At 41.8% G+C, this 144,179-nt stretch overlaps 1 protein-coding gene and 1 non-coding gene across 5 annotated transcripts; both read right to left on the reverse strand.

The window, feature by feature from the left end:
- Positions 1–17,309: 17,309 nt before the first annotated feature.
- Positions 17,310–92,186, reverse strand: ACHE (acetylcholinesterase (Yt blood group)). 4 transcript variants are annotated; one of them, XM_075859186.1, is made up of 4 exons: positions 92,070–92,186; positions 28,487–30,019; positions 28,190–28,359; positions 17,310–19,486 (listed from the first exon to the last, which is right to left on the reverse strand). In XM_075859186.1, exons 2-4 carry the CDS (start codon positions 29,995–29,997, stop codon positions 19,365–19,367), a joined length of 1,803 nt encoding a protein of 600 aa, XP_075715301.1. In that variant the 5' UTR covers positions 29,998–30,019; positions 92,070–92,186; the 3' UTR covers positions 17,310–19,364. The 4 variants fall into 4 exon arrangements, with proteins under 4 accessions (XP_075715301.1, XP_075715299.1, XP_075715302.1 ...); XM_075859184.1 differs by lacking the exon at positions 92,070–92,186 and adding an exon at positions 38,736–38,862; XM_075859187.1 differs by lacking the exon at positions 92,070–92,186 and adding an exon at positions 30,409–30,487.
- Positions 92,187–122,610: 30,424 nt separating this feature from the next.
- TRNAI-AAU (transfer RNA isoleucine (anticodon AAU)) lies at positions 122,611–122,684 on the reverse strand. Its single transcript has one exon. It is a non-coding gene; the product is annotated as a tRNA-Ile (tRNA).
- Positions 122,685–144,179: the final 21,495 nt, after the last annotated feature.

Raw genomic sequence — 144,179 nt, forward strand, 5'->3', positions numbered from 1 at the left:
TAATAATGCTGGTATAACCTGGGTATCTTCTGTATATAATTATATATGTACAGCTGGTATAAGTTATACATCTTCTTCTATATAGTGATATGGAGCATGCTGGTATAACCTCGGTATCTTCTGTATATAATTATATATGTACAGCTGGTATAATTTATACATATTCTTGTATATAGTGATATGGAGCATGCTGGTATAACCTGGGCATCTTCTGTATATAATTATATATGTACAGCTGGTATAGGTTATACATCTTCTTGTATATAGTGATATGGAGCATGCTGGTATAACCTGGGCATCTTCTGTATATAATTATATATGTACAGCTGGTATAAGTTATACATCTTCTTGTATACAGTGATATGGAGCATGCTGGTATAACCTGGGTATCTTCTGTATATAATTATATATGTACAGCTGGTATAAGTTATACATCTTCTTGTATATAGTGATATGGAGCATGCTGGTATAACCTGGGTATCTTCTGGTATATAATTATATATGTACAGCTGGTATAAGTTATACATCTTCTTGTGTATAGTGATATGGAGCATGCTGATATTACCTGGGTATCTTCTGTATATAATTATATATGTACAGCTGGTATAAGTTATACATCTTCTTGTATATAGTGATATGGAGCATGCTGATATAACCTGGGTATCTTCTGTATATAATTATATATGTACAGCTGGTATAAATTATACATCTTCATGTATATAGTGATATTGAGCATGCTGGTATAACCTGGGTATCTTCTGTATATAATTATATATGTACAGCTGGTATAAGTTATACATCTTCTTGTATATAGTGAGATGGAGCATGCTGGTACAACCTGGGCATCTTCTGTATATAATTATATATGTACAGCTGGTATAAGTTATACATCTTCTTGTATATAGTGATATGGAGCATGCTGGTATAACCTGGGTATCTTCTGTATATAATTATATATGTACAGCTGGTATAAGTTATACATCTTCTTGTATATAGTGAGATGGAGCATGCTGGTATAACCTGGGTATCTTCTGTATATAATTATATATGTACAGCTGGTATAATTTATACATATTCTTGTATATAGTGATATGGAGCATGCTGGTATAACCTGGGCATCTTCTGTATATAATTATATATGTACAGCTGGTATAAGTTATACATCTTCTTGTATATAGTGAGATGGAGCATGCTGGTACAACCTGGGCATCTTCTGTATATAATTATATATGTACAGCTGGTATAAGTTATACATCTTCTTGTATATAGTGATATGGAGCATGCTGGTATAACCTGGGTATCTTCTGTATATAATTATATATGTACAGCTGGTATAAGTTATACATCTTCTTGTATATAGTGAGATGGAGCATGCTGGTATAACCTGGGTATCTTCTGTATATAATTATATATGTACAGCTGGTATAAGTTATACATCTTCTTGTATATAGTGATATGGAGCATGCTGGTATAACCTGGGTATCTTCTGGTATATAATTATATATGTACAGCTGGTATAAGTTATACATCTTCTTGTGTATAGTGATATGGAGCATGCTGATATTACCTGGGTATCTTCTGTATATAATTATATATGTACAGCTGGTATAAGTTATACATCTTCTTGTATATAGTGATATGGAGCATGCTGATATAACCTGGGTATCTTCTGTATATAATTATATATGTACAGCTGGTATAAATTATACATCTTCATGTATATAGTGATATTGAGCATGCTGGTATAACCTGGGTATCTTCTGTATATAATTATATATGTACAGCTGGTATAAGTTATACATCTTCTTGTATATAGTGAGATGGAGCATGCTGGTACAACCTGGGCATCTTCTGTATATAATTATATATGTACAGCTGGTATAAGTTATACATCTTCTTGTATATAGTGATATGGAGCATGCTGGTATAACCTGGGTATCTTCTGTATATAATTATATATGTACAGCTGGTATAAGTTATACATCTTCTTGTATATAGTGAGATGGAGCATGCTGGTATAACCTGGGTATCTTCTGTATATAATTATATATGTACAGCTGGTATAAGTTATACATCTTCTTGTATATAGTGATATGGAACATGCTGGTATAACCTGGATTTCTTCTGTATATAATTATATATGTACAGCTGGTATAAGTTATACATCTTCTTGTATATAGTGATATGGAGCATGCTGGTATAACCTGGATATCTTCTGTATATAATTATATATGTACAGCTGGTATAAGTTATATATCTTCTTGTATATAGTGATATGGATCATGCTGCTATAACCTGGGTATCTTCTGTATAGAATTATATATGTACAGCTGGTATAAGTTATACATCTACTTTTATATAGTAATATGGAGCATGCTGGTATAACCTGGGTATCTTCTGTATATAATTATATATGTACAGCTGGTATACGTAATATATCTTCTATATAGTGATATGGACCATGCTGGTATAATCTGAGTATCTTCTGTATATAATGATATATGTAAAGCTGGTATAAATTATACATCTTCATGTATATAGTGATATTGAGCATGCTGGTATAACCTGGATTTCTTCTGTATATAATTATATATGTACAGCTGGTATAAGTTATACATCTTCTTGTATATAGTGAGATGGAGCATGCTGGTACAACCTGGGCATCTTCTGTATATAATTATATATGTACAGCTGGTATAAGTTATACATCTTCTTGTATATAGTGATATGGAGCATGCTGGTATAACCTGGGCATCTTCTGTATATAATTATATATGTACAGCTGGTATAAGTTATACATCTTCTCGTATATAGTGATATGGAGCATGCTGGTATAACCTGGGTATCTTCTGTATATAATTATATATGTACAGCTGGTATAAGTTATACATCTTCTTGTATATAGTGATATGGAGCATGCTGGTATTACCTGGGCATCTTCTGTATATAATTATATATGAACAGCTGGTATACGTTATACATCTTCTTGTATATAGTGATATGGAGCATGCTGGTGTAACCTGGGTATCTTCTGTATATAATTGTATATGTACAGCTGGTATAAGTTATACATCTTCTTGTATATAGTGATATGGAGCATGCTGGTATAACCTGGGTATCTTCTGTATATAATTATATATGTACAGCTGGTATACGTTATACATCTTCTTGTATATAGTGATATGGAGCATGCTGGTGTAACCTGGGTATCTTCTGTATATAATTGTATATGTACAGCTGGTATACGTTATACATCTTCTATATAGTGATGTGGAGCATGCTGGTATAACCTGGGTATCTTCTGTATATAATTGTATATGTACAGCTGGTATAAGTTATACATCTTCTATATAGTGATATGGAACATGCTGGTATAAACTGCTTATCTTCTGGTATATAATTATATATGTACAGCTGGTATAAGTTATACATCTTCTTGTATATAGTGATATATAACATGCTGGTATATCCTGGGCATCTTCTGTATATAATTATATATGTACAGCTGGTACAAGTTATACATCTTCTTGTATATAGTGATATGGGGCACGCTGGTATAACCTGGGTATCTTCTGTATATAATTATATATGTACAGCTGGTATAAGTTATACATCTTCTTGTATATAGTGATATGGAGCATGCTGGTATAACCTGGGTATCTTCTGTATATAAAAATATATGTACAGCTGGTATAAGTTATACATCTTCTTGTATATAGTGATATGGACCATGCTGGTATAACCTGGGTATCTTCTGTATATAATTATATATGTACAGCTGGTATAAGTTAGACATCTTCTTGTACATAGTGATATGGAGCATGCTGGTATAACCTGAGTATCTTCTGTATATAATTATATATGTACAGCTGGTATAAGTTATATATCTTCTTGTATTTAGTGACATAGAGCATGCTGTTATAACCTGGGCATCTTCTGTATATAATTATATATGTACAGCTGGTATAAGTTATACATCTTCTTGCATATAGTAATATGGAGCATGCTGGTATAACCTGGACATCTTTTGTATATAATTATATATTTACAGCTGGTATAAATTATATATATTTTGTATATAGTGATATGGAGCATGCTGGTATAACCTGGGTATGCTTTGTATATAATTCTATATGTACAGCTGGTATAAGTTATACATATTCTTGTATATAGTGATATATAGCAAGCTGGTATAACCTGGGTATCTTCTGTATATAATTATAGATGTACAGCTGGTAGAGGTTATAAATCTTCTTGTATATAGTGATATGGACAATGCTGGTATAACCTGGGTATCTTCTGTATATAATGATATATGTACAGCTGGTATAAGTTATACATCTTCTTGTATATAGTGATATGGAGCATGCTGGTATAACCTGGGTATCTTCTGTATATACTTATATATGTACAGCTGGTATAAGTTATACATCTTCGTGTATATAGTGATATGGAGCATGCTGGTATAACCTGGGTATCTTCTGTATATAATTATATATGTACAGCTGGTATAAGTTATACACATTCTTGTATATAGTGATATGGAGCATGCTGGTATAACCTGGGTATCTTCTGGTATATAATTATATATGTACAGCTGGTATAAGTTATACATCTTCTTGTATATAGTGATATGGAGCATGCTGGTATAACCTGGGCATCTTCTGTATATAATTATATATGTACAGATGGTATAAGTTATACATATTCTTGTATATAATGATATGGACCATGCTGTTATAACCTGGGTATCTTCTGTATATAATTATATACGTACAGCTGGTATAAGTTATACATCTTCTTGTATATAGTGATATGGAGCATGCTGGTATAACCTGGGCATCTTCTCTATATAATTATATATGAACAGCTGGTATAAGTTATACATCTTCTTGTATATAGTGATATGGAACATGCTGGTATAACCTGGGTATCTTCTGTATATAATTGTATATGTACAGCTGGTATAAGTTATACATCTTCTATATAGTGATATGGAACATGCTGGTATAAACTGCTTATCTTCTGGTATATAATTATATATGTACAGCTGGTATAAGTTATACATCTTCTTGTATATAGTGATATATAACATGCTGGTATAACTTGGGTATCCTCTGTATATAATTATATATGTACAACTGGTATAAGTTATATATCTTCTTGTATATAGTGATATGGAGCATGCTGGTATAACCTGGGTATCTTCTGGTATATAATTATGTATGTACAGCTGGTATAAGTTATACATCTTCTTGTATATAGTGAGATGGAGCATGCTGGTATAACCTGGGCATCTTCTGTATATAATTATATATGTACAGCTGGTACAAGTTATACATCTTCTTGTATATAGTGATATGGAACATGCTGGTATAACCTGGGTATCTTCTGTATATAATTATATATGTACAGCTGGTATAAGTTATACATCTTCTTGTATATAGTGAGATGGAGCATGCTGGTATAACCTGGGCATCTTCTGTATATAATTATATATGTACAGCTGGTACAATTTATACATCTTCTTGTATATAGTGATATGGACCATGCTGGTATAACCTGGGTATCTTCTGTATGTAATGATATATGCACAGCTGGTAGAAGTTATACATCTTCTTGTATATAGTGATATGGAGCACGCTGGTATAACCTGGGTATGCTCTGTATAAAATTATATATGTACAGCTGGTATAAGTTATACATCTTCTTGTATATAGTGATATGGAGCATGCTGGTATAACCTGGGTATTTTCTGTATATAATTATATATGTACAGCTGGTAGAAGTTATACATCTTCTATATAGTGATATGAAGCATGCTGGTATAACTTGGGTATCTTCTATATATAATGATATATGTACAGCTGGTATAAGTTATACATCTCCTTGTATATAGTGATATGGAGCATGCTGGTATAACCTGGGTATCTTCTGTATATACTTATATATGTACAGCTGGTATAAGTTATACATCTTCGTGTATATAGTGATATGGAGCATGCTGGTATAACCTGGGTATCTTCTGTATATAATTATATATGTACAGCTGGTATAAGTTATACACATTCTTGTATATAGTGATATGGAGCATGCTGGTATAACCTGGGTATCTTCTGGTATATAATTATATATGTACAGCTGGTATAAGTTATACATCTTCTTGTATATAGTGATATGGAACATGCTGGTATAACCTGGGTATCTTCTGTATATAATTATATATATGTACAGCAGGTATAAGTTATAAATCTTCTTGTATATAGTGATATGGAGCATGCTGGTATAACCTGGGTATCTTCTGTATATAATTATATATGTACAGCTGGTATAAGTTATACATCTTCTTGTATATAGTGATATGGAGCATGCTGGTATAACCTGGGCATCTTCTGTATATAATTATATATGTACAGCTGGTGTAAGTTATACATCTACTTGTAAGTAGTGATATGCAGCATGCTGGTATAACCTGGGTATCTTCTGTATATAATTATATATGTACAGCTGGTATAAGTTATACATCTTCTATATAGTGATATGGAGCATGCTGGTATAACCTGGATATCTTCTGTATATAATTGTATATGTACAGCTGGTATAAGTTATACATCTTCTTGTATATAGTGATATGGAGCATGCTGGTATAACCTTGGTATCTTCTGTATATAATTATATATGTACAGCTGCTATAAGTTATACATCTTCTTGTATATAGTGATATGGAGCATGCTGGTATAACCTGGGTATCTTCTGTATATAATTGTATATGTACAGCTGGTATAAGTTATACATCTTCTTGTATATAGTGATATGGAGCATGCTGGTATAACCTGGGTATTTTCTGTATATAATTATATATGTACAGCTGGTAGAAGTTATACATCTTCTATATAGTGATATGAAGCATGCTGGTATAACTTGGGTATCTTCTATATATAATGATATATGTACAGCTGGTATAAGTTATACATCTCCTTGTATATAGTGATATGGAGCATGCTGGTATAACCTGGGTATCTTCTGTATATACTTATATATGTACAGCTGGTATAAGTTATACATCTTCGTGTATATAGTGATATGGAGCATGCTGGTATAACCTGGGTATCTTCTGTATATAATTATATATGTACAGCTGGTATAAGTTATACACATTCTTGTATATAGTGATATGGAGCATGCTGGTATAACCTGGGTATCTTCTGGTATATAATTATATATGTACAGCTGGTATAAGTTATACATCTTCTTGTATATAGTGATATGGAACATGCTGGTATAACCTGGGTATCTTCTTTATATAATTATATATATGTACAGCAGGTATAAGTTATAAATCTTCTTGTATATAGTGATATGGAGCATGCTGGTATAACCTGGGTATCTTCTGTATATAATTATATATGTACAGCTGGTATAAGTTATACATCTTCTTGTATATAGTGATATGGAGCATGCTGGTATAACCAGGGCATCTTCTGTATATAATTATATATGTACAGCTGGTGTAAGTTATACATCTACTTGTAAATAGTGATATGCAGCATGCTGGTATAACCTGGGTATCTTCTGTATATAATTATATATGTACAGCTGGTATAAGTTATACATCTTCTATATAGTGATATGGAGCATGCTGGTATAACCTGGATATCTTCTGTATATAATTGTATATGTACAGCTGGTATAAGTTATACATCTTCTTGTATATAGTGATATGGAGCATGCTGGTATAACCTTGGTATCTTCTGTATATAATTATATATGTACAGCTGGTATAAGTTATACATCTTCTCGTATATAGTGATATGGAGCATTCTAGTATTACCTGGGCATCTTCTCTATATAATTATATATGAACAGCTGGTATAAGTTATACATCTTCTTGTATATAGTGATATGGAGCATGCTGGTATAACCTGGGTATCTTCTGTATATAATTGTATATGTACAGCTGGTATAAGTTATACATCTTCTATATAGTGATATGGAACATGCTGGTATAAACTGCTTATCTTCTGGTATATAATTATATATGAACAGCTGGTATAAGTTATACATCTTCTTGTATATAGTGATATGGAGCATGCTGGTATAACCTGGGTATATTCTGTATATAATTATATATGTACAGCTGGTATAAGTTATAGATCTTCTTGTATATAGTGATATGGAGCATGCTGGTATAACTTGGGTATCCTCTGTATATAATTATATATGTACAACTGGTATAAGTTATATATCTTCTTGTATATAGTGATATGGAGCATGCTGGTATAACCTGGGTATCTTCTGGTATATAATTATGTATGTACAGCTGGTATAAGTTATACATCTTCTTGTATATAGTGAGATGGAGCATGCTGGTATAACCTGGGCATCTTCTGTATATAATTATATATGTACAGCTGGTACAAGTTATACATCTTCTTGTATATAGTGATATGGACCATGCTGGTATAACCTGGGTATCTTCTGTATATAATTATATATGTACAGCTGGTATAAGTTATACATCTTCTTGTATATAGTGAGATGGAGCATGCTGGTATAACCTGGGTATCTTCTGTATATAATTATATATGTACAGCTGGTACAAGTTATACATCTTCTTGTATATAGTGATATGGACCATGCTGGTATAACCTGGGTATCTTCTGTATATAATTATATATGTACAGCTGGTATAAGTTATACATCTTCTTGTATATAGTAATATGGAGCATGCTGGTATAACCTGGGCATCTTCTGTATATAATGATATATGCACAGCTGGTAGAAGTTATACATTTTCTTGTATATAGTGATATGGAGCACGCTGGTATAACCTGGGTATCTTCTGTATATAATTGTATATGTACAGCTGGTATAAGTTATACATCTTCTTGTATATAGTGATATGGAGCATGCTGGTATAACCTGGGTATCTTCTGTATATAATTATATATGTACAGCTGGTATAAGTTATACATCGTCTTGTATATAGTGATATGGAGCATGCTGGTATAACCTGGGCATCTTCTGTATATAATTATATATGTACAGCTGGTGTAAGTTATACATCTACTTGTAAATAGTGATATGCAGCATGCTGGTATAACCTGGGTATCTTCTGTATATAATTATATATGTACAGCTGGTATAAGTTATACATCTTCTATATAGTGATATGGAGCATGCTGGTATAACCTGGATATCTTCTGTATATAATTGTATATGTACAGCTGGTATAAGTTATACATCTTCTTGTATATAGTGATATGGAGCATGCTGGTATAACCTTGGTATCTTCTGTATATAATTATATATGTACAGCTGGTATAAGTTATACATCTTCTCGTATATAGTGATATGGAGCATTCTAGTATTACCTGGGCATCTTCTCTATATAATTATATATGAACAGCTGGTATAAGTTATACATCTTCTTGTATATAGTGATATGGAGCATGCTGGTATAACCTGGGTATCTTCTGTATATAATTGTATATGTACAGCTGGTATAAGTTATACATCTTCTTGTATATAGTGATATGGAGCATGCTGGTATAACCTGGGTATCTTCTGTATATAATTATATATGTACAGCTGGTATAAGTTATACATCTTCTATATAGTGATATGGAACATGCTGGTATAAACTGCTTATCTTCTGGTATATAATTATATATGAACAGCTGGTATAAGTTATACATCTTCTTGTATATAGTGATATGGAGCATGCTGGTATAACCTGGGTATATTCTGTATATAATTATATATGTACAGCTGGTATAAGTTATAGATCTTCTTGTATATAGTGATATGGAGCATGCTGGTATAACTTGGGTATCCTCTGTATATAATTATATATGTACAACTGGTATAAGTTATATATCTTCTTGTATATAGTGATATGGAGCATGCTGGTATAACCTGGGTATCTTCTGGTATATAATTATGTATGTACAGCTGGTATAAGTTATACATCTTCTTGTATATAGTGAGATGGAGCATGCTGGTATAACCTGGGCATCTTCTGTATATAATTATATATGTACAGCTGGTACAAGTTATACATCTTCTTGTATATAGTGATATGGACCATGCTGGTATAACCTGGGTATCTTCTGTGTATAATTATATATGTACAGCTGGTATAAGTTATACATCTTCTTGTATATAGTGATATGGAGCATGCTGGTATAACCTGGGTATCTTCTGTATATAATTATATATGTACAGCTGGTAGAAGTTATACATCTTCTTGTATATAGTGATATGGAGCATGCTGGTATAACCTGGGTATCTTCTGTATATAATTATATATGTACAGCTGGTAGAAGTTATACATCTTCTTGTATATAGTGATATGGAGCATGCTGGTATAACCTGGGTATCTTCTGTATATAATTATATATGTACAGCTGGTAGAAGTTATACATCTTCTTGTATATAGTGATATGGAGCATGCTGGTATAACCTGGGTATCTTCTGTATATAATTATATATGTACAGCTGGTAGAAGTTATACATCTTCTTGTATATAGTGATATGGAGCATGCTGGTATAACCTGGGTATCTTCTGTATATAATTATATATGTACAGCTGGTATAATTTATACATCATCTTGTATATAGTGATATGGACAATGCTGGTATAACCTGAGTATCCTCTGTATATAATTATATATGTACAGCTGGTATAATTTATACATATTCTTGTATATAGTGATATGGAGCATGCTGGTATAACCTGGGCATCTTCTGTATATAATTATATATGTACAGCTGGTATAAGTTATACATCTTCTTGTAGATAGTGATATGGAGCATGCTGGTATAACCTGGGTATCTTCTGGTATATAATTATATATGTACAGCTGGTATAAGTTATACATCTTCTTGTAGATAGTGATATGGAGAATGCTGGTATAACCTGGGTATCTTCTGTATATAATTATATATGTACAGCTGGTATAAGTTATACATCTTCTTGTATATAGTGATATGGAGCATGCTGGTATAACCTGGGTATCTTCTGTATATAATTATATATGTACAGCTGGTATAAGTTATACATCTTCTTATATATAGTGATATGGAGCATACTGGTATAACCTGGGTATCTTCTGTATACAATTATATATGTACAGCTGGTATAAGTTATACATCTTCTTGTATATAGTGATATGGAGCATGCTGGTATAACCTGGGTATCTTCTGTATATAATTATATATGTACAGCTGGTATAAATTATACATCTACATGTATATAGTGATATGGAGCATGCTGGTATAACCTGGGTATCTTCTGTATATAATTATATATGTACAGCTGCTATAAGTTATACATCTTCTTGTATATAGTGATATGTAGCATGCTGGTATAACCTGGGTATCTTCTGTATATAATTATATATGTACAGCTGGTATAAGTTATACATCTTCTTGTAGATAGTGATATGGAGCATGCTGGTATAACCTGGGTATCTTCTGGTATATAATTATATATGTACAGCTGGTATAAGTTATACATCTTCTTGTAGATAGTGATATGGAGAATGCTGGTATAACCTGGGTATCTTCTGTATATAATTATATATGTACAGCTGGTATAAGTTATACATCTTCTTGTATATAGTGATATGGAGCATGCTGGTATAACCTGGATATCTTCTGTATATAATTGTATATGTACAGCTGGTATAAGTTATACATCTTCTTGTATATAGTGATATGGAGCATGCTGGTATAACCTGGGTATCTTCTGTATATAATTATATATGTACAGCTGGTATAAGTTATACATCTTCTTGTATATAGAGATATGGAGCATGCTGGTATAACCTGGGTATCTTCTGTATATAATTATATATGTACAGCTGGTATAAGTTATACATCTTCTTGTATATAGTGATATGGAGCATGGTGACCACTATCCAAGGTATGATTGAATTTCCAAACTGTGGTTTGGACTATAAAAGGAAGAAAACATTGTATTATTACAGAAATGTTCTCTGGGGAACTTACATTTATCATTAACATTTTGCAGGACTTTGCTCTTCCTTCCTATGTGTGGCATTAAAGAAGTTTTCCTCTCTTGTGGTATGGAAAATGCTAAAGAATTGCTGGAACTTTGCCGAGGAATTGTCCCTGTCACCTTCTACTTTCTGTGCTTCCAGGAGACGCAGGGCTACATCTTCGAGTCTTTTGCCAATGTAATCCAATATACCTAATCAGCAGCACATTTCCCTTAAAGTAGCTCGCAAATATATCCGGGTGGCACGCGACGAGATGTCCTTGTTTAATGAATTGTAGATACAAATGTTAGAACAGGTCGCAATATATACATAAGTATTTACTAAAATAGACATGTCAGGAGGTCTTCTTTAAGCATGTAGGTGTATATAGGAAGTTCCATCCTAATTAATTAAAACATCGATTACATAAATATGTAAACTAGCTACCTCAGCATAACAAAAACGCTATATGTGATCCATATACAATAAGTGAACAATACATCACAGATTATACAGAAACCATGCTGTGCTTAAAGAAGACCTCCTGACATGTCTGTTTTAATAAATACTTGTATTCCCCATGAAATAACAATTCTGGAACATCTTTTCTTAGAACTCTGAAATGTGACGTTCCTCTGTTATTCCTCCTAGAAATTTATGAATAAATTGACAGCTGGGTGTTACCATTCCCTTTTTCAAAGGGGTGTGTCCCTACACAGTCTCAGTCTGTGAGCACTGATTGGACATTGTTAGTCTATGTAGGGACATACCCCCAACTGGTAACACCCAGTTTTCTATTTATTTCTACATTTCAAGGAGGAGTAACAGAGGAACAGCACAATGTAGATGCTCCAGAATTTTTATGTCATGGAGAATACACTTTTTTACTAAAGAAGACATGTCAGGAGAGGTGACAGGTTCTCTTTAATATACTTTCTCGAATGGAAGTGCTGCCACCTGTTCCATGTTTTGAGTTTTACCAATAGTCATAGAACTGGACGAATCTATTATTCTCTTTGACTTTGAACACATGAAATTTGATACAAAGACTACATGTTAGTCTAAAACCACCAAATATCAATCATGGAGTTATAGGACATTGCTAAAAACAGGCAAAGCTCCAAACGTTCACCATGTCTGACCTGGCATTAGATGGCCAACAGTATTTTTGGGGAGAGCATCAATAATATTATTTTAACTGCACCCCCCTGATAGGACCATGTGGAAAAATAAAATAAAATCTATGGCCGTACACAGAACTACTCCAAAATACTCAGACACGTCAACTTTCTAAATTTCACCGGGACTCAGCCTCCCTCACCCGGTCACCACGTAATATATCGTTTTCACCCAGTTTCCATGGAGGGAGTCTAACAATATGGCACAGGAACTGCAAAAATAAAAAAAATGGCCATTATATCTTGGATTAATTCAATAGATTTGTATACTTACCCTCCTCGCTCCCGGGTTCTTGTTCAGCTCCGTTGCATTGGGTTCTGACGCCGACCAGTGTCAAGACATACCGTGCGGTGGTGCAGACAATGTCCTGACCATGGACAGAATCAGGTCCTAGAACAACAACACCCAGAACTGAACTAGAGCCTCGGGAGCGAGGAGGGTGAGTATATAGTCTGGTCTTTGGTCTGAATATTTTTTTTTGGGGGCCGATTTAGGGTTTGAATTAGGCTAAGTGGTCCGGGTTCTGATATAAGTTAGTGGTCTGAATATATTTACGGGGGCTAATCCGGGATCTGAATAGATTTAGGGGGTCTGGTCTGGGGTCTGATTTTAATATAGGGGTCTGGTTTAAGATCTGATATAAATATAGGGGGTCTGAATATATTTGGCCACGCCCTTTTACATAAGCCATCAAAGCCACTTCCCTTTTAGAGCCCTTTTAAAACCCTTTGTAGTTGAGTTTAGTTCTCTAGTCATCCAGTTATGTATCTTCATAGAAGTGTATACTAATACGTCCCTCCTCTGGCCTTCATTCTTCCCATGTCTGTCAGTCATGTGCACTGTATTCCCATAATCACTCCCTTGTGACTAATTTAGTACATACATGAAGGCACTTCTACAATGAGTTAGGAACGTCCACATGACAGTCCACAGACACCCTGGAAGCCAAGAATGCAAACGCCTTCACAATGGATTTTTATTCACTTCAATAGACGGCACCATGACGCACAACTCCATAAAAAAACGGAAGAAATAACTGGAAATACATCTTTTAACTCCGAGCATGTGCGTGATAGAGGAAATAATAAACCAAAGATAGTAGGAAAGGGTTAAGCTAAAGGGTCCGATGTAATATATCTACTAGACCCCCAAAGAAGTCTCAAGCCCTATATAGCTCTGAATGGTCCTACTAATTTGTATGTTGTAGAGGGGGCTTTTGGGACCCCTAAAGGACAGAGGCCAGGTTCAACTGCACTCTCGCTTTACAGCTATGCTACTGGTACATTCCTGATTATCTGATACTTTGTAAGGTTACGTTTTGTTGGCGTTGGGTTTTTATTAGCACCCAGATGAGGGCAGAAAATATCCCATGTTAATGCAGCATGGCTGTTTCCAGACCAGAGTATGATTACACTGCCATGCGGCAAGTATCTGAACACGAGGACTGATTTGGTACGCAGCTGTCCTATTCTTTTATGTGATGTATTATCTTACAAATCTATTTCCTTTGATGTTTCTTCTAAGGATATGAACAGATCTCTTCTGAAAAGTAACAGCTTGCATCCTGTTTTCCCTCCAGGTAGATCCTGTTTCATTCTCCATCTGATAGTTTCCCTTTAAATTAGTATGTGAGTGTAAATAAATTTAGTTCATTTCAATAATGACGGAAAGTGTGTTCTTATAATAATTTGTGGTTTGTAAATCCTCCTTGCCACGAGGGGGTGCTGTGTCCAATATACGGCCCCTTGAATGTAGATGCTTTGAACTTAAGCTGGCCATACATTAGTGATATTAAAGGGCCGAATGTAGTTGATCAGCGTAGATTGACAAAACAGACGACGGTGACAGATGTGTGCCGATCTCTGGACGAATTCTTGACGAAATAATGGAAATCATTATCTGTGGTAAATTTTTTCGTGGGAGAGAAAGTTTTTATGAATTAATTTATGATGTCAGCCTAGTCATGTCCTGCATGGGGATTGTCAAGATTTTGTGAGGAGATATTCATCCGGGAGCACGTATTTCATGTTCCGCCCATCTGACACCCATATCATGACGTAAATTGTTGGCGTATGAGCTTATCATATCGTCTGTCGGACAAGTTTACAACCATCGAAAGAAAAAATAGCAAGAAAAGAATCCCGGACAGATTTCGAGGGTTGGTCCTTGTCGATCATGATCAGTCGTTATATGAAAAAAGGTCGACTGATGGACGACAATTCTGTAAATTCTCTACATCTGTATGGCCAACTTTAGATGATCTCTCAAAGGTATTATTGTAATCTTCATTAAAACATGAATTACAAGAGATTGGGGACAATTCAGAGGTCTGGTTATTGGGGAAGGTGGCATCAAAAGTGTTAAGGTGTCCATACACCTTTATTCTGCCAATAACTATTCATCCCAAAACCCCCACCATACTCGGCCAAGTGTGAATGTGTACTTAAAAGAGAGGTTTATCTTTCGAGAGAACAAAGGATCGGGCATGTTACAATTCAATATGCCTGATCTTTCTTTCCCCAACATCTGTAAGGGGAAAGTCGGGGACACCCCCACATACATTAAATGGTTGTCTAATTCCGCATAGTGTGTTAGGAAGCAGTTATGGCCCCCTTCCACTACGGGCCCCATAGACGTCATGTAGTCTGCCTTCATGGTAGATACACCACTGCCAACTGTCCAGTGTACGGGTATTGGAAGTAATGTATGTTCAGGTCGCCTCTAGGCAGGAGATGTGATAGCAACAAAAAATCAATTCAAATACATTAATTGATAGGAAATACTTGACCACGATAGGGGTGAAGCGAAAGAAAGCAAAAGACATGTAGAAGAAGAAAGAGAAGATTTGGAGGAGGGGTGAGGACCGTAACATACAGCAGATAAATGTAGAACAAAATAGGAATAAGGAAATATAGTACAAGGAAAATCAGAAGACGTTGGGACGAGAAATCAGAAGATGGGAAAAGCGAAATGAAAAAAGAAGGTGCAGTGTGGTGGGGAGATCCAGTAGAGAAGATTCACCAGGAAATTGGAGTGAAAAGTTCACATATAGGGTCAGTCGCAAAAATATGGGAAGTCAACTGGAGAAGCACACATGACATACAAAAGAGTAGCAGGGGAGAAAAGATGGTAAAAGAAATGGAAGACTAAAAGGAACATGCAGAGGGCAAGCAAGAGACAAATAGAACCACCACAAGGGAAGGTAATATGGACATGGATAGAGTAAACAGGAGAGAAGATTCATCCCATCATTGGAAGGAACATAAAGAGGGCCAATATGGTAGGAGCAGAGTCACAAGACAATTGAAAGAGTAAGAGGAACATTTCTAGGGTCAGCAGAAAAACAATAAGATAAGCCAGAAAAAAAAGTCAACTGGAGGAGAGGAGTCACCAGAGAACTTGCACATGGAGTGGGACAACTGGAAAGCAGGAGATTCACTGCAGAACTGAAAGAATAAAAAGAACACGAGGTCAACAGGGGAGGAACGGCTCTAGAGAACTTGGGAGAGGATGAGCTTGAGAGTCACCAGGCCAATGTAAGAAGAACATAGAGAGTGGGAGCAGGAGAGGAAGAAAGTTATGAGACAATTGAAAGAGTATGAAGAATATGAGAAAGAGAAACTGAGAGGAAGAAAGGTATGAGACTATTTGAAGAGTGGGAAGAACATTGCGAAGAGAACCTGGAGAGGGGAAGAGTTATGAAAAACCTGTAAGAATAAGAAGAAAATGGTGAGGGGCGCAGGAGAGAAGGAGAGTTATGAAACAATTGGAAAAGTGAGAAGAACATGGTGAGGGGAAGCTGGAGGGGAGGAAAGTAATGAGACAATTAGAAGAGTATGAAGGACATGGTGGGGGAACCTTGAGGGCGGGAAAACATTGCAAGGGGAACCTGGTGAGGAGGAACGTTATGAGACTGTTTGAAGAGAGAGAAGGACATCATGAAGGGAACCTGGAGAGTAGGAAAGTTAAGATACAATTTGAAGAGTATGAAGAATATGGCGGAAGCTGAAGAGGAGGAAACTTAGGAAACAGCTGTAAAAACTTGGGGAGTCACCATATATTGAGAAGAGGAAAAAATATAAATACTAAACAAAAGCAAATAAAATATGACGCGTTTTACAAAACTGATAAGTTAATTTTCTTTATTGAACGATGCAAATACAAGCCTTGTTCCTCATCGGCACACATTTAAGGGAAGGCCTAATTTTCTTATTTTTAATAGTAGGGTCCAGGTTGGACAATGGTTTTGGGCTCCCAGATCTTGGCCCTATCAACAGTACATTTTTTTTTTTGTCTTTCCCTTCTCCAGACAAATATCTCAAACCGTTGACCTCTCAAACTAGTCTTGGAGGATCCAAGTTATTAGGGTTGTGGCTCTAGTCTTCAAGAACTTGACCGCTCTGTGGAACTGTTGCAGAAGTGAAGTCATTGTAGTTAAATATAGCTCTGAAAACTATGTATATATCTTTTTCATCTGTCATATAATATAATACTGCACATCTTATGAATATATTCTTACAGTAGTTCATGATTTCACATGGAACAGTACGGAAACCTTCCAAACTATCACAAAAACCCCAGATCTAATTGGTCATTGGGGGTCACTTTCTCCAATTGTTCCAGGTTCCCCATAGACCCTTATACATGTAACAATTTTTCGAGGAGGTGGAGCAAACCTGGATTAAGACCTCAGCAGCCAATAAGAGATTTGCTATTTTTTAATTGGTTGCTTTGGTCATATTTGCATATCTGGGCAGGTGACAATCATGATCGTGTATATAGGGACCTATATAAGATTTATAGCAGAACTCCAGGGCACTATGGCCTATTAATTTTGAGAACAGCCAAATCTCCACTGATATTACCTTATGTCATGGGATACATTTAGATCCAATTTCCCTTTAAATTTGGCAAAAATGTAACAATTCACATTTTAGAGACCGAAAGCTGAGATCTGATTGGATGTTAGAGGAGAACATTTACCAGCCACTTGCTTAATTTTAAAGGACCCCGACTCTTTTTTTTATGGATGTCGTGTAATAATAAAATACAGACAGTAACAAAATAAAATTTAAAAAACTATACAATGGGCAACATAATAAGGAGGGGGGGGGGGACGACTATTTCATGTATAAAGAATAAACATTTGGGTATATGAAGTAGTGGAAATGCACATACAGTATTGTACATGTTTGACTAACAATGCTGGGGATTGTAGTACCCCTGTAGCTGAAGAACCATAGTTCCCAGATTTTTCTTATGATAGTGAGGGATTAAGTGCATAAAAGGTTGGGCTAGACCATAAATTACATATGGCTTCCAGCAGATCTAGGGGACCTATGGCTTTCTGCAGAAACCAGCTGAGGATGATGGGACTTATCATTTAAAGGGGAAGTTTACTTCACTGGGCAACTGAAGTGGTAGAAAGTTCCTAATAGTTCCTAACTAGAGCATATCTGGGGGACTATGTCTGAGGATGTGTTCTCCATTAAGCTCTCTCCGTCGCAGAAGGGGTGACACATCTGGCGGCTTTAAAAGTGAACTTCCCCTTTAAGAGTTGCAGCAGTACCATCCAAGTGGCACATGAAGAAATCCGATGGCTTATGAGACTGTTAAGTATTGCCGTACAGTATATTCTATGGGATGGGGGCACGTTTGCCCTCTTCTGCCAGATGCCACAAGGCGCAGGCCCCTGGCAGTGGGGGGCGACGTTCACAGCATCACAAATAAATAGTTTACACATAAATCTCCCTCCATATATATATTAGAAATATGTATATATTATATATATTTATATATATATTTATATCTTTATATCATTGAACACTATATACAGATGGACATGCGGACAAGGGGGTCACAGCGTCATACAGGGATATGCCCCCTATCACAGGGTTGCGGGGTAGGTAGACTTTGGTAGACGGACAGTACATACATGGGACGGGAACAACCACGTGACTTGCGTGTGTGGTATCGTGTTAACGTCCTTACGTGTGTCTTGCTCTTTAAGACATCACACAAGGGTTGGTAAGGACACAAGTGTCTACAAACTCCCCCGACTCTCACTGCTTATATGAGGAATCTGTGCAGTGACGTCATGATGATGTCATAGTGATGTCACAGTTCTTTTTTTTTTTGCTAGAAGAGCAGGAGAGTTGGTTCGGTGATGTCACAGTGAGGTCACAGCTCGCTGCAGCGCTCCTGCTTGCTGTAATGGTCAAACTGGTTCTTCCATCGCATCATGTAGGCGCTCCAGCGATGGAATTCCACCTTCCACTGACGCTCGGCTTCATCCACATTATCTGTAGAGGGGAGGAGAGGTGGAAACCGGAAAGAGGAAGGGAGGGAAGAACAGAATAAGAAAAGGCATAAAAAGGAGGCTGAGTTGAGAGGGTATCCCTGCTTATAATCGTTTTCACCCAGCTTCCCCAAAATCATGAGCGTCAAAGTTCTGCATTGATATGAGAGCAGGGGATGTATCGCTGAACTATTAAACAGCTTTGCCCATCTGAACTCTGGTAAAGTTGGGTGCTAACTCATGTAATGGTGGCCATATTGGTTATCACCCAGCTTTTCCAAAATCGGATACTAAAAAATTCATGAAAAAAAGTTTAACAACTCAAGGACCAAGAAGGAGATGGGACAGACTCCACCATTGTCTTCGATACTGGGTGTCCACATTTTGGTTAGATAGGGGCTCTGCGGACGGGTAGTTGGTGAAGACTGTATATGGACTTTCAGCAGCTTGAGAACTACAACTCTCAATGAATAACAAATAATCCAGAGGCAGCGGTTTTTTTCGGACGGCTGGATTGGCAAACAGCATGGGTTAAATTATCTAGACTGTCACTGGAGTTTACCTTTAATTGAAACATGGTATGTCATGATTTGTGGAGGGAAGGGGACATATCACAATATATTGGGACATGAGGGTAGGGATAGAGCAGGTGATAGAATCAGGAGTGAGAGTCACTTTGATGTGGGAAAGGAATATGGTATTTGACATGCATGTGATTTACTTAACATACATTTCCACCTAAATTTAAAAAGACCCTTAATATATAAGTCCTTAAAGGGGTTGTCCAGTTTAGAAAACCTATTTCGTACACACTTTTAGGGGAATTAATACTGGGGCCTCTGTTCAGGATCCTTATCTCTTGGCCAGAATAGAGAGCGGTTTCAAAGAGCGCCGCTCTCTCTGGAGGACCTGTCCTGTCCTGCATTACAACACATTGATATGAATGGACACTGTGTAATGCATCATTACTCCTGTGGTGGCGCTGTAGGGAAACTGAACACTTACTGACACAGATTCCCCACAGATTACAGATGATCACTGGGGTTCTTGCAGGGAAACACTTTATGATCAATTTATTGTCAATGGACCCTTCTAACAAGTAGGCATTGTCCAAAGTAGAAAACCCCTTCAAGCAATCAAATTTTTAAATTTACCCATTTCTAAGTTGCTGGGAAAGCTGGGTTACACTCAATATGGCTGCCATTATAATTGTTATCCAGCTTTCCGCGATTGCGTCGTGTGGGGGAGGAGATGGGCCAGAAGTGCCCGCCACTTTTTGATGGCTTAGCTGCTGCAATTACTATTGACCGCGGCATCTAAGGGGTTAAATGAGCGGGATCCCGCTCATTGAAGTGAAATGTCGGTTGTATCATACAGCCAACACACGCAATTAATGGAGCAGGCTCAAGCTGTGAGCCTGCTTCATACTTTCCTTCCCAGCCTCCGCCGTATATATACGGTGGATGTCAGGAAGAGGTTAACAAAAAATATACATATATATTATATACTGGGGATGTTTATGTTGGAGAGGGAGATGCCATTTAAAAAAGTGGATGATCATTTTCAACCATTTTCAAAGGTCCAATGATCAAGGATTGGACCCTTGAAAATGGATATCCTTAGTATAGACCAGGGGTCTCAAGCACGCGGCCCGCGGGCCGCATTCGGCCCCTGAGGCTGTCATCTGCGGCCCGCGGGACACAACGCCGCTAGTATCGGCTCTGCTCCAGTACTCTGTGAAATCCCTGACATCGCTTTTTTTGTCAGGGTCTTCCCCAGAGCGGAATCCCGGGCAGATCGCTAGCATAGGCTCTGCTCCGGGACTCTGTGGAATACCCTGACATCGCTGTCCATGAATGGACACGCAATGTCAGTGTCTTCCCTAGAACGGAGTCCCGGGCAGACCGCTAGCATAGGCTCTGCTCCGGGACTCTGTGGAATACCTTAACATCGCTGTCCATGAATGGACACGCAATGTCTGGGGCTTCCCCAGAGCCTGAGTCCTGGGCAGAACGCTAGTATAGGTATTCTCTGACATCGGTGTCCATATATGGACAGTTTTGTCAGGGTCTTCCCCAGAGCGGAGTCTCGGGCAGAGCGCTAGCATAGGCTCTTCTCCAGGAGTCTGGTATCACCTGACATCGCTGTCCACATATGGACAGCGATGTCTAGGGATTCCCCAGAACTGGACAGTAATGTCAGGAGCACAGCTGGAGTCCCAGTAGTAGCGCTAGTAGCGCTCTGCCTGGGACTCCAGCTCTGGGGTTGCCCCTGACATCTCTGCCCATATATGAGCAGTGATGTCAGGAGCAGAGCTGGAATCCCAGGCAGTGTGCTAGAAGCGGCTCTGCTCCGGGACTCCAGCTCTGGGCAAGCCCGTGACATCACTCTCCATATATGGACACTGATGTCAGTTGCTTCCCCAGATTTCCGGAGTAGAGCCTATACTAGTGCTCCGCTCTGGAACACCGGCTCTGGGGTTGCTCCTGACATCACATTCCGGTCCAGGAGGATCCCCTCACGTCACTGTGTATGAACAGTGACATCAGGGGCTCTTCCAGCAGAGGAATCCATGGCCAAAGCGTCGGCAACGCTCTGGCTGGGGATTCCACTCCTAGAGGGAGCCCCAATGGAGCTATCTACTGGGGGTGTCTGTGGCAGTATCTACAAGGGGTGTGTGTGGCATTATCTACAGAGAGCACTGTGGCATTATCTACAGTGAGCACTGTGGCAGTATCTATAGAGGGAACTGTGGCAGCATCTACAGAGGGCACTGTGGCAGCATCTACAGAGGGCACTGTGGCAGCATCTACAGAGGGCACTGTGGCAGCATCTACAGAGGGCACTGTGTCATTATCTACAGAGGGCACTGTGGCAGTATCTACAGAGGGCACTGTGGCAGTATCCACAGAGGGCACTGTGGCAGTATCTACAGAGGGCACTGTGGCAGTATCTACAGAGGGCACTGTTGCAATATCTACAACGGGCACCGTGGCAGTGTCTACAGAGGGCACTGTGGCATTATCTATAGAGGGCACTGTGGCATTATCTACAGAGGGCACTGTGGCAGTATCTATAGAGGGCACTGTGGCATTATCTACAGAGGGCACTGTGGCAGTATCTACAGAGGGCACTGTGGCAGTTTGTGTGTCTGCCAAACGCTGCCAACTGAGCCGCTGGATTGCATTTAGTGACACTTAAACTGTAAAAGTGGATTGTTGAAATAAGCACGTGGAGAAATCTCGCAAATTTCCGGTAAGTTTAAACGTAGCGCTATTATTATAGTAATGTAGTATTATAGTAATGTAGTATTATAGTAACGTAGTATTGTTATAGTAATGTAGTATTATAGTAATTAGTATTATTATAGTAGTTAAAAGAACTAATTAATTAACAATAATTTTGTAATGTACCAAATGTGAAAGTAATGCGGCCCGTCAACTTCACATTTTTTCTATATGTGGCACACTTACCCAGCCGAGTTTGAGACCCCTGGTATGGACTATCAATATCAAATGGTTGGGGGTATAATTTCCAGAACCCTTGCAGATCAGCAGCATGAAGGAGCCGCTGTACCAGGGACAATGCCATACGTTTGGTTGTGGCTGTGCCTGGTATTGCATCTCAGTCCTATTCACTTGAATGAGCCTGTGCTACTGTAAGCTGCAGTACCAGGCACAGCCACAATTAAATGTACAGCGCTGTGCCTGGTCAGCAAGGAAGTGGACGCGGTGATCAAGCGAGCGGCGAGAAAAATATATCGGGGGCAGGATATTGCAGTTAACTGTAGTCACACATCACATGCATTTTATTTTAAAGGGGCAATAGGTTTACCTGCAGTTCTATGGAAAACGACAAAAAAAAAAACACCCATATTCTATACGACGATAACTTAAAGGGGCTGTGAAGTCACGTATATTAGTTTCATAGTTTAATATACTTCGTCTCAACCCTTCTCTATTTCCTGTCTAAATCTAGTGGTTTCAACTCTTTCCTAATCTGACCCTGCTCACACAGCTGATGGGTTTGTTACAATGTAACACTATAAGGAAAAACCAGGGGCATCACAGGGCTCCATAGAACAGCTCGGAAAGGGCACCACTCTTAAAAAGGGGTTGTTGTCTGATACAGAGGTTCCAATCCCTGCATAGAAATAGAGGTAAATAATAAAATTCTGTCTGCCGGCAGCCACCACTAGGTGGTGCTCACTGCATATGGATTTATATTGAACTCATTGGGAGCTGTATAAATCTGTGCAGTGAGCTCCCCCTAGTGGTGGCTGTAGGAAATGTTTCTTCCTGTAGAAAAAGAAGCACAGAGTCAATGGCGCTATTGTGTCACTCCTGATTTTTGCCCATGAGCTGGATTATTTAGCATTGTATTGTCAAATAGGCGGTACTGTAAGACACTGCAGCTTGATGCCCCCCACTTTTCATTATAGAGAAAGTCAAATCTAGGGGGCACTATTATCACTCACTAAGAACACCCAAAAAAAAAACGTCGTTTTTACAGGACAGTCAGTGACTGGTTCTTTACTTCTTTACTACCTAGCCACTAGGTGATGCTGCTCTCATTTTCTGTGTATGTTAATGGTCAGAAGAAACATGATAGTACAAGGGGTTAAAATCTGTATCTCTTAAAGGAGAAAGCATGCAGATTGATTGATGGGTCAGATGGTTCAGTGCAGTATTTTAGTCATTTTAAGAAAGTGAGATGGTTAACGTAAAAAAAAAAAAAAAAAATGAATAAAATAAAAGCCGAAAAGTGAAATGTAGTATAAAAAATTAAAAATTTATTGAATGTATAAATAGAAAAATGATCAACGGAAGAAGATGCAGAGCAGATGGATGGATGAGGAAGTGATGCATGCTGGGAGATGTTATCTGGGTGTTAATAGTTTTCATATATCACTGTATGATCTGGATTAGGAGGAGCAGTGATTGTCCATTCAGAATATGGGAGAACGGGGGTTCGCTTTATGGCGTGATCACGTTTTATGCCGCACTATGAACACACAGAGTGTAAGCAGCAGCAAGTAGGGGCTGTTTCGGGAGCAGTTCGAGCAGGGCCATCTGGTCGCTATAAGGGAGAAAGTCAAATGTCAGATCACAGTATTACATATATATAAAAAAAAAAGAAGAAAATATTCTCAGCCTCCCCCTTTACATAGAAAATCATAAAGAAAACATGAACCGTTATATTTAGAAATAATTTTCTGTTTCACATTACCAGAAGCGCTGTTTTTCTAAACTTTTAACCATTTCCTTTTATAGTGGAGGGGAATCTACATATATGGTGGTAAATTGCATTAACGACAATTCCATAATATATTTCTATTGCCACAAATACGCCCTTTACAAGAGAGAGAGAGCTTCTCCTATTCTGTCCAAATATCTCCAGTATTTTTTAAACAGTTGATCAAAACAGGGGTGCAGCTAGGGGGGAGTTGAAGAGGCATATGGGGGGGGCACTACGAGCAATTCTACCATGGTCAGATACAGAGCCGGGGGAGCGAAAGTAATTTTGTCCTTGGGTGAAGTAACGGCTATGTACGACTCACTTGAGGCTGCAGCCCCCTTCCTGTCCATGTCCCTATGACAACACTTCTTGGCACAGTGGACTGGCATCTCAGTATTGTCAAATGCCCACGATGATTCATAGCAGCCAAGCAGATCTCACCTTTCATATCCTAACTTATGCAGGAAGACAACATGCTGATTTCTGATTGATTGCTATAAGGCCTAGAGTCCTATGAAAGAAGCGAGCCGCCAATACACAGGGACAGGATGGGATATTATAGGGACAAAGGCAGAGAAATTTTTCTCACTTCAAGCTTTTAAACTCTGATAACGTGACACAGAAGAGAAATATTATAAAAAATAAAATAAAAAAATGTACATCAAAGTCAAGGTGCTTTAATATGTATCGCTGATATTTCTCCTTTAAGGCCTTATAGCAGTCACCCACAAGGATTTAATGAAAACGACAGACGTTTCACACTATTGTGGATACATATTGAATCCCCCTGGAGCTAAAGGTGACAGACGTTAATGTGCACCCGGCCCTTTAAGGAAATCAGAATGCCTCTTATTGTGGCTTATTTTTGGCAGTATACATGCAGAAGTTACTTTATAATCCTCTTTTTTTCACATATGTTTGTTTTCTATCGTTTAGAATTATTCTATCCTTGCTGCATGCACCAATATTCTTGTGAACTTAAACACAGGAGACAATATGGAAAAGCGGAGCTGCAGTATATAGCATGGGGGACAAAAAAAAGCAGCCTAAGCCTCTGATGTAAGTGGATTTTAAACTACCAATGTTTTAGACTAAGGCAATGGGTGACATTGGTAAGCAATAGTTGCATAGTGGGGAATAAGATCAGTAGAAAACTTTTATTTATCAGAACTTTTCGTTTTTGGCTGAAATCTGGACTGGACCTGATAACATGTGTTAAGGATTCCTAAAATATCTTGGATTACTGTAAAATAAATTATAACTTTATTTAGGACAGAGCAGATGTTAAAGATTAGGAAAAGTTGATGAGATGATGTAGAATAAATGATGGGGTTGTTAATGGGAAGAGTAAAACCAGGCTCCAACGATTAGAAGTGCTCCCAACTTTCATAAAAGACAAATTCCGGCATGAAAAGACTGAAATACAATCTACCAAGATGTCGGACAAAGCAAGGGAGGGGGGGGGGGGGGTCTTAGAAATGACGCCATAAACATCTATGTGGTGGTGGCCTCGCGGTTGGGACCACCAAAGGTCTTGAGAGTGATGGGGTTCACTGGAGAGGGGGCCCACACATGTGTGATCCCATTTCATAGACATCAGAGGGAGTTAAGCAAACCTCTATACAGAGAGAAAGGGCCCTATACCAAAATCTAGATGGGGGCCCCTGTTATAGTTGATACCATCATTGCCCTTCATCTTGGGATAGGATGACTATCTCAACCCTTTCCTGTTCTCTGTATAAATCTCACTTGTTTGGTAGCATTGCTCATAGCAAAAAGGGCTTGGGACCCCACGTTTCAAGGGCCCCATGGCAGCAGCATAGGCTGGCTCTATGGTAAGTATGCCCATGTCTTCTAGTAAGGCCACCGCTAGATTCCTTGATTGGACATTAATGACATTCCTGATTGACACAAATTTAGGAAAAACCCCTAGAGATGTTAGATAGTGGGTCAAGAGATGCAGGGGTAGAAAGTCTTTACAGCCAGTGCAGCAAGCCATAAAGCAGGTTATTAGGAGAAGCAGTCATCTAAGGATTCATAAGAAGAAAGGTAGGAGATAAAAATATTAGATCGTATATGGTTAGTACAGGATTGTTAATGAAAGTCATGTTAATATTACGCAAGAGATACAAAACGCTGCTTCATTCTACCCAATGAGACATAAGATAAAGAGGCCATATTTTCTATTTTATCAATGAGAGGTTTATTTTACTGCTGGAGACTAAATAGGAAGGATTACATCCCTGAAAATAGGGAAGGAAAGAGGAAGCCGGTCATTAGAGCTTTGTTGGTGGATCCCACCAGTTTTTAAAGGATTTGCAGATAAACTAATGTCTATCAAGATTGAATGCAAATCTTGTGACTGCTTGAGACAAGATAGGCAGGACTGCAATCCTGATGGCAGCCGAATGGATAGTGTCTACACCCAATGCAGGCTAGCCATAGACATTAGACCTTTGATGAAAGATCCTACCCAATTCTTCCAGGATTTTGGAGATAATTGAATTATTTATCAAGACTGCATACAGTTCTTGTGTACTGTGTGGGACTAGATAGGCAGGACTACACTACTGACAATAGCAGAGGAGAGAATGTCCATACATATGTATGCTGGCCATACATATTAGACTGTTGTCGTCCGATCCTTCCAATTTTTACAGTATTTACAGACATCAATACTGTCAAAAGTCTTTCCATGTCTGCCAATGGTTAGATTTTGAGTGGTAACTAAGGTATTGAGTAACCAAATACACATTTTCTCATTCAAATATTAAGCCCTTTGCATGTAAAAGATGGTTCGCCTGACAATTATCAAGCTTAATGCTCTGTGTACAGCTCTACCTGCCCGGTCTAAGGGGAAAGGGGAGAAAGAGCTCCTCTTCCAGTAGTCTACGAGGTTATAGGACTCTTCAAGTCACATTATCCTTATTCAATGCACTGAAGCCTAGGCAATGGTGTGTTCCTCCAATACAAGTCTCCCAGCTAATATTTTTAGAGCCTCTTTAAACCATTGAAAGAAAATGTGCAATTTTTTGTGATGGTATAAAAACAGGAATACTCAAAAATGTTAAGTAATGTTTTTGAAGACTTAGAAGAGCTGGAATAAAGACATCAGATCATGGACGACCATTTGAAGGAGAAATTTCAGAATACAACCGGCCATATACGCTAAGATTTTCTACGTAATTTTTCTGCTATTAACTTTGGAAGTGCCGTAACCTGGACAAGAAGTTTCTGTAAACGTGCACCATCATCACCTTGTCTAGTCAAGTTGTCCTGTAAAAGTCCCTGACTGGTGGCAGGAAGGGTGGTGGCTGGGATAAAGACGTGGAATGACCACCATCTCAACATTGATACAATTATCTTATAGGAAATCTCAACCTATACGGGCCAATGAACTGCTTAAGTCGTCAATGTTCATTGACTGGCATGGACATATGAAGGTCTAAGTTAGCAAAGTTGATCATACCTGTGATGTTGAGGAGTTTCGGGAGGAAACGGTTCCAGAAGGTGCATGTCTGTACTCTAATTCCCTGCAAGTTTTGGTTGGGCTTGTTATTCAGTGCTAAATACTTTTGTTCTGTTGCAGTGTACAAAGGCCATTTTGTTTGGCGGGCATTAATATTCTCGTTGGGGTCCCTAGTAGGGAAATAAAAAGAATTAGAAGCCTCATATACGATTGAACGAACATGTAATATGACCATAGTATTTTTTTCATCTCAATTACGTATTTAATTTTGATATACTTCACTATGTTCAATCTCACCCAGTCCGTGCGAAGTTGGCCCAGTATCGCAAGATCCGCCGACTCAGGTCTGCCTCTTGTTTGGTGTAGTTTAGTTTTGGCTCCAGAGGAAGACCAAAGACAAACTCAATCTCATACCCGTGTGGAACACCCATCCATTGCGGCCAAGCGAGGTTGGATGCTCTGTGGTCGAAGTAATAAGCATATATTCTGTTCCCAAACTCTGACACCTTTCCAGCAAAGTGAGTCATGGGGCAAATAACATTGTGGTCCCCCACCAGCTGGTCTATAGCTTCCCTGTTTTTTATTGGAGCATGTTCATCTGCCCAGTCTGTATATTGCATCACGACTGCTTCAAGAGCAATGTCATTGGCATGAGGGACACTCATCTTCACCCCACCGAGGAACTCCTCCCGAGTGATTAAGCTCTCATTGTTCTTGCTGAAGCCAGGTGCTCCATAGAGTAGGAAGTAGGAACCTTCATTCTGGTTGACACCTACAATCAGTGGGCATGGTTTAAACCTGCCCATGTTCATTAGTGTTTCAGGGGCGTCTGGGAAAAAGTCTCCATCAGCCACAGGAACAAAGGCAAAACGGAAGACACTTGGTGCTGGAAGAACAGAAAACTCATGGTCAATAAGTTTCTGTGGTGGGTTTGTCCGGAGACAATTAAGCAGCTCTGTATCATTTCCCTGCTTACAGTCTAACAGTTTCCCCAACAGCTCAGCCCGGCGCCGACTCTCTTGGGGTGTAACTGTTGCCCATGGTGTGTTTGGAGAACCGCTCTGCAGTACACCTTTAGAGAACAAATGATGACTACCTGGAGAGAGTACATGCATGCCAACAGAGGCACCCCCAGCGCTCTCTCCAAAAATAGTGACTGTTCTAGGATCTCCACCAAAAAATGCTATGTTATCTTGGATCCATTGAAGTGCCAGGCGTTGGTCAAATAAGCCCACATTCCCTGGTGCATCTGCACTTCCTGGTGTCAATGTCAGAAACCCAAATGCTCCCACACGGTAGTTCATGCTAACTACTATGACATTTTCTGTGTGGCATAGATAACGACCATCATAGACATCAAGGGAAGAGGATCCACTGTAGAAGCCACCACCATAGATCCAAACCATGACTGTTGCATTAGTTAAGTGTGGGTTAGGGACCCAGATGTTAAGGTATAAGCAGTCCTCACTCATGGGCCTATTAGGATTCCACATTTCCAGCCCTGAGAAACCAGGATACATGGTGTCAAAGTATTGGTAACATGCATTAGGGTAGCTGGTGGCATCCCAGACGTCACTCCATGGCTTCTTTGGTTCTGTCCGTCGAAATCTTAACTTGTCAACAGGCGGCTCTGCAAATGGAATTCCTAGAAATCCGGTGACATGGCTTGAGAGGACATTTAGCCGGGTACCTCTCACTTTACCCGAACGGGTGGTGACTAGCAGTTCCGAATCACTTTGACCAAGGACATGAGACAAGAGGAGAGAGAGGGTGCAGAAACCAAACAGTGTAAAAGACAAGAACTGCATGACTGGTTCTCACTGAAATTACCTGAGAAAATGAAGGGGAAGAAGAAAAACACAAAAATTCTACGTTACAAAAGGAGTCACTCAAGTTATGAACGACGTAAACAAAATTAAACAGGAAATAAGTAGAGAAGAAAAAAATATGCAACAATTTGGAAAGCGGACAATTTCTAAGAAACACAACAGTGGCTGAGAGATAAGGAGGGAGACATTTTTGCAAGGAGACAGATAAGGAAAGAAAAGGACGTAGGGCAGCAGAGCACTCTCGAAAAGACAAAAACGACGATGGACAACCTGAGAAAATATTGACAAAGCCAATAAGTGATTCAAAAATTTTAACCGAAGGAGACCAAGACTGAAGGTTGCTCAGTTGCTCCTCAGCTTCTATATCCTTCAACTACAACATTTTCTCACCTTCTAATCCTCTCTTTAAGTCTTTTGTCCCTTCTTCTCTTCCACCTTGTGTGTCTCTCTCTTACCCTCAGGAACCCTGTAACAGCTGTGACCTCACCATCAACAGGCAGTGTGAGACGGAGTTACAGAAGGTTTATGGAAAGAGATAGAGACAGGGGGAGTGTAAAGTGAAGGGAGGAGAATGTAGGGGGCCTCTCTTATCATAGTTCACAGGACTGGTGTGTGCCGGGGTGCCCTTTATCAAGGTCCACGGAAAATTTTGAACAGATGGTAATGGTTATGTTGCCCGGTTTTCCACAACTGTCAAACGTGATGTTGATTTATCGTGATATGTTGAATGGATATTTGAGATAAATGAGAGACTATATAGAGCATAAACTATACACTACACCAAAGTTGGATGCCTATGAGCCTACTACTATATTTTTGCACTGTGGGAAGAGACCTGAGTGCCCACCCACTCACGTGAACATGGAAGCGACAAACAGATTCCACAGAGATAGCACTATGGTTGGAATCCAAGGCAAGGCTTCATGATAGATACAATGCAACATGGATCCTTTGCAGTCTTTGAAATAATTTACGACTTGATATCTTACAAATTCTACGGTCTGTTACGTCACCCAACGTGAACTGTGCAATAGCTACCAGTTGGTGAGTCCCAGCTGCTGGAGGAAATACTTGGACATTCATGCAACTTGCATTCCTTTCAACGGAGAGTGACCTTGCACCGTTCAATGGGGAACGGAACCTCCAAATTCTCAAGATCGGGGAAGGTCCCACCTTCCAGGACCACCACTAGTGTTTTATGACATTATGTTCGATTTACATGTTATAATAGTTTTAGTGAAGACTTGCCTCCTCCCTTAAGACAGCTACCCCGGTGATCCTGCGAAGGGGTAAGTTTTGTTTAGTCACATATGTAGTATTACATGGCGACCATTAAAATCAATGGCTGACCATGTAATACATGGACAGACCGGTAAACACTTACTTTGTAGCTCCTTGTTCTAGCTCAGAGAAGGGTGTCTCATATTCCTGTACCTTTCAGATCCCAATGATACCGGATTAAAGGAATTGTATGTATTATTATAGGTATTATATTATTCTAATAGTATTTTATTGATTTTATTATTATTTTTATGATTTTGCATGCCCCAATCAGGGGCATAGCTCTAGGGGGTGCAGAGGTAGCAATTAAGCCTGGACCCTGGTGCCTGAGGGGGCCCAAAAACCCTCTGCCCCATAAGAAGGCACCAGTATTATAAATGGCACATGGTTGTAGGTGGGGGCCCTGTTACAGATTTTGCTACAAGTTACGCCTCTGACCCAAATATATTAATTATACAGATATTACAAGTCACTAGACTGCTCCCTGACCGTATAAAAAGCGAATGACTTTAGGTCTACGACATTGATATTTCATAATTCCAAGTTGACTTTGAATATTCTTTCGAGGGCTATAATAAAACAAAAAAAAACAGTGCTATAGTATAGAAAGTATATACAAAAGTTTGTTTTAATATTATCTGCAGGGTAAATCCATTGATAGTCTAATGTACACCCCTTGACTACATAGGAATCTCCTTTTGATGTCCCCAAGTGGTGGTCATCTTACGGTGTGTGATTTCTGACAAGCGATGACCCAGGTTACCCCTCAGCCACCCTTGAATGTTTTCGCTGTCAGCTTCACTTGGTAGTGGTGGGGGGATAAATAGAAAAAGACTGGGAGCAAGACATATCCTGCAGCTGTCTCTTGTCTATTTTGAGCGAGCTCGCAGATAACGTTTCAATAAACATGCATATATATATACACACTAGCGCCGTATACGCCTCACTGCTCGCTGAGTGTACAGACCTTGTCGTTTAGGATTGTCATTTACATGTATGCGATTCAAGGGTTGTACAGAATTCAGGACGGAGCTATTAAAGGGAAACTGTCACCAGGAAAGTTTCCATTTAGATAAGGGGCCTTCAGAGGATAGCGTGAACCCACTGTGTCACCTAGGGATTTGACGTGGGGCTAAACCTGGGAGCGGAGTCTAAGGGGGCCCCAAGTATTCACCCTTTAAATTCTATACCGAGATCTGGACTTCGCTGCTGGGGAACCTCAGGTCATTACCCCCAGAGTAGTGACCGAGGGTATCGGCCTACGTCAACAGGCGTAGTATAAAATCAGTAGACACGGTTCAGGGTCAGGTTTAGCAGAAGTCAGGGCAGGTGGCAAACGGGTACTCATAGTTGGTCGAGCAAAAGGTCAGGACATGCGGCAGAAGTTTTTCACGGGTCACAAGCAAGAGGTCAGGGCAAGCGGAAGGCAAGAATAGTCAAAGGTACAAGCAGAGGTCAAGCACAGACTAACCAGGATGAACCTTATTAGTCAGGAAAGGAAGGCCCCTTTATACCCCGGTAAAGCTGGGTGGACACTAGGAGTCACAGGAGCCAGGCAAGAAGTTGAGCGTCAGCGGCATGGGAGGACTCCAGTAACAGAGATCGGAGAAGAGGAGTGGCGCCGGCCAGGAGCCAGAAGACGACGGGATCCAGTAAGTGTAAGGCGGCGGGGAGCGGTGACCGTTAAACCATTCATAAGGGCAGAAGAACTAAGCTCCACTCAGAATATTTCCTAGAAGAAGGACTCTGTTTCTTTGACGAATCAATGGTGTCATGTGACCCTCCTCAGCTGAGGGGGCATGGGGGCATATGTGGCAAGCTATAATATATCCCCTTATTAATACTTTGGATTGGATATGTCATTTACATAGTTGTGTTTCAAGGCTGGTACAGAATTTCGGAGGTAGTTTAGATCAGGGTACATATATATTGGGTGCAATGGCACTCAATAAATGACCTCCAAAAAGAAGAAGTAATCCCAACTCTCTTGACTTTGTGTTTCTAGAAGAGTCAAGGGTGCCATTCAGAGACTTAACTTAAAGCTCCTGTGCCCATCTGTAACAGGGCCCCCTACCCACCATGTATCAATGTGTCTTCCTATGTGGCAGAGTGTCCATTGGGACCTCCCAAGCACCAGGCGCATCTGCCACCTCCGCACCCCATACTGAGATGACCGGGAGCATACAAAGCTACATTGCAACCCCTTGATTGGTAATTGATCAACTGGCATTTTTGCAGTCACTAGTTCTAAAGGGTGCCTGCCCAGATGACAGCCCCTAGAAGCAAATGTAGGAGCCAATGGGAGAAAAAAGATGAAGCCATTAAATTGCAATCACCCCCCCCCCCCCCCCAAATAAAAGGAAAAGGTCTAAAAGATTTAAGAGCAATCTCTCCGTATGGTTTCATTAGGTCAATAAAATTCTTCCCGTCAGTCCTACACCAAGACCTGGGCACGCATGTTGAGGGTTATAACGTAGAAGCCAGAGAGTCATTAGTGCCCACTGTTACTCGTTGTTGTAGTAGAGAAGACACGTAGACATATGGCAATTAGAAGAATGATAGAAAACAGCAGCTTGTTAAGGAACAGGAAATTATTCACAGATAAGAGAGAGGCCTGTCAATGCCCATGAAACATATACAAGACCTTGCATGGATTCCAGGCCAACCCTCTATGATGGAGAAGGTATCTGTGTTGTGTTGTAGGCCAGAGACGGGTCTATGAGCAGCAAGCTGTCAAACGGAGGCCTCTGCGAATGCTTCACTAATAGGGGAAGCGTAGCAGGTCCCCTACTTGGCTAATGAAATGAATGAAATAGCTGGACAGGGAGCAAAGGGAGGGGGAGCAGAGACAGAGCAAGGATGAGCGGGAGGAGAGGAAAAACACTGAGAGGCAGAAGAGGAACTGACGGGGTGTCATTCGAGAGAAGGCAATGAAGGTGAAATGACAAGAAGGAGGCTCCTGACTTAGCTTGGTCTGAAGTCTTCATTCAATGTATTGTCCACGGCACCTTTGGGTGCTATAGCTTATTTGGGACCTCAGACAACAAGGTTCTAGTAGGAACATTGTCACCTCAAACCACCAACCCGATCTCGGCACGGTCACTAAATATCTAAAAACATGCCGAGGCATTATAAATTAATCCCAAGGACTAACAGACCAATTTATATTCCTAAATCTTCAAAAAGCTTGTCCACTTTAAACAACCCCCTTAATTACAGTTTGGAAAACCCCTATTAGGGAAATCTGAGGTGGTCCTCTTTTAGGATCCGCATCTCTTGGCCAAAGTGGAGAGCAGTTACAAAGAGTGTCTCTCGTTCTGGAGGACCTGTCCTGTCCTGCATTACACTGACAATCCTTTGAAATTAATAGGTACTGTGTAATGATTAATTTCTCCTGTGGTGGTGCTGCAGGAAAATTAAACACTTACTGCCAGCTTTCCCAACAGATCACAGCTGATCTCTGGAGGTCTCAGTAGAGGTACACTTTGTGATCAACTTATTGTTAAAGAACCCTTCTAAAAAGTAAGCATTGTCCAAATCGGAGAACCCCTTTAAGTAGGTCTAACGGTGAACAGCTAATTTGGGAACAGGAGTTCGACAGCTTCAGTTCTCTTCTCTGGGTTCTAGAAAGAGGTCTTAATCGAGGAACCCGCTCCATTGACCACAACTTATAGCACCCACTACTTAAAGGGACACTAGACTTAGAAACTAAGGAGCAACAAAGCAAGTACAGTACAGACATTTATCTATCTGTCCGTCTGCAAGCTCTAGATATAAACAGACTTGAAGAAATCTTGCAGAGAAAACTAAGATTTATCTCTTTCCAAATCTCCATTTTGGCTGAGAACTGACTGAAGGGTGGGGCTTATGTAAAGGGGAGGAGCAGTGCTTGCCGAGTCTGTTCCTGCAGACAGAGCTGTAGGCCCGGAGGATTCCTACCTTCCCGACAGAGATTGGAGATCTACAGTATGTGAGAAAGATGCCCACAGGGAAGCATATAGATAACTTATTATAATTTTCACCATTTGGACTATTGGGGGTAGGGACTGCGATATGGACTGTGACAGGGGTATGGATAGTGAATTTTTATCTATCTATCTATCTATCTATCTATCTATCTATCTATCTATCTATCTATCTATCTATCTATCTATCTATCTATCTATCTATCTATCTATCTATCTATCTATGTAATATCTATCTATCTATCTATGTAATATCTATCTATCTATGTAATATCTATCTATCTATCTATCTATCTATCTATCTATCTATCTATCTATCTATCTATCTATCTATCTATCTATCTATCTATCTATCTATCTATCTAATATCTATCTATCTAATATCTATCTATCTATCTATCTATCTATCTATCTATCTATCTATCTATCTATCTATCTATCTATCTATCTATCTATCTATCTATCTATCTATCTATCTATCTATCTATCTATCTATCTATCTAATATCTATCTATCTATCTATCTATCTATCTATCTATCTATCTATCTATCTATCTATCTATCTATCTATCTATCTATCTATCTATCTATCTATCTATCTATCTATCTATCTATCTATCTATCTATCTATCTATCATCTATCTATCTATCTATCTATCTATCTCCTACGACATGTATATACGTCATCGGTGGGATGTAATTTAACAACTGTGGTGCCCAGACGATCAGGAGCAGGAGTGTGGCTATAATTAACAGCCACACTCCTGCACTAACTTTCAGGATCGAAGAAAACTCTGATCTCGGATGTTTAACCCCTGAAGCACCACAATGTCCTGTCCCTGTCAGTCCTGGCAATGTGATCACCGGGGCTGACGGCAAATTCGTGACAGCACTGGGCCTAATAAAGGCCCACAGGGCTAGCTAGTAACAGAGTCTGTTAGGGCATACCTTAGGTCATATGACCGTACATTAGGTTTACAAAAAAAAAACATAGTTAAAAAAAATGTTTCAAAAAATTCTAAAAAAATCATAGCGCAAAGCAAAAAAATACAAAAAACAAAATATTTTCAATGAAACAATTTTATTTAATCAAAGTCACAAAAATATATAAAACATACATTTATTATATCCCCATCTTGACTGGTACAATTAAAATATGCCCTCTACTCATTTTAACAGTGAATATGAATAATATGGAAAAATTTAATAAACAATGGAAAAATAGTTTTTTTAATCATTCCGCAATACTAAAAAAAAATCATATAAAATGTAAATGCTACCCTATATTTACCCTAAAATTATTACTAAAAACATGTGACTCATCCCGCAAAAAACTAGGTCTCAGATATGTAGTCTTAAAAATAAAACCATTATGACTGCAAAAATTCTCTTGGTTCTTAAGGAGGTAAATTATTTTCAATTATGCATCTCTACCACAGCCAAATCTGAAATAAAACACTCTCAGCTTATTGCCTTTTCAGTCACGCCAATCACTCCCAAGCTTTTGGATACTACATTGCAATCTTAAAGGGGAACTCCACTCCAATAAGATAAATTAACCAAAATATTATCCCCTCTATCCTTCTTCTGTTCTGCTAGAGATATCCTTTAATTATATATATATAAGGGTAACCAATCCTTATTATTAGAATACCATATTAGTAACTGCTCAGTAACATGGGCGTGGCTGTGACAACCTCTCTTTCATGTTCAAAAAGTTAAATTTAATGTGATGAATTTCCTTTCTTAATATAACCAAACCCAACCACACAGGCTGCCAATATCCATCTTCTTCTAACCATTGGATAGGATTGATCCCACCGCCGTCCTATGATCCCTACACCAATGATGGCAGTAGTCCAACCCCACACATTAATAGGTATTGACTAAATTAATAATTAAACCTATAATTAAAGACCCAACGAATCTCTAACACAACCACCACCACATTATTCCACATCTTCGGGGTCTTTGTATCCAACTTCAAGTACGATCTTCCATTGACTAAGTACATGAAATCCTGACCGGCAGTAAATCTTATTCCAGACACTTCAGCCTCTGATAGAAATTACTTCCAGCAGCAGTAACCTAACCCCAAACATAGACAGCCGTCACCCTGTCCCAAAAATGTATGGCTTGTGTCACTTAATCTTCTGGACTTCCGGCCACCGTCATCCACTCCTACATAGCTGGCAGCTTTCACGTAATAATTAAAAAACGAAGACGAATACCTTTGCTCTGACACTAGTCTCATACTCCATGGCATAGTACATACTTGCAAACTAAAGTCAACTTGGCATTGATATTTAAAAGGAGTTTCCCGAAATTGACATCGGTGGTGGTCCGCTAGCTTGGACCTTCCATAAATGTCCAAAATTAACAAGTCTTCCATAACTCACAGTGAAGAGGTGGAGGGGAACCCTGGTCATCTCCCTATTCAAATCCAAGCCAGTACCCACTTGTTGGGGTTCCCCGCTCCCGGTACCCCATTGATAAGATGCTTTACAACACGCGATTGACATGCCCATTGTGATAAGACAGATTTCACATGTGAAAACGAAAAACATTATAGGATTGGTACCACCGAATCTCATCATAGTCTGTAAATGGGGCATTTCATGGTCATCTCTGACCAGCATGGGTTGTCACTGGCATCCCAACATGTATATGATCCAGAACAAATATCCAACGTGTATCGGCACATGACAACATAGATGCCTATAAACAACACCCAACATCACAATGACTTATGTCTGAGCCCTGCATGCCAACATCTCCAGTGAAGGATTGTATATCACTGCAATCACTGCCACTTCAATCAAAACACTGCCCATCACTGTCACCTGAGCGGCGGCGTTCAGCATCAATGCCATCTCCACCCAAAAACTGTCGATCATGGCACACAAATAATGCATGTCATTGTCACCTCAATGCAAGCCATGGAACTCACTGTCACTTCATACCAGGCATTTCCAATGTCATCACTGGGCATCGGGGCAACCTAACATGGCAAACCATCATCATCAAATAAACCAGAACCCCCCCCAGTTAAATCAGGGGCCCCGTCACCCATGATGGTTGACACCTACACATTGAAACATACAATTATTTAGAGTACTACCCAGTAATACCCAAGGCTGTGACTCAACGCAAATTCAATGCCTACGCGCACAGGTTAACGGAGCGACCCACTTATGAGCGCACACATTTTTAAAGCGCCAACATATTCCTCAGCGCTGTACAATCGTGGGAAGCCAAGCATGAGAAATGTCAACACATATTGACTAAGACCTCTACATCATAATGTAATGCAAGGAAAGAGAACCCTTCCCTATAGAGCTTACAATCTAAATAAAGACTGGCGAGCCCGAAGAACCCGGTATGGTCCCATCAGCCTTCCACAAGCGCTGTATGTATACGCACATACATGTACCCTCACATACATACATACCTATACCCGTCAGTCCTTACCTGAGACAATCTGAACAGATCTCGTCTGTGTATGGTTCTCTAGCTCTGCATTCACTCTCTCTCTCCGTCTGTCTATTCCTCCCTCTGCTTATCTCAATGTCTCTTACTCTCACCAGCCTCTGGATAACTCCTCCTCTCGTCTCTGCCTCCATCTCTCCCTCCCTGCAGCGGATGGAGAGACAGCACCAGAGACAGCAGCCAGAAAGACAGCTAGAGTGCACCTCCTTCTATAGTAGGACACATCATCCAGTCAAGACTGCTATAGACAGACATCTCGATAGAGAGACATCTGAGACAGTAGCCAGGAAGACAGCTAGAGATCACCTCCTATAGTAGGACACATCATCCAGTCAAGACTGCTATAGACAGACATCTCGATAGAGAGACATCTGAGAGAGTAGCCAGGAAGACAGCTAGAGATCACCTCCTTCTATAGTAGGACACATCATCAAAAGACTGCTATAGACAGACATCACGATAGAGACACATCTGAGACAGTAGCCAAGAAGACAGCAAGAGTTCACCTCCTATAGTAGGACACATTATCAAGTCAAGACTGCTATAGACAGACATCACGATAGAGAGACATCTGAGACAGTAGCCAAGAAGACAGCTAGAGTTCACCTCTTATAGTAGGACACATTATCAAGTCAAGACTGCTATAGACAGACATCACGATAGAGAGACATCTGAGACAGTAGCCAAGAAGACAGCTAGAGTTCACCTCTTATAGTAGGACACATTATCAAGTCAAGACTGCTATAGACAGACATCTCGATAGAGCGACATCTGAGACAGTAGCCAAGAAGACAGCTGGAGTTCACCTCCTATAGTAGGACACATTATCAAGTCAAGACTGCTATAGACAGACATCTCGATAGAGAGACATCTGAGACAGTAGCCAAGAAGACAGCTAGAGTGCACCTTCTATAGTAGGACACATCATCCAGTCAAGACTGCTATAGACAGACATCACGATAGAGAGACATCTGAGACAGTAGCCAAGAAGACAGCTAGAGTTCACCTCCTATAGTAGGACACATCATCAAGTCAAGACTGCTATAGACAGACATCTCGATAGAGAGACATCTGAGACAGTAGCCAAGAAGACAGCTAGAGTTCACCTCCTTTTTTAGTAGGACACATCATCAAACATTGAGGCCAACAAGGTTATAGACAGCAGAATAGAGTGCGAAAGCATCCGAGACAGTAGCCAGATAGACAGCTAGAGTGTACCTTCTTCTATACTAGGACACATAGGCAAGCATTTAAGTCAAGACTGTAGAGAGACAACACCACGGACAGCAGCCAAGAAGACAGCTAGGGTGCAACTTAATTTATAGTATTACACATCCTCAAGCATTGAGGCCAACACAGTGATAGATGGCAGAGTAGAGTGAGAAAGCGTCCGAGACAGTAGCCAGATAGACAGCTAGAGTGCACCTTTTTCTATACTTGGACACATCAAGTCAAGACTATCACGGTAGAGAGACATCTGAGACAGATAGACAGCTAGAGTGCACTTTCTCCCATTACGGGACCGTTATAATCTTTGAGGCTAAGAGAGCTATGAACAGGTATCACCAAAGAGAGAGCAGCTAGATAGACAGCTAGAGCACACCTTCTTCTATAGTAGGACATATGAACAAGAATAGAAGTCAAAACAGTTCTAGACAGACATTACAGTAGAGTGAGACAGCAAATAGTAGAGACACAAAACTAGTCCATAAGCCAAGAGATCTACTTAATGGACAGCTATAGACAGACGCAACAGAAGTAAGGATCGTCATCCCAGATATCTACACATACAATAAAAGAGACAGCAAACGGGCTCCAATAACAACAGAGAGAGATAGATATAAAAAGAAAACAGTGTAAGAGACAGCTATAGAGACACAACGGCTTCTGTAAAAGACAGTGAGAGTGCACTTTAGTTGAGAACGCATTATCAAAGACTGCTACAGAATACACCTAAGATATCATAAGAGACCTCTAGACATGCAATACTAAGGTGGAGAGTGTTACATTATGTATCACATCAGAGACTGCTACATATTAGACAGCTAGAAACAGGCATTAACTTACAGAAAACGTTTGCGTAGACAGCCATAGAACAATATAAGTAAAGAGACAGTTTGTAGGTAAGCACAACACTAGAGAGAGTTTACTTATAGACTGCTAGATGAAGTGACTCTTACACGGGAATTTCTATTTCTCTATGTCATGTAGAGACATCTACTGCCAGACAAAACATGAGAGACTGCTGTAGTCAATTATAGACAGCTAGAAATAGACAACATTGTAGGCTTTGATCTAGGCAGACAGTTATAGATAGATCAAGCACAGGAGACAGCTCCTTCTTGGACAGCTAGACTGCTTCGATACTGGGCATAAATACCGTAGATAGCTATAGACAAACCTAAGATGAGAGAGCACTCAATGCATTGTCAATCACAGAACTGTCTCGGGGGCTATCAATGTGAGCAAAAGCAATTGAGTGATGTCAAAACGAATAATGAGTAAGGGGTCCAGTGATCCTCTGCGCATCCACAAATCACAACAGATGTCTCTGGTGGAGTATTGAGTCCACAAGACGGCTAAAGAGACAATATCTAACAAAGGGGGGTCATGAAGGAAGGCATCAATTTGAGGAAATGTCACAACTTGCCCTAGGTAGGGGTCCAGAAGCTTGGAGTCCCACTAATTTTCCATAACAGAGGACCACAAGCGATCAGTTATAAACCCCAGTAAGGTTTATGTCATGCTGTGACCTTTTGGAAAGGACCATCCTTGACCCAAATTGGCCAAGGCTCTGACACACTAATGGGCCATAACAGTCCAGCAGAGGACAACCCCATTTAGAGGTGACTTTGAAGCCAATCACTTTCCACTATTGTCTATTTCTTATGGGATGATTCATTAATAACCTCATAGACATTTCTAATAAATGAAAATAAAAGTAGATGTGTTCTGTATAGATGGAGGGTGGACCCTTGGAATCAGTTCTTCTAGTGGACCCAAGGAACCCCACTCTGACACGGTTTCCAAATATCCCAATGGCATGTTGGAGGATAACCAGCAGCATTAGACTGTCCTTGTTCATAAATACGCCTAAATTCTGATGTCTGTCTGCAACCCATCAGAAGACGTTCCATATGTGACCTAAGTGTCACAAAAGAACTTCTGGAAATGGGCCATTTTCTCGGTCAAACTGAGGTTCTTCAGAAGTCCCAGCTTGTTTGTTTCTGTTGTACAGACTATAAGCAATTCCCCAGATAACTGTCAGTTACTCCGTGCAGAAGAGAATTAAAGTTAAGGGAAGACGTCCTAAAGGGTTATACACTTTGACTTATCCCTACTTGTTAGAAGAGTCCCTTGACTATAAGTTGATCTCAAAGTGTCCCCCTTGTGGGATCACCAGCGATGAGCTGCCATCTGTTGGGAAACCTGGCAGTAAGTGTTCAATTTCCCTGCAGTGCCACCACAGGAGATATAAAGCATTACACAGGGTCCATTCATATCAATGGGTTCCCTGTGTAATCTAGGACAGGTCCTCCAGAGAGAAAGACACACTTTGTAACCCCTCTCCATTCTGGTCATGAGATGAAGATGCTGAACAGAGGACCCCTTGATTGATTCAGAATTCCATAATAGGGTTATAGAAATGGGGTTTCTAAACTAGACAACTCTATTAACTTGTGATAAGGGACAAGCAGCATAACACACTACTAGAGAAACTGTATGGTAGACAGAAATATTGAACAGTTAAAGTTTGGAGACATCTCTCAAGAAATAGGGAGCATTCAGAACCAGGGACAGCTCCGGACAGACCAACCAACAAAAACAAAATAATTCTGGCAATGAAACCGACCATCCAACAAGAAAAGGACAAGCCTGAGTAGTAGGGAGATATCGAGCACATTGAGAGGTATATAGTCTTAAAGGATTGTCTTAAAAGCTGAAAGACCCTCAGACCACCAGAAAATTGAATATTACATCTAAGGTAGCTCCCAATCTCTTCTCTAGACCTTTCTGCTGTATGAAGAAGACTCATGTGTCCGCTTTTCTCCACTCCTGTGGCTCTTTTAGAAGCTAATCCTTATGTTTCTAAGACGAGGTAGATTGAGTTGAGCTTTGGTTGTATTTAATAGGCACCCATGCCATCCATTGTTTGTAATGGGCAAAGTTGAAGTCCTCCAGGATTGAGAGATGTTCTGAACCATATAACTAGGGACCACCACTATTAGCTAAACAGGTCATAAAAGATTATATGAATAGGGGGTTTTGATAAAGCATGCAGTCTCCTAAATTGGTACCCATCTGTAGACGTTCGCTTAGGTTACATTCAATTGTGTACGTGTCATAGAGCCCGCTCTGAAGTTACATGGGTGATCTGGTTGGCCCCATTCCTAATTCCACTCTACACAGGTAAAGCCACATTAGAAAACAAGGAAGGGGGGGGGGGGTTAGTGTCGGAGGATACCATTCGTATCCTATAATGGATGCAGAGGGGTAGGAGTAAGCAAGGCCCTCCTAATTTTGGATGAGCTTTGTAGTTAACAAGGAGGCCCAATTTTGGTTCCTGGTTTGGAAACCTCCTTTCTTCTATATATGCCAGTGACTACATTGTGGGACACTGAGGGGGGGGGGGGGGGGCGAGGTAGAAGTAAACTAGGCCTTCTTATTATTGGATGGGGTTTGTTGCCAAAAAGGAGGCCCGATTTGGTTTCTTGCTTTGGGAACCATCTCTCTTCTATATGCCTGTGACTATATTGTGGGACATTGAGATCCATCACACATTCTGGAGGTGGAAGGGGTTATCCAGCTATATGAAAAGTGATTTAGTGTGAAGTCATCAAAACGGATCAGATGAAATGGAGCTGCACTGTATTTAGGAATAATGATGTGTCCACCAGAGCTGTGTAAATCAAGACGACTAATCCTAGAATTGATTCACCTGTCCTCCGACAGGAGAAGACTCCCCGCAACCAGCCCCGTATTAGTGACGTGTCAGGACAGTACACGGTCGATACCTGGAGCATATTTCATGTCATTGTATATTACATTATATATGGACCCATTGATGTCAGGCGTGTGATTTAAAGGGAGGCTCCCGCCCGCTCCTCTTCTGCTGATGTGACTCCATCCAGAGCCTGCACTGCAACTAATTACTGTAATGGAATGAATGCTGGTCAGATGCAGCAAGAGGAACAATGCCGAGGATATGAGAGCTATGGAGCGGGGATAGAAATAGCTTCTGTATATATAGTCAGGGCATATAAAAAGTATTAACCCCCCACCTCTACCACACTGTGTCAATTGGATTACTCTGTAGAGTATCTTCTGTTGATCAGTGTGTGTGATTACATGTTGATACACAATATCTATCTCTTTTATATTTGTCTATCTATTATGCATTACTCAACTCAGCAGGGGGCAAGACTTAGCACAGGGGACGGTATCCCCCGTTGTAAAAACAATAGGGGGGATTTATTAAGACTGGCAATTCATACGCCAATCTTAAACTAAATAGGTCATCGGAAAATGCCCTATTGTTTGGATTAAGTTTTTATTATTAGCATCTTTAAGAATTTTTGGTATTTTTTTTTTAACTTTCTATGCTATTATATTAAAAAAATAATTCAACATTTTTGCAGTTTTCACTATGGCCACTGAGCCTCACAATAGACTGATCCTTCCTGTTCTGTAGAGATCACTTCTCAGCAGTCACCTCATTATCATCACAGACTAGGAATACACTGACAAGTAACTCCTATATATAGATAACACAGGATCCACCATTCATAATAGACTAACCCTTCCTGTTCTGTAGAGATCACTTCTCAGCAGTCATCTCATTATCCTCACAGGCAGGATTACACCTATATGCAGATAACACAGGATCCACCATTTACAATAGACTGACACTTCCTGTTCTGTAGAGATCACTTCTCAGCAGTTATCTCATTATCATCACAGGCAGGATTACACTGACAGGTAATACCTCTATATAGATAACCTCTATATAGATAACACAGGATCCACCATTCATAATAGACTAACCCTTCCTGTTCTGTAGAGATCACTTCTCAGCAGTCATCTCATTATCCTCACAGGCATGATTATAATGACAGGTAACACCTATATATATATAACACAGGATCCACAATTGAGAATAGGTGATGACTTCATTGAGAAGGTGAAACGTCGTCTATTGCACTAGGTGAATAAACACCTCTATTTTGTACTCACACTGGTGTGCTGCCTCTCTTTCTTCTGGATGCGTTCCGGGGAACTTTGCATGACTGTACCCCCAGATATTATACCAACAGCACAGTGCCCCCAAATATAATATAAGCAGAACAGTGCCCCCCAAAACTATACCAGCACTGTGACCACAGATATTATACCAGCAGCACAGTATCCCCAAATATTATACCAGCACAGCAGCAAAGTGCCCCCAGATTTAATACCTGCAGCAGTGCCCCAGATATAATACCTACAGCACAGTGCCCCAAAGATATAATACCTGCAGCACAGTGCCCCAGATATAATACCTGCAGCACAGTGCCCCCAGATATAATACCTGCAGCACAGTGCCCCCAGATATAATACCTGCAGCACAGTGCCCCCAGATATAATACCTGCAGCACAGTGCCCCCAGATATAATACCTGCAGCACAGTGCCCCAGATATAATACCTGCAGCACAGTGCCCCCAGATATTTATACCAGCAGCACAGTGCCCCCAGATATTTATACCAGCACAGCAGCAAAGTGCCCCCAGATTTAATACCTGCAGCAGTGCCCCAGATATAATACCTACAGCACAGTGCCCCAAAGATATAATACCTGCAGCACAGTGCCCCAGATATAATACCTGCAGCACAGTGCCCCCAGATATAATACCTGCAGCACAGTGCCCCCAGATATAATACCTGCAGCACAGTGCCCCCAGATATAATACCTGCAGCACAGTGCCCCCAGATATAATACCTGCAGCACAGTGCCCCAGATATAATACCTGCAGAACAGTGCCCCCAGATATTTATACCAGCAGCACAGTGCCCCCAGATATTTATACCAGCAGCACAGTGCCCCCAGATATTTATACCAGCAGCACAGTGCCCCCAGATATAATACCTGCAGCACAGTGCCCCCAGATATTTATACCAGCAGCACAGTGCCCCCAGATATTTATACCAGCAGCACAGTGCCCCCAGATATAATACCTGCAGCACAGTGCCCCCAGATATTTATACCAGCAGCACAGTGCCCCCAGATATTTATACCAGCAGCACAGTGCCCCCAGATATTTATACCAGCAGCACAGTGCCCCCAGATATTTATACCAGCAGCACAGTGCCCCAGATATAATACCTGCAGCACAGTGCCCCAGATATAATACCTGCAGCACAGTGCCCCCAGATATTTATACCAGCAGCACAGTGCCCCCAGATATTTATACCAGCAGCACAGTGCCCCCAGATATTTATACCAGCAGCACAGTGCCCCCAGATATAATACCTGCAGCACAGTGCCCCCAGATATTTATACCAGCAGCACAGTGCCCCCAGATATTTATACCAGCAGCACAGTGCCCCCAGATATTTATACCAGCATTACAGTGCCCCCAGATATAATACCTGCAGCACAGTGCCCCCAGATATTTATACCAGCAGCCCTGTGTTTTCTGATTTAATATAAGGTTTTATATAAGCCAAATGCTTCCACATATCAAGGAACACATTTACCAGCATTAAGTGCCCCCACTATGTGGCGGTTTTATTATTTATCACACATAAATACAGATAGACTTTGTCGGCTCCTGGTTCTTCAGGTTCAGATCCTTCATCCCTGGGTCGTGTTCTTAATTCACTAATGCACATCCCGGCCCCGGAGGACATGGGGAGCTCATCGCCTTCTTTACTTTAAGCTTCTGCTCGTCTTTGCTCAATTTGCTCCTTGTGTTTTTATATATCCTCATCCTCCCTATATATAGAAATTAATCCATCATCACTCTCTATATATATACACATTGCACTGACTCCCCTCGGAGTCTCCCGGAGATTTCCTTCCGCTATAAAGACATTTATAGTTTTCCTGCTGGATTATTTATGGAGAGTGATGGGAAAATGTGAGAGAGGAAGGGGGGTGCACAGAGTATACAGGGGGTATGAGGAAAAATGGGAAAGAGGAAGGGTGTATATAGGGTATGGAGGGGGTATGAGGAAAAATGGGAAAGAGGAAGGGGGTATATAGGGTATGGAGGGGTATGATGAAAAATGGGAAAGAGGAAGGGGGTATATAGGGTATGGAGGGGTATGAGGAAAAATGGGAAAGAGGAAGGGGGTATATAGGGTATGGAGGGGTATGAGGAAAAATGGGAAAGAGGAAGGGGGTATATAGGGTATGGAGGGGTATGAGGTAAAATGGGAAAGAGGAAGGGGGTGTATAGGGTATAGAGGGGGTATGAGGAATAATATCATAGAGGAAGGGGATGCATAGAGTAAGTAGTAGTAATGAGGAGGGCATGGGGAATAATGGGACAGAGGAGGGTGGACATAGAGTATAATGGGGAGGGGGATATGCATTATAATGTAACGGGAAGGGGTAAAACATACATTAACTACATCACTGGGCTCTTGCTCTCTTGACTGATGTTATAACAATATTGGTGTACTAACAAAATCAGGCAACAGGGGGCAGCACTTTTTGTTGTCTGCGACCTGCCTTTGAACCTGTTTACATGCTATTGTCAAGAGACTATACATGCATATACTATATCTATATACGTCTGTATGTATGTCGACAGGTGAAGTGAATAACATTGATGATCCGGTTACAATGGCGTCCGACAAGGGGTGGAATATATTTTGCAGCAAGTGAACAGTCAGGTCTTGAAGTTGATATTGAAAGCAGAAAAATGGACAAGTGTAAGGATCTGAGAGACTGTGACAAGGACCAAATGGTGACGTCGAGACGACCGGGTCAGAACATCTCCAGAACGGCCGGTCTTGTGGTGTGTTACTACCGACCAAAAGTGGTCCAAGGAAGGACAACCAGTGAATGGGTAGTGAGGAGTGAAGTCTAGCCCGTCTGGTCCCATCCCACAGAAGAAATACATTACCACAGATGCTAAAAAAGTTACTTCTGGCTATGATAGAAAAGCGTCAGAATACGCAGAGCATTGCATCGCGCTTATTTTGGGGCTGTGTAGCCGCAGACCGGTCCGAGTGCCCATGCTCATCCCTGTCCACCGCTGAAAGCTCCTACAATGGACACGTGAGCATCAGAACTGGAGCATGGAGCAATGGAAGAAGGCGGCCTGGTCTGACGAATCACGTTTTCTCTTACATTATGTGGACAGATGCGTCGCTTATCTGGGGAAGTGATGGACCAGGATGCATTATGGGAAGAAGAGAGTGTGATAATGGGCCAATGTGACACGTATCACCTACCTAAAACTAACTGCAGACAAGTACCCCCGTCATGGCAGCGGTATTCCCTCATGGCAGTGCCCTCTTTCAGCAGGATAATGTCCTCGCCACACTGCAAACATTGGTCAGGAAAAGTCAGATTTTTTTTTTATTATTAATTTATGTGTTTTTATTTAATAAAATGTTATATTGACTGTATTTATTTTTTCACACACAATGTTTTTGTTATTAACACTTTCTTACTGTACTGGGGGCGGCCATGTTTTATTTCATATGTGTATGTGTCTCTTAACCACACATACACAGATGGAATATGGCAGCACAGTGCATGGGACACAACGAGCGGGACCCGTTCCTTACATCCTCTGCTTCTGCCGTCTCGCTCTGCGCATGCGCAGTTCAGAGCGACCCAGCATAGAAGCTGGTTTATAGGGGGAATGTCGGTGCCATTTTGAAGACTGGCCACATTGCAGGTAAGGTGTGTGTGTCTGTCTCTCTCACGGCCCTCCCTTGCGAACCCCCCTCTCACGGCCCCCCTGCAAACCTGCTGTAACTTGTGTGTGTGTGTGTGTGTGTGTGTGTGTGCGCAGCAGGGCTGTGTTTGTGTGTGTAGCAGAACTGTGTGTGTGTGTGTGCAGCAGGGCTGTGTGTGTAGTGTGCGCAGCAGGGCTGTGTTTGTGTGTGTAGCAGAACTGTGTGTGTGTGTGTGTGTGCAGCAGGGCTGTGTGTGTAGTGTGCGCAGCAGAGCTGTGTGTGTGTGGGTGTACACACTGTGGAGGGGGGTTGTGTGATGGTTTGCGTGGGTGTGTGTGTGTGGGGGGGGTGCATGCAGGGTGCTTGTGGGGACCTCTAGTATTTATTGTGAGGAGAAGACAGAAGTCGCTGCAGGTGAGTATAAGTATTTCTATTTTTCATATTACTAACTTTATTTTTTGTTTTGCAGGTTCCGCTGGACCTATTGGACTACATCGTAGATTCGCTGGACTACTGCGATGATCTACGTTTTTTTTTCAATAAAAATATTCTCTTATGTCTGTGTTTTTTTAATGGTTTATTACCACCTTAGTAACGGCAGTTGTCTGTTTAACGACGTCCATTACTAAGGTGGAGCTTAGTGTTAGCCAGTAAAAAGGCAGTTGTGATGGTTGGGTACTGGGGCGGCTGCAGGCTGGTATTATGAGGCTGGGAAGGGCCAAAAACTGTGACCCTTCCCACCCTGGTAATGCTAGGCTGCTGCTGCTGTGTTGTATCTAGCTGGTTATGAAAATGGGGGGGGACCCCACGTAATTTAAAAAAAACAGAATAATTAAAGAATGACGTGGGGTACCCCCCATTTTCATAACCAGCTAGATACAACACAGCAGCAGCCTAGAACACACATTCCTCGCTAACCATTTTATTTAAACAAAAAACGTAGATCGGACCGAATCTACTATGTAGTCTAATAGGTCCAGCGGTACCTGCAAAAGAAATAAAGTTAGGCCTCCAGCACACTTCAGAGAAATGCTTCAGTGTGCTATCTGTTTTTTTAATGGATAGCACACTGACCCATTCATTTCTATGGGGCGATGCACACTACCTTTTTATTTGCGGGTTTTTTTTGTGCAAATTTTTGGGTGCGTAGTTTGGACCCGCACTGACTCTGGAAACAATTGGCACATTTTATGCACCAAACAATTGATCCAATGCATACTTTTTACGCAACACGTTTTTTAAAAAACGCTTGCGGAAAAAAACTAACGACTCGCTTTCCCATTGATGTAAATGGGAAGCTTAATCAAGTGACGCTTTTTTTCACGTGTTTTTTGACGGATTTTGTTAGGGTTTCCATTGACTATGGGAACGTTTGGTGTGTGAGCGTTTGGTGTGTTTTACGTGCAAAGGAATTGACTCGACACTTCTTTATTTACACAACGCGTTTTTTAAAAACATGTGTGTAAAAAGGCGCATTGTATGTACTAACAGCGCGCTTTAGCAATTATGTAAATGAAAAGCGTAATCAAGCTTTTTTTGATGGGTTTTTGGCACGTAAAAAACCACATCAAATACACGCCGTGTGAATCTGTCAACTGAAAAGTCATTCACCACAGGGTCTCCCTCTACTTTCATTATTCTTAGTCATTTGGTGTGTCCTAGAGCTCTACCAGCTGCATTGTAAAAACACTCCCAAAATGGGAGCCGGACAATGCTTAGCAATTTGAAAACACCTTTTCCTCCAAAAATAGGGAGGGGGGGTGTAAGTCTCAATCCCACATTTACAGCAGCTGTGAGTCAGGGTGCTTTCCCTTATTCGCCTTGCTGTAATTCTGGGAAGTGCTCCCTCTAGGGGCCAACATAGGAAAACATGCCAAATTATTATTTAATTTGTAATACTTTCCATCTTGTGGAAGAAAAAAAAAATACAGCAAAATACGTAAAAAATATAATAAATATAAGTAACTTACTTAAAAAAAAAATTTTTTAATTTGCGACACATTCCCTTTAAAGTGTTGACTTGTCCTCCAAATTCCCCAGATCTCAATCTGATCTGTGGGATGTGCTGGAAAAACAAGTCTGATCCATGGAGGCCGCACCCCACGACTAATAGGACATAAAGGGGTTATCCAGGATTTTAAAATTGATGGCCAGTCCATCAATATGAAATTGGTGGAGGTCCGACTATCGGCACTCCCGCCAATCAGCTGTTTGAAGGGGCCGCAGCGCTCATGTGAAAGCATTGAATCCTCTTCATTGTTACATTGATATCAGTCTGGTTCGTTCTTGCAGACGCTCTTACTTTCGTAGCGGTTGTGCCTGGTAATGCATCACTGTCCTATTCACTTGAATGAAAGTCGGACCCCGCGTATCTCATATTGATGTCCTATCCTAAGGATGGGCTATCAGTTTTAGAATTCCTGATAACCCCTTTACAAGGATCTACTACTAACGTCTTGGTGCCAGATACCGCAGGACACTTCAGAGGTCTGGCGAAGTCCATGCCTCGAGGCGTCAGAGCTGTTTTGGCGTCATGAGGGGGTGACTACATAATATTAGGCCGGTTGTATACATATTATGGCTGAGCGGTGTATAAATGGGACCTAGTAGGTGCCAGATTATTGGATACTCTCGAGTCATAAAAGTAAATAAAATGTATAACTAGAGAGAAGTAAATTTGCCCAAATTTGTTTCAGGTGAGAGTCCGTCCGAATAAATTTTCCGCAAATCAAAAGTGCCCAGATTGCCCTGAAAATTTGTGCCGGACTCTCTGAGGACTTCTAGGACTGTATCCAACCACTTTCAAGCTCTTTAACGCCAAGCCAGCATTAGTAATGTCAAAGCGACTGCAACATATATGGGAAAGGGGAGGAACAACCGCAATGCATTTTGGGAAGGCTTCCTGCAAAGCATCAAGGGGAAGCTTGCCCGAGGTCATATAATCCTTTTTCTGATCTGTAAAAACTGCCGCAGACCATCTCTGAGTATACACGTGTATGTATGTTTTCATATTTAGAAGTATGTTTGTGAGTGTATGTCTATTTATATGCATATATATGTGGGTTATGTTTATATATGGGCATGTATGTGTATGTATTTGTGTTTATATGTGCATTTACTTATGTGTGTTTATTTGTGAATGTATGTGTTTATATATATATATATATATATATATATATGTATGTATGTATGTATCTATGTATGTATGTATGTATCTATGTATGTATGTATGTATGTATGTATGAGGGATGGAGGGTGTGTGAATATACTTGTGTGTATTAATGTGTATTTATGTGTGTATATATATATATATATATGTCTGTATGTATATATGTGAGTGTATGTGTGTGTAATTATATATAAATGTATGAATTATATGTATGTGTAATTATGTATGTACGTGAGTGTATATATGTATGTATGTCTATGTTTGTATGTGTGTGTATGTGTATTTATATGTATGTGTGTGTGTGTGTGTGTGTGTGTGTGTATGTGTGTGTGCATATCTATGTATGTTTTAATGTATGTGTGTACGTGTATTTATATGTATGTGTGTGTATATAATTATTTGTGTGTTTATATGTGTGTAAGTATGGATGGATATATGTGTTTGTTTATATGTGTGTATGTGTGCATTTCTATGTATGTGTGTGTGTTTCTATGCATGTATGTATGTATGTGTTTATGTATGTATGTATGTATGTATGTGTTTATGTATGTATGTATGTATGTATGTATGTTATATGTATGTGTGTGTTTATATGTGCGTATGTGTGCATTTCTATGTATGTGTGTGTGTGTGTGTGTGTGTGTGTATGTATGTATGTACGTATGTATGTGTGTATGTATGTTATATGTATGTGTGTGTGTGTATATAATTATATATTTGTGTGTTTATATGTGTGTGTTACATTGAAGGTGTGTATGTCACTCCCTTTGACACATCCTGCATTTGCCACGGATTTTGTGCCGAGGTTGTTTACAAGAACCATTCAAAAAACACAATAATTTATCTGTCAGTTTACACGGAGCAGCATTGCTAGAACTCCACATCCACAAGAAGACATGGAGCGAGTACATACGAGCGTCCATAACACAACACCTCCCTTACTTCCTCCCGCTCTGCTGATAGACATCCTCATTTATCTCTGTGCATCAAAGCGTTCAATATAGGGGCCTGCATCTTTTATTTCATCCTCGTGTCACTCCCCCCGCACACAACAAGACCTCTCTCTACTGCAGTAATTGAATAAAGTGCTCTGCAAATGAGCTCACCTCCATGTGGAGTATTTATTACCAACGCTGCAATGCAGGGGTCACTCATGAGGAGCGGCAGCGAAAAATAAAACCGCACCACAATGCACCGCAGATTATATCTCTGCAATATCTGGAATTAGTGAGTAAGAAAAATGCAAAACCAGAGTGCAATGCAGACCACATTTCTGAGCTGCCTGGCACTAAATTCACCAGACGATGCCAACCGTGGAACTGCAAAATCTGTACTAGGCCCAGAATGCATTGCAGGTGGTGCATGGGACATTTATGGGAAATGGGATGTGTTCTACATAATAGAGTCCTAGAATGCGTAGTAAAGAAACATGGCGCACGTGCATCAGAAAACATCGCTTGGATCATATTTGCCATCAGTGATAGGCAGTCGCTATTTGGCGTCATATGTATCAACTCATTTCACGAAAATTGTGAACACATATAACAGGCTTCCATCTGGCATAAAAAGCGGAGCAACACTTTAGAAATATCCGTGTCGTCGTGGATACATGACTCTCCCCATGCGTTTCTTCATGTCCAGCAATGGAAACTTTCTACTGAAGACCTCCGACATGTTCCACAAATGTTTCGAAGCCATGACGAACCAGCCCACACCTAGATTTGAGCGAGATTGCGGCATTCAAGGAGGCTTTGAAGTTTATATAGGCCGAGGCTCATAGTAATATTTGCACAATATGGTGTATGTTCAGGTTTTATTATACGGCCTGAAGAGTGTGTACTCTCTGGGCCATTCCTCAAAGTCAACATAGGTGTTTATACAAAATGTTACTACTGATGTTTCAGCTGACCAGAGAGGAACACTTAAAGGGCTTTTTTGATAAACCCCCTTTTTCGACCATGTGCATTAGAGAAGGGGTCTCTCAATTAGGACACCGACCATTAACTTAAGTGAGGAGTCAAATCTATTCACACAAGTTCTCACACCTCAAGAAGCTGCCAGACCTGCAGTCATCAGCCTCTAAGAGGGCAGGGGGCTCAAAGGCATGAAGCTACTATAAATGACAGTATGATTTCCCCCCTAAACCTGTCAATTGACACTTGGAGTCGGAGAAACATTATTGTGTGGCCTTGGCCTTCAAACACCAAATTTTGAAGGTCAAGTTCAACAAATTCTGGTTGTCAGTGGAAACAGTCATCAAGCTTGTCGTCAGACACTTTACGAACAGCTTAGCTGAGCTCCTATAATAAGGGGAACAGTTAGTTTTTCCTACATCAGATGCTTGGTGTAAAACTCAACCGTCCTAAAAGCTAAAAAAAAAAACAAGACAAACCCCATACTAATATTAATGGGGCTAATATATGCACATCGGAACTAATAGATGGTCAATTTAGGAAAACGGAGTAAAAAAACCTAAGACAGGTAGAACTTTAACCAAAAATTTGGCCTGTAGTGGAAAGAGGAAAGAAGAAGAAAAAGAAGAAGCAGCAGGAAAAGGAAAATGTAAAGATGGTATAGGTAAAGGAGTAAAGATAGATGGAAAAGGAGGAGATAGAGGAAGAGTGGAAGGAAAAGGGGTAGGAAGAGGAGAAAAATAAGGAGGAGAAGAAAGAGAAGGAAGAAAAGAAAAGAAGGAAAAGAAGGAGGAGAAGGAGGCGAAGCAAAAGGGAAAGGAGAAGAATAAGTAGTAGATTCCACAGGTTGCCGTATAGAAGTGAACAAGCCTTTTACTGGTAAATTTGACATCGTGAAAGAATCCAAGAATAGGACCCAGCTGGATTATGTTCCAACCTAGGAGAGTTCTATGTGGTGAATATATTTATAAATGTAATTAAAGATTTCCCATGTAATGCGTTTTGAGGCATAGTCAACTTTTTCAGATGATGAACGAGATCTGGGTCCTCATCTTGGATTTTTACTTTGAGAAAGAGGGGAAGGAAGAGGAAAAGAAGAGGAAAAGGAGGGGGAAAAGGGGTAGGAAGAGGAGAAGAAGGAAAGGGAGAAGAAAATGAAGGAAGAGGGGAAGGGAAAGGAGAAAGAGAAGGAAGGAAGGAAAGCAGGAAGGAAGGAAGGAAGGAAGAGGAGAAAAAGAAGGAGGAAAATGTAGAGGGAAAGGATGAGGAGAAGAAAGGGGAAGAGGAGGAAAAGGGGAAGGAAAAAGATAAGAAGAAGGAAGAAATGGGGTAGGACGAGGAGAAGAAGGAGAAAGAGAGGGGAAAGGATAGAAGAATAAGTAGGAGAAAGATGAAGAGGGGAAAGAAGAGGAGAAGTAGAAGAGGTCAGAGGGGAAGGACAAGAGAAAGAAGAAAGGAGCGCCTAAAGGGTTAAGAAACTTTCTGAATGCTGTTTTGAATACTTTGAGGGGTGCAGTTTTTAATATGGGGTAATTTATGGGGTCTATCTAGTATATAAGGCCCTCAAAGCCGCTTCAGAACTGAACTGGTCCCTGTAAAAATAGCCTTTTAAAATGTGAGAAATTGCTGCTAAAGTTCTAAGCCTTGTAACGTCCTAGAAAAATAAAATAATGTTCAAAAAACTGAAATAGTAACTATTTTGTGTGGTATTACTATCCGTTTTACAAGCAGATACATTTAAAATGAGAAAAATCATAATTTTTGCACATTTTCTCAAAATTGTGGTGTTTTTCACAAATAAGCAATGAATTTATTGACCAAATTTTTCCACTATCATAAAGTACAATATGTCACAAGAAAACAATCTCAGAATCGCTTGGATAGGCAAAAGCATTCCAGAGTTATTACCACATAAATTGATAAATGTCAGATTTGAAAAAATGGGGCTGGTCCAGAAGGCCAAAATGAGCTCGGTCCTGAAAGGGTTAAACCTCATTTGCAAGTGGATGCCCAAACACTCAGTGTGTTCAAACCAGCTTGCAATTTACGAACATCTTCCATAGACTGAACACAGAGCCGGCCTTAGGTTGGATGGCATCCTGTGCGGGACTCTCTATTGCCGTCCCCTACACAAACCGAAAATTAACCACATATGTAGACACGCACATACTGGAACATATATATTGTACATTCATAAAGAGAAATATTTAGACATACAGGCAAATATACATACACACATTCTGGAATATATACATACAGGTAAATATATAGATGTACAAACACATATACATACACAGAGGATATATGGTTGAGTGTCCAATACAGGGCATGCTCAATCACACCTTCCGTATATACCTATTTATTGCCACCTTATCTTCTCACCATGCCACCATAGACCTAATAATGGCACCATATAGTCCTATAATGCGCTCACTTGTGTAAAGTCACATTGTCATGTATCCTTCAGCTCCGCTGACAGAAAGGGAGGGGGGAGATGCAGCTGCAGTAGAAGAGGACAGAAGGAAGATATTTGAGTTTAGCACAAGCGTACATGTCCAAAAGACAGTGGGATGGTAAAAGACCCCAAAAAGAGACTATAATAGGAACTACCTTAGATAGAAGCCCAGTAATTTAATCATATAATAAGAATCGCTCTCATTAGGTAATAAGAATAGACTACATTGAACTGTTCCCGTGGTTGGTGGAAGGTACGATAAAGAATGACCATGGTGAAGTTAAGTGTTCCATTGTTAATTATGGTTGAGGTCTGGACAAACATGGTAGGGCTCGAGTAGGTGGGCAAGATAATTGCCCCTTTTGCCCTTGCTGTAACGTGACTCTTTCTGTTGGATCTCAGAGTATACACAATAATAAGGAAGGAAGAAAAGGACTTAGTACAGGAAGGTCACACCATGACCGGTGGCAGGAGTTACGGATGACAAAGGACCAGCTTACCAATCTTCTCTGGTTCCACACCTGTCATTGTTCTACAAGCGCAATCATTTATACAACATACACAACTTTATTTATACAGAACACCCTTTGTGCATACACGGTCGTGCCCAAACTAACTTATTAATAAAAGGCAAGGAAAGGAGATATGTCGGAGTCAGGAATAGTTTACAGGACCCCGAAATGAGGCATTGAAGTTATTCTCGATCTAGAATACAAATTTAAAGAGTAACATTAAGGGTGACTAAAAATGTTGAAACAAAATTATATTTTTTGGACTCAGGAGTCAATGGCACTCAAGCGACCACTGAGGGGACGTTTTAGTGGTGGCTGCTGGTAGCCAGAATCGGTCAGTTCACAGTCTAGTGTAAACACTGTGGCTGGTTAGTCCACAGTCAAATATGAATTGGCTCCTAAATTTTTAGACTTAGGAGCCAAAGGCGTCCAACTGATTTTTTTTATTTTTTAGCCTGGTGCCCTGGGTAGTCAACTTTAGTAAACGCAGTTTCATATACCCTATTAGGTAATCCTGAGTTAAAAGAGGAGGTCCTCTGTTCAGGATCCTCATTTCATGGATTGAGAGTAGTTACAAAGAGCATCTTTCCCTCTGGACAGGGGCATAACAATCAAGGTCGAAGGGGGTGAGACCGCAACCAGGCCCGGAGGGGAAGGGGGCTCGCCATTCACAGGCACCCATTCGAGCGCCGTTTAGTTTTTATTATGGCGTAGCAGAGAGCAACTGGCTCGTCACCCTGCCACTAACTCTAGTGAGCCACAGGCTGTTGTAGGCCTGTGGCCTAATAGAAATTCATGAGGATGCTGAAGATGTCAGGCTGATGACATCCCTGCGACGGACAGCAGGCCGAAGACGCAGTATCTTCGTGCGGGAACAGGTTTGGATGAGTTTGATTTTGTAAATATTTTTATTAATGGACGAGGGGGCTTAACTACTATATGGAGGCCCTATTTACTACATTTGAACACCTATCAAATATATGGGGACCAATCTACTTTATGGGGACAACTATCTACTATATGAGGGCAACTACCTACTATATGGGTCAACTACCTAATATATGGGGGCAACTACCTAATATATGGCTCAACTACCTAATATATAAAGGCGCCTTTCTACTCTATAATGGCACCTATCTGCAATATGGGGAGCCTAACTTCTATATGGGGGCACCTTACTACTATAAGAGGGCCTATCTACTATATGGAGGAACCTATCAACTAATTGGATTGAGAATTGGCTCAAGGACCGTATCCATAAAGTTGTGGTCAATGATTCCTACTCTGAATGGTCCCCGGTCATAAGTGGTGTACTCCTGGATTCAGTGCTGGGACCAATATTATTCAACTTATTTATTAATGATATAGGGGATAGGATTAATAGCACTATTTCTATTTTTGCAGATGATACCAAGCTATGTAGTATTGTTCAGTCAGGGCCGACCTTAGGGGTGTTCGACCTGTGTGAGTGCACAGGGCGCTGCACACTCCCAGCATGTAGGGGGCACACTGGGCTCTCCCTCTACTCTGTGCTCTGCTCTTAGTTACACACACACACACACACACACACACACACGGAGTAAATAAGAGCCGAGGAGCAAGAGAAGAGGAGGAAGCTCTGCCCACAGCCTGTCCTGCACAAAGCCTGTGATCCTGTCAGCAAGGAGAGATGGTGAATATCTATGTGTGTCTGTGTTTCTCTATGTGTATATACAGTATGTGTCTCTGTGTGTATACAGTATGTGTCTCTGTGTTTGTATGTGTATATGTTACATAATGTGTGTGTGTGTGTGTGTGTCTCTGCATGTGTTTATATCTCTTTGTAAAAGTGTGTGTTCAATATTAAAGTAGAACAGATAAAATGAAGATATCTGTGCTGCCCCCTATAAACCCTGCTGCCCCCTATATACCCTGCTACCCCCTATATACCCTGCTGCCCCTATATACCCTGCTGTCCCTATATACCCTGCTGACTCTTATATACCTTGCTGCCCCTTATATAACCTGCTGCCTCCTATATACCCTGCTGCCCCTTATATACCCTGCTGCCACTATATACCCTGATGTTCCTATATACCCTGCTGCCCCTTATATACCCTGATGCCCCTTATATACCCTGCTGCCCCTTATATATCCTGCTGCCCCAATATACCCTGCTATCAGTATATACCCTGCTACCAGTATATACTCTGCTGCCACTATATACCCTGCTGCCCCTTATATACCCCGCTGCCCCTTATATACCCCGCTGCCCCTTATATACACTGCTGCCCCTTATATACTCTGCTGCCCCTTATATATATATCCATGTGTGTGTGTTTATATCTACTACACTATCTGTACTCAAAGAGTTATCACTCTGTTATCAGCAGTGTTACATAGGACTGCAGGTAACATCTATTACATTATCTGTACTCAGAGGGTTATCACTGTGTATATATATATATATATATATATATATATATATATATATATATATATATATATATATGGGTCTGTTTGTGAATGTATCTTTGTGCTTGTATACATATGTGCCTTTTATGTATTTGTATATGTTCCTGTCTATGTATTTGTCTGCCGGTGTGTGTGTGTGTGTGTGTGTGTGTGTGTATATGTGTTTGTACGTCTATATATTTACCTGTATGTATATATTCCAGAATGTGTGTATGTATATTTGCCTGTATGTCTAAATATTTGTCTTTATGAATGTACAATATATATGTTCCAGTATGTGCGTGTCTATATATGTGGTTAATTTTTGGTTTGTGTAGGGGGTGGCAATAGAGAGTCCCGCACAGGATGCCATCCAACCTAAGGCCGGCTCTGTGTTCAGTCTATGGAAGATGTTCGTAAATTGCAAGCTGGTTTGAAACACACTGAGTGTTTGGGCATCCACTGGCAAATGAGGTTTAACCCTTTCAGGACCGAGCTCATTTTGGCCTTCAGGACCAGCCCCTTTTTTTCAAATCTGACATGTGTCAATTTATGTGGTAATAACTCTGGAATGCTTTTGCCTATCCAAACGATTCTGAGACTGTTTTCTCGTGACATATTGTACTTTATGTTAGTTGTAAAATTTGGTCAATAAATTCATTGCTTATTTGTGAAAAACACCAAAACTTAGAGAACATTTGCAAAAATTATGATTTTTCTAATTTTAAATGTATCTGCTTGTAAAACAGATAGTAATACCACACAAAATAGTTACTATTTCACATATTTCATATGTCTACTTTATATTTGCATCGTTTTTTGAACATTATTTTATTTTTCTAGGACGTTACAAGGCTTAGAACTTTAGCAGCAATTTCTCACATTTTCAAGAAAATTTTAAAAGGCGATTTTTACAGGGACCAGTTCTGTTCTGAAGTGGCTTTGAGGGCCTTATATACTAGATAGACCCCATAAATCCCCCCATAATAAAAACTGTAAACCCCACAAAGTATTCAAAACAGCATTCAGAAAGTTTCTTAACACTTTAGGCGCTTCACAGGAATTAAAGCAAAGTAGAGGGGAAATTGACAAATTTTATTTTTTTTGCTGAAATTAATTTGTAATAAAAAAAATTCTGTAACACAGAAGGTTTTACCAGAGAAATGCAACTCATTATTTATTGCCCAGATTCTGCAGTTTTTAGAAATATCCCACATGTGGCCCTAGTGCGCTAATGGACTGAAACACCAGCCTCTGAAGCAAAGGAGCACCTAGTGGATTTTGGGGCCTCCTTTTTTTTAGAATATATTTTAGGCACCATGTCAGGTTTGAAGAGGTCTTGTGGGGCCAAAACAGTGGAAATCCCCCAAAAGTGACACGGTTTTGGAAACTACACACCTCAAGGAATTTATCTAGGGGTAAAGTTAGCATCTTGGCCCCACAGGTCTTTTGCTATATTTATTGGAGTTTGTCTGTGAAAGTGAAAATCTACTTTTTTTCTGAAAAAAATATAAAAAAAAATAATATTTGCAAGGAATAAAGAATAAGAAGCACCCCAAAACTTGTAAAGCTACTTCTCCCGATTACGGCAATACCCCATATGTGGTACTAAACAGCTGTTTGGACCCACGGCAGAGCTCAGAAGGGAAGGAGCGCCATTTGGATTTTGAAGCGCAGAATTTGATGGATTGGTTTTCTGTGACATGTCCGTTTGCAACGCCCTGGAGGGAGAAAAACAGTGGAAACCCCCCAAAAGTGACCCCATTTTGTAGACTACACCCCTCAAGGAATTTTTCTAGGGGTATAGTTAGCATTTTGACCCCACAGTTTTTTTTTACTGAATTTAGTGGAATTAGGCAATGAAAATTAGAAATGTTTAATTTTTACAATGAATAAAGGAGAAAAATCATCCCAAAATTTGTAAAGCAATTTGCCCTGATTACAGCAATACCCCATATGTGGTAATAAACGGCTGTTTGGACGCACGGCAGGACTCAGAAGGGAAGGAACAATATTTGGCTTTTGGAGCTCAAATTTAGCTGGACTGGTCTTCGGGCGTCATGTCGCATTTGCAAAGCCCCTGAGGTACCAAAACAGTGGAAACCTCCCAAAAGTCCCTTTAGGGGACTGGAACGAGCGATCATTAGGTCGCTGGTACAATACACTAGAAATACTAATGTATTGCAGTATAATATCATTATTACAGGCTCCTGTAACAGCGCGATCGCTGTTCCTGTCCGTTAGTCCTGGGAATCAGCTGTAATACACAGCTGACACCTGCAGAATATGGAGCGGGCGCAGCGCATGAACCCGCTCCATATATAACCCCCCGCACCACGACATGCTATTAAGTCGTGGTGCGCAAAGGCGTTAATGCGCAGCGGATGGTGCAAAGTGAAAATTTACATTTTCCACTGATATGCCATTTTAATGCACAATATGTTGTGCCCAGTAGGTGCCACTGAAGACAAATACCTCATACAATGTTGAGCGGGTTCTTCCGAGTATAAAATGTCATATATGTGGACGTAAGCTGGTGTTTGGGCACGCTGTGGGACTCAGAAAGGAGGGAGTGCCATTTTGCTTTTGGAGCACAGATTTTGCTTGGTAACTGTTCTGTTTGGGGTTTTGCTGGTATTTCAGTTCATAATGTGGGGGTATATGTAAACTGTGCGGAGTACATCAGGGTATATGTAAACTGTGCGGAGTACATCAGGGTATATGTAAACTGTGCGGAGTACATCAGGGTATATGTAAACTGTGCGGAAACATCAGGGTATATGTAAACTGTGCGGAGTACATCAGGGTATATGTTAGCTGTGAGGAGTACATCAGGGTATATGTAAGCTGTGCAGAGTACATCAGGGTATATATAATCTGTGCGGAGTACATCAGGGTATATGTAAGCTGTGCGGAGTACATCAGGGTATATGTGATCTGTGCAGAGTACATCAGGGTATATGTAATCTGTGCAGAGTACATCAGGGCATATGTAAGCTGTGCGGAGTACATCAGGGTATATGTAAGCTGTGCAGAGTACATCAGGGTATATGTAAGCTGTGCGGAGTACATCAGGGTATATGTAAGCTGTGAGGAGTACATCAGGGTATATGTAAGCTGTGAGGAGTACATCAGGGTATATGTAAGCTGTGCGGAGTACATCAGGGTATATCTAAGCTGTGCGGAGTACATCAGGATATATGTAAGCTGTGAGGAGTACATCAGGGTATATGTAAACTGTGCAGAGTACATCAGGGTATATGTAAACTGTGCGGAGTACATCAGGGTATATGTAAGATGTGAGGAGTACATCAGGGTATATGTAAGCTGTGTGGAGAACATCAGGGTATATGTAAACTGTGCGGAGTATATCAGGGTATATGTAAGCTGTGCAGAGAACATCAGGGTATATGTAAGCTGTGCGGAGTACATCACGGTATATGTAAACTGTGCGGACTACATCAGGGTATATGTAAACTGTGCGGAGTACATCAGGGTATATGTAAACTGTGCGGAGTGCATCAGGGTATATGTAATCTGTGCGGGGTACATCAGGGTATATGTAATCTGTGAGGAGTACATCAGGGTATATGTAAGCTGTGCGGAGTACATCAGGGTATATGTAATCTGTGCGGAGTACATCAGGGTATATGTTAGCTGTGCGGAGAACATCAGGGTATATGTAAGCTGTGCGGAGAACATCAGGGTATATGTAAGCTGTGCGGAGTACATCAGGGTATATGTAAGCTTTGCGGAGTACATCAGGGTATATGTAAACTGTGCGGAGTACATCAGGATATATGTAAGCTGTGCGGAGTACATCAGGGTATATGTAAGCTGTGCGGAGTACATCAGGGTATATGTAAGCTGTGAGGAGTACATCAGGGTATATGTAAGCTGTGCGGAGTACATCAGGGTATATGTAATCTGTGCGGAGTACATCAGGGTATATGTAAGCTGTGCGGAGTACATCAGGGTATATGTAAGCTATGAGGAGTACATCAGGGTATATGTAAGCTGTGCGGAGTACATCAGGATATATGTAAGCTGTGAGGAGTACATCAGGGTATATGTAAGCTGGGCGGAGTACATCAGGGTATATGTAATCTGTGAGGAGTACATCAGGGTATATGTAAGCTGTGCGGAGTACATCAGGGTATATGTAAGCTGTGAGGAGTACATCAGGGTATATGTAAGCTGTGCGGAGTACATCAGAGTATATGTAATAAGTGCAGAGTACATCAGGGTATATGTAAGCTGTACGGAGTACATCAGGGTATATGTAAGCTGTGCTGAGTACATCAGGGTACATGTAAGCTGTGAGGAGTACATCAGGGTATATGTAAGCTGTGCGGAGTACATCAGGGTATATGTAAGCTATGAGGAGTGCATCAGGGTATATGTAAGCTGTGGTGAGTACATCAGGGTATATGTAATCTGTGCGGAGTACATCAGGGTATATGTAATCTGTGCGGAGTACATCAGGGTATATGTAATCTGTGTGGAGTACATCAGGGTATATATAATCTGTGAGGAGTACATCAGGGTATATGTAAGCAGTGCAGAGTACATCAAGGTATATGTAAGCTGTGAGGAGTACATCAGGGTATTTTTAAGGTAAAAAGGGGGATAAAAAAGAGAAAAAAAAAACAAAAAAAAATGGCGCTCCTCTAAGGTGATATCGTTCTGGTATTTGTAGGATAATGAATAACTTAATGAATGGAGCTCACCTTGGTGAGTTGTGCAATGTCGCCAGCACAACTTAACTTTGTAGCTTGTACACGCTTGTTCACACTTTGCTTGCCTCTGGAGCCATAACCGCATGGGGTGAATTCGTATCAGGAACTCCTCTCCTTGCGGTTTTGAAGTAATGCAGATTAGGAAAAAAAAGCTGCTCCTCTGAACGGGCGCTCAGGTGTGGATTGTACTGGTATCTTCACAAAATCGTCAGGGTGTATTTTCAACGATTTTATTATTAAAAAAGAACAATATAAAATTCGATATACATCAGGGTATATGTAAGCTGTGAGGAGTACATCAGGGTATATGTAAGGTGTGTGGAGTACATCAGGGTATATGTAAGCTGTGTGGAATACATCAGGGTATATGTAAGCTGTGCGGAGTACATCAGGGTATATGTAAGCTGTGCGGAGTACATCAGGGTATATGTAAACTGTGAGGAGTACATCAGGATATATGTAATATGTGAGGAGTACATCAGGGTATATGTAAGCTGTGCGGAGTACATCAGGGTATATCTAAGCTGTGCGGAGTACATCAGGATATATGTAAGCTGTGAGGAGTACATCAGGGTATATGTAAACTGTGCAGAGTACATCAGGGTATATGTAAACTGTGCGGAGTACATCAGGGTATATGTAAGATGTGAGGAGTACATCAGGGTATATGGAAGCTGTGAGGAGTACATCAGGGTATATGTAAGCTGTGCGGAGTACATCAGGGTATATGTAAGCTGTGAGGAGTACATCAGGGTATATGTAAGCTGTGCGGAGTACATCAGGGTATATGTAATATGTGAGGAGTACATCAGGGTATATGTAAGCTGTGCGGAGTACATCAGGGTATATGTAATATGTGAGGAGTACATCAGGGTATATGTAAGCTGTGCGGAGTACATCAGGGTATATGTAATATGTGAGGAGTACATCAGGGTATATGTAATCTGGGCAGAGTACATCAGGGTATATGTAAGCTGTGCGGAGTACATCAGGGTATATGTAAGCTGTGAGGAGTACATCAGGGTATATGTAAGCTGTGAGGAGTACATCAGGCTATATGTAATATGTGAAGAGTACATCAGGGTATATGTAATCTGTGCGGAGTACATCAGGGCATATGTAAACTGTGCGGAGTATATCAGGGTATATGTAAGCTGTGAGGAGTACATCAGGGTATATGTAAGCTGTGCGGAGTACATCAGGGTATATGTAATATGTGAGGAGTACATCAGGGTATATGTAATCTGGGCAGAGTACATCAGGGTATATGTAAGCTGTGAGGAGTACATCAGGATATATGTAAGCTATGCGGAGTACATCAGGGTATATGTAAGATGTGAGGAGTACATCAGGATATATGTAAACTGTGAGGAGTACATCAGGGTATATGTAAGCTGTGCGGGGTACATCAGGGTATATGTAAGCTGTGCGGGGTACATCAGGGTATATGTAAGCTGTGCTGAGTACATCAGGGTATATGTAAGATGTGAGGAGTACATCAGGATATATGTAAACTGTGAGGAGTACATCAGGGCATATGTAAGCTGTGCTGAGTACATCAGGGTATATGTAAGCTGTGCGGAGTACATCAGGGTATATGTAAACTGTGCGGAGTACATCAGGGTATATGTAAGCTGTGCGGAGTACATCAGGGTATATGTAAGCTGTGCGGAGTACATCAGGGTATATGTAATATGTGAGGAGTACATCAGGGTATATGTAATCTGGGCAGAGTACATCAGGGTATATGTAAGCTGTGAGGAGTACATCAGGATATATGTAAGCTATGCGGAGTACATCAGGGTATATGTAAGATGTGAGGAGTACATCAGGATATATGTAAACTGTGAGGAGTACATCAGGGTATATGTAAGCTGTGCGGGGTACATCAGGGTATATGTAAGCTGTGCGGGGTACATCAGGGTATATGTAAGCTGTGCTGAGTACATCAGGGTATATGTAAGATGTGAGGAGTACATCAGGATATATGTAAACTGTGAGGAGTACATCAGGGCATATGTAAGCTGTGCTGAGTACATCAGGGTATATGTAAGCTGTGCGGAGTACATCAGGGTATATGTAAACTGTGCGGAGTACATCAGGGTATATGTAAGCTGTGCGGAGTACATCAGGGTATATGTAAGGTGTGTGGAGTACATCATGGTATATGTAAGCTGTGCGGACTACATCAGGGTATATTTAAGGTGTGCGGAGTACATCAGGGCATATGTAAACTGTGCGTAGTACATCAGGTTATATGTAAGCTGTGCGGAGTGTATCAGGGTATATGTAATCTGTGCGGAGTACATCAGGGTGTATGTAATCTGGGCGGAGTACATCAGGGTATATGTAAGCTGTGAGGAGTACATCAGGGTATATGTAAGTTGTGCGGAGTACATCAGGGTATATGTAAGCTGTGCGGAGTACATCAGGGTATATGTAAGCTGTGCGGTGTACATCAGGGTATATGTAAGCTGTGCGGAGTACATCAGGGTATATGTAAGCTGTGAGGAGTACATCAGGGTATATGTAAGCTGTGCGGAGTACATCAGGGTATATGTAAGCTGTGCGGAATACATCAGGGTATATGTAAGCTGTGTGGAGTACATCAGGGTATATGTAAGCTGTGCGGTGTACATCAGGGTATATGTAAGCTGTGCGGAGTACATCAGGGTATATGTAAGCTGTGAGGAGTACATCAGGGTATATGTAAGCTGTGCGGAGTACATCAGGGTATATGTAATCTGTGCAGAGTACATCAGGGTATATGTAAGCTGTGCGGAATACATCAGGGTATATGTAAGCTGTGTGGAGTACATCAGGGTATATGTAATATGTGCGGAGTACATCAGGGTATATGTAAGCTGTGCGGAGTACATCAGGGTATATGTAATCTGTGCGGAGTACATCAGGGTGTATGTAAACTGGGCGGAGTACATCAGGGTATATGTAAGCTGTGAGGAGTACATCAGGGTATATGTCTGCTGTGCTGAGTACATCAGGGTATATGTAATCTGTGCGGAGTACATCAGGGTATATGTAAGCTGTGCGGAGTACATCAGGGTATATGTAATCTGTGAGGAGTACATCAGGGTATATGTAATCTGTGCGGAGTACATCAGGGTATATGTAAGCTGTGCGGAGTACATCAGGGTATATGTAATATGTGAGGAGTACATCAGGGTATATGTAAGCTGTGCGGAGTACATCAGGGTATATGGAAGCTGTGCGGAGTACATCAGGGTATATGTAAGCTGTGCGGAGTACATCAGGGTATATGTAATCTGTGCGGAGTACATCAGGGTATATGTAATCTGTGCTGAGTACATCAGGGTATATGTAAGCTGTGAGGAGTACATCAGGGTATATGTAAGCTGTGCAGAGTACATCAGGGTATATGGAAGCTGTGCGGAGTACATCAGGGTATATGTAAGCTGTGCGGAGTACATCAGGGTATATGTAATCTGTGAGGAATACATCAGGGTATATGTAATCTGTGAGGAGTACATCAGGGTATATGTAATCTGTGAGGAGTACATCAGGGTATATGTAAGCTGTGCAGAGTACATCAGGGGCATAATAAGAGGGTATAATAATGGGGTAAATTAATAATAATTCGCAGATATGTGGCCGGTGTCGCACTGATAAATGGCGCCCGATCTTGCACAATTTATGTCGCTATATTCTGAGAGCCAGAACTTTTTAAATTTTTTCTTAACTTTTTGTGGTGTTTGCACAATAAAATCACTTTTCGATAAAATTATTTATTTTTTGTGTCACCGTATTCTGAGAGCCATAACTTTTTTTTATTTTTCAGTCAAAAAAGCGGTGTGAGGGCTTGTTTTTTGCGGGACGGGTTGTAGTTTTTATTTGTACTATTTTGGGGTACATGCGACTTTTTGATCACTTTTTATTATATATTTTTGGAGGGTTGATGACCAAAAAATAGTGATTCTGACATTGTTTTTTAATTCTTTTTTTGCGGTGTTCACCGTGCGGGAAAAATTATATTATAGTTTTATAGTTTGGGTCGTTGTGAACGCGGTCATACCAAATATGCGTACGTTTTTTTTTAACATTTTCATTTTTTTCCTATAATAAAAGACTTATTATAGGAAATTTTTGGTTTTTGTAACTTATAACTTGTTTTTACACTTTTATAAAACATTTTTATTACTTGTTTTTTTACTTTTTACTTGTTTTACTTGAAGACCTGCAGCACTGATGGCTGCTATAATACATTACACTACCTAGGTAGTGTAATGTATTATAAACTGTCAGTGTGACGCTGAGAGTCACACTGACAGGAAGCTTATGAGGACCGGCCTCCGGCTGGTTCTCATAGGCTGCTGTGCATGGCAGACCCGGGGGCTGTTGTATGGCCTCCGGTTTTGCCTTATAACTGACTGCAACACCCGCAATCGGTCACCGGGAAAGTTTGTTGTAGCAAAAAACTTTCCAGTTTGTAATAGTAACAAACTTTCCAGTTCGTTGCTACAACAAACTTTCCCTGCGATCACATGACCGGGACCTGAACCAAATAGGTCCCGATCATGTCTCCGGGACCAGAGGCAGGGGATAACAGCGCGATCCGGGTGTCAGTCCTACTCTGAGACACCCGGATCGCGCTTTTAACACCCACCGTGAATTCAAGTTGACGCTGCACAGAGCCCAGCAAGTGCCGTCGTGAATTTACTGTGGGCGGTCGGGAAGCGGTTAATGTAAATAAATGTAAACTTATGCACCTGGGTACGGACAACCTGCATGCATCATATGTCCTCGGGGGAGCTACACTGGGGGAGTCACTTGTTGAGAAGGATCTGGGTGTACTTGTAAATCAAATAATAAATAACAGCATGCAATGTCAATCAGCTGCTTCAAAGGCCAGCAAGATATAGTTGTGTATTAAAAGAGGCATGGACTCGCGGGACAGGGATGTAATATTACCACTTTACAAAGCATTAGTGAGGCTTCATCTAGAATATGCAGTTCAGTTCGGGGCTCCAGGTCATAGAAAGGATGCCCTGGAGTTGGAAAAAATACAAAGGAGAGCAACGAAGCTAATAAGGGGCATGGAGAATCTAAGTTATGAGGAAAGATTAAAAGAACTAAACCTATTTAGCCTTGAGAAAAGACGACTAAGGGGGGACATGATTAACTTATATAAATATATTAATGGCACATACAAAAAAATATGGTGAAATCCTGTTCCATGTAAAACCCCCTCAAAAAACAAGGGGGCACTCCCTCCGTCTGGAGAAAAAAAGGTTCAATCTGCAGAGACGACAAGCCTTCTTTAGGGCATGACCACACGTGGCGGATTTCCTCCGCAACTGTCCGCATCAATGCCGCACAGAATCTGCGTTGCAGATTCTGCTGCGGATCTGCACAAAATGTGCAGTACATTGATGCGGACTAGCTGCTGCGGACTGCGGGAAAAGTGCTTCCCTTCTCCCTATCAGTGCAGGATAGAGAGAAGGGACAGCACTTTCCCTAGTGAAAGTAAACGATTTTCATACTTACCGGCCGTTGTCTTGGTGACGCGTCCCTCTTTCGGCATCCAGCCCGACCTCCCTGGATGACGCGCCAGTCCATGTGACCGCTGCAGCCTGTGCTTGGCCTGTGATTGGCTGCAGCCGTCACTTAGACTGAAACGTCATCCTGGGAGGCCGGACTGGAGACAGACGCAGGGAGTTCTCGGTAAGTATGAACTTATATATTTTTTAACAGATACATGTATATTGAGATCGGTAGTCACTGTCCCGGGTGCAGAAACAGTTACTGCCGATCGCTTAACTCTTTCAGCACCCTGGACAGTGACTATTTACAGACGTCTCCTAGCAACGCTCCCGTCATTACGGGAGCCCCATTGACTTCCTCAGTCTGGCTGTAGACCTAGAAATACATAGGTCCAGCCAGAATGAAGAAATGTCATGGTAGTAAAACCAATACGCTCCGCAGCACACATAAGATCTGCGGACTTCATTGCGGAATTTTGACTCTCCATTGAAGTCAATGGAGAAATTCCGCCATGAGTCCGCCACTGCTCCGCAACAGACAGAGCATGCTGCGGACACCAAATTCCGCTCCGCAGCCTATGCTCCGCAGCGGAATTTTACGCCTCGTCTAAACGAACACTGCTAAATTAAAGTGTAAGTCAATGGACAAACGGCACCGCTGCGGATTAACGCTGCGGAGTGTCCGCAGCGGAATTTAAGTGAAATTCCGCCACGTGTGAACCCAGCCTTACAGTGAGAACTGTGAATCTATGGAATAGTCACCGCAGGAGCCGTCACAGCAGGGACAGTAGATGGCTTTAAAAATGGCTTAGATAATTTTCTAGAACGAAAAAACATCAGCTCCTATGTGTAGAAATTTTTCCCTTCCCTTTTCCCATGCCTTGGTTGAACTTGATGGACATGTGTCTTTTTTCAACAGTACAAACTATGTAACTATATGGGGGTATCTATCTTCTAGATGGGGGCACCAAGTTACTATAGGAGGGCCTATCTATTATATGGAAGCAAAAATGAACTATATGGGGGTATAACTACTATATTGGGGAACATATGGGGCACCTATCTATTATATGGCGCCTAACTGCTATATAGGGGCACCTAACTATTATAGGTGGGCTTATCTCCTGTATGGGGGATGTTATCTACTATATAGGGGCACCTAACTACTATATGGGGGCACCTAACTTCTATATGGGGCACAAAAGAGGACTACTAATGTGTAAAGGGCATAAATGGGGACATTACTACTGTGTGGTGGCACTATTACTGTTTGGCGGGCATTATTACTTTCTGGGGCACTAAGAGGAAAACTATTACAGTGCGGGGACTAAAGGGGGCACTATCTATGTTTGAGAATAGATGAAGAGAATGCTGGAGAATCAAAGAGCCAAAAATATCTGTGTTGTAAGAAGTCGCCATGGCAGTCTGGTCCGGATGAAGAAGAAAACGGAAAGTGGACTACTCCAATTTGAGAAGATGTCATCTGTGAGTCACTATATATAACTGTACTGCATTTACTTCTATGGTGTGTGGGCTGCCTAAGTATAATTGGTATCGACCACTATATATGGTCACGTTGTGGTGGTAATATTGGTCTTCTTATAGTGGATTGTATTCAGTTACAGTATGGTTGCATTTTTCAATCACTCTGTGGTGGTACTATGTGGTCATGGTTTAGCTGCATTATTTATTAACACTATGGTGGTATTATTCAGTCACTATGTAGTAGTAATTTGTGGTCATGGTGTCGAGGTATTATTCAGTAACAGTATAGTGGTATTATTCAGTCACTATGTGGTTGGTGGTAATATGTGGTCATGGTGTGGTGTCATTACTCGGTAACAGTATGGGGGTATTATTCAGTCACTATGCGGTGGTAATATGTGGTCATGGTATAGAGGTATTATTCAATAACAGTATGGAGGTATTAGTCAGTTACTATGTGGTTATGGTGTGATGTGGTTATGGTGTGGAGGTATTATTCAGTAACTGTATGGTGGTATTATTCAGTCACTATTTGGTAGTAATATGTGGTCATGTTATAGAGGTATTATTCAGTAACACTATGGTGGTATTATTCAGCCACTATGTGGTGGTGGTAATAGGTGGTCATGGTGTGGCAGTATTATTCAGTCACTATGTGGTGGTAATATGTGGTCATGGTATGGAGGTATTATTCAGTAACAGTATGGTGGTATTATTCAGTCGCTATGTGGTGATTATATATAGTTATGATGTGGAGGTATTATTCAGTCACTATGTGGTGATATTATATGATAATGGGGTGACGGTATGATTCAGTAACAGCATGGGGGTATTATTCCGTCACTATGTGGTTATGGTGTGGAGGTATTATTCAGTAACAGTATGGGGGTATTATTCAGTCACTATGTGGTTATGGTGTGGGGGTATTATTTAGTAACAGTATGGGGGTATTATTCAGTCACTATGTGGTTATGGTGTGGAGGTATTATTCAGTAACAGTATGGGGGTATTATTCAGCCACTATGTGGTTATGGTGTGGGGGTATTATTCAGTAACAGTATGGTGGTATTATTCAGTCACTATGTGGTTATGGTGTGACGGTATTATTCAGTAACAGTATGGGGGTATTATTCAGTCACTATGTGGTCATGGTGTGGTGGTATTATTCAGTAACAGTATGGGGGTATTATTCAGTCACTATGTGGTCATGGTGTGGTGGTATTATTCAGTAACAGTATGGGGGTATTATTCAGCCACTATGTGGTGGTGGTAATAGGTGGTCATGGTGTGGCAGTATTATTCAGTCACTATGTGGTGGTAATATGTGGTCATGGTATGGAGGTATTATTCAGTAACAGTATGGTGGTATTATTCAGTCGCTATGTGGTGATTATATATAGTTATGATGTGGAGGTATTATTCAGTCACTATGTGGTGATATTATATGATAATGGGGTGACGGTATGATTCAGTAACAGCATGGGGGTATTATTCCGTCACTATGTGGTTATGGTGTGGAGGTATTATTCAGTAACAGTATGGGGGTATTATTCAGTCACTATGTGGTTATGGTGTGGGGGTATTATTTAGTAACAGTATGGGGGTATTATTCAGTCACTATGTGGTTATGGTGTGGAGGTATTATTCAGTAACAGTATGGGGGTATTATTCAGCCACTATGTGGTTATGGTGTGGGGGTATTATTCAGTAACAGTATGGTGGTATTATTCAGTCACTATGTGGTTATGGTGTGACGGTATTATTCAGTAACAGTATGGGGGTATTATTCAGTCACTATGTGGTCATGGTGTGGTGGTATTATTCAGTAACAGTATGGGGGTATTATTCAGTCACTATGTGGTCATGGTGTGGTGGTATTATTCAGTAACAGTATGGGGGTATTATTCAGTCACTATGTGGTTATGGTGTGGAGGTATTATTCAGTAACAGTATGGGGGTATTATTCAGTCACTATGTGGTTATGGTGTGGAGGTATTATTCAGTAATAGTATAGGGGTATTATTCAGTCACTATGTGATCATGGTGTGACAGTATTATTCAGTAACAGTATGGGGGTATTATTCAGTCACTATGTGGTCATGGTATGGCGGTATTATTCAGTAACAGTATGGGGGTATTATTCAGTCACTATGTGGTTATGGTGTGGAGGTATTATTCAGTAACAGTATGGGGGTATTATTCAGTCACTATGTGGTTATGGTGTGGTGGTATTATTCAGTAACAGTATGGGGGTATTATTCAGTCACTATGTGGTCATGGTGTGGTGGTATTATTCAGTAACAGTATGGGGGTATTATTCAGTCACTATGTGGTTATGGTGTGGGGGTATTATTCAGTAACAGTATGGGGGTATTATTCCGTCACTATGAGGTTATGGTGTGGAGGTATTATTCAGTAACAGTATGGGGGTATTATTCAGTCACTATGTGGTTATGGTGTGGCAGTATTATTCAGTATTAGGGTATGTTCACACGGCAGCGTACGTAACGGCCAAAATTACGGGGCTGTTTCCAGGAGAAAACAGCCCCGTCATTTCAGCCGTAATGGCATGTGCAGGCGCTTGAACACCGCGTCCATTACGGACGTAACTGGAGCTGGTTTTCCATGGAGTCCATGGAAAACGGCTCCATTTACGTCTGAAGAAGTGACATGACACTTCTTTGGCGCGGGCATCTATTTACGTGCCGTCTTTTGACAGCGACGCGTAAATATACGCCTTGTGTGAACAGACAAACGTCAGCGCATTTCTTTCAATGGGCAGATGTTTGCCAACGCTATCGAGGCGCATTTTCGGATGTAATTCGAGGTGTAAAACGCCCGAATTACGTCCGTAAATAAGCCGTGTGAACATACCCTTAGTATGGGGGTATCTTTCAGTCACTATGTGGTTATGGTGTGGTGGTATTATTCAGTAACAGTATGGGGGTATTATTCAGTCACTATGTGGTTATGGTGTGGCGGTATTATTCAGTAACAGTATGGGGGTATTATTCAGTCACTATGTGGCTATGGTGTGGCAGTATTATTCAGTAACAGTATGGGAGTATTATTCAGTCACTATGTGGTTATGGTGTGGCGGTATTATTTAGTAATAGTATGGGGGTATTATTCAGTCACTATGTGGTTATGGTGTGGAGGTATTATTCAGTAACAGTACAGGAGTATTATTCAGTCACTATGTGGTCATGGTGTGGTGGTATTATTCAGTAACAGTATGAGGGTATTATTCAGTGACTATGTGGTGATGGTGTGGAGGTATTATTTAGTATCAGTATAGGGGTATTATTCAGTCACTATGTGGTCATGGTGTGGTGGTATCATTCAGTAACAGTATGGGGGTATTATTCAGTCACAGTATGGGGGTATTATTCAGTCACTATGTGGTCATGGTGTGGTGGTATCATTCAGTAACAGTATGGGGGTATTATTCAGTCACAGTATGGGGGTATTATTCAGTCACTATGTGGTCATGGTGTGGCGGTATTATTCAGTATCAGTATGGGGGTATTATTCAGTCACTATGTGGTTGTGGTGTGGAGGTATTATTCAGTAACAGTATGGGAGTATTATTCAGTCACTATGTGGTTATGGTATGGCAGTATTATTCAGTAACAGTATGAGGGTATTATTCAGTCACTATGTGGTTATGGTGTGGAGGTATTATTCAGTAACAGTATGGGGGTATTATTCAGTCACTATGTGGTTATGGTATGGCGGTATTATTCAGTAACAGTATGGAGGTATTATTCAGTCACTATGTGGTTATGGTGTGGAGGTATTATTCAGTAATAGTATGGGGGTATTATTCAGTCACTATGTGGTTATGGTGTGGAGGTATTATTTAGTAACAGTATGAGGGTATTATTCAGTCAATATGTGGTCATGGTGTGGAGGTAGTATTCAGTAACAGTATGGAAGTATTATTTAGTCACTATGTGGTTATGGTGTGGCGGTATTATTCAGTAACAGTATAGGAGTATTATTCTGTCACTATGTGGTTATGGTGTGGCGGTATTATTCAGTAACAGTATGGGGGTATCATTCAGTAACAGTATGGTGGTATTATTCAATCACTACGTGGTGATAATATGTAGTTATGATGTGGAAGTATTATTTAGTAACAGTATGGTGGTATTATTCAGTTACAATGTGGTGGTAATATTTGGTCATCATGTGGAGGTATTATTCAGTAACAGTATGTTCTAGGCACTGCTTGAAGGCCAAACGGTTACTATCAACCACGATAATTGACCCATTTAATACTCATGCTTATATCAGTGTATGATAGAAGAAGAGCATGTATTTTACAGATTTTTTTTACTCTCTTTTCAGGCCTATCCTCACTACCAATATATCTGAAGCGGGGGCGTAGCTAGGGGGGGCAGGCGGTGCATGTGTCCCGGGCGCAACTTAGAGGGGGGCGCCAGGGTTGCACAGTCAATGAGAGCGGCCTGCTGCCTCTCTGAGGGGTCGGCGGCACTACTGAAACCAGCGGCTGCCACCCCTTCCTGCACTATTATTGTACCTGTGTCTATAGGACACAGGTACAATTAGAAGCAATGAATGGCTGGGTACATTCCGTGCCCGGCCATTCAGCGCCTTTCTACGAAAGAAGGGGCACAATATTTTGCGCCGGTTGCGTCGTTGAAAGGCGCTAATTGACAGGGAAAGTCATTCTGCCCTGCCAATCAGCACCTTTCATAGACGCAAGCGGCGCGATCATGTCATCACGCTGCTTGCTTCGTTCAACCCCAAGATACCTGCACAGAAGAGAGCAGGTCTCCATTGCCACCAGACGGTGCGGGAACGGGATTAAGGTGAGTTTGTAAAGTTTGTTTTTTTATCCTAATAAAAAAGTATGTGACTATCTACGGGGGAGGGGTGGCTTTATCTATGGGGGGGGGGGTATATGCTGGGGTGGGCTATATGTGGAGCACTATATACAGGGGTGGGCTATATGTGGAGCACGATATACAAGGGTTGGCTAAATCTACAGGGGGGCTATATACAGGGGTGGGCTATCTGTGGAGCACTATATACAGGGGTGGGCTATATGTGGAGCACTATATACAGGGGTGGGCTATATCTACAGGAGGGCTATATATAGGTGTGGGCTATATGTGGATCATCATAGGTGGAGCTATATGTAGGACACTATATACAGAGGGCTATATGTGGGGCACTATATACAAGGGGGCTGTATGTGGGGCACTATCTACAGGGGGGCTGTATGTGGGGAACTATATACAGGGGGCTGTATGTGGGCCACTATATACAGGGGACTATATGGGGGAACTATCTACAGGGGTGGCTATATGGGGGCACTATCTACAGGTGGCTCTATGGGGGGGCACTATCTACAGGGGGCACGGTGTGTGTGTTGGATACAGTGTATGGTGCTATTATAATTAGAGGTGCCGTGTATGGCGCTATTATATTTAGGGGTGTAGTGTGTTGTATAATGAGAACTTTATCTTTGTTTATAGGTGTAGAAATGTTTGAAAAGTGAGAAGCTGAATACACCTGAGCAGCAAACTGCAGAAATGGGCTGGGATCGGGAGAAATCATCATAGAGGTGTGGATCGGATGGAGAAAAATAACTAGAATCTGAGTCGTCACCGGTGAATCACTTAATGTAAATGTTTTTTCTGCCTCTAATCATTACTGTAGTCACTGTATGATCTGCAGCCATGCTGGGAGCTGGAAACGATTTAATGGAACCTATACGGCAGGGGTTGTACTAAATTGAGCTGTATTTGTGCTGGTGTTGTATATATGTACTGAGCTTGGTTTTGGTACTATGTATATGTTTTGAGCTTTGTTCTGGTGCTGTATTTATGTACTGAGCTTTGTTCTGGTGCTGTATATATGTAATGAGCTTTGTTTTGGTGCTGTATTTATGTACAGAGCTTTGTACTGGAGCTGTATTTATGTACTGAGCTTGGTTCTGGTGTCATATATATGTTATGAGCTTGGTTCTGGGGCTGTATTTATGTACTGAGCTTGGTTCTTGAGCTGTATTTATGTACTGAGCTTGGTTTTGGTGCTGTATATATGTAATTAGCTGTGTTCTGGTGCTGTATTTATGTACTGAGCTTTTTTCCGGTGCTGTATTTATGTGCTGAGCTTGGTTCTGGTGCTGTATATATGTAATGAGCTTTGTTCTGGTGCTGTATTTATGTACAGAGCTTTGTTCTGAAGCTGTATTTATGTACTGATCTTTGTTCTGGTGCTGTATATATGTTATGAGCTTGGTTCTGGGGCTGTATTTATGTACTGAGCTTGGTTCTGGAGCTGTATTTATGTACTGAGTTTGGTTCTGGAGCTGTATTTATGTACAGAGCTTTGTTCTGAAGCTGTATTTATGTACAGAGCTTTGTTCTGAAGCTGTATTTATGTACTGATCTTTGTTCTGGTGCTGTATATATGTTATGAGCTTGGTTCTGGGGCTGTATTTATGTACTGAGCTTGGTTCTGGAGCTGTATTTATGTTATGAGCTTTGTTCTGGTGCTGTATATATGTACTGAGCTTTGTTCTGGTGCTGTATATATGTACAGAGCTTGGTACTGGAGCTGTGTTTATGTGCTGAGCTTGGTTCAGATGCTGTATTTATGTACTGAGCTTGCTTCTGGTGCTGTATATATGTAATGAGCTTTGTTCTGGTGCTGTATATATGTAATGAGCTTGGTTCTGGTGTTGTGTATAGATCTATATTGCTTGTAAAATGTACAAATGTTTTTATGCTCGAGTTACATAAAAAAAATGTGGAAAAGAAATGACATGTCATTGATTGGTAGAGGAAACAAGCATGGCTAGGGGGAAGGAGATGTCGGGAAAAAGGTTGGGGGGGGGGGCGCTATACTGAATCTTTGACCCGGGTGCTGGAAAACCTAGCTACGCCTCTGTCTGAAGGAGGACAAAGACCACCTCTGGAGAACTCATGGAAAGTGCAACGCTATCTCTGTGGGAACTAAAGACTGAGGGATGGATGGCTAAGAAGATCAAGACTATTACATCAGCTGACATTCTAAATAACTCCTAAGAAATTCCAATGAGCATGTCATCACTAGGACGGATAACATCTAAGAAATTGAGGAGTGTCATAGGATGGTTATTTTCTCCTTATTCATCCTACAACCCTTTTGGACATACAGTGACCATGTCTTGTCTCCCACTTCTACTGACTGGCTGAGAGGAATCTGTAAGTAGGGGAGGGCTGTTACTTATTCTTATTAGCATTTATAGGGAGTTTCATTGGGAACCTTCAAATAAAACCCACTAATGTGAACAGGGTACCTAACAGATGTCTTAACTTTAAAAGAAGTTGTCTTTGTGAGACATCCTCTTTAAGATTTAATACATTTTTGTACCCTCAGCTGCTATATTTAAGGTGTTTTTCTGGAAAAATAGTGTAGATACAAGTCTCACTGCTGGGGTTAACAGAACTTTAGAAAGTTAAATGTATGTTTAGGTCGTGTGACTCAGAAGAAAGCCTGTGGAAATGTTTTGCCTTTGACCTTAACCTCTCACATCAATAGACAGGGCTTCGAAGAGGAAATGTATGAAAATAACATATGGTGGTGACAGCTGCATTCTTTAAGACGGTCTTTGTAAGTCTGACTTTTTATATCTGACCCCATCCCGGCAACTTTTTGTTGTAGCATAATTCACTAGGCTATCTATGGGAGTAACCCTTATGTGCTCAGTTTTGTTGGCTAAAAGCTATCAAAGTAAAGGTAAAATCAGAGGCACAGGGAGACAAATAAGTAACATTATACATTTCCATCTTGCTTCAGGATAGAGCACAGATTACACATTATCTGTATAATGCTGTATATTACTGCCCCCATATGGACAACAATATAACAACTATAAAATATCCCCGTTGTAGGAGTATATAGCTACTATAATATTACCCCCCTATGTACAAGAATATAACTACTATATTACTGCCTCCTATATACAGGAATATAACTACTATATTACTGCCCCCTATATACAAGAATATAACTACTATAATACTGCCTCCTGTATACCTGAATGTAACTACTATAATACTGCCCCCTATATACAAGAATATAACTACTATAATACTGCCCCTATATACAAGAATATAACTACTAGAATACTGCCCTCTATATACAATAATATAACTACTATAATACTGCCCCCTATATACAAGAATATAACTACTATAATACTGCTCCTATATACAAGAATATAACTACTATAATACTGCCCCCTATATACAAGAATATAACTACTATAATACTGCCCCTATATACAAGAATATAACTACTAGAATACTGCCCTCTATATACAATAATATAACTACTATAATACTGCCCCCTATATACAAGAATATAACTACTATAATACTGCTCCTATATACAAGAATATAACTACTATAATACTGCCCCTATATACAATAATATAACTGCTATAATACTGCCCCCTATATACAATAATATAACTACTATAATACTGCCCCTATATACAAGAATATAACTACTATAATACTGCTCCCTTTGTACAAGAATATAACTACTATAATACTGCCCCTATATACAAGAATATAACTACTATAATACTGCCCCTATATACAAGAATATAACTACTAGAATACTGCCCTCTATATACAATAATATAACTGCTATAATACTGCCCCCTATATACAATAATATAACTACTATAATACTGCCCCCTATATACAAGAATATAACTACTATAATACTGCTCCCTTTGTACAAGAATATAACTACTATAATACTGCTCCCTATATACAAGAATATAACTACTATAATACTGCCTCCTATGTACAAGAATATAACTAGTATAATACTGCCTCCTATGTACAAGAATATAACTAGTATAATACTGCCCCTATTTACAAGAATATAACTCCTATAATACTGCCTCCTATATACAGTACAAGAATATAACTACTATAATACTGCCCCTTATGTACAAGAATATAACTACTATAATACTGTCCCCTATATATAAGAATATAACTACTATAATACTGTAATACTGCCCCCTATATATAAGAATATAACTACTATAATACTGTCCCTATATACAAGAATATAACTACTATAATACTGCCCCCTATATACAAGAATATAACTACTATAATACTGCTCCTATATACAAGAATATAATTACTATAATACTGCCCCCTATATACAAGAATATAACTACTATAATACTGCCCCTATGTACAAGAATATAACTACTATAATACTGCCCCCCTATATACAAGAACATAACTACTATAATACTGCTCCTATGTACAAGAATCTAACTACTTTAATACTGCCCCTATATACAAGAATATAACTACTATAATACTGCCCCCGATATACAATAATTTAACTACTAGAATATTGCCCCTATATACAAGAATATAACTACTATAATACTTAACCTGTGTACAAGAATATAACTACTATAATACTGCCCCCTATGTACAAGAATATAACTACCTACGAACGCATTTTCTATCTTAGACAAAATAGTTATGCTTCTTATACTGCCTTCTGGAATCCCTGGATAATATTTCATAAAGTGGAGGTGGAGATAACACAGGTTTCGCCAATTCCCCCCATCCCTTCCTCCTGAACTCTCCTCTTGTTTCTTGTTCTTTGTTGATATGTTATGTGAACGAAATGGATCACTGCTGAGGACATTGTTGTAATACTTGTGTATGTTACATTACACCTTTATGTCAAATGTTGTTTATTTGGAAAATTTCAATAAAAATTGAATGTTAAAAAAAAAAAAAGAATAGAACTACCATAATACTGCCTCTATATACAAGAATATAACTACTATAATACTGCCCCTATATACAAGAATATAACTACTATAATACTGCCCCCTATATACAAGAATATAACTACTATAATACTGCTCCTATATACAAGAATATAACTACTATAATACTGCCCCTATATACAATAATATAACTGCTATAATACTGCCCCCTATATACAATAATATAACTACTATAATACTGCCCCTATATACAAGAATATAATTACTATAATACTGCTCCCTTTGTACAAGAATATAACTACTATAATACTGCCCCTATATACAAGAATATAACTACTATAATACTGCCCCTATATACAAGAATATAACTACTAGAATACTGCCCTCTATATACAATAATATAACTGCTATAATACTGCCTCTATATACAATAATATAACTACTATAATACTGCCCCCTATATACAAGAATATAACTACTATAATACTGCTCCCTTTGTACAAGAATATAACTACTATAATACTGCTCCCTATATACAAGAATATAACTACTATAATACTGCCTCCTATGTACAAGAATATAACTAGTATAATACTGCCTCCTATGTACAAGAATATAACTAGTATAATACTGCCCCTATTTACAAGAATATAACTCCTATAATACTGCCCCCTATCTACAAGAATATAACTACTATAATACTGCCCCTTATGTACAAGAATATAACTACTATAATACTGTCCCCTATATATAAGAATATAACTACTATAATACTGTAATACTGCCCCCTATATATAAGAATATAACTACTATAATACTGCCCCTATATACAAGAATATAACTACTAGAATACTGCCCTCTATATACAATAATATAACTGCTATAATACTGCCTCTATATACAATAATATAACTACTATAATACTGCCCCCTATATACAAGAATATAACTACTATAATACTGCTCCCTTTGTACAAGAATATAACTACTATAATACTGCTCCCTATATACAAGAATATAACTACTATAATACTGCCTCCTATGTACAAGAATATAACTAGTATAATACTGCCTCCTATGTACAAGAATATAACTAGTATAATACTGCCCCTATTTACAAGAATATAACTCCTATAATACTGCCTCCTATATACATTACAAGAATATAACTACTATAATACTGCCCCTTATGTACAAGAATATAACTACTATAATACTGTCCCCTATATATAAGAATATAACTACTATAATACTGTAATACTGCCCCCTATATATAAGAATATAACTACTATAATACTGTCCCTATATACAAGAATATAACTACTATAATACTGCCCCCTATATACAAGAATATAACTACTATAATACTGCTCCTATATACAAGAATATAACTACTATAATACTGCCCCCTATATACAAGAATATAACTACTATAATACTGCCCCTATGTACAAGAATATAACTACTATAATACTGCCCCCCTATATACAAGAACATAACTACTATAATACTGCTCCTATGTACAAGAATCTAACTACTTTAATACTGCCCCTATATACAAGAATATAACTACTATAATACTGCCCCCGATATACAAGAATTTAACTACTAGAATATTGCCCCTATATACAAGAATATAACTACTATAATACTTAACCTGTGTACAAGAATATAACTACTATAATACTGCCCCCTATGTACAAGAATATAACTACCTACGAACGCATTTTCTATCTTAGACAAAATAGTTATGCTTCTTATACTGCCTTCTGGAATCCCTGGATAATATTTCATAAAGTGGAGGTGGAGATAACACAGGTTTCGGCAATTCCCCCCCCCCCCCCATCCCTTCCTCCTGAACTCTCCTCTTGTTTCTTGTTCTTTGTTGATATGTTATGTGAACGAAATGGATCACTGCTGAGGACATTGTTGTAATACTTGTGTATGTTACATTACACCTTTATGTCAAATGTTGTTTATTTGGAAAATTTCAATAAAAATTGAATGTTAAAAAAAAAAAAGAATAGAACTACCATAATACTGCCTCTATATACAAGAATATAACTACTATAATACTGCCCCTATGTACAAGAATATAACTACTATAATACTGCCCCCTATCTACAAGAATATAACTACTATAATACTGCTCCTATATACAAGAATATAACTACTATAATACTGCCCCTATGTACAAGAATATAATTACTATAATACTGCTCCTATCTACAAGAATATAACTACTATAATACTGCCCCCTATATACAAGAATATAATTACTATAATACTGCTCCCTATATACAAGAATATAACTACTATAATACTGCCTCCTATATACAGCATATAACTACTATAATACTGCCCATATGTACAAGAATATAACTACTATAATACTGCCTCCTATGTACAAGAATATAACTACTATAATACTGCCTCCTATATACAGAATATAACTACTATAATACTGCCCATATGTACAAGAATATAACTACTATAATACTGCCCCTATATACAAGAATATAACTACTATAATACTGCTCCTATCTACAAGAATATAACTACTATAATACTGCCCCCTATATACAAGAATATAATTACTATAATACTGCTCCCTATATACAAGAATATAACTACTATAATACTGCCTCCTATATACAGAATATAACTACTATAATACTGCCCATATGTACAAGAATATAACTACTATAATACTGCCTCCTATGTACAAGAATATAACTACTATAATACTGCCCCTATATACAAAAATATAACTACTATAATACTGTCCCTATATACAAGAATATAACTACTATAATACTGCTCCTTTATACAAGAATATAACTACTATAATACTGCCTCTATATACAAGAATATAACTACTATAATACTGCCTCCTATATACAGGAATATAACTACCATAATACTGCCCCTATATACAAGAATATAACTACTATAATATTGCCTCCTATGTACAAGAATATAACTACTATAATACTGCCCCTTATACACAAGAATATAACTACTATAATACTGCTCCCTATGTACAAGAATATAACTACTATAATACTGCCCTTATATACAAGAATATAACTACTATAATACTGCCCCCTATATACAAGAATATAACTACTATAATACTGCTCCCTATGTACAAGAATATAACTACTATAATACTGCTCCCTATGTACAAGAATATAACTACTATAATACTGCCCTTATATACAAGAATATAACTACTATAATACTGCTACTATATACAAGAATATAACTACTGTAATACTGCCCCCTATATACAAGAATATAACAACTATAATACTGCCCCCTAAGTACAAAAATATTTCTATAAAACTGCCCCCTATATACAATAATATAACTGCTATTATACTGCCCCCTATGTACAAGAATGTGGACCTAAAAAGAACATATTTTATATAGAAAATAAACCAGGTTCTGCTATCCGTTTTTCTGGTTGACTTTATTCCACATTATGACATTTACTAGATCTTTCCTCAGGATGTTACAGAAGATTTCCACAAGTAATAATAATAATAATAATAATAATAATAATAATAATAATAATAATATACGCCTCTATCCAAAAAAGGAGAAATTTCACAGCAACTGGAATAGGGATTAACATTGATGTGTGTAGTTATTATGGAGAAAAATTGCCAAGGCAATAGGAATCAGTTTTTCCCCCAACTATTTACTAACTAATAGAATAGGATAGTAGAATAAATTAAATACCTTTATGAAATTAGGGACAAGCAACATGAAAATTTAACTCTACAATGTGTACTGGCACATGCAATTTGCAGACATAAATATGTCTATAGAACATGAGAGATATAACCCAATGCAAAGTTGACACTAAGTATAACTGCTAGCTATAGTCAATTATATGAAGGATCAGCTCCAGTTAACATTGGGCTTAAAGACAAGTAAAGCCCCCCTATACTAGTATAGGGGGGCTATACTAGTGATAGAGTGCTGGAGGGTGCATACTGACGAAAGGAAGCAGGAGAAAATATAGTGCTGGAGGGTACATACTGACGAAAGGAAGCAGGAGAAAATATAGTGCTGGAGGGTACATACTGAGGAAAGGGAGCAGGATAAGGTAGAGTGCTGGAGAGTGCATACTGAGGAAAGGGAGCAGGATAAGGTAGAGTGCTGGAGGGTACATACTGAGGAAAGGGAGCAGGAGAAGATAGAGTGCTGGAGAGTGCATACTGAGGAAAGGGAGCAGGATAAGGTAGAGTGCTGGAGAGTGCATACTGAGGAAAGGGAGCAGGAGAAGATATAGTGCTGGAGGGTGCATACTGAGGAGAGGAAGCAGGATAAGGTAGAGTGCTGGAGAGTGCATACTTAGGAAAGGGAACAGGAGAAGATAGAGTGCTGGAGGGTGCATACTGAGGAAAGGAAGCAGGAGAAGATAGAGTGCTGGAGGGTGCATACTGAGGAAAGGAAGCAGGAGAAGATAGAGTGCTGGAGGGTGCATACTGAGGAAAGGGAGCAGGAGAAGATAGAGTGCTGGAGGGTGCATACTGAGGAAAGGGAGCAGGAGAAGATAGAGTGCTGGAGGGTGCATACTGAGGAAAGGGAGCAGGAGAAGATATAGTGCTGGAGGATGCATACTGAGGAGAGGAAGCAGGATAAGGTAGAGTGCTGGAGAGTGCATACTTAGGAAAGGGAGCAGGAGAAGATAGAGTGCTGGAGGGTGCATACCGAGGAAAGGGAGCAGGAGAAAATATAGTGCTGGAGGGTGCATAATGAGGAGAGGAAGCAGGAGAAGATAGAGTGCTGGAGGGTGCATACTGAGGAAAGGGAGCAGGAGAAGATAGAGTGCTGGAGAGTGCATACTGAGGAAAGGAAGCAGGATAATGTAGACTGCTGGAGAGTGCATACTGAGGAAAGGGAGCAGGATAAGGTAGAGTGCTGGAGAGTGCATACTGAGGAAAGGGAGGAGGATAAGGTAGAGTGCTGGAGAGTGCATACAGAGGAAAGGGAGCAGGAGAAGATAGAGTGCTGGAGGGTGCATACAGAGGAAAGGGAGCAGGAGAACATAGAGTGCTGGAGGGTGCATACTGAGGGAAGTGAGCAGGAGAAGATAGAGTGTTGGATGGTACATACTGAGCAAAAAGGAGGATGATAATATGCATCCTCCAGCACCCATCATTAGTTTGCGCCACCAGCAAAGTATAATTTTTCAGCACCCTATCATCAGTATGAACCATCCAACACCCTATACTCTCAAGCACCCTATCATCAGTATGCACCCTCCAGCACTCTATATTCTCCAGCACCCTATCATCAGTATGCACCATCCAACACCCCATATTCTCCAGCACCCTATCATCAGTATGCACCATCCAACACCCCATATTCTCCAGAACCTATCATCAGTATGCACCATCCAACACCCTACATTCTCCAGCACCCTATCATCAGTATGCACCATCCAACACCCCATATTCTCCAGCACCCTATCATCAGTATGCACCATCCAAAACCCTACATTCCTCAGCACCTATCATCAGTATGCACAATCCAACACCACATATTCTCCAGCACCTATCATCAGTATGCACCATCCAACACCCCATATTCTCCAGCACCTATCATCAGTATGCACCATCCAACACCCCATATTCTCCAGCACCTATCATCAGTATGCACCATCCAACACCCCATATTCTCCAGCACCCTATCATCAGTATGAACCATCCAACACCCTATATTCTCCAGCACATATCAGTATGCACCATCCAACACCCCATATTCTCCAGCACCCTATCATCAGTATGCACCAGCCAACACCCCATATTCCCCAGGACCCTATCATCAGTATGCACCATCCAACACCCTATATTCTCCAGCTCCCTATAATCAGTATGCACCATCCAACACCCCATATTCCCCAGCACCCTATCATCAGTATGCACCATCCAACACCCTATATTCTCCAGCTCCCTATCATCAGTATGCACCATCCAACACCCCATATCCTCCGGCACCCTGTCATCAATATGCACCATCCAACACCCCATATTCCCCAGCACCCTATCATCAGTATGCACCATCCAACACCCCATATTCTCCAGCACCCTATCATCAGTATGCTCCATCCAACACCCCATATTCTCCAACACCCTATCATCAGTATGCACCATCCAACACCCCATATTCTTCAGAACCTATCATCAGTATGCACCATCCAACACCCTACATTCTCCAGCACCCTATCATCAGTATGCACCATCCAACACCCTATATTCTCCAGCACCCTATCATCAGTATGCACCATCCAACACCCCATATTCTCCAGCACCCTATCATCAGTATGCACCATCCAGCACCCCATATTCTCCAGCACCCTATCATCAGTATGCACCATCCAACACCCCATATTCTCCAGCACCCTATCATCAGTATGCTCCATCCAACACCCCATATTCCCCAGCAGCCTATCATCAGTATGCTCCATCCAACACCCCATATTCCCCAGCAGCCTATCATCAGTATGCTCCATCCAACACCCCATATTCCCCAGCACCCTATCATCAGTATGCACCATCCAGCACCCCATATTCTCCAGCACCCTATCATCAGTATGCACCATCCAACACGATATATTTCCCAGCTCCCTATCATCAGTATGCACCATCCAACACCCCATATTCTCCAGCACCCTATCATCAGTATGCACCATCCAACACCCTATATTCCCCAGCACCCTATCATCAGTATGCACCATCCAACACCCCATATTCTCCAGCACCCTATCATCAGTATGCACCATCCAACACCCTATATTCCCCAGCACCCTATCATCAGTATGCACCATCCAACATCCTATATTCTCCAGCACCCTATCATCAGTATGCCCCATCCAACACCCCATATTCTTCAGCACCCTATCATCAGTATGCACCATCCAACATCGAAAAATTCTCTCCCAAAATTTTTTCAGGCCAACCAGGTAGGGAATTCACTGGATATGATATTCACAGGAAGCATTGGCGATCCCAATGCACATTGACCCGTCGACAGTATCAACTTCACCGCCCAGTATCAACAGAGCAAATATTACCGATCCCTGCCTGGACTAATATTAAGTATAACATCTACTTAAATAATGGTCTAAAGAAAACCTAACGCGTTTCTACATCCTGTAGTGCTATGGATGTTTCCTCAGAGGCATATATATTTCACAACAGGGACAGCTATTACACTGTTTGGTGCATGTGAAAAGCCCCCCTGTTATGCAGATGTCAGTGACGGCACTGATGTCTGACCGCAACGCACGTGGTGAGACGCCGGCTATTTGAGGCTTTAACCCCGCCCACTAAAGGCAGAACGAGCCCTCTCTCTGGACCAATCAGAGCAGTATACACGTCCGGCTGACGTGTGTCTGCTCCAGCGGACACGTCCTATTTCCTGCCTCGTAGGTCAACCAATCAACGCATAGCGTAAATTACCATGGGAACCACCAAGCGTCCAAGTAGCGGCGTACTACAAGACGGATATATCAATCCAACACAACCAGATTACAAAGACTATAAACCAGGGGCGTCGCTAGCACTGGACCTCTGGGGCCCAAGCCCTGGATGTTTGGCCCGGTGCCCCGGATCCCCGGGCGACTGCCGCTACAGGGGTCGCAATTGTGACCGGGCCGTGGCCCCCGCACCGCGTCTATAGAAATTTACTATAGTAACTCGGGTCTATGTCATAAAATACACGGGCCCCTGTTACTATAGTAATAAGACAATATTTACCGATCTTCCTTCCCGAGCGCAGGGGAAGTCCTGACCTCTTCTCGCGTTATGACGTCACGACGCTGGATGGTGTCGGGACATCTGCTGCACCGAAGAGCTGGGTACGTCTAACATCATCACTGCCTGCTGGGGTCCTGTATCTAAGCCTGCCTTACGGAACGTGGTGTGAATTCAATGGGCGCGTAGTTGCCCGAAAACTCACGCATTTGTGAACGGCCCCATTGAAATCAATGGGTCCGTGTGCTGTGCGTTATTTCCATGAGCAGCACACCTTATATATATGCAATCTCCGATATGTATGTAAAAATTTATTTATTTTTCGGAGGGGGGGGGGGGTGGTGGTAAATATATGTCTCAGGGCTTGTGATAGTAAGCTCTAGTAAGCGGATGGTTCTTCGCTCTATGTAGGTCGCACATAGACAACACATAGAGAAATGCTACATGACGATGCTATAAGCAAAAAAATAAAAGTATTGAAGAAAGGGAGGTTGCGGTATATGAGATGTTCTCGTTAACCGTACCCATGGGACAAAACGGCGTATTTGTGTGCATTTCAATTAAGTGGATGCAATATTACATATCTGTGTGACATACCCATGTGAATAAAGCCCCAAGATAAGTCATAGAGCTTATACATTCAATCAATCAGCATGCAGCTCTCATACAGGCGTTGTGACAAAACTATGAAAAGTGGGTCCCAGTTATTGGACCGTCACTTCTTATTCTGTTTACGAACATGTCCTTCGATTTAAAAAAAAATTAATGAACAATTTCAATAGTGCCCTCTGCAGGCCAGTAAGAGATATGCGACTTGCTGTAACAGGTCTCTCAGTATATAGGATACACACACTAGAACTCCTAGTATGTTCTGACAACCAAATCTTGGTGATCACAGGGACATATTGCAAAAAAAATAAAAAATTAAAAAAAAATCAGTTTTTTTGAATGTCCATGAACAGTATCATATCCTGTATGACTGCCCACAACACCAGTACAGATGGTTACAATCTGGTGAGATCGGGCATGGGGAGGTCAGACTATTTGGTAGAGGTTGAGTAGCCACATTCCCATCTGCCTCATGCAGATTACGGGGCCCAGGGGTAGGTTTCCACCTGATATTATGGGAGTCCCACATTAAGTGACATCACCGGACTGGGTGTGATGTTATTAGTCCCAGACCAAAGGCCCCTGAGTTGCTAAATTTAATTCCAACCTGCACAACATTACATATTTTTCCTATTTTATTCCCAGGTTGATCCATTGAAATGACTGGAAACCTTAATAGTTGGAGATTGACTAACTCCTTGTGGGCTCTCATGTGTACATTTCCATATCTGTATAGATACATACTGCATGCACAAGGTGGTGTTTTGGGAGTGAAATTCAAAAACACAAAAATAGAGAGAGGTCATTGAGAGGACAGGGGTGAGCAGGGAAGTATAAGTGTGGGTGACTGGGTGACCAAACACAGCTCTCCATAGCCTCTAAAATTTAGAGGCTATGGAGAGCTGTGTTTGTTCTCCGGAGCTGCTCTTCCAACTGCAACTGGAGATAGAAAGTTGTTACTATAGTCGACCATTTAGAGTCTAAATGGTCGACTATAGTAACAACTTTCTATCTTCAGTTGCAGTTGGAAGAGCAGCTCCGGAGAACAAAATTCAGTTACTAATCAAAGAAATAAACCTAATGGTACCCAGATTTGTCCTTTGATGTCACAAGAAGAAACTGAGCAGCTAAGTCAGTTCTAGTGTGAAGATCCAACCAGTTGTCAAAGACACACACTGTAACAACCCCTCTGCTCTCTCCACTCAGAGAATATAGACTGTTATGAATACTGATGGCCTCAAGAGGGCACTGCTGGGGAAAACTAATTTCCTACCCCTCTCTGGTCCTATTAATTGTTTTTTTTTTCCAGTTTTTTTTGTTTTTTTCTGTGGTTAACCCCAGGATCAGCAGCTGTAAATCATTGGAAAGCTTAAATAGAGGATAAACAGAAAACAAGTCAGAAAATAAACCCACAGATGACGGGTCAGAATTAATAGTTTCACAAGGCCTGAACAAACAAATACAACTACACAAAAACGCTTCCTGTCCATGGCAGCACCGGGTGTTATATATAATGTAAAGAGAACAAACTTATTTAAAGGGCAACTCCAGCGGCACTTAATATTAATATCATTGGTGCAGCAATCATCCCTAAATTACACGGTAATGTCATCTTTATAAAATAATATGCTAAACAGCATCTTAGTTATTATGAATGTGTCTCCCATCATTCCTCAGGATGAAGCACAGATTTGTTATCTTCTGTACAGTGGGAGGGGTTTTCCTCTTTGCTCTTTGTCGCCCTCTGCTGAGTAATGCAGTGTATGAATGTGTGTGGGAGGGGCTGAACAATTATCTGCAGCTTTGAATATAATAGACCTCCAATGTAATTCTTCTGTACATACATTATATATATATATATATATATATATATAAACACACGTTTTAATGGTTGTACAGGTCTGATAGACTAGGTTTCTCTATATGACTAAAGGAAAATCATAGTTCAATAAATTCCTTTAATCCGGCATTAACTGGAATTGATGGGTTCCAGATTATTTGACAAATTAATTAATTGTAACCGGTTCTGTCCACTTAATCTTCTGGGTCTGCTCTTGGGAAAATCAAGATTATCATGCAGTCTTCTGTTGGAAACAAGTGCCGGATTATCGGAATTTCTGGATAATTGGATGCCAGATTATTGAAATTTCTGAATTATTGGATGCCGGACTATTGGAATTTCTGCATATTAGATGCCGAAATATCGGAATTTCTGGATTATTGGATGCCGGATTATCGGAATTTATTGATTAATTGATGTCGTTTTAAAGGAATTTCACAATAATATAAATAATAAGAATAAAATAATAATAAGAATGACCCTCATCCTCCACACTTCTTATAATCCTTTTCCTTCCTCCCCTCCCCCCTAGCCAAGGCTATGTTCACCTCTGCCCTGGTCATTCCGTTTTTCTGCTCCATTAGAGGAGCAGAACAAAAGGAATAAACGGAAGCACCGGTTCTGTTCCACCACGGACACCACCAGCTACTGTCAGTACCCATTGACTTTATTGGGTTCCGTCTGGGTGTTTTAATGGAAACAATAGCGCCGCATGCTGCGGTATCGTTTCCGGTAATCTCGGCCAGATCGGAGATGGAGACCCATAACAGAGCCCCCGACGCAGGTGTGAAGCGGCCCTTAGCCCTGCTGTTCCTCCCCACAGCTTCAATAGGGATCGACATTAATTTACAAGAACTTCTGCAGCAGCTGGAGAAACATACAGTACCATGCAATATAATAGATACCTCAAGGTTAGAGCTGACCGCAATTTTGGCGCAACGTGGAGCATTCGCAGAACAGACACAATCCGATAAAAGCGAAACGAGTTGCGAGGCTTTTCCTATTCTCTTGCATTAATATAACCACACGTTTCGCACCCTGCTCCTCAGGTTGCATGTTAGACTAATACAGACCCCAGCTGCTGCAGAACCTCTCTGCGAAAAGACCTGGAAGCCCCATATCAATAAGTGAATGACAAGTAGAGGTTCTGCAGCAGCTCAGTAAACCTTCTCACCTGTGATGACGTCATAGCCGGCGACTTACATAGTGGGCACTGGTGTCATCCAGCCCAGCCCCCTCCCAGCTCACATACATGGGGAAGTTGTGTAAAACCTCAGCAGCCATCTGTCTGACCTGCTCTACCACTCTTGTTGTCACATAAGTTTTTCTAACTTTTCTGGCCAATCAGAAACTTTTGGACTGTACCAACACCATTTGGAAAATAGGGGAGTTTCCATTGGAGTCCTCAGTCAGTCGTTTCCTGTAATAAGAAGAATTTCTAAGGAAATGCAGGGAATGATTCCTACACGTCTGCAAGGGAACGATTATAGAAGAAGAGGAACGAAGATTTCTGGTAATGAGGAAAGATAAATCAGAGGAAACATCTCCCCTGCTGTAAAGTTCCATAGTCCTCACAAATCCATGTTCTCAGTGCTGTACTATGCCGGCTGCCCATACACTGGCTGACACCCAGATCAATGGAGAATAAGCTGAGGGTGACCTCTGTACAGAGTGACCCTGCAGTTGAACTTAAAGGGGTTGTCCATGTCGGACAATCTTTTTTTGTTAGAATGGTCCTCCGGCAATAACCTTGTATCAGGGTGTCCTGACTCTCAGCAATGAGCTATAAACTGTGGGGGCACCTCGAAGCAAATATTCGATAACCCTGCAGCGCCATCACAGGAGAAATGAAGCGTTACACCGGTCTTATTGAAATCATTGGACTGTTTATATATAATGCATGGACATGCGAGGTCCTCCAGAGCGAAAGATGCTCATTGTATAATAGATGAGGGTCCTGGACTTAGAATTCCCTAATACGGTATATGAAATTAGTTTTCTAAAGCAGACAACCGCTTTGTGGAAATCCAGGGAAGCAGCGGCTTAGAGTCCATGTGCACGGAAAGACACGAGCTGGAACTTTGTACTATGGCACCCAGTCCCTACAGATCATAAAGTCATAGGCGCTGAGTGTGTTGACCTATCTTCATAATATGGAATTCGTTGGTGCCACAACAATAATAAAATAGGCACAACAGATCAGGGGACCAAGCGGGGGTGGTTTACAGTTTCCCGAAAAACCCTTTGACCAGGGCTGGGAGACCCTCACATACAAATGAACTCAATTGTATCTACGTCCTTAGGACACAGATACAATTGACAACGCTGGTGAGGCAAGGGTACCATCAGTTCACTTGTGTTGCAGGCGGTGCAATGACGCCATCGCGCTGCCTGTGTCAGAAGAGACCAGGCCTGCTTCGCTGGAGGACTGCGTGGGAATGGGGACAGGTGAGTATGCTTGTTGTGGCATATGGCACTAGCTACCTCAGTCGCATTATCTACTGGGGCACTATCCACATGTGGCACTATCTACAGGGGGCACTGTTGCACTATCTACAGGGGGGAATGTGGCACTATTTATGGGTGTGGCAGTGTGTGACATTACACATGGTCACTGTGGCACTATCTACAGGGGACATTGTGGAGTTATCTACAGGGGGTACTGTGGCACTATCTACTGGGAGCAATGTGGCACTATCTACACGGGGCAGTGTCTGGCACTATCTACATGGGCACTGTGGCACTATCTAAATGGACACTGTGACACTATCAAACAGGTGGCAGTGTGTGTCACTATCTACATGGGCACTCTGGCACTATCTACAGGGGGCAGTGTGGTACTTTCTACATGGGCACTGTGGCACTATCTACATGGACACTGTGGCACTATCTACAGGGAGCACTGTGATACTATGTTCAGGGTCACTACCTATAGGGGGCCCTGAGTGTGGCACTATCTATTCTGTTTTTTTGCTCTACAAGTAGTGGTCAGCACATATCTTCTAGCCTAGCCCTTTATATTAGAGCTAGCCCTTGCCAATAAGCAGATCGCAAAGTGTCCCCCTACTAGCACCCCCAGCGATCAGCTATAATCTGTAGGGAAATCTGTCAGTAAGTGTTAATTTTCCCTGCAGCGCCACTACAGGAGAAATTAAGCATAACACAGAGTCTAATTAAAGCAATGGGTTGTCTGTGTAATGCAGGACAGGACAGATCCTCCAGGGTGAGAGACGCTCTTTGTAACCGCTCTCCACTCTGACCAAGAAATGAGAATCGTGAACAGAGGACCCCCCTCTATTAACCCAGAATTCATTAATAGGGTGTATGATAATCAGTGGCGGATTAAGTAGACCATGGGCCCTGGGCTGTTACCCATAGTTGGGCCCCCCTTCTCCACCGCCGCCCTGTAACTATTGTTAACACTTCCTTTTTGTCCAGACATTAACAAATGGGTGTTACTACTCCCCTTGTCAAAAGGCTGTGTCCCCACATACTGACAGTCTCCAACCATCGCTGACCGTATCGCACCGTGTAGGGACACATTCTCCTGACAAGGGGAATAGTAACACTTATTTGTCTATCAGTCCTGGACTGCACAAAGACTTTGTGAAATACAAGGATTTCCTATAATAAACATGTCAGTAGAGATGACAGATTGTCTATAAATCTAGTGACTCACAGGTGACGACGTAGTTTTTTTCCTCTTCTCCATCCAGTTCAGACTTCATGACGACTTTTCCCGGCCATGACCCATTTCTGCAGAATTTGCCACTCAGATGTCTTTGGCTCCTCACTTTTCCAACATTTCCACACCTATAAACAAAGATAATATTATCATGGTGCCACACACTGTGCCCCTAAATATAATAGCACCAAACACTGCGCCCCTGAATAAAATAGTACAAACACTGTGCCCCTAAATATTATAGCACCATAGACTTCGCCCCTGAGTATAATTGTGTCAAACACTGTAGATAGCACCACACACAGCCCCCTGTAAATAGCGCTACACAGTCCTCCCCCTCTGTAAATAGCGTGACATAGCCCTCCCCCTCTTGTATATAGTGCTACACAGCAATCCCCCTTAGCTATAGTGATACACAGCGCTCCCTTCTATATAGTGCTATACAACAATCCCCCCTCGTATATAGTGCTACACAGCATCTCCCCCCTTGGACCTGCAGCTCTTGTAATTGCTCAGTATAATGTCCCCCGTAGCTGCCCCCACAGTATATTGCCACCCATAGCTGTCCCCACAGTATAATGCCCTTCATAGCTGCCTCTACACAGTATAATGCCCCCATAGCTGCGACACAGTATAATGCCCCCATAGCCGCGACACAGTATAATGCCCCCATAGCCGCGACACAGTATAATGCCTCCATAGCTGCGACACAGTATAATGCCTCCATAGCTGTGACACAGTATAATGTCCCCATAGCTGCAACACAGTATAATGCCTCCATAGATGTGACACAGTATATTGCCTCCATAGCTGCGACACAGTATAATGCCCCCATAGCTGTCCCCACAGTAAAATGCCCCCATAGCTGCGACACAGTATAATGCCCCCATAGCTGCTACACAGTATAATGCCTCCATAGCTGCTACACAGTATAATTCCCCCATAGCTGTGACACAGTAAAATGCCCCCATAGCTGCGACACAGTATAATGCCCCCATAGCTGCGACACAGTATAATGCCTCCATAGCTGCTACACAGTATAATGCCCCCATAGATGTGACACAGTATAATGCCCCCATAGCTGCAACACAGTATAATGCCCCCTTAGATGTGACACAGTATAATTCCTCCATAGCTGCTACACAGTATAATGCCCCCATAGATGTGACACAGTATAATGCCTCCATAGCTGCGACACAGTATATTGCCTCCATAGCTGCGACACAGTATAATGCCCCCATAGCTGACACAGTATAACGCCCCATAGCTGACACAGTATAATGCCCCATAGCTGACACAGTATAATGCCCCATAGCTGACACAGCATAATGCCCCATAGCTGACACAGTATAATGCCCCATAGCTGACACAGTATAATGCCTCCATAGCTGACACAGTATAATGCCCCATAGCTGACACAGCATAATGCCCCATAGCTGACACAGTATAATGCCCCATAGATGTGACACAGTATAATGCCCCATAGAGGTGACACAGTATAATGCCCCATAGCTGACACAGTATAATGCCCCATAGCTGACACAGTATAATGCCCCATAGCTGACACAGTATAATGCCCCATAGCTGACACAGTATAATGCCCCATAGCTGACACAGTATAATGCCCCATAGCTGACACAGTATAATGCCCCATAGCTGACACAGCATAATGCCCCATAGCTGATACAGCATAATGCCCCATAGCTGACACAGTATAATGCCCCATAGCTGACACAGTATAATGCCCCATAGCTGACACAGTATAATGCCCCATAGCTGACACAGTATAATGCCCCATAGCTGACACCGCATAATGCCCCATATGTACGTACCTAATAAATAAAAAAAACATAATTGCTTTCTTATTCCGGTTCCCACGACGGTGGGGGATGCAATGCTTCTCCTCCTCTGCACTGTGCTGTGCTGTGAGTGACTCCGTGCAGGCAGGCGCGATGACGTCACTACATCGCGCCTGCCTGCACCGAGCCGCTCACGGCAGAGTGAATGCTGGAACGAGGCTCCAGCATTCAACCCAACTGAATCTGCGTCCTGCAGACGCAGATTCAGTTGGAAGCGGGCAGCGCGGCAGCTAGCAGCGCTGCATAGTTTTTTAAGATAGTGTGCGGTTCGGGCTGCGATGGGCCCCCTGGCAGCCTCGGGCCCCGGGCGACCGCCCGAAACGCCCATATTATAATCCGCCATTGATGATAATGGGTTTTCTAAATGGGACAACCCCTTTAGGGACTTTTAATGATTAAACTCTTAGGCAGGGGCGTAGCTAGGGGGGGCAGGCAGGGCATGTGCCCCGGGCGCAGCTTAGAGGGGGGCGCCAGCGCCACTTCCTCCTGCACTGTAATTGTACCTGTGTCGCAAGGACACAGGTACAATTAGAAGCAATGAATGACCGGGCACGTTCCGTGCCTGGCCATTTAGCACCTTTCCACGAGTGAAGCGACTGGTACCTTTTGTACCAGTGATGCTTCCGTCGATGAAAGGCGCTGACTGACAGAGAAAGTCATCCTGCCCAGCCAATCAGTGCCTTTCATAGACGCTGTGTTCAACCCCCTGGAGACCTGCGCAGAAGAGAGCAGGTCTCCATGGCTGCCGGACGGCGTGGGAGCGGGAATAAGGTGAGTTTGAATATTTTTTTTTTATTATTATTTTTTTTATTGTAATAGAAGTGTGTGGCTGTATCTGCGGCGGGGGGGGGGGGGGCTTTGTCTACACGGGGGGGGACTTTGTCTACACGGGGGGGCTTTATCTACAAGGGGGGGCTTTATCTACACGGGGGGGGGCTTTATCTACACGCGGGGGGCTTTATCTACGGGGGGGTGTCTATCTATAGGGGGGCTATATACTGGGGTGGGCTATCTATGGAGCACCATATACAGAGGTGGGTTGTAGCTACAGGGGGGTTATGTAGTATATAGCCCCCTGTAGATATAGCCCACCCCTGTATATAGCCCCCTTGTAGATATAGCCCCCCTGTAGATATAGCCCACCCCTGTAGATATAGCCCACCCCTGTAGATATAGCCCACCCCTGTAGATGTAGCCCCCCTGTAGATAAACGTGGAGCACTATATACAGGGGGCTATATACAGGTTTGGGCTATACGTGGAGCACTATATACAAGGCTGGGTTATATCTACAGGGGGCTATATACAGGGGTGGGCTATCTGTAGAGCACTATAGGGGGAGTTATTTGTGGGACACTATATACAGGGGTGGGCTATATGGGGGCACTATCTACAGGGGGCTCTATGGCAGGCACTATCTACAGGAGGCACAGTGTGTGTGTGTGGGACACGGTGTATGGTGCTATTATAATTAGAGGTGCAGTGTATGGCGCTATTATATATAGGGGCGTAGTGTGTGGTATAATGATAACTTTCTATTTATTTATAGGTGCAGAAATGTTGGTAAAGTGAGAAGCTGAAGACATGTGAGCGGCAAACTGCAGAAATGGGCTGTGACCGGGAGAAGTCATCATAGAGGTCTGGACCGGATGGAGAAAAAGAACTAGAATCTGAGACGTCACCGGTGAGTCACTTAATGTAAATGTTTATTCTGCCTCTAATCAGTATTGTAGTCACTGTATGATCTGCAGCGAGATGATGGGTGGTATGATTATGATATGATTTATTTTTTGTGAAACAGCATCTCCCAGCATATCCTTATCATTGTTGGGGCCATGCTGGGAGCTGTATTTGTGCTGGTGCTGTATATACAGTATGTATTGAGCTTGGTTCTGGTGTGGTGTATAGAACCATATTGCTTGTAAAATGTACAAATGTTTTTATGCTCGCGTTACATAAAAAGAAATGACACGTCGATTGGTAGAGAAAACAAACACGGAGAGGGGGAAGGAGATGTCGGGAAAGAGGTTGGGGGGGGGGGCGCCAAACTGAATCTTTGCCCCGGGTGCTGGAGAACCTAGCTACGCCTCTGCTCTTAGGAAATTTGGGTGCAATAAAAGTACTTAACGTGCTGCCTTGGAATATGCTGCGGTAAACTACACACGCTTCTCTAGTTTTGCCTATTTTCCTCTCTTATGGGAAGGGTTTCAGGCCTATGTAGTGACTCTTTAGAAATTGCTAGAAATAGAATTCCTTAAATAGTCTAATTTGTCGAATTAGGGGGAAACAACAAACATAGCAAAGGACAAATAGACTCCAACTGACAATAAAACAATCAAGCCTGCACGCAAGAGCTTACAATCTAAATAATATCCGACAGGTGAGTATAATCCCTATTAAGGCTATGTTCACACTGGGTATTTTGGGGGAGGAATATCTGCCTCAAAATTCCGTTTGGAACTTTGAGGCAGATTTTCCTCTCCCTGCACGCCGATTTTCGTGCCGTTTTTCGCCCGCGGCCATTGAGCGCCGCGGGCATAAAACAGCGCGAAATACGCTTTCTCTGCCTCCCATTGAAGTCAATGGGAGGTCAGAGGCGGAAGCGCCCGAAGATAGGGCTTGTCGCTTCTTTTTCCCGCGAGGCAGTTTTACTGCTCGCGGGAAAAAGCCGCCGACGCCTCCCATTGAAATCAATGGGAGGCATTTTCGGGCCGTTTTTGCCGAGTTTTGCGACGCGGTTTCCGCGTCAAAAAACTCGGCAAAATACCCCGTGTGAACATAGCCTAAGACGGGATGGTCAGTGGAGGATCCCCCGAGAAACGTTTAATGACTATGGCCAACCTAAAAGAAAACTCCTCTTACGCCTCATGCACACGACCGTGTGCGCCATCCAAGTCCCATCAGTGATCCGAGGAAAGATAGGACATGTTCTATCTTTCCTCGGATCGGAGACTCGGACCATTTTTCACGGTCCCGATTCACCCGCTAAAGTGAATGGGTCCGTGAAGACTATCGGGTCCCACTCGGATGCCGAGTGGTACAACGGTTGTGTGCATGAGGCATTAGAGGTTTAGTAGATCCCATCAATGATGACAGGATTTGGCAGTCTACTGTGATGGAATCACCGGTGCTGGGATCACTCTGATACATATGTTGTAACAGTGACGAGACGTGCACCTGAGTGTCCATCACATGTTCATGTAATGAGCCATGCAAGTGTGTGTCCATTACGTCATCATGTAACGAGCCATGCACCTGTGTGTCCATCACATCATCATGTAACGAGCCATGCACCTCTGTGTCCATCACATGACCATGGACAGAATTTTATCCAATGGAAGTAAACAATGAATGTTCCTACTGAATAACAACAAGCAGAGATCTTCAAAACCGTGAGAAATTAATACAGAAATGATATTGAAAAATTTTATTACTTTTAATTATACAGTACAACAAAAAAATAATATTAATTTGCTGAAACCGGACAACCCCTTTAATAGATATATCGCTCAATAGAGGTACACAATCTTGGACCACACCCAGTCTGTTACTTTATACAGTCTCAGTCAGAGTCAGTGACGTAACTACCGCTTTAGGAGCTATAGTGGCTGCTATGGGGCCCGTATGGCACTATCTACAGGGCACTATCCACAATGCGGGGATTGTATAGCACTGTCTACGGGGGGGGGGGGGGGCTGTATGGCACTATCTACAGGGGGGGCTGTATGGCACTATCTACAGGGGGGGCTGTATGGCACTATCTACAGGGGGAGCTGTATGGCACTATCTACAGTGGGGGTTGTATAGCACTGTCTACAGGGGGCTGTAGGGCACTATTTAACCGGGGGTACGTATGGCACTATCATAGTTGCCAACATTTGAAAAATGTTTCCAGGGATACTTAGGGTGTGGCGTCTTTGGTGGGTGTGTCGTATTGGGGCTTGGCTTATTTTATGGGGCGTGGCTTTTCTGAATTTCTGCATACATATAAAGAACAAAGATTTCTGCACTAGTTTGGCTGACAACTATTTTGGTAGCCAGTATCTCTCTCTGGTTGTATACAGGCAGGCGATGTCTCACTTTATCACTAGGGCTAGGCAATATGTGCTGACCACTACTGGTAGGGTAAAAACCAGCGTAGATAGTGCCACACTCAGTGCCCCTTGTAGATGGTGCTCATCACTGCTCCCTGTAGATAATGCCACATGGCCCCCCTGTAGATATTACCACACACTGCTCCCTGTAGATATTACCACACACTGCTCCCTGTAGATATTGCCACACACTGCTCGCTGTAGATATTGCCACACACTGCTCGCTGTAGTTATTACCACACACTGCTCCTTGTAGTTATTGCCACACACTGCTCCCTGTAGATATTGCCACACACTGCCCCCTGTAGATATTGCCACACACTGCTCCCTGTAGATATTACCACACACTGCTCCCTGTAGATATTACCACACGCTGCTCCCTGTAGATATTACCACACACTGCCTCCTGTAGTTATTACCACACGCAGCTCCCTGTAGATATTACCACACGCTGCTCCCTGTAGATATTACCACACACTGCCTCCTGTAGTTATTACCACACGCAGCTCGCTGTAGATATTACCACACACTGCTCGCTGTAGTTATTACCACACACTGCTCCTTGTAGATATTACCACACACTGCTCCCTGTAGATATTGCCACACACTGCCCTCTGTAGATATTACCACACACTGCTCCCTGTAGATATTACCACACGCTGCTCCCTGTAGATATTACCACACGCTGCTCCCTGTAGATATTACCACACGCTGCCTCCTGTAGTTATTACCACACGCAGCTCCCTGTAGATATTACCACACGCTGCTCCCTGTAGATATTACCACATGCTGCTCCCTGTAGATATTACCACACGCAGCTCCCTGTAGATATTACCACACACTGCTCCCTGTAGATATTACCACACGCTGCTCCCTGTAGATATTACCACACGCTGCCTCCTGTAGTTATTACCACACGCAGCTCCCTGTAGATATTACCACACGCTGCTCCCTGTAGATATTACCACATGCTGCTCCCTGTAGATATTACCACACGCAGCTCCCTGTAGATATTACCACACTCTGCTCCCTGTAGATATTACCACACGCTGCCCCCTGGTGGCCAGGGATAGTAAAACAAATCCCAAAAAATTCTTCAAGCATATAAATGCAAAAAAGCCCAGGTCTGAATATGTAGGACCCCTAGATAATGGTAATGGGGAGTTGATCACAGGGGATCAAGAGAAGGCAGAGTTACTAAATGGGTTCTTTAGCTCTGTATATACAACTGAAGAAGGAGCAGCTGATGTAGCCGGTGCCAGTGCTGTTAATATATCAGTTGATATACTGAATTGGATGAATGTAGAGATGGTCCAAGCTAAATTTAATAAAATAAATGTGCACAAGGCCCCGGGACCAGATGGGTTACACCCTAGAATTCTTAAAGAGCTTAGTTCAGTTATTTCTGTCCCCCTTTTCATAATATTCAGAGAATCTCTAGTGACTGGTATAGTGCCAAGGGACTGGCGCAGCGCAAATGTGGTGCCTATTTTCAAAAAGGGCTCTAGGTCTTCCCCGGGTAATTATAGACCAGTAAGCTTAACATCCATCGTGGGGAAAATGTTTGAGGGGCTATTAAGGGACTATATACAGGATTATGTGACAATAAATAGCATTATAAGTGACAGCCAGCACGGTTTTACTAAGGACAGAAGTTGCCAAACTAACCTGATCTGTTTTTATGAAGAGGTGAGCAGAAGCCTAGACAGAGGGGCCGCTGTGGATTTAGTGTTTTTGGACTTTGCAAAGGCATTTGACACTGTCCCCCATAGACGCCTAATGGGTAAATTAAGGACTATAGGTTTAGAAAATATAGTTTGTAATTGGATTGAGAATTGGCTCAAGGACCGTATCCAGAGAGTTGTGGTCAATGATTCTTTCTCTGAATGGTCACCGGTTATAAGTGGTGTACCCCAGGGTTCAGTGCTGGGACCCCTATTATTCAACTTATTTATTAATGATATAGAGGATGGGATTAATAGCACTATTTCTATTTTTGCAGATGACACCAAGATATGCAATATAGTTCAGACTATGGAAGATGTTCATGAATTACAGGCAGATTTAAACAAACTAAGTGTTTGGGCGTCCACTTGGCAGATGAAGTTTAATGTAGATAAATGTAAAGTTATGCATCTGGGTACGAAAAACCTGCAAGCATCATATGTCCTAGGGGGAGCTACACTGGCGGATTCACTTGTTGAGAAGGATCTGGGTGTACTTGTAAATCATAAACTCAATAACAGCATGCAGTGTCAATCAGCTGCTTCAAAGGCCAGCAGGATATTGTCGTGTATTAAAAGAGGCATGGACTCGCGGGACAGGGATGTAATATTACCACTTTACAAAGCATTAGTGAGGCCTCATCTAGAATATGCAGTTCAGTTCTGGGCTCCAGGTCATAGAAAGGATGCCCTGGAGTTGGAAAAAATACAAAGAAGAGCAACGAAGCTAATTAGGGGCATGGAGAATTTAAGTTATGAGGAAAGATTGAAAGAATTAAACCTATTTAGCCTTGAAAAAAGACGACTAAGGGGGGACATGATTAACTTATATAAATATATTAATGGCACATACAAAAAATATGGTGAAATCCTGTTCCTTGTAAAACCCCCTCAAAAAACAAGGGGGCACTCCCCCCGTCTGGAGAAAAAAAGGTTCAAGATGCAGAGGCGACAAGGCTTCTTTGCAGTGAGAACAGTGAATTTATGGAATAGTCTACCGCAGGAGCTGGTCACAGCAGGGACAGTAGATGGCTTTAAAAAAGGGTTAGACAATTTCCTAGAACAAAAAAATATTAGCTCCTATGTGTAGAAATTTTTCCTTCCCTTTTCCCTTCCCTTGGTTGAACTTGATGGACATGTGTCTTTTTTCAGCCGTACTAACTATGTAACTATGTAACTATGCTGCTTCCTGTAGTTATTACCACACGCAGCTCCCTGTAGATATTACCACACGCTGCTCCCTGTAGATATTACCATATGCTGCTCCCTGTAGATATTACCACACATTGCTTCTTGTAGTTATTGCCACACACTGCTCCCTGTAGATAATACCACACACTGCTCCCTGTAGATATTGCCACACACTGCTCCTTAAAGTTATTGCCATGCACTGCTTCCTGTAGATATTTCCAAAGTGCCCCCTGTAGATAGTGCCACATGACCCTCCTGTAGATAGTGCCACAGTGCCCTCTGTAGATAATAGCACAATGCCCTTTGTAGATATTGCCACACAGCCCCCTGTAGATAGTGCCACACAGTCCCCTGTAGATAGCGCCACACAGTCCCCTTTTAGATAGTGCCACACAGCCCCCTTGTAGATAGTGCCATACAGCCATCTTGTAGCTACTAGCACTCTGCCTGGGACTCCAGCTCTGCTCCTGCTCCTGACATCACTGTCCATATATGGACAGTGATGTCAGGGGTTCCCCAGCCGTAGTCCCTGAGCAGAGCGCTACTAGCACTCTGCCTGGGACTCCTGCTCTGCCCCTGACATCACTGTCCATATATGGACAGTGATGTCAGGGGCTTCCCCAGCTGGAGTCCCGGAGCAGAGCCACTTCTAGCACTCTGCCTGGGACTCCTGCTCTGCTCCTGACATACTATCCATATATGGACAGTGATGTCAGGGGCTTCCCCAGAGCAGGAGTCTCGGAGCAGAGCGCTAGTATAGTCTCTGCTCTGCGACTCCTTTTCTGGGGAAGTCCCTGACATCACTGTCCATATATGGACAGTGAAGTCAGGGGCTCCCTCTCTGAGCGGAATCTGAGGCTGAGCATCGGCAATGCTTTGCCCGGGGATTCCACTGCAGGAGGTGCCCTGCCCTGACATCACTGCCCTTATATGGACAGTGAAGTCAGGGTCTCCATCTATGAGCGGAATCCACGGCCATGGAATCGGCAGCGATTTGGCCGAGGATTCCGGCGCTCCAGGAGAGGTGAATGGCAGAGCAGTAAGCGGATAGTTTCCTGCTATGCCATAGTATTCAAATGTATCTGTGTCCTGAGGACGAAGATACAATTGAATGTAGCAATTGCCAGGACAAGTCCCGGGACAGTAATTTGCCGGGACTAATTCGGGACAGTCCCACCAAATTCGGGACTGTTGGCAAGTATGCACTATCTACAGGGGGGCTGTATGGCCCTATCTACAGTGTGGGGTGTTGTGTGGCACTATCTACAGGGGGCTGTATGGCGCTATCTACAGAGGGGCAGTATGGCAGTATCTACAGGGGGCTGTATGGCGCTATTTACAGGAGGGCTGTATGGTGCTATCTACAGTGGGGGGCTGTGTGACACTATTTACAGGGGGGCTGTATGGCGCTATCTACAGGGGCCTTTATGGCACTATCTACAGTGGAGGGTTGTATGGCACTATCTACAGTGGGGCTGTATGGCTCTATCTACAGTGGGGGCTGTATGACGCTATCTACAGTGGGGCTATATGGCGCTTTATACAGGGGGGCTGTATGACACTATCTACAGTTGGGCTGTATGGCACTATCTACAGGGGGGACTGTATGGCACTATCTACAAAGGGGAGGTGGGGATGCTATCTACAGTGGAGCCGTATGGCGCTATCTACAGGGGGAGGTGGGGGCACTATCTACAAGGGGGGCTGCATGGCACTGTCTACAAGGGGAGCACTATCTACAAGTGGGTGTTACACTGTCTACAGGGGGGCTGTATAGCACTGTATACGGGGAGCTGTATGGCAGAACCTATGGGGGGCACTATCTACAGGGGAGCTCTGTGTGTGGCACCCAGGGGAGGGGGGCCCAGTCAAAAGTTTGCTATGGGTCCCAGTCTTTCCTAGTTACGCCCCTGCTCAGAGTGTTGACCTCCACCATATCGCTGACATCACTCTATCTCCCTCCTTTAGCTCTGCTCTCGAGGGTTCTCTCGCTCTAGACCACAGTTCCCTGCATCTCAAGGATTCTGTATCAATCACGTTCAATAGGCAATCTTACTAGGGGACAACTAGACCACTACTCAGGTCTGTCCCTATCCACTCAGTCACCACAGGAATAAGGCAGCCTTCTCCCTAAGCCCTGACTCTCAAGGGGTCCTACTAAGCCACCCCTCCCACTGACTACTGCACCAGTCCAGTTCAGGACTTTACTACCAGACCCGCCTCAGGCCTTGAGGGCAACCAGTCCTCACTGCAGCAATCTAAGATACAGATCCTTCTAGAAGCTAACTGCAGCCTTCCACCGGGTTTGAGCACACTACCGCTCACCAGCCCATTGGTCTGCACAACGGGTTGACGATGTCCACAATCCCAGTAGACTACACAAAACTAACCACTCTAGGCTGACGGTACACTTTAACTACCTCCGCTTCAGTAGCAGCCGACAGGATGGAGGTATAGGATTACCTCATCCACGGATTCAACCATAACAGCCTACACTAATGGCCACTTTGCTAGCTCACCGTCCACTCAGTGACACATGCTGCAGACCTTGCGTGGTAAAGCAGACCTGCTCTCCAATCAGAGATTCACACACCCTTGGCAGACTATTTCTTTCCTCAGCTCTGCACAGTCTTTTGTCACATCTCCTGACCTCTGGTCCGCCACCTTCTCATGCACAGCCTCTACTCTCCTCGGCTTTCCGGAGAGAGGCAGGCCTGCTTCTGATGGTGACCACTTCCCAGTCCACAGATTTCAAGATCCACAAAACTTCGGTCTAGCACAGCATGCAGGTAGCCCGCAGTCTGCACTAATAGTTCCAAACAGACCATTGCCTTACAAGGGCTCTTACTGTCCTACCAGTGTGGTGGCGCATTGCATTAACGTCAATACACTCCGATCCCATCCAGCACCAGGCTATTTCAGGACTTAGCTAAATCCTTTGCACCTCTCCTGTCACTATCCCCCACATTGTTTTGTACTGTGACAACACCGCACCTCCGACAACACTTCCTTACTCTCAGATACGTGGAGACCAGGGAACCCAGGGTTGTCGGAAGTTTTATCAATATTTTGGGGCATACATGGTTTTATGGCGGCTTGGTCCAACCAGGACAATATTTCCATGGAGTTTGTATATTTTCCTCATGTTTGTGTGAGTTTCCTCTGGTTTCCTCCTGTAATTGTGGCACCCAGGTGGATGCCAGTGTGTAGCAGCAAAGATAATATGAAGACGGTACATTTTCTTGCAAACTCAATTTTACTAGGCCGGTATTCTCTGCACATTTGGCCGCAGCAGAAAAAACATCAAGACTTCTCAGTATGAGAGGCAACGTCTCCTGGACACGGCTCAGGCACGAAGATGATGGAGGGCTCACAATTTGTCACTCTTTCACCCAAACACTGATCAATGGTTGTCGGGAACACCACCGTTTTATAGAATAGTCTCTGCCCCTAGCATAAGGATGCATCCCGGCACAGTTATGGTGCAGCAAAGGTGGTATTCGGTCTGTACATCTGGCACCAAAACAATTTAGGCCAAGTCAGCGAGCCAACCATCAATTACCTCTCACAAAGAGTAAAAATGTTACAGTGCAATGCAATATCAAAAGCACAACATAAGTACAAATCAAAGACCCACCACTATTGGCCACATAAATATACAGGCCGGATGCACCACCCCTGCTCTGGTACGCCACCTATGGGTTAGAAATAGCTCAAAACATGCAGCATAACAGCCCAATTAAAGGCTCAGTACAAAGAGGATAAACCATACTACGGCACATATACAAATCATACAGTAAAGTACTCACTGTCCCTTTTAGGAGTAGGAATTCTCCTCTCACAACTTTACACTTACACTCTCCAAAAACATAGAGTGATTGAATGGCCTCCTGTTAAATTGGCTCTAGGAAGCATGTAAAATTAGAATGTGAGTCCTAATAGGAAATTTTCAACCTCAAATAGTTGGAACTGAGTTTTTAACATCTGACCATAAATCCTATTTAATCAACACACAGGACATTGACTTTCAGGATTTTATTTGCCGCACATTATTTCTGAGATTTACGTTTTACACACTTTGATCTTCAGTATATACAAAAGACTGGCTAGGATTCATAATGAGGAACATTGCCGAGAACATTGCAGCCAATACTATAATTTCTTCCAATTTTAGTAACAATATGGCAAGTTCCCACAAAGTCAAAAATAGAAACATGGAGTCCTTCTTTCGGACTATTATTATTTAAGTGTAAGGGAATTCTCGTGAACTGGGGATCATGTTTATTTAGATGTTTCCTAGCTATGTGAATGCAATACCCAGATCTGAGAATCAACAAAACCTATATAGTGATCGTGGTGAATAGACGTGGAGGATATTACTAGTGCGTTTCTACTTTGTTAGCTTCCCAAATGCCTCTTCTCTTAGGTCTTTGATATTTTGATCTTCTACTTACAAAATACAAGATCTTTGTCTAAAGTAAAAACACGCCCACTTGGGCATTAAGAAACTCATTAGCATAAAGCTAAAAATCGCTCATAAAGTGGTTTAAAATAGATAGTTTTTCTAAATAAAAAGCATTACTGTCACCTACATTATAGCGCCGATCTCCTTATATGGGAGATAGGGCACTTATAATGTGGTGACGGAGCCTCTTTAAAATCGGGAGCTATCAGAACCGGTTGTTGACACAATGGCGATTTTAATACTGTAAAGGTTTTTTCCAAGTCAGGAGTCCAGTGTACTTAAGTAGGCCTAGACCCTTTTGTTAGGTCAGTAAGTGGTGCTGCAAGGGTTGCAAAATTTTGTACAAATCGCCGATAGTAGTCTATAATGGCCAAAAATGTTCGCAGCTGTTTTTTTGAAGTGGGACGTGGCCAGTTTTGAATTGCCTCAACCTTGTTTAGCTGGGGTTTAATCACTCCTCTGCCCACAATATATCCAAGATACTTGGCTTCCTCTAAGCCTAGGGCACATTTTTCAGGATTAGCTGTGAATCCAGCCTTTCTGAGGGAGTTGATCATATTCTGAACCTTGCTTAACCCCTTAATGACCGGGCCATTTTGCACGTTAATGACCAAGGATTTATTTTTTGATTTCTCACGATCGCATTCTGTACTTTTTTTTTTATTTCGTCAACATAGCCGTATAAGGGCTTGTTTTTTGCGGGGCGAGTTGTATTTTGTAATTGTACCATTTTTAGATGCTTATAATATATTGATTAACTTTTATTAACTTTATTTTAGGAGAGAATTGAAAATAAGCAGCTATTCCAGCATTGATTTTCACGTTATAAATTTACGCCGTTTACTATGCAGCGTAAATAACATGTTAACTTTATTCTATGGGTCGGCACGATTACGGGGATACCTAATATGTAAAGGTTTTATATGTTTTTCTACGTTTGCACAATAAAAAGCCTTTTAGAAAAAAATTACTTGTTTTTCCATCGCCGCGTTCCAAGAGACGTAATTTTTTTATTTTTCCGTCGATGTGTCCGTATGTGGGCTTGATTTTTGCGGGCCAATGTGTAGTTTTCATTAGTGCTATTTTGGGGTACATAGGACTTATGGATTAACTTTTATTTAATTTTTTATGGGGGGAATGGGAGAAAAGAGAGAATTTTGCCGTTGTTTTTTGCGTTTTCTTTGGACGCCGTTCATCCGGCGGTTTAATTAATGTGTTCATTTTATTGGTCAAGTTGTTACGATCGCGGGGATACCATATATGTGTATGTGTTATTTGTTTTGACACTTTTACTAAATAAAAACTTTTTGGGCAAAAAAAGTAGTTTTATTTGATTTTGACTGTAATTTATTTTATTTTTACATTTTTTTTTTTTGTCCCACCAGGGGACTTCACTATGCGATGTGCCGATCGCATATATAATGCTTTGGTATACTTAGTATACCAATGCATTATTGCCTGCTAGTGTAAAACTGACAGGCAATCTATTATGACATGCCTCTGGCACGGCATAATAGGCATACAGCCAGGGCAGGCCTGGGGGTTTTTGTTAGACACCCGGCTGCCATGGCAACCCGTTGGCAGCCTGAGACCGCATTCGCGGGCCGCCGATGGGTGACAGAGGGAGCTCCCTCCCTCTGTCAATAGATTTAAATGCCGCGGTCGCTATTGACTGCGGCATTTAACGGGTTAAACGGCTGAGATTGAAGATTTCTTCAATCTCAGCAGTTGCAGCGGGAGCCCAGCTGTCAGTCACAGCCGGGCTCCCGCGGCGATCGCTCGGCCACAGCTTCTGTGCCCGCGCGATCTCCATCACGTACATGCACGTGGGAATGCGCAAACAGGCTGCATTCCCCGACGTGCATGTACGTGAAAATGCGAGAAGGGGTTAAGTGGCTGTCCCAGTCTGTACTACAAACCACAATGTCATCTAAATACACAGCCACGTATTCTCTCTCAGGACCCTGTCCATAGCTCGTTGAAATGTGGCCGGGGCTCCCTGTAGACCAAATGGCATGTTGACATATTGAAATGAGCCATCTGGGGTAGAGAAGGCCGTCTTCTGGACTCCTTAGACAAAGGAATTTGCCAATAACCTTTGTGTAGATCTAGGGTTGTAATATACTGAGCTTGACCAATTCTTTCAATTAATTCATCAACCCTGAGCATGGGGTATGCATCAAATTTAGAGCCATCAATTAGTTTCCTGAAGTCATTGCAGAACCTCCAAGTACCGTTGGGTTTTGGAACCAGGACTATAGGACTGGACCCCCCGCTGGAGGATTCCTCAATGACACCCAGCTCAAGCATCGTCCTTATTTCTGCTGCGACAGCCTGTCGTCGAGCTTCTGGGATTCGATAAGGACGTACATTAACTCTGACATGGGGATCTGTAAGAATCTCATGTTGTATTACATTAGTTTTACCTGGTACCTCAGTAAAGAAATCCCTTGGAGAAACGACTTTACCTCTTGTTTTTGGGGTTGGGACAAGGTAGCCGCCAATTTCACTTTGTTTATCTCATTGTCACCACATTTTTCGGCACTATCCCTGTGGACAATGACTCCCTCTCCTTCCAGGGCTTAATCAGGTTGGCATGATAAATTTGATATTGTTTTCTTTTAGATGGCTGAAACACTTTATAATTCACTGGTCCAATTTTCTTTATAATTTCACCTAGCTAAAAATTAGCTTTCTACCGTTGGGATGAGCTCTAACACACGGTCACCAGGGCGGAACTCCTGGATTTTAGCAGGTTGATTGTATACCCTGCACTGAGCTTCCTGTGCTTGGAGCAAGTGCTGTCTGACTACGCGCATTCTGCCCTGCATCTGGGACACATGTTCCACCACAGTTTTATAAGGACTGACATCTTAAACCCACGTTTCTTAACCCCATCAAGCAGTCCACATGGATGCCGGCCGTAGACCGATGCAAACGGTGAGAATCCAGTGGAGGCCTGTGGTACTTCACGGATTGAAAAAAGTAAATAAGGCAACAGCATGTTCAAATCTCGTCCATCTTTCTCCCCCACCCTTTTTAACACGCCTTTGAGGGTCTTGTTAAACCTCTGGACCAGGCCGTCTGTTTGAGGGTGGTAGACAGAAGTGCGCAACTGTCTAATCTTAAACAATTTACACAATTCTTTAATTATTTTTGACATAAATGGGGTACCTTGGTCAGTCAGAAGTTCCTTTGGTAAGCTTGCTCTAGTAAATACCTGAAATAACTCACTTGCAATTACTTTTGAAGAGGAGTTCCTCAATTGTATAGCCTCTGGGTACCGAGTTGCATAATCCAGGATCACCAGGATATACTGGTGCCCTCTGGCCAATTTGACCCACAAAATCCATCGCGGTGCGCTTAAAGGGTGTCTCAATGATTTGGGAGTGGGTCTAAGGGGCTGCGGAAATGAGGCATTGGGGCTCTCAGTTGGCAGGTAGGACAGGAACCACAGAAGTCTTTCACTTCTCTGTATACTCCGGGCCAGAAGAACCGCTGCAAGATGTGCTCCTGTGTTTTTCCACCCCTAAATGTCCTCCTAAAACATGTGTGTGGGCCAGTTCCAGGACCTTGCGCCTGTAAGGTTGCATCACCACTAACTGTTCAGTAACCTCCTTGTTTGCCTTATCTACTCTATACAATAGATCATTGACCAACACAAAATATGGATAATGCATATTTTCCTCAGGCTCCTGGGCCACACCATTCACAATTTTTACATTTTCAAATGGTTTTTTTTTTAGACCTGGGTCTCTCAACTGAGCAGGGCCAAAAGTTGTCCTAGAAATTCCCAAGTCAGGTAGTTCCTGCTCAGTGGCCAGAATGATGGAAAGTCACAGCCGAGAATAAGTTCATGTATCAATCCAGGTACAACCCCCACATCGCAGGTAACAGTCCCATTAGAGGTTTCCACAGAGACCTGCACAATTGGGTACTCTTTTGTGTCTCCGTGTACACACTGTACCGCCATTTTTTTTTCAGGGTGCACCACCTTATGGGGAATGGTAGCTCGGAGTAAGGTGACCACGCTGCCTGTGTTAAGAAGGGCTATGACCTGCTGGTCATTCACCAACACTTCACAAATCCGCCATCGGTCCGGTGCCATTGCAGGGCACACATAGTGGACAAACAGTGACTGGCTCCTTGCCATAGTCCAGTCCATGGGTTCCTCAGCTTCTGGGCATTGGGCTGCAATATGCCCAACTTCATGACATCTCCAGCAGCAAAGATTAGGAAGGTGTTGTGGGGGGACGACCATGAGCCATGGGCCTGTATTGGATGGAAAAACTTGAGGAGCAGCGAACCTTGGACTCCTAGGATTCTCCAGTACGCTCCCAAGTACTGGGGCCACCCGAGTATACTTCTGTGGTAAGCAAAATTCTGCCTTTTTCCCAGGATGTCTCTCCGTCACTGTATGTCTTTCTAGGGCAGAGATAATTTACTCAGCGGTCTGGGAATCAGCTTGCATCACACAGTATTGTAAATCCCTGGAGAGTGCGCAAAACAGGCGTTCAATGATAATCTGATCCACCACCTCCCGCGGAGACAACCTCTCTGGTTCAAGCCCTTTATTGATCAGATTCATCAGGTCATGCACCTGGGAGGCTTATTGGCACCATATTGCCACTGGTGTACCCTTTGGGCACGAACCATCAAAGAAACACCCAGCCGTGCGAGTATCTCGGCTTTAAGCAACACATAGTCCTTTGTATTTTCTGCAGACAAGTCACAATAAGCTTTTAGCGGCTCACCTGCTAGTAACGGAGCCAGGACTTCAGCCCACTGAGACCCCAGCAAATGTTCCCTTTCTGCAATACGTTCAAACAGGGAAAGGTAGGCCTCGACATCCTCTCCTTCCACCATCCGTTGCATTGCCCTGTGCACTACTTTCTGAGAGGAGGCCTGTTGGACAGTCCCAGTTAGTTGTAATGCTGCCAGTTGCTGCAAGAGCAGGTTGCTGGTTTTATATTGGGCCTGCATGGCATCAGCATGAGCCTGTTGCTGCTGCACATTGGCCTGTACCAGCTGCTGGATTAACTCCTCCATGTTGGCAGGTGGTCTGGACATCAGGGTAGCAGCTTTCAACCAGGACATGTATTCACGGCTGAGTCTTGGAAGTGTTTCTTCTGTCTCCAAGAACTAGCACAGACAGTATGCCCGCATTCTCCACCATATGTAGCAATGTGGGGAATGTTGTTAGGCAAAGAGGCACTCTCAGCGCAGTATTCTGGTTAAACAGGACTTAGAAGCTTTATTTCTCTTTCAAGCAGGAAAGTCCAATAAACACAACGGTAACTTGTCTCATCAGCATACACAAAGTTTAGAACAGAAAGAAACGTTTCAAGTAACAAAAGTCCAACTATAAAGCACACAGTCCAGCCCTTTGCAGGGGTTAGCTCTCACCCCTCTGTATATATCAGGGTTGTTCAACAGCAGACCCGTCTTCACACTCTTCCTCTCTCACACACAGCAGTGCTTTTCTCCTATTTAATCACCCTGCACCTGTGTGCAGGGAAGACACTATGTTAACCCCTTAATAGGCGTCTAGGAATATATCTTGGCAGATTAACCCCCACAACCTGTTACAATATATATATATATATAAATGCTCTTCTTGATGAATGGGAAAAAATTCCTACATACACTCCAAAATCTTGTAGAAAGTCTTCCCAGAAGAGTGGAAGATGTTTTATCTACAAAAGGGGCAACCAACTCCATATATGAATGCCTATGGATTTAGAATTGGATGTCATAAAAGGTCCGTTAGCAGGAGTGTGCAAGTTTCCCAATACTTTCCTTCGTATAGTGTATATATAGAGGGTCCCAAAAGTAAGGAAACACCCATATAAAAATGAAAATTGTTTGATGACGGTGCTCCAATATTAGACATAAGCTGTGGGGGAAGGGGGATACCTGTAAGGATGTGTCACCAACTTGGCGACCATTTTGAATGGCGACGTCTTGGATTTAACTTCAGTTTATGGGAAGATAGGAGTATGACACATTAAGATCGTAGAGAATTTCACCAGAAAAACATTGGTGTGCTTCATGTTAACATAATTTTATTCATTCTCATGTTAAAACTGTGATTTTTCGTCTGTACAGGCGTTGTGAAGATGGCGTTATCCCAAGCAGAACATGTTGAGATCGTCCTACTTCCTAGTGAACGGAACACACATGTCATTGCAGAGGATTTCAACCAACGCCACCGAAACAGGCCTCCTATTACCCACAGTGCAGTTGCCAAACTTCTTGTCAAATCCTGGGAAACAAGTTCTGTTGCCAATGAACCGAAAGCTGGAAGGCCAAAAAAATCTACGGATGTAGCAACAACAACCGCTGTTCTGGCCTCACTCAGCAAGAACCCGCAACGCAGTACTTGTCGTTTCTCTCTAAGATGTGGGCTTAGCCGTGCCTCAATTCAGCAAGTTTTTTTCTATCCCTGAATGGCACGCTTAAAAAATTCAGATGCTGCAACACAAGGACAACCCAGACCACGCAGGAACTTCAGATTAAGGGCTTATTCAGACGAACGTTGAAACGTCCGTGCGACAGCCGTTAAAACAACGGTCGTCACACGGACGCATCTATTTCAATGGGGCCGTTCACACGGCCGCTGTTTCAATGGACCGTGTAAAGGGTCCATTGAAAAATAGAACATGTCCCCTTTTCTTCCATTTTCATGGATCCCTCGATAGACTCAAGTCTATGGGGATCGATAAAAACGGGACTCGCATAGGGGCAACGCGGATGTGAAAAACTGCATTTTTTCACGTCCGAGTTTTCCCACGTTCGCCTGAATAAGGCCTATCCCTGGTTTTCCCTGTCAGTCATGAAGCTAATTTCTTTGTGAATGGTGAGGTAAACCCCCTCCCCCACAGCTCATGTCTAAAATTAGATCACCGTCTGACAAACAGCTGAAACTTGGGTTCCTTTAAAGGAACAGTGTCATCACAAATAAATTTTTTATATGTTAAAGATGTTAGTGCTTTAATAAAAACGTTTATATTCATTTGTGTGTTTGTGTTTTACTGTTTCTTATTTTTACACTTTTTCTTCCCTATGGGGGCTGCCATTTTTTGTTCCATTTCTGTGTGTGTCGATTAACGACACACACAGACATGGAGTACGGCAGCCACAGTCCCATAGGGACTGTGAACGGCTCCCGTCCCATTCACGTCCGTGTACGGCGTCTGTGTGGGAACTGCGCATGCGCCGCTCCCACACAGTCCTATTCGAAATTGGCGCCGTCCGGCGCCATTTTCCTGTGGACCGGAAGTCGCGGCCGGACTGTAATATTACTACTTCCGGTCGCGGCTTCCGGACTTGTGCACATGGAACAGCGGCAGCAAAGGGAGCGGACGGGCCGGAGGGAGCCGCGGCGGCAGGAGCAGGTAAGAGATTTCAATGTATGTTAGTGTTTGTGTGTGTTTACTACTGTATGTAAACCTACTACACTGTGGGTTACCTCAAAAAATGGCGACACACAGTGTAGGAGGTTAAACCTTTCAAACCCCTCGTTTATCCCGGCACTAGCCAGGATAAAGGAGGGGGGGATGCTGAGAGCTCACTAGAGCGAGGGCTTTTAACCCAATGTTGCAATGCTGCAATTTTGGGAACTAGCTCCATCTAGTGACCAAAAATGGGTAGTATTATAAATTAGAAAAAATTTATAATATTTCCTGTCTCTTGAAAAAAATAAAAAAAATTTGAACAATGTTTAATCACCCACACACTAAATGTTTAATTTTTTAAAAAAAAACATGTTTTTCTGGCAACACATTCCCTTTACGGATTGAGATTATCCTACATTCTTACATCTTGATAATTCTTCATAGAATTAATACACACCTAAGGTTGCCACCTTTTCCATCTAAAAATAGGGGCCAGGTTCAAAGTGTATTTACATGTGCCAGTTTTGTGTGCCCAAAAAATGGGTGTAGGTTTTGGGTAACTTCACACTAGGTTTGGAAACCTCAGACAGACAATGATTCCCTGTAACTCAGTACGTATCCTCCTTCACCCGTCCTCGACTCTCGGAGCAGTGCAGGTAGGCAGAGTGCACTTTTCCAGCTGCTGAATTTATCTGCCTTGACTACCGGCGCAAATCTCACACTTCACCTAGTCCTGACTCTGCTGACGTTCCTACAGCTGGAAATCTTGGCAAAGGAAGAATATCCGATCCATATAGGAAGTTACCTGATTGTAAAAAAAATACCGGCACTGGCTGTTGCTGGATTCTAGCAGTTGTTCTTGCTGGTGAAAATGGTTTACATAAATACCAATTCGGCCGGTGATTTTCCGACCTGGTGGCAACCCTATGCACACCACAATCTGTGATATGGTATGCAATACATATAAGTGTAGAGTGTCAGGTGCTCTGCCTATGCCATGGCTCCATTAAAGTGCATTATCATCACTCGTAATTCTTGTTATCGTGGCTCTGTTTACACAAGGCAATGATCGGGAATGAGCGTTCACATGAAGGCTCGATAATCGGCCCGTGTTAATGGGTAAGTGACACTTACGCAAAACATCATCAAACATCTTCGGAGACAGAAGAACTTTTCCGGAGGGGGGGTGGAGGGACACAAACCCGTAACTAAGCTGCATAGCTTTAACCCATTGGTGACCACCAATATGCCTTTTCAGTCACGGTTGTGACTAATGGGTCTTAGGCTAGGAGTGGCTGCTTGGCTGTCCAATGACAGATAGGCTCCTGCTCTAACAGTCGGGATTGAAGTTAACTTTTATCGTGACCGTTTAACCCCTTAAATGCTGTGGTCAATATCGCACGGGGCGTCTAAGTGGTTTACAGAGTGATGGGTTGCTAACAAAGGCCCCCAGGCCTGCCTTGGCTATATGCAGGGGCGTAGCTAGGGGGGGGGAGGCGGGCATGTGCCCCGGCAGCTACTAAGAGGGAATCTGGGGGGGTTCGAGGGTGGGATATATGTGAAGCACTATTGATAAGGGGGGATATATGTAGGGCACTATCTACAGTTGTGGGCTATATATGGATCACTATCTATAGGGGGAGCTATATGTGAGGCTTTATCTACATGGGTGGGCTATATGTTGGACAATATATACAAGGGTGTGCTATATGTGGAGCACTATCAGCAGGAGTGGGCTATATGTGGAGCACTATCTACAGGGGGAGCTATATGTGAGGCACTATATACAGGGGTGGGATATATGTGGAGCACTATTTATAGGGGGAGATATATGTATCTATCTACAGGGGGGTTATATGTGGGTCACTATCTACAGGGGGCTGTATGTGGGGCACTATCTACAGGGGCTCTTTGGAGGTCACTATTTACAGGGGGATCTATGTAGGGCACTATCTACAGGGGGCATGGTGTGTGTGTGTGTGTGTGTGTGTGTGTGTGTGTGTGTGTGTGTGACACAGTATATGGTGCTATTATAATCAGGGACACAGTGTATTGTGTTATAATAATCAGGGACACAGTGTATTGTGCTATTATTTTTAGGGGCATGGTGTGTGGTACCATGAGAACTTTATCTTCATTTAGAGGTGCAGAAATATTTGAAAAGTGAGAAGCTGAACTACAGAAATGGGCTGTGGCCGGGAGAAGTCATCATAGGCAGGGCCGCCATCAGGAATTTCAGGGCCCCCTACAGCTAAATTTTCTGGGCCCCCCTACCGTGGCACCGCCTGTTAACGGTACTCCGTCCAGCACTATATCATGGTACCCAGGGCCGCCATCAGGGGGGGTATTAGGGGTACTGATGTGAGAGGCCTGGCCAAACCTAATTGAAAGGGGGGCCCGGCAAACTGCCGCGACTTGCCTTTGGTAGAAAAAAAACAGGCCCCTGCAATGGGGCCCGTTTTTTTCACAAAAAGAATGTCATGAGCTGCGGGCCCCCCTTTCAATTAGGTTTGGCCGGGCCTCTCACATCAGTACCCCTAATACCCCCCCTGATGGCGGCCCTGGGTAGCATGGGGGTCGTCATGGGGGCTGTCAAACACCACCGCCCGTGCGACCGATCGCGCGCACCCGCAAACTCCCGCGCATGCGCACCGGCGACCGCCTGGAACCGCGCACCGAATTTTGAGGCAGATTTTGACCTGCCCACACTATCTTGCCACGTTTTTTGCCCGCGGCGATTGATGACAGCAGACAAAAAACGCAGGGAAAAATGCATTTTCTGCCTCCCATTGATTTAGATGGGAGGTCAGAGGCGGAACCGCGGCAAGAAAGGACGTGCTGCTTTTTCTTTTTTCCGCGACTGGCTCCCATTGATTTTAGATTAAATCAATGGGAGGCGGATTTGGAAGTTGTTTGGTGCTGATTCTGACGCAGTGTCCGAGTCAATATCAAGGCCCAAAAACTCTGTGAACTGGGCCTTATTGTTAGGGCTTATTCAGACGAACGTGTAATACATCCGTGCAACACCCGTGATTTTCACGCGCCTCGCACGGAACTATGTTACTCTATGGGGCCGTGCAGACTGTCAGTGATTTTCACACACCTCGCACGGACCTATGTTACTCTATGGGGCCGTGCAGACTGTCAGTGATTTTCACACACCTCGCACGGACCTATGTTACTCTATGGGGCCGTGCACACTGTCAGTGATTTTCACGCGTCTCGCACGGACCTATGTTACTCTATGGGGCCGTGCACACTGTCAGTGATTTTCACGCAGCGTGTGTCCGTGTGTCCGCTGCGTAAAACTCACGACATCTCCGATATTTGTGCATTGTTCGCGCATCACGCACCCATTGAAGTCAATGGGTGCGTGAAAATCACGCCCAGCACTTCCGCAGCAGTATAAACTATGAATGAAAACAGAAATGCACCACGTGCTACAAACATACAAACAGAGTGTCATAATTGTTTCTACCGCAAAAATCACAAAAGAGAAAAAAAAAAGGTACTTTTTTACATTTATAAAAAAGTTTATACTTACCCCGGCCGTAGTCCTGGTGACGCGATCCTCTATTGCTCCAATGACCCTTGTTAAGTACAGAGAAACACTATTATCCTACTGAAAAAAGACTACGAAAATCAATATTATCACCATACAGTGACCATATAGTGGTAGAAACAAGTTCCACACAACTGCTCTTTGATTGTAGGTTCTGTTACTGCCCCATTTGCCCTGGTTAATGTAGCTGCTATTTTTCCATTGCCCCGCCTAAAAATAATAATAAAAGTTAATCAATAAGTTCCATGTACTCCAAAATGGTACCAATGAAAACTACACATTGTCCCGCAAAAATCAAGCCCTTATATGGCTACATCGAAGGAAAAAGAAAAAACTTATGGCTCTTGAAATGAGGCTTTGCAAAAATGTGTTATTTTACTTCAAAAGGGTTTTTCATTGTGCAAAAGCAGTAAAACATAAAAAACCTCTACATATGTGGTATCTCTACAAATGACGAGTCCTTTGAAATGCTGGCCATGCATTTTACTTGACTTATAACAAATTAACATGAATCAAACCCATGACCATGGCAATATTTGCAGGCTATCTGGCCCAACAAATTGTATAACTGAGGCTAATGAGACTATATGGGGACATAACGAATAGCCCCGTGTAGATAGTGTCACCCCCTTTCTAGATACCGCCACACACCCCCTGTAGATAGTGCCATACATCCGTATTGTAGATGGTGCCACACAGCCCCCCTTAGTAGATAGTGCCACTCAGCCATCCCTGTAGATTTTGCCACCCCCCTTGTATATAGTGCAACACCCCCCTTGTAGATAGTGCCGCCCCTTGTAGATAATGCCACAAACGCTCCTCGTAGATATTACCATACTGCCCCTCTTTAGATAGTTAGAGGAATGATGATCAGAAAAGTAGCAGTGTCGTATCGGTTATCGGCGCCAGGCTCGGAAGATAAAGAATGAATTCTCTGGTGTTATTGTTCAAGGTACTCTTTTATTGGAACGACAACGCGTTTCTGGACCGGATCGGACTCTTCGGTCAGGTCTGTGATCATTAACACCAGAGAATTTGCTCTTTATCTTCCGAGCCTGGCACCGATACCCGATACAACACTACTACTTTTCTGCTCATCATTCCTCTATATGTTTTGTCCCTGGCAAGAAAGATTCTACTACCGAGGGTCCGCAGTGGGTGGCAGCCGGTAAAAAAACATCACTTCTCTCCACGGATTATCTCGGAGGAGCGCCGCTGATCCTTCACATTCATTGTATTGTGCCCTCTTTAGATAGCGACACACACACCCCTTATAGATAGTGCCAAACACCCCCCGTAGATAGTGTCACACCCCACATTGTAGATTCTGCCACACAGCTCCCTCTTGTACGTAGTGCCATACAGCTCTCCCTGTAGATAATATCACACTCCCCCATTGTAGATTCTGCCATACAGCTCCCTCTTGTACATAGTGCCACACAGCCCCTGTAGATACTGCCTCACAGCCCCCTGTAGGTACTGCCACACATCCCCCGTTGTAGATAGTGCCACACAGCCCCCTTTGTAGATAGTGCCACACAGCCCCCCTGTAGATAGTGCCACACCCCCCTTTATAGATACGTCCATACAGCCCCCATGTAGATAGTGCCACACAGCTCCCCCGTAGATAGTGCCACACCCCCCTTTGTAGATACTGGCACACAGCCCCCTCCACGTAGATTTAGATAGATGTACATGGTGCCACACCCCCCCTTGTAGATAATGCCACACAGCCCCCCATAAGTAGATGGTGCCACACACCCCTTGCAGATAGTGCCACCCAGCCCCCCTATGTGGATAGAGCCACGCAGCCCCCCTTGTAGATAGTGCCACACAGCCACCTTGAAGTTATCCGCAGAGAACATTCCGGACAAAAAACTGCACCACAATCTGGTGCGGTTTTGGTTCCGCAGGGATTCTTGTGTGCGTTCTGGTGCAACAGAGAATTCTGGTGCGGTTTGGTGCCGCAGGGAATTCTAGTGCGGTTCCGGTGCCGCAGGGAATTCCGGCCGAAAAACTGCACCACAATCTGGTGCAGTTTTTTTGGCTGGAATTCCCTGCGCCGCACAGGGAGGACACGATGTGTGCTTTTTTGCAACGTATCCGCTCTGTGTGAACATAGCCTTACCGATCTTATCTAAGTTCATGAACGGCTTCTGTTTGCATTACAATTAATTTCAATGGTAATGCTTTCGTTTTTCTTTCACGGAAACAATAGCGCAGTCGACAGTACTATTGTTTACACTAAAAAAACTGAAACTTTACGGAACGGAAACAAATGGAAACATATTGAAATGGAAGCATTACCATTGAAGCGATAGTTTCCGTTCGGCTTTCCGTTCATCGGTTCCACTGACGAAAAGGTTAAACGAAACCGATGAACGGAACCCGAACGAAGATGTACAAAGGGCCCTTAGACAGAGCTAATGTTAAAACCTGTAGGAGTCTCCCAATATCAGAGGATTCGAGAGTGGCACTTGTTATAATAGTTATGTGGCTAAAGGTAATTTTTATTGTTGCGAATAGTCCAATCTGGATTCCCCAAATTCTTTTTTAAAACTCTTGATGCTTTAATTTCAGAATTATTTCCAGTCTTTAATATCCAAAAGAAAAGGGGGAAGTCTCAGTCCCAAATATGTTCTATTAGGTTATATTCACATGACATAGAGAAACGGACGTGTGATGGACGGTTTTTTAATGGCTGTCACACGGGTGTTTTACGAGCAATGACGTCCTATGGGTGAATTGGCAGGCCCGTTTTTTTTAATGGATCGTAAATAATGGCCATCAAAAAATAGAGCATGCTTTATTTTCGGCAGTCTTAACGCCCCCCCTCTCCCATAGATCTCAATAACTGTACTACACTGTGGTGTTTTTTTAAGGGGTTGGGACAAAAAACCTCTGACAAATGAAATTAATATTTTTTCTTAACGGACGTGAAAATCGGATGGCAAACGACCGTTATAAACAGTCATACGGCCTGGAAATGTTCGTGAAAAATTGACAATTTGATCAGTTTTTAACGGGCTTTTTTTCCCCTGTCGTGTGAATATTGTCTTATTATCTGCCTGCACAAATAAAATACTTTGTGGACCGGAAATCTAATATGATAAACCGGTTTGTTTAACAATTATATTGTACGGCTGATAATCTTAATCTGTGTGAAGTATTACGTGGAACGTTTTTTTTATTCGGATTAAGATTATACCAAAATATTATATGCAACAGAAAATATGGGTAATGGTTAAAAAATATTTGTTATTGTGGGATACACCAGGGAAACCCCTCTTTGGGGCAAGTTATATTAAAAACATTTAAATAAGTATTTTGGACAAAATTTGTAATTTATATCTTACACAATTGATGTGGACTATGGGTAATAAGCACAAAATCTAAAAAGTCTGCTGGAAACCCAGGTTATCGTTGCTTTCCAGGGACGAGTGTCGGGCAATAATTATTTACTGGATACGTTTTAATTCCATTAGTAATGTTATTTTTTTCTTCTTTTTCTCAGTTCTGTTATGAATCAAATACATGATCTGTGGGGATAACGGTGACAGAACTACCGATGATCATTTTTATCCATGTTCCTATCAGACAGTCTGACCATTATGTATATGGATAACAATTGATGTTTTCGTAAATTAAAATAAAACCTTTTCAAGATAAAAAAAATAAATTGACCTAAAACACAATAAATTTTCATAGATTTCACTTGTAAATTAGTCGAAAAGGAAAGTGGCCAATACGGGGATCGAACCCGCGACCTTGGCGTTATTAGCACCACGCTCTAACCAACTGAGCTAACCGGCCATGTGACAATGCCTTCCTAAAACCTTTTTTATTTTTTTATGGTGCCACCTGAAGGGGTGTAGCTAGGGGTGGGGGGGGGGGGGCAGGCGCCCCTGGTGCAACTTAGATGGGGGCGCCAGCGCCACCCCCTCCTGCACTATATTTGTACCTGCGTCTATAGGACACAGGTACAATTAGAACCAGTGAATGGTCGTGTATGTTCCGTGCCCGGCCATCAATGGCGGATTATCATGGTACATTGTAGGTTTGTCGCGATTTTGCCACGAATCTGCATTGTGTATGTCCTGCAAAAGGACCTTTAGACATAAGGTCACATGACCGCAGGACTTCCAGCAGCAGCAGCGACTCCATAGAGAAGACAGACTATGTAAGTATAAGGGGATTGATTTGTTTAATGGGTCTGTATTTAGGGGGACTGTATTTAGGGGGTCTGTTTTAGTTTAAGTGGTCTGGGGTCGGTATTTAGGGGGTCTGTTTTAGTTTGAGGTCTGGGGTCGATATTTAGGGGGTCTGTTTTAGTTTAAGTGGTCTGGGGTCGGTATTTAGGGGGTCTGTTTTAGTTTGAGGTCTGGGGTCGGTATTTAGGGGGTCTGTTTTAGTTTAAGTGGTCTGGGGTCGGTATTTAGGGGGTCTGTTTTAGTTTGAGGTCTGGGGTTGGTATTTAGGGTGTCTGTTTTAGTTTAAGAGGTCTGGGGTCGATATTTAGGGGGTCTGTTTTAGTTTAAGTGGTCTGGGGTCGGTATTTAGGGGGTCTGTTTTAGTTTGAGGTCTGGGGTCGGTATTTAGGGGGTCTGTTTTAGTTTGAGGTCTGGGGTTGGTATTTAGGGGGTCTGTTTTAGTTTAAGAGGTCTGGGGTCGATATTTAGGGGGTCTGTTTTAGTTTAAGTGGTCTGGGGTCGGTATTTAGTGGGTCTGTTTTAGTTTGAGGTCTGGGGTCGGTATTTAGGGGGTCTGTTTTAGTTTAAGTGGTCTGGGGTCGGTATTTAGGGGGTCTGTTTTAGTTTGAGGTCTGGGGTCGGTATTTAGGGGGTCTGTTTTAGTTTAAGTGGTCTGGGGTCGGTATTTAGGGGGTCTGTTTTAGTTTGAGGTCTGGGGTCGGTATTTAGGGGGTCTGTTTTAGTTTGAGGTCTGGGGTTGGTATTTAGGGTGTCTATTTTAGTTTGAGGTCTGGGGTCTGTATTAGTTTATAGGGTCTATTTAGGGGGCCTGGTCTGGGGTCTCTATTAGAATAGGGGGTCTGGTCTGGGGTCTGTATTTAGGGGGTCTGTATTTGGGGGTGTGGTTTGGGGTCTGTATTAGTTTATGGGGTCTGTATTTTTGGGGTCTGTATTAGTTTTGGGGTCTTTATTTAGGGGTCTGTATTGGTTTAGGGAGTCTGGTCTGAGGTCTGTATTAAGGGAGTCAGGTCTGGGTCATTATTAGCTATAGCGGCTGCTAGCGGTGACACCGGGCATGAGGGCAGTGGCGCCGCTAGCAGCCGCTGCGGCTGCTATAGCGGTAGCAACGGCACTATAGCAGAGCAGGGAGGTATCTCCCTGCTCTGCTGTCTACTAGCGCCACTGTAGCTCTCTGAAGGAGCGGAATCCCCGTGTGGCCGGGGATTCCGCTCCTGGAGCGCTGCTTGATGTCTCTGTCCATATATGGACAGTGACATCAGGGGAAACTCCTGAAGCGTAATCCCCGGTCACAACCTTGCAGACTCTATGACCGGGGATTCCACTCCAGGAGAAGCCAATGACGTCATGGACACAGATGACAGGAGCTTCTCCTGGAGTGGAATCGACGGTCATAGCATCTGAAACGCTGTGGACGGGGATTCCGCTTCAGGAGTTTTCCCTGATGTCACTGTCCATATATGGACAGAGGCATCAAGCAGCGCTCCAGGAGCGGAATCCCCGGCCACACGGGGACTCCGCTCCTTCAGGGAGCTACAGTGGCGCTATCTATACTGGAGGGGGGGGGGGGGTTTCTATCTACAGGGGGGCACTATAGCAGAGCAGTGAGGTATCTCACTGCTCTGCGGTCTACTAGCGACACTGTAGCTCCCTGAAGGAGCGGAATCTCCGTGTGGCCGGGGATTCCGCTCCTGGAGCGCTGCTTGATGTTTCTGTCCATATATGGACAGTGACATCAGGGGAAACTCCTGAAGCGGAATCCCTCCGGTCACAGCATTGCAGACTCTATGACCGGGGATTCCACTCCAGGAGAAGCCAATGACGTCATGGACACAGACAACAGGCGCTAATCCTGGAGTGGAATCGACGGTCATAGCGTCTGCAACGCTATGGACGGGGATTCCGCCTCAGGAGTTTTCCCTGATGTCACTGTCCATATATGGACAGAGGCATCAAACAGCGCTCCAGGAGCGGAATCCCCGGCCACACGGGGATTCCGCTCCTTCAGGAAGCTACAGTGGCGCTATTTTTACTGGAGGGGGGGGGGGGGTTGCTATCTACAGAGGGCCTGTGGGCTGTGTGGCACTACCTACAAAGGACAACTGTGCAGGAGCACACAAAATACCCAGCTTTCCAGGGTATCAAAAAAAAGTGTGTAAATAAACTAACATATAACTTTTATTTAATCTAGCTAAAAGGATTAATCCTTTACTCAGACTAAATAGCTGGGAAAGCTGGGTATTTTGTGTGCTCATGCACAGTTGTCCTTTTTTGAATGTCTATTGCCCGCCAGCTATCAGGGTCATTTCGTAGTCCTTGCAATTCCTACATGGGGGCTGTGGGCAGTGTGGCACTACCTACCACGGGGCTGTTGGCTGTGTGGCACTACCAACCAGGGGGCTGTGTGGCACTACCAACCAGGGGGCTGTGGGCTGTGTGGCACTACCAACCAGGGGCCTGTGTGGCACTACCTACCCGGGGGCTGTGTGGCGCTATCTACAAGGGGGCTGTGGGGCACTACCAACCAGTAGGCTGTGTGGCACTACAAACCAGGGGGCTGTGGGGCACTACCAACCTGTGGGCTGTGGGGCACTACCAACCAGGGGGCTGTGTGGCACTCCCTACCAGGGGCTGTGGGCTGTGGGGCACTCCCTACCAGGGGTCTTTGCAACACTTTCTACCAGGGGGCTGTGTGGCACTCCCTACAGGGGGCTGTGGGGCACTCCCTACAGGGGGCTGTGCGGCCCTCCCTACAGGGGGCTGTGTGGCCCTCCCTACAGGGGGCTGTGTGGCGCTATCTACAAGGGGACTGTGTGGCGCTATCTACAAGGGGGCTGTGTGGCGCTATCTACAAGGGGGCTGTGTGGCACTATCTACAAGGAGGCTGTGTGGCGCTACCTACAAGGGGGCTGTGTGGCGCTACCTACAAGGGGACTGTGTGGCGCTACCCACAAGGCGGCTGTCTAGCGCTACCCACAAGGTGGCTGTCTGGCGCTCCCCACAAGGGGGCTGTGTGGTGCTACCTACAAGGGGCTGTGTGGTGCTACCCACAAGGGGCTATGTAGTGCTACCTACAAGGGGCTGTGTGGCGTTACCTACAAGGGGCTGTGTGGCGCTACCTACAGGTTGAATCTGTGAGTGGGGGGCTGATGGTCATTTTACTGTAAGTGGGGGGTTGATGGTCATTTTACTGTGAGTGTCGGGCTGATTGCCATTTTACTGTGAGTAGGGGGCTGATGGTCTTCAAGAGATTTCCACCTCTGTCCTCCAATTGAAATTAATAGGAGGCAGAAAATACCTGCGGCGACCGTTTGGAGCTTTTTTTTCCTGCGTCTTTTGCATTAGCTTCAACAGCTTAAGAAAAAACACAAAAAAAAGGTCACACAACACTGTCAGATGCTGAAGGAATTTTGAGGCATATTTTTTTTGCCTTACAAAAAACATGTGTGAACATGCCCTACGAGTGTAGTGCTTGTTCTTAGCCGTTTTCTGTCTTTCTCAAAACAATTTTTGGTAGGGGGGCCCTGAGGAAATTTAGTTTTTCCAGTGCTGCCTCGAGTCCGAAAAGGTTGGGAAACTCTGTACTAGGCTACAGGTTCCCATCATGGAGCAGCTCAGTTCGTCATGGGAACGGGGCCTAGGTGAGTACAATTTTTGTTTTTGTTTGGGGGCACTGTCTACAAGGGGGAGGTGCGGGGACTGTATGGCACGATCTACAAGGGGGAGGTGGGGGGCTGTATGGCACAATCCACAAAAAGGAGGTGGGGAATTATGGCACTGTCTACAGGGAGGCTATATGGCAAAATCTACAGGGGGGCACTATACTGTGTGGGGGCCATTAAGCGGACATTATACTGTGTAGCGGTACTACAGGTGGCATAATACTGTGGGCACAATTAGAGGACAAAATACTGTGTCCTTGAAGGGGTTGTAATATATTATATTATTAAATATTATTATTATACTGTATGGGGGCACTAAAGGGGCATTATAATTTATTTATGGGGCATTTTTTTTAATGATGGGGTGGGGCGCCGAAAGATCATTTCGCACACGGCACCATCTATCCTAGGGCCGGCCCTGGTTGCAGGTAATCCTTGTATTCCACATATCTCTGTGTACCCAGAGCTAATAGACAAATGCGTGTTACCATTCCCATTGTCATGAGGATGTGTCCCTACACAGTGTGATACTGTAAACGATGGTTGGAGACTGTCAGTATGTAGGGACACAGCCCTTTGACAAGGGGAATCGTAACACCCATTTGTCAATGCTCGCACAGAAAGGTGGTGTTCACTATAGACACGGCAGAGCGGCGGTGGGGAAGGGGGGCCCAAGTTTGTGGAACAGCCCAGGGCCTATGGTCTATTTAATCCGCCACTGCCGGCCATTCAGCACCATTCTACGAGGGAAGCGTTAAACCCCAGGAGACCTGCGCAGAAGAGAACAGGTCTCACTTGCTGCCGGACGGCGTGGGAACGGGATTAAGGTGAGTTTGAATAGTTTGTTATTTTATCGTAATAAAAAAGTGTGTGGCATGGGGCGTGGCTAGCGCTGAGGCAGAGAGGACGCGCTTTGACGGGGCTCCAGAGATTCGGCGACAAATAGCCCACATTCCCTGATCAAACAGTCGCACTCACACAGCATAAAGCACTTGTTGGTGCCGCCGACCCATGGGATCCAGAGCCAGGGAGATTGGAACCGGTGAGCGGACTTTTGCCGTCGCGGCCTAGCGCCGCCTTTGAAGCCGCGGCCCAGTTCCGGAACAGAGGAACAGGAGAGGAAGCGTACCACCAGCCGCGCCTAATCTAAAAGACACACTAGACAGCACCGCTGACCCGCGGGACCCAGGGTCGGTGAGTCAGAAGATAGTGTGACGACATTTGCGGTTGCGGCCTAGCGGCGCCGTAGAAGCCGGGGACTAGATTTACTAAGACAAATAAAAAGGAGGGAGGGAGCAAGAGGAGAGAAAAAAAAAAAAGCCCTCAGGCCGTTGGACAGGAAGTGCCTATTCTCCTGAAACAAAGGACTCAGCTCAATATAAGAGCAAGGTGAATGCCACTCAACAGGAACAAAATACCCCTTGCATAAACATAAAGGCCTAACGGTATCTGAATGCGCCTGAATATGAACATTCATACATAGATCTATAACCTTAAATAACAAGAAATAGCAAGGCTCCTCCCCTGCTCGACCACAAACCTTCTAACTAACTGCACAAACTAAACATCTGGATGCCAGTGTAATACCGCACTCAGGATTTGAATTAAAATACAATCTAATTGCACAAACCAATTAACATTTAGAACCTAATAACCGACAGCTCCGAAGGACATTACCTAAAAGAAACCCAGGTCATGTGTTGCTATATGACTCCTGGAATGCCCTAATCTCACAATACCTTCTTCCAGCAAGTTGAATAAGGGGAATACAGATCACAATGGGGAAACCCATGAAAGGTCCAAATGAAGAACAAACCAGGACTGGTAAAACCCCTAAAAAAGGACAAGAGGTGGAAACCACCAGTAAAAAGCTAACCTTTGAAGAAAATCATAGCTCTAGATCGGAAAGGAAAGATAAAACTAAAGATAATTTCACCATTTCAAGCTGGTCAGACAGTGAGGAAGAACAACCAACGACACATGATGCAGCTGACCTCAAAGAATATATAAAAGCACTACCTACAACAGACTGCATAAGGGGACTATTCAAAGAATTCACCCAGACAGTAAAAGAGGAAATATCGGAAATGAGGAACGACGTCAAACAAGCCTTTACCAAGATACAATCACTGGAGGACACTTGTACCCAAGTCATCTCACATGCCGAAAGAATATCTGAGATACTCATTGATAAACAAAAAGAATCATATTTACAAAGGTTACATATAGACGACCTTGAAAATAGGTCTAGAAGAAATAATCTAAGAATAAGAGGTGTCCCCGAAACAGTCGCAGACAAAGAAATCACTAATGTACTCACACATATATTCAACGAACTTCTGGGGAAGGAAGGAAATACCGAAGTAGGTCTTGAAAGAGCTCACAGGGTTTTTAGAACCAGATCGGTAGGACCGGACAAACCAAGAGATATTCTTTGTTGCTTGCAAAGCTTCAGATTGAAAGAGGAAATACTGCACAAAGCAAGATATGCGAGGAAAATAGAATACGAGGAATGCGAAATTGTCATATTTCAAGACCTCTCCAAACTAACTTTGGACCTAAGACGGCAATTACAACCTCTAACCAAAACACTAAGAGAGAGAAACATTCTATACAGATGGATGTTCCCCTTTGGCCTTGCCATATCTCTACAAAATAAAACACTGACCATCAAAACACCAGAAGACTTGGAATTTGTTCTCAATAAATTAGACCTCTCTCACCTACAAATACCAGACTGGACTCGCCCAGAAGATGAATTCAACTTCCCACAACTTCCAAAACAGGATAACTGGGAAACAGCTACCCCAAAGAAAACAAAGAAGATGAAAAAGACCGACCTGGAAGCTGGGAAAACTCCGAAAAGATGAGGAAGATAGAAAATGACTTCAAATATCCTTTTCCGAAATTTGATTGATATTGTTATATCTGTATGTTTATTATAATTCTTTAGACTTGCTGGAAGAATTTGGTTCTAAAATGTAAATGATCTCTCTTGCTACGCAAACTTTTTCAGGTTTAGACACCACCCCCCAGGAAATTTGATTTATGCTATAAACCCCGGTCGAGATTGGAATGATTTCCAATAGATCTCCACCGGCAGCATATCTGTGTTGGATATATACAAATATACCAACAATCATACGTTCACCCTATCTAAAACACACCCAATTGTTTAAGATGTGTTTCATTCTTGTTATCGTTATTACTGTTCTGTCTCTGCTGAATTTTACTATCATAACAAATTATATGTACTATTTAAATAATGGCTGACCTTAAAATAGCTACGTACAATGTTAAAGGCATCAATGTCCCTGGTAAGAGACTGCAAATACTCCAATTCTTAGAAAAGGAGAAAATAGACATAGCATTTCTACAAGAAACCCACTTCAAAAAAAATTATACCCCATTAACAAAAAATAAAATCTTCACAAAATGGTACAACTCTTCAACACCCCTTAAAAGATCTAAGGGTGTCGCCATCATCATTAATAAAAAAGTTCCCTTCACCTGTAAAGATGTGTTACTAGATACTGAAGGTAGATATGTTCTTTTGAAGGGGTATATACTTGGTAAAATATTCACATTCGCAAATCTATACGTGCCTAATAATAACCAAGAGAAGTTCATCAAACAATTGATGCAAAAATTGGAACAATTCAAGGAAGGTGAATTGATTCTAGGAGGCGACTTTAATATTCCACTCCAACCCTCAATAGACACTTCTAACAACAGTTCATCAATTTCATATAAAAAACTTAAATATATAAAAAAACTACTTGCAGAAGCTCACTTGGTAGACGCATGGAGAATTAAAAATCCTTCTAGCCGAGATTATTCATTTTACTCGGCGGTCCACAAAAAATATTCTAGAATAGACTACCTATTTGTACCTCACTCTCTTATCAGCACGATAACTCAAGTAAAATATGGTTCTATGACACAGTCTGACCATGCGCCACTCTTGTTACTCCTTTCTTTCACCCAAAAACAAAATGGCAACTATTTTAATTGGAAATTAAATGACAGTTTGCTCACCAACAAAGAAGACAAAACCTACATACTCTCACGTATAACAGACTATTTCCTAGACAACTGTCCAGACAACATATGTAACTCGAATATCTGGGAAGCTCATAAAGCCGTAATCAGAGCCTTCCTGATTGAACTACAAAACGAAAAGATTCCACAGCACTGGACTGCAAGTGGGTGCACGCCTCAAATAGACCTGGTCCACGGTCCTGGATATCAAGCAGACAAAAAATGGACAGAGGCAGCACTTCCAAAAAGAGCAAGAGCTATTTATTCACCCATGCGACGTTTCAGTCCAACTGGACTTTTTTCAAGCATAAAGAAAGTCCAGTTGGACTGAAACGTCGCATGGGTGAATAAATAGCTCTTGCTCTTGAAAAAAGTCCAGTTGGACTGAAACGTCGCATGGGTGAATAAATAGCTCTTGCTCTTTTTGGAAGTGCTGCCTCTGTCCATTTTTTGTCTTCCTGATTGAACTAGGCGCTAGGAAAAAAAAAAGAAAGAAACAAACAAATCACAAACATTTTAGAAAAAATAAAAGTATTGGAATTGAAACATAAAAAAATCATTATGTATAAAATCAGAAAAGGATCTATTCAAACTGCGTGCAGAACTGAAGGAGCTACTGACCTATAATACCAAAAAAAACTTCTACTTCGCGAAGTTCAAAAGGTACATGGCAGCAGACAAATGTGGAAAGAGACTAGCCAATGTAATCAGAAAAGAACATTCAAATACATTTATACCTAAAATAAAAGATAAAAGAAACAAACTACTGCACACAACGGAAGATATATCCAGGGAATTCTGTGGCTTCTACTCAGAATTATACCACCTAAAAAACCAAGACCAAACACTGATCCAAAAAACGGATCTAATAAATAAACTACTCGACAATATAAACCTCCCTCACATTTCAGAGACACAAAGTCAAATACTAACCTCTCCTTTCACAAAACAAGAAATAGAGAACGCCATAAATAATAGCCCGAAAGGTAAAAGCCCAGGTCCGGACGGGTACTCTATGGCATACTATAAAATATTTAGAGACACTCTATCCCCCTTTCTGACACAGTATTTTAACACCATAGATCTTAATAACCCATTCTGTAAAGAGTCACTGACCGCTCATATTACCCTAATACCCAAAGAAGGAAAAGATCCCACCCTCTGCGGTAGTTACAGGCCCATCTCTCTGATAAATAATGATGTCAAACTTTTTGCAAAAATAATCGCAAATAGAATGAAACAATTTCTACCAAACATAATTAACCTAGAACAAGTGGGCTTTACACCAGGCAGGGAAGCTAAAGATAACACGGTTAGGATTCTGAACGTGATTCAAATAGCCAAGAGTAAAAACGTTCCTATCGCTCTGCTGACTACTGATGCCGAAAAGGCATTTGACAGAGTGGACTGGTTGTTTCTAAAATTGACACTACAAAAATTTGGCCTTCCATCTACATTTATAGACAAAATTATGGCTTTGTACAAAAATCCATCCGCGAAACTCAAAATAAACGGAGAATTCACACCCCAAATAGAAATAAAGAACGGCACAAGACAAGGATGTCCATTGTCTCCATTGTTATTTATAATGACCATGGAAGTCCTAGCCCAAAAGATTAGGGAAAACAAGGGGATCACTGGACTTATGTGTAATAAAGTAGAACACAAGTCCGCCGCATTTGCAGACGATATGTTAATCATTTTATCCAATCCAAGAAAATCGATTAAAGCCCTATTACAAGAGTTCAAAATATTTGGAGAGGCTTCTAACTTCAAAGTTAATACAACAAAATCAGAACTACTAAATGTAAACATAGACCCTAAAAAGTGGAAGGAAATGTCTAAGAACTTCCCCTTTAAAAACAACTGTTCTCACGTTACATACCTGGGTACGAAGATAAATAATTCCTATAAAGATCTCTTCGACTTAAATTACAAGCCACTGCTGGCTAAAATAGAAGCGGATTTGGAGAAATGGAATACATTACCAATCTCGTGGTTCGGAAGAAATAACATTATAAAAATAATGGTGGTTTCTCTTGGCTCAAACACCCACAAAATCTCTCTCAGACCGGAGCAGGCAAAACTAATTTGGGTATGATCCAACAAATACCCTAAATAACATATATAAAGTACAGTGAAGTTTACCGCTCAGACGGCACTGGTAACAGTCCAATATCATTCAGAATGGACTCTCTCCCAGAAAAATGCAGTGGACAGTCCGCAATCCAATGAGGGTGTGGATGGTAATTCTTATCCTTGTAGTTCCACCAAGCTCCTTATCGTCTCCCTCCACATTCAAAGAACTCCTGGTAGGAAAAGGATCTTATGTCTCTAATAGATGGAAAAAGGAAGACACATAGTGCAACACCCTCTGCAAAAAGATTGCTCCACGCCAAGTTTAATCCATACTCACAGAAGTAACAAGAAATAAAAGCATCAAGGTAAGTAAAAATCATTAAAATTTCTAGGCGGCACGCCAACCACTCTCGCCCGACCCTGGGTTTCGCCCTTCCGGCTTCCTCTGGGGCGAAACCCAGGGTCGGGCGAGAGTGGTTGGCGTGCCGCCTAGAAATTTTAAAGATTTTTACTTACCTTGATGCTTTTATTTCTTGTTACTTCTGTGAGTATGGATTAAACTTGGCGTGGAGCAATCTTTTTGCAGAGGGTGTTGCACTATGTGTCTTCCTTTTTCCATCTATTAGAGACATAAGATCCTTTTCCTACCAGGAGTTCTTTGAATGTGGAGGGAGACGATAAGGAGCTTGGTGGAACTACAAGGATAAGAATTACCATCCACACCCTCATTGGATTGCGGACTGTCCACTGCATTTTTCTGGGAGAGAGCCCATACTGAATGATATTGGACTGTTACCAGTGCCGTCTGAGCGGTAAACTTCACTGTACTTTATATAACATAATAAAAATGGTAATACTACCAAAAATACTTTATCTACTACAAGTGCTACCAATTGACATCCCTTTGACATTTTTCAATAAACTGAAAAAGATAATAGCAAAATTTATATGGCAAGCTAAAGGATATAGAATTAAATATTCAACACTCGTAAAACACAAAAATGCAGGTGGAATTGGCCTACCAGACATAGAAAACTACAAAAACGCTGTTCACCTATGCAGATTTATGGAGTGGCAAAGCCCTACGAAATGCAAACTCTGGGTCGATCTCGAGCTGAGTTTACTAAAAAATAGAGTTGAAGATATCATATGGCCAACACCTTATAATAGATTCAAATATTCTGATATACTCAATCCTTTAACAAACCAAACTATCAGAATATGGCACAAATAATATAATTGAACAAAAAACACAATTTTATACGTAATATAAGTAGTCACACACCAATCTATTATCTGATACCGAATAAACTCAAAAAAATTAAGAAGAAATTATCCACAAACACGAAAGAAGCTTTACTCTCAGCAAGTAAGTTTATTTTAAACAAGAAACTGATTACAATGGAAGAAATGGAAATTGCATATCCTAACATTAAGTTAGATGAGCGGACATTCAATATAATCGCCGACTCAATTAAGGCCTTTCTGACGGATATTCTATATACAAGTTCAGTTGGATTTTTCACTAACTTTTACTCCTCTAAGATTGTTCCCAAAAGGGCAGTTTCAAAAATGTATCAACTTCTCATCAATAACTCAGAAACACCCTCATTCATGACAAAATGGGAAAGAGAATTGGGTAAAAAGTTCACTAAGGAACAGACAGACCGAATATTAAAAAACTCGCAGTCCACTTCCAGTTCTAGAAAAATACAAGAGCTAAATTATAAAGTAATCGCATGTTGGTACAAAACGCCAGAGCTTCTGAATAGAATAGATCCCAACCAAAGCCCAATATGCTGGCGCTGCAAAAAAGAAACAGGGAATCTGTCACACATCTGGTTTAACTGTGATCTAATCAAGCCATTCTGGGAGAAAATAGAAACAATCGTATATACTGTTGCAGATATCAATACCACTTTGACTTTAGAATTAGTAATCCTAAATCTGGACATGTCATACCGGATCATAAACCACAATTCCTTGATTCCCCATCTTCTATATGCAGCGAAACTTATAATTGCTAGACACTGGAAGGAGATAGATACGCCATCCACCTCGGAATGGATGGCCGAGGTCTGTTCGGTACAGGCATTCGAAAAGACTAAATGGTCAATTGAACAAAATCTAGAGAAATATTACAGGACTTGGAATAGATGGATAGATACCCAGAACACAGATGCTTTGTATAACATAATGGGTTAGATCACATTACAAACTTCCAAACCAAAACTAAATTGGTAACATTAACCAAATTTGCATAACTTGAAGTACATGTAAACTTATGTGGAGAGTATATAGGTAGCTTTCTGATTCTGATATAATACAGCAGAGACAACCGTTAAATGTTATTTTATTTCATTGTATTGGCTTATTATGTTACCCCTGTTCCCCATCCATTCCTTTCTGTACCCTTATCCCTCTCCCCTCCTTATTATGTCTCAAAAATGTAAACAAATAAAAAAATGTACAAAAAAAAAAAGTGTGTGGCATTATCTACGGGGGTGGCTTTATCTACAGGGGGGGCTTTACCTACGGGGGGGGGGCTTTATCTACCAGGGGGGCTTTTTCTATGGTGGGGCTCTATCTACAGGGGGGGCTACATACTGGGGTGGGCTATATGTGGAGCACTATATACAGTGGTGGGCTATATCTACAGGGGAGCTATATACAAGGGTGTGCTATCTGGAGCACTATATACAGGGGTGGGCTATATCTACAGGGGGGCTATATACAGGATTGGGCTATATGTGGAGCACTATATACAGGGGTGGGCTATATCTACAGGGGGGCTATATACAGGTGTGGGCTATCTTTAGAGCACTATAGGGGTACTATATGTGGGACACTATACAGGAGCTCTATGGGGGGCACTATCTACAGGAGGCTCTATGGCAGGCACTATCTATAGGGGTACAGTGCGTTATGTGGGACACGGTGTATGGTGCTATTATAATTAGAGGTGCAGTGTATGGCGCTATTATATTTAGGGGTGTAGTGTGTGGTATAATGAGAACTTTATCTTTATTTATAGGTGTGGAAATGTTGGAAAAGTTAGAAGCTGAAGACATGTGAGTGGCAAACTGCAGAAATGGGCTGTGACCGGGAGAAGTCATCATAGAGGTCTGGACCGGATGGAGAAAAAGAGCTTTAATCTGAGACGTCACCGGTGAGTCACTTAATGTAAATGTTTATTCTGCCTCTAATCACCACTGTAGTCACTGTATGATCTGCAGCGAGATGATGGGTGGTATGATTATGATATGATTATCATTTATAAAACAGCAACTCCCAGCATATCCTTACCATTGTTCGGACCATGCTGGGAGCTGGAAACAATTTAGTGTGAACCTATACGTCAGGGGTTGCACTAAATTGAGCTGTATTTGTGCTGGTGCTGTATATATGTACTGAGCTTGGTTCTGGGGGCTGTATTTATGTACTGAGCTTGGTTCTGGTGCTGTATATATGTACTGAGCTTCGTTCTGGTGTTGTGTATAGAACCATATTGCTTGTAAAGTGTACAAATGTTTTTATGCTCATAAAAAGAAATGTGGAAAAGAAATGACACGTCATTGATTGGTAGAGAAAACAAACACGGCGATGGGGAAGGAGATGTCGGGAAAGAGGTTGGGGGGGCGCTAAACTGAATCTTTGCCCCGGGTGCTGGAGAACTAATGTATTGCAGCTTTTTCACAATAAAATCACTTTATTGTTAAATAATTTATTTTCTGTGTCGCCATATTCTGAGACCCATAACTTTTTTATTTATGCGTGGACAAAGCTTTGTCAGGGATTAATTTTTGAGGGACGGGTTGTCGTTTTTTTGGTACTATTTTGAAGTAAATCTGACTTTTTGATCACTTTTTATACCATGTTTTGGGATGAGATGTGACCTAAAAACAATGATTCTGGCGTTGTTTTTCATATATTTTTATTTTTTTTACGGCGTTCACCGTTCGGGATAAATTACATAATAGTTTTATAGTTTGGGTCGTTACGGACGTGGTGATACCAATTATGTATAGTTTCTTAATTTTTAAAAGTTTTTTCCAATAATAAAGGACTCCGCTTCTGAGCCCGCACCATCACCGCGACGTAACTGTACAAAAGGAGTTTTTTTAAAACTCTTGATGCTTTAATTTCAGAATTATTTCCAGTCTTTAATATCCAAAAGAAAAGGGGGGAGTCTCAGTCCCAAATATGTTCTATTAGGTTATATTACCATGACATAGAGAAACGGACGTGTGATGGACGGTTTCTTAACGGCTGTCACACGGGTGTTTTACGAGCAATGACGTCCTATGGGTGTATTGACACGCCCGTTTTTTCAATGGACTGTAAATAATGACCATCAAAAAATAGAACATGCTCTATTTTCGACACTTTTAAGGCCCCCCCCCCCCCCCATAGATCTCAATAAATTTATCTACACTGTGGTGTTTTTTTAAGGGGTTGGGACAAAAAACCTCTGACAAATGAAATTAATCTTTTTTCTTAACGGACGTGAAAATCGGATGGCAAACGACCGTTATAAACAGTCATACGGCCTGGAAATGTTCGTGAAAAAATGGATTCGTTTTTAACGAGCTTTTTGTGTGAATATTGTCTTATTATCTGCCTGCACAAAGAAAATACTTTGTGGACTGGGAATCTAATATGATAAACCAGTGGGTTCAACAATTATAACGTATGTGGCTGATAATCTGTGTGAAGTATTAGGTGGAACTTTTTTTTATTCTGATTAAGATTATACCGACATATTATATGCAACAGAAAATATGGGTAATTGTTAAAAAATATTTGTTATTGTGGGATACACCAGGGAAACTTCTCTTTGTGGCAAGTTATATTAAAAACATTTAAATAAGTATTTTGGGATGAAATGTTGGACAAAATGTGTAATTTATATCTTACACAATTGATGTGGACTATGGGTAATAAACATAAAATCTAAAAAGTCTGCTGGAAACCCAGGTTATCGTTGCTTTCCAGGGACGAGTGTCGGGCAATAATTATTTACTGGATACGTTTTAATTCCATTAGTAATGTTATTTTTTTCTTCTTTTTCTCAGTTCTGCTATGAATCAAATACATGATCTGTGGGGATAACGGTGACAGAACTACCGATGATCATTTTAATTCATGTTCCTATCAGACAGTCTGACCATTATGTATATGGATAACAATTGATGTTTTCGTAAATTAAAACAAAACCTTTTCAAGATAAAAAAAATAAATTGACCTAATAGTTTTGGTGCAAATCGCTCTAACTGACTCATTAACTTAGAATGGCGTAAAAAAACACCGTACTTACTACATGAAGGCCAGCGTGTTTTGCCAAGAGTGTCCCTTTAAGTTGCTCATATCTATAGGGTGATGCAGAGGTAAGAGTCGTGCTTGGGTCCTGGTGCCTGAGAGGGGCCACATAAGAAGACCCCAGTATTATAAGTGGCACATGGTAGGTCGGGGTTCCTATTATAGATTTTGCATTGGGGCCCAGGAGCTTCAAGTTACTCTCAGACGTTGGTCACATATATAAAGAGGAACTATAACAAACAGAACAAATACAGTTCTGCCCCGCAGGAAATGCTCCATCAACCAGAACAAGTACTTCACATGTAACGGACATTAGTGGGAGCATTTTTCCTTATTCTCATTCACGATTAGTGCACGAGGGACAATACAAAGGTAGGATATTCTACATGATACAATTTTGTGAGACAAGCTGTAGATTTAATTAGTATAATTTTGGGACACATATGACTTTTTGATCACTTTCTATTTAACTTTTTGGAATAGGAAATTACCAAAAACGAGCAATTTTGGAAAAATTATTTTATCGGGTTTTTATTCGGTATTCACCGCGCGCCATAAATTACATGTTAACTTTACTCTGTGAGTCAAATACGATTACGGCGATACCAAAATTATAATTTTTTTATGTATTGCAGCTTTTTCACAATAAAATCACTTTTTTGTTAAATAATTTGTTTTCTGTGTCGCCATATTCTGAGACCCATAACTTTTTTATTTATGCGTGGACAAAGCTGTGTCAGGGATTTTTTTTATTAGTACTATTTTGAAGTAAATGTGACATTTTGATCACTTTTTATACCATGTTTTGGGATGAGATGTGACCTAAAAACAGATTCTGCCGTTGTTTTTCATATTTTTTGAAATTTTTTTTACGGCGTTCACCGTGCGGGATAAATGACATAATAGTTTTATAGTTTGGGTCGTTACGGATGTGGCGATACCAATTATGTATAATTTCTTAATTTTTGAGAGTTTTTTTCCAATAATAAAGGACTCCGCTTCTGAGCCCGCACCATCACCAGCACCGCGACGTAGCTTTACTGCAGTTTGCGGGAAGGGGTTACAGCGATAGTTTGCGTTTCGGATTTCCGTTCATCAATTCTTCTGACGGAAATGTTAAAGGGTAGGTGTAATGAAATTATTATTTTTTTTATCAAATTGCTTTTAGTGTGTTATTAAAATACATTTCATTTATTTGTGTTCTTGTGTTCTACTTTTTACTTTTTTCTTACTTTTACTTCTCTATGGGGGCTGCCATTTTTTTTCATCTCTGTATGTGTCGATTAACGTCACATACAGAGATGGAATACGGCACATACATCCCTATAGAGAATGCGAACGGGAGCCGTTCCATTCACTGCAGCGTACTCCGTCTGTGTGGGAACGGCACACGCACCGCTCCCACACAGACGAAAAGGAAGGTCTTTGGCAGAGCGAAATCCACGGCCGGACAGTAAGATGACGACTTCCGGCCGCGGTTTCCGACCATGTGTTCAAGGAAGCAAAGGCGCAAGGAATAGGAGCGGAGGCGGCAGCAGGAGCAGGTAATTTATCTTTGTGTATGTGATGTGTGTTTTATGTTCGTGTATGTTTGTGTTATACTGTCTGCAAGGCACTTTATCTAATCCTCCTACACTGTTCATTCGCTCAGAAAATGGCGGCAAACAGTGTTGGAGGTTTGAAGATTCAAACCCCTCCTTCTTCTGGCACTAGCCAGAATAAGGGAGGGGGGATTGTGTGAGGACACTAGAGCGAGTGTGTCTACCCCAAATTTGTGGCATAAAGCAATGAGGTTGCTTTACCACAGTGACCATGCTGCAATTTTGGGAACTGCTCCCTCTAGTGCCCAGTACATGGAAAAATTAAAACAATGTGTAATCACTTAAATAATAATTGTTTAACTAAAAAAAATTAAAATAATAATTCTAGCGACACATTCCCTTTAAACGAAACCAATGAATGGAACCCGAACGCTGATATAAACAGGCCCTTAGACAGAACTAAAGTTAAAACCTGGAGGAGTCTCCCAATATCAGAGGATTCGAGAGTGGCGTTTGTTATAATAGATTTTCAGAGATTTAATTCTCTGACTGTAAAACAACCAACATACACAGGGATCGAACCCACAACTTTGGCGTTATGCCTTGTGCTCGGCAGCTGAGCTAGCCAGCTCCAAGAGCAGCACGCGTTACAATAGATATGTGGAAATAAGTTACTTTTATTATTGCAAATAGTCCAATCTGGATTCCCCGAAATTTTTTTATAACTCTTGATGCTTTAATTTCAGAATTATTTCCAGTCTTTAATATCAAAAAGAAAATGGGGGAGACTCAGTCCCAAATATGTTCTATTAGGTTATATTCACACGACATAGAGAAACGGACGTGTAATGGACGGTTTCATAACGGCCACCAAACGGGTGTATTACGAGCAATGACGTCCTATGGGTGTATTGACACGCCCGTTTTTTTAATGGACCGTAAATAATGGCCATCAAAAAATAGAACATGCCCTATTTTCGGCACTTTTAACGCCCCCCCCTATAGATCTCAATGACTCTATCTACACTGTGGTGTTTTTTTAAGGGGTTGGGACAAAAAACCTCTGACAAATGAAATTAATCTTTTTTCTTAACGGACGTGAAAATCGGATGGCAAACGACCGTTATATACGGTCATACGGCCTGGAAATGTCCGTGAAAAATTGACAATTTGATCCGTTTTTAACGAGCTTTTTGTTCCCTGTCGTGTGAATATTGTCTTATTATCTGCCTGCACAAATAAAATACTTTGGGGACTGGGAATCTAATATGATAAACCAGTGGGTTCAACAATTATAATGTATGTGGCTGATAATCTGTGTGAAGTATTAGGTGGAACTTTTTTTTATTCTGATCAAGATTATACCAACATATTATATGCGACAGAAAATATGGATAATGGTTAAAAAATATTGGTTATTGTGGGATACACCAGGGAAACCCCTCTTTGGGGCAAGTAATATTAAAAACTTTTAAATAAGTATTTTGGGATGAAATGTTGGACAAAATTTGTAATTTATATCTTACACAATTTTAACTACGAATGGCAGAGACGTAAGGGAATCTATTAATAGGCTCAAGGATTTACATAAAAAAAGAACTAAGACCTGGTGGAATAGGGCCTTTCTGGAAAGGTACCTTTCCATGGGTCTAATACCAAGGGGCCTGAGGGTACAAGTTTTTCCCTCTTTTCCGATTGGGGATGAATCTTTTAAAACCAAATGGGAGGGCTTTGCAACCGACTGCTCTAGGGGTTTTATGAACCTTTTGTCTCAAGCCAACCAAGTAACGTTAGGTGATTTGGAAAAAGAAATTGAGGAGGTGCAGATTATTTTGAAGGGTGACCTCTTTGTTGGTGAGTTGGAAAAATTGAATGACGAGTTGGATAGGGATTTCTCTAAATGGGAACAAGAGATTCTCTCTGTAAAATCATCAAAATTCCAAAGAGACAAAAACGACTCACAAGAGGGCTGAATGTATAGGTGGCGAAATTTGAGATCCAGATCTATCTCAAGATCCAGATCTGCATCTTTTTCGTCTGTAACTTCCAGCGAGAATCTTACCAGACCTAAGCGAAATGATGAACTGACTAATCATCAAGAGATAACCTTCCCGCGGAGAAATAGAGAGAGACAGGTGGCGAGACGAAAGGATGTTCCGACATTTCAACAGGGGAAGAAACCCAAGAATGTATTAGAGGTGATTAATTTATCTGAACATTCCCTCTCAGAGATACAACATGAGGTGCTTGGGAAGGGACTAACTTTCTCCCCCAGTAACCCTTTCAACTTTTTTACAGCTATGAAGGACTTATATCTATTCTCAAGAAAATTAATCTTGAAAAAATTACATAGTAGATCTGGAGTAGATATGGGACTAAATAGCGTGTTGGAAAGAGAAGCTTTAAAAGCCCTTGAGGACCTCTTACAGGAGCAAATTTGCACAGACCAAGGTAGGTTTCCAAAATCGGTTATACCCAGATCGCAGAGGTTCCCACCCTTGTCCATTTGTCCGCAGGTGGAAATTTTCACCAAGATGGTAATAAATGATTTTAAAACCATTTCGTCAAATAGAAAAAATGATAATTTAACTAAAAAACAACGTGATGCATTAAAAGAACTGAAAAGCTATGAAGACGTAGTATATAAAGCGGCGGACAAGGGTGGGAACATCGTGATCTGGCCAACGAGAAGTATGAAAAGGAAGCCTTTAGGCAGTTAAGAGATAAAAAGACCTATCAAAAATTAACCCATAACCCTGTTGCCATTTTTTCAGCTGAATTACTCAAAATTCTAACTCTGGCCCATGACAAAGGCATAATTCCAAAAAACGTTTTGTCTGGTCTAATGACCCAGTATCCAAGAATACCAACGTTATATTTTCTTCCCAAAGTCCACAAAAATATGACAGACCCCCCGGGACGTCCGATAGTATCTGGGATAGGTGGACTCTGCGATCCCATCTGCAGGTTCATCGATCACTATTTAAAATCATCGGTAGAATGTCTACCGTCCTACGTTAGGGACACTACGGATGTCCTGAAAAGGATTGATGGTGTCAGCCTTGATGCTGACATGATTCTGGTGACAGCTGACATCGAGTCGCTGTACACCAGTATACAACATAATGATGGTCTGCAAGCTGTGCGCTTCTTCTTGGGGATGAGCAGTTGGGACGGCCCCATGTGTCGACTGGTTGTGGAACTTTTGGAATACATCCTTACACATAACTTCTTTGTTTTTAAGGATGTGTTCTACCTGCAAAAGCAGGGCACTGCCATGGGGGCGGCGTGTGCGCCGTCATATGCAAACCTGTTTCTCGGCCTCTGGGAGAGGCAGGTTTTCCATGGTGGCGGCGCCCTCGCCGTCGACCATGTGCAGTGCTGGATGAGATACATTGATGACGTTCTGTTTATCTGGCAGGGGACAGAAGTACAGCTGATACAATTTATGCAGGATCTTAACAAGAACGATTTAAATATAAAGCTCACCTATGTTTTTGATAAGCGCAGAGTTGAGTTTTTGGATATTTCAATAGAGGCGGATGAGATTGGTCATCTTCAGACTGATGTCTTCAGGAAGAAGACTTCTGTGAACGCCTTGCTTCATGCGACTTCTGCCCACAGCCAGTCGACGATTGGCGCCGTCCCTACTGGTCAATTTCTGAGAATGAGACGCATTTGTTCATCAAATGTGAACTTTGAGAAGCAGTCTAGCGACTTACGCGAAAGATTTCTGGATAGGGGGTACAGCCAGAGAAGTATCAAAAGGGGATATAGACGGGCAAAACTGACGAGCCGGAATTCAATCTTGCATCCTGTGGGGTCAAATACAAAAAAGACTGATCAAAATAATACTCGATACATTACCACATATAATAACCAATGGCACATGGTAAGATCCATTTTGGATAAACATTGGCCAATCCTGCATTTGGAACCCGCCTTCGCGGGGAATTTATCTTTAAGACCTCAGATGACAGCTCGAAGGAGCATGAATATTAAGGACATGTTAGTAAAGAGCCATTATATACCAACACAACAAAATCCTTTTTCATCAAGTAGTCCCAGATTGGGCTGTTACCCTTGCAGTGACTGCCTATCATGTGCGAATATGACTCGGACAACACATTTTGCGTCAATGATAGAAAATAGGGTCTTTGATATACGACACTACATTTCTTGCAGCACAGTGAACGTAATTTATTACGCAACCTGTGGCTGCCAGAAAGTATATGTTGGCCTGACCTCAAGACAACTGAGGATCAGGATAAGAGAACATGTGCGTGACATAATGGCTGCCAAGGATATTGAGGATATTACACTCCTTAAGACCATTCCCAGACACTTCAAGATACACCATGCCTGTGACCCAAAATCCTTTAAGGCATGGGGTATTGATAAAGTGTTCTGTGGTATTAGAGGTGGGGATTACAAAAAATTGTTGGCTCAGAGGGAATG

This window comes from Rhinoderma darwinii, chromosome 3 (assembly GCF_050947455.1).
Source record: "Rhinoderma darwinii isolate aRhiDar2 chromosome 3, aRhiDar2.hap1, whole genome shotgun sequence".
Taxonomy (NCBI): Eukaryota; Metazoa; Chordata; class Amphibia; order Anura; family Rhinodermatidae; genus Rhinoderma; species Rhinoderma darwinii.

Excerpts from the sequence above, each read along its gene's own strand:
- ACHE (XM_075859186.1), bottom strand. The coding sequence starts at position 29,997 with ATGCAGTTCTTGTCTTTTACACTGTTTGGTTTCTGCACCCTCTCTCTC. Across the intron at positions 28,360-28,486 it reads GCCAACTTCGCACGGACTGG|GGACCCCAACGAGAATATTA; the intron begins GTGAGATTGAAC and ends TTTCCCTACTAG. Across the intron at positions 19,487-28,189 it reads GAAACTCCTCAACATCACAG|ATAATGTGGATGAAGCCGAG; the intron begins GTATGATCAACT and ends TCCCCTCTACAG.